General features: G+C 34.0%; 10 protein-coding genes and 1 non-coding gene across 15 annotated transcripts in view; 1 reads left to right on the top strand and 10 right to left on the bottom strand.

Moving 5' to 3' along the window:
• Window positions 1-55,797: 55,797 nt before the first annotated feature.
• On the bottom strand, window positions 55,798-57,850 carry LOC131343166 (uncharacterized). Its single transcript, XM_058374607.1, has 2 exons — window positions 57,757-57,850; window positions 55,798-56,614 (listed from the first exon to the last, which is right to left on the bottom strand). The coding sequence occupies exon 2, from the start codon at window positions 56,585-56,587 to the stop codon at window positions 56,126-56,128; it is 462 nt and encodes a 153-aa protein (XP_058230590.1). The 5' UTR covers window positions 56,588-56,614; window positions 57,757-57,850; the 3' UTR covers window positions 55,798-56,125.
• A 13,521-nt stretch (window positions 57,851-71,371) lies between these two features.
• LOC131343155 (uncharacterized) lies at window positions 71,372-72,887 on the bottom strand. The gene is made up of 2 exons (XM_058374597.1): window positions 72,758-72,887; window positions 71,372-72,093 (listed from the first exon to the last, which is right to left on the bottom strand). Exon 2 carries the CDS (start codon window positions 72,074-72,076, stop codon window positions 71,600-71,602), a length of 477 nt encoding a protein of 158 aa, XP_058230580.1. The 5' UTR covers window positions 72,077-72,093; window positions 72,758-72,887; the 3' UTR covers window positions 71,372-71,599.
• Window positions 72,888-76,788: 3,901 nt separating this feature from the next.
• LOC131343157 (polyubiquitin-like) lies at window positions 76,789-78,017 on the bottom strand. Its single transcript, XM_058374599.1, has 2 exons — window positions 77,943-78,017; window positions 76,789-77,439 (listed from the first exon to the last, which is right to left on the bottom strand). Exon 2 carries the CDS (start codon window positions 77,423-77,425, stop codon window positions 76,949-76,951), a length of 477 nt encoding a protein of 158 aa, XP_058230582.1. The 5' UTR covers window positions 77,426-77,439; window positions 77,943-78,017; the 3' UTR covers window positions 76,789-76,948.
• Window positions 78,018-79,308: 1,291 nt separating this feature from the next.
• LOC131343152 (uncharacterized) lies at window positions 79,309-81,097 on the bottom strand. Its single transcript, XM_058374593.1, has 2 exons — window positions 80,968-81,097; window positions 79,309-80,309 (listed from the first exon to the last, which is right to left on the bottom strand). Exon 2 carries the CDS (start codon window positions 80,290-80,292, stop codon window positions 79,816-79,818), a length of 477 nt encoding a protein of 158 aa, XP_058230576.1. The 5' UTR covers window positions 80,293-80,309; window positions 80,968-81,097; the 3' UTR covers window positions 79,309-79,815.
• Window positions 81,098-84,704: 3,607 nt separating this feature from the next.
• On the bottom strand, window positions 84,705-85,964 carry LOC131343161 (uncharacterized). The gene is made up of 2 exons (XM_058374603.1): window positions 85,935-85,964; window positions 84,705-85,429 (listed from the first exon to the last, which is right to left on the bottom strand). The coding sequence occupies exon 2, from the start codon at window positions 85,413-85,415 to the stop codon at window positions 84,939-84,941; it is 477 nt and encodes a 158-aa protein (XP_058230586.1). The 5' UTR covers window positions 85,416-85,429; window positions 85,935-85,964; the 3' UTR covers window positions 84,705-84,938.
• Window positions 85,965-87,206: 1,242 nt separating this feature from the next.
• Window positions 87,207-88,995, bottom strand: LOC131343153 (uncharacterized). The gene is made up of 2 exons (XM_058374594.1): window positions 88,866-88,995; window positions 87,207-88,207 (listed from the first exon to the last, which is right to left on the bottom strand). The coding sequence occupies exon 2, from the start codon at window positions 88,188-88,190 to the stop codon at window positions 87,714-87,716; it is 477 nt and encodes a 158-aa protein (XP_058230577.1). The 5' UTR covers window positions 88,191-88,207; window positions 88,866-88,995; the 3' UTR covers window positions 87,207-87,713.
• Window positions 88,996-92,588: 3,593 nt separating this feature from the next.
• Window positions 92,589-93,851, bottom strand: LOC131343159 (polyubiquitin-like). Its single transcript, XM_058374601.1, has 2 exons — window positions 93,796-93,851; window positions 92,589-93,287 (listed from the first exon to the last, which is right to left on the bottom strand). The coding sequence occupies exon 2, from the start codon at window positions 93,271-93,273 to the stop codon at window positions 92,797-92,799; it is 477 nt and encodes a 158-aa protein (XP_058230584.1). The 5' UTR covers window positions 93,274-93,287; window positions 93,796-93,851; the 3' UTR covers window positions 92,589-92,796.
• A 1,305-nt stretch (window positions 93,852-95,156) lies between these two features.
• LOC131343151 (uncharacterized) lies at window positions 95,157-96,970 on the bottom strand. The gene is made up of 2 exons (XM_058374592.1): window positions 96,827-96,970; window positions 95,157-96,168 (listed from the first exon to the last, which is right to left on the bottom strand). The coding sequence occupies exon 2, from the start codon at window positions 96,149-96,151 to the stop codon at window positions 95,675-95,677; it is 477 nt and encodes a 158-aa protein (XP_058230575.1). The 5' UTR covers window positions 96,152-96,168; window positions 96,827-96,970; the 3' UTR covers window positions 95,157-95,674.
• Window positions 96,971-97,386: 416 nt separating this feature from the next.
• Window positions 97,387-101,745, bottom strand: gatc (glutamyl-tRNA amidotransferase subunit C). Its single transcript, XM_058374591.1, has 5 exons — window positions 101,425-101,745; window positions 101,104-101,154; window positions 100,467-100,636; window positions 100,037-100,140; window positions 97,387-98,157 (listed from the first exon to the last, which is right to left on the bottom strand). The coding sequence occupies exons 1-5, from the start codon at window positions 101,620-101,622 to the stop codon at window positions 98,096-98,098; spliced, it is 585 nt and encodes a 194-aa protein (XP_058230574.1). The 5' UTR covers window positions 101,623-101,745; the 3' UTR covers window positions 97,387-98,095.
• A 59-nt stretch (window positions 101,746-101,804) lies between these two features.
• trnak-uuu (transfer RNA lysine (anticodon UUU)) lies at window positions 101,805-101,877 on the top strand. Its single transcript has one exon. It is a non-coding gene; the product is annotated as a tRNA-Lys (tRNA).
• A 16,340-nt stretch (window positions 101,878-118,217) lies between these two features.
• sgsm1a (small G protein signaling modulator 1a) overlaps window positions 118,218-132,500 on the bottom strand; it is a 26,221-nt gene continuing 11,938 nt past the window's right edge. For 3 of the 5 annotated variants that reach the window (XM_058374581.1, XM_058374578.1, XM_058374579.1), the window contains 20 exons: window positions 131,742-131,809; window positions 130,951-131,096; window positions 129,442-129,579; window positions 129,108-129,232; window positions 128,368-128,435; window positions 127,580-127,743; window positions 127,123-127,246; window positions 126,799-126,916; window positions 125,965-126,029; window positions 125,630-125,775; window positions 124,639-124,767; window positions 124,248-124,433; window positions 123,994-124,062; window positions 122,486-123,607; window positions 122,034-122,158; window positions 121,798-121,880; window positions 121,593-121,702; window positions 121,412-121,508; window positions 120,763-120,930; window positions 118,218-120,670 (listed from right to left, as the gene is read on the bottom strand). In XM_058374581.1, coding sequence (XP_058230564.1) covers window positions 120,582-120,670; window positions 120,763-120,930; window positions 121,412-121,508; window positions 121,593-121,702; window positions 121,798-121,880; window positions 122,034-122,158; window positions 122,486-123,607; window positions 123,994-124,062; window positions 124,248-124,433; window positions 124,639-124,767; window positions 125,630-125,775; window positions 125,965-126,029; window positions 126,799-126,916; window positions 127,123-127,246; window positions 127,580-127,743; window positions 128,368-128,435; window positions 129,108-129,232; window positions 129,442-129,579; window positions 130,951-131,096; window positions 131,742-131,809 — 3,340 coding nt within the window. In that variant the 3' untranslated portion in view covers window positions 118,218-120,581. The remainder of the gene's footprint in view (window positions 120,671-120,762; window positions 120,931-121,411; window positions 121,509-121,592; window positions 121,703-121,797; window positions 121,881-122,033; window positions 122,159-122,485; window positions 123,608-123,993; window positions 124,063-124,247; window positions 124,434-124,638; window positions 124,768-125,629; window positions 125,776-125,964; window positions 126,030-126,798; window positions 126,917-127,122; window positions 127,247-127,579; window positions 127,744-128,367; window positions 128,436-129,107; window positions 129,233-129,441; window positions 129,580-130,950; window positions 131,097-131,741; window positions 131,810-132,500) is intronic. The other 2 variants (XM_058374580.1, XM_058374582.1) reach the window with 2 other exon arrangements.

Consider the following 132,500-nt stretch of genomic DNA (forward strand, 5'->3'; position numbering starts at 1 on the left):
GCGCCATACGTCGTGCGGCACATCATTGTGCGCACATCATGCACATCACCGCGCAATATGTGCAACATCATCGTTATGTACATTACTGCGCAACATCATCGTGCTGGCGCACATTATTGTGTACATTATTGTGTTGTGTACATTATTGTTTTATGTACATTATTGTGTACATTATTGTATTGTGTACATTATTGTGTTGTGTACATTATTGTGTTGTGTACATTATTGTTTTATGTACATTATTGTGTACATTATTGTGTTGTGTACATTATTGTGTTGTGTACATTGTTGTGTTATGTACATTGTTTTGTTGTGTACATTGTTGTGTTATGTACATTAATGTGTTGTGTACATTGTTGTGTTGTGTACATTGTTGTGTTGTGTACATTATTGTGTTGTGTACATTATTGTGTTGTGTACATTACTGTGTACATTATTGTGTTATGTACATTATTGTGTTGTGTACATTATTGTGTACATTATTGTGTTATGTACATTATTGTGTACATTATTGTGTTATGTACATTATTGTGTTATGTACATTATTGTGTTATGTACATTATTGTGTACATTATTGTGTTATGTACATTATTGTGTTGTGTACATTATTGTGTACATTATTGTGTACATTATTGTGTTGTGTACATTATTGTGTTGTGTACATTATTTTGTTATGTACATTATTGTGTTGTGTACATTATTGTGTACATTATTGTGTACATTATTGTGTACATTATTGTGTTATGTACATTATTGTGTTGTGTACATTATTGTGTTATGTACATTATTGTGTTGTGTACATTATTGTGTTATGTACATTATTGTGTTGTGTACATTATTGTGTTATGTACATTATTGTGTACATTATTGTGTTGTGTACATTATTGTGTTATGTATATTATTGTGTACATTATTGTGTTGTGTACATTGTTGTGTTATGTACATTATTGTGTTATGTACATTATTGTGTTATGTACATTATTGTGTACATTATTGTGTTATGTACATTATTGTGTACATTATTGTGTTATGTACATTATTGTGTACATTATTGTGTTATGTACATTATTGTGTTGTGTACATTATTGTGTTATGTACATTATTGTGTTATGTACATTATTGTGTTGTGTACATTATTGTGTTATGTACATTATTGTTTTGTGTACATTATTGTGTTATGTACATTATTGTGTTATGTATATTATTGTGTACATTATTGTGTTGTGTACATTGTTGTGTTGTGTACATTATTGTGTTATGTACATTATTGTGTACATTATTGTGTTGTGTACATTATTGTGTTGTGTACATTATTTTGTTATGTACATTATTGTGTACATTATTGTGTTGTGTACATTATTGTGTTGTGTACATTATTGTGTTATGTACATTATTGTGTACATTATTGTGTTGTGTACATTATTGTGTTGTGTACATTATTTTGTTATGTACATTATTGTGTTGTGTACATTATTGTGTACATTATTGTGTACATTATTGTGTACATTATTGTGTTATGTACATTATTGTGTTGTGTACATTATTGTGTTGTGTACATTATTGTGTTATGTACATTATTGTGTTGTGTACATTATTGTGTTATGTACATTATTGTGTTGTGTACATTATTGTGTTATGTACATTATTGTGTACATTATTGTGTTGTGTACATTATTGTGTTATGTATATTATTGTGTACATTATTGTGTTGTGTACATTGTTGTGTTGTGTACATTATTGTGTTATGTACATTATTGTGTTATGTACATTATTGTGTACATTATTGTGTTATGTACATTATTGTGTACATTATTGTGTTATGTACATTATTGTGTACATTATTGTGTTATGTACATTATTGTGTTGTGTACATTATTGTGTTATGTACATTATTGTGTTGTGTACATTGTTGTGTTATGTACATTATTGTGTTATGTACATTATGGTGTACATTATTGTGTTATGTACATTATTGTGTTGTGTACATTGTAGTGTTATGTACATTATTGTGTTGTGTACATTATTGTGTTGTGTACATTATTGTGTACATTATTGTGTTATGTACATTATTGTGTTATGTACATTATTGTGTTATGTACATTATTGTGTACATTATTGTGTTGTGTACATTATTGTGTCATGTACATTATTGTGTACATTATTGTGTACATTATTGTGTTATGTACATTATTGTGTTGTGTACATTATTGTGTTGTGTACATTATTGTGTTATGTACATTATTCTGTTGTGTACATTATTGTGTTATGTACATTATTGTGTTGTGTACATTATTGTGTACATTGTTGTGTTATGTACATTATTGTGTTATGTACATTATTGTGTACATTATTGTGTACATTATTGTGTTATGTACATTATTGTGTACATTATTGTGTTATGTACATTATTGTGTTATGTACATTATTGTGTACATTATTGTGTTATGTACATTATTGTGTTATGTAGATTATTGTGTTATGTACATTATTGTGTACATTATTGTGTTAGGTACATTATTGTGTTATGTACATTATTGTGTTATGTAGATTATTGTGTTATGTACATTATTGTGTACATTATTGTGTTATGTACATTATTGTGTTATGTACATTATTGTGTACATTATTGTGTTAGGTACATTATTGTGTTGTGTACATTGTTGTGTTATTAATATTCTTGTGTTATGTACATTATTGTGTTATGTACATTATTGTGTTATGTACATAATTGTGTACATTATTCTGTTGTGTACATTATTGTGTTGTGAACATTGTTGTGTTATTTACATTCTTGTGTTATGTACATTATTGTGTTGTGTACATTATTGTGTTATGTACATTATTGTGTTATGTACATTATTGTGTTATGTACATTATTGTGTACATTATTGTGTTGTGTACATTATTGTGTTGTGTACATTATTGTGTTATGTACATTATTGTGTTATGTACATTATTGTGTACATTATTGTGTTGTGTACATTATTGTGTTATGTATATTATTGTGTACATTATTGTGTTGTGTACATTGTTGTGTTATGTACATTACTGTGTTATGTACATTATTGTGTACATTATTGTGTTGTGTACATTATTGTGTCATGTACATTATTGTGTACATTACTGTGTACATTATTGTGTTATGTACATTATTGTGTTATGTACATTATTGTGTTGTGTACATTATTGTGTTATGTACATTATTGTGTTATGTACATTATTGTGTACATTATTGTGTTATGTACATTATTGTGTTATGTACATTATTGTGTACATTATTGTGTTATGTACATTATTGTGTACATTATTGTGTTATGTACATTATTGTGTTATGTACATTATTGTGTTGTGTACATTATTGTGTGATGTACATTATTGTGGACATTATTGTGTTATGTACATTATTGTGTTGTGTACATTGTAGTGTTATGTACATTATTGTGTTATGTACATTATTGTGTACATTATTGTGTTGTGTACATTATTGTGTTATGTACATTATTGTGTTAAGTACATTATTGTGTTATGTACATTGTTTTGTTGCGTACATTGTTGTGTTATGTACATTATTGTGTTGTGTACATTCTTGTGTTATGTACATTATTGTGTTGTGTACATTATTGTGTTATGTACATTATTGTGTTGTGTACATTATTGTGTTATGTACATTATTGTGTACATTATTGTGTTATGTACATTATTGTGTTGTGTTCATTGTTGTGTTATGTACATTATTGTGTTATGTACATTATTGTGTTATGTACAATATTGTGTACATTATTGTGTTATTTACATTATTGTGTTATGTACATTATTGTGTACATTATTGTGTTATGTACATTATTGTGTACATTATTGTGCTATGTACATTATTGTGTTATGTACATTATTGTGTACATTATTGTGTTATGTACATTATTGTGTACATTATTGTGTTATGTACATTATTGTGTACATTTTTCTGTTGTGTACATTATTGTGTTGTGAACATTGTTGTGTTATTTACATTCTTGTGTTATGTACATTATTGTGTTGTGTACATTATTGTGTTATGTACATTATTGTGTTATGTACATTATTGTGTACATTATTGTGTTGTGTACATTATTGTGTTGTGTACATTATTGTGTTATGTACATTATTGTGTTATGTACATTATTGTGTACATTATTGTGTTGTGTACATTATTGTGTTATGTATATTATTGTGTACATTATTGTGTTGTGTACATTGTTGTGTTATGTACATTACTGTGTTATGTACATTATTGTGTACATTATTGTGTTGTGTACATTATTGTGTCATGTACATTATTGTGTACATTACTGTGTACATTATTGTGTTATGTACATTATTGTGTTATGTACATTATTGTGTTGTGTACATTATTGTGTTATGTACATTATTGTGTTATGTACATTATTGTGTACATTATTGTGTTATGTACATTATTGTGTTATGTACATTATTGTGTACATTATTGTGTTATGTACATTATTGTGTACATTATTGTGTTATGTACATTATTGTGTTATGTACATTATTGTGTTGTGTACATTATTGTGTTATGTACATTATTGTGTACATTATTGTGTCGTGTACATTGTTGTGTTATGTACATTATTGTGTGATGTACATTATTGTGGACATTATTGTGTTATGTACATTATTGTGTTATGTACATTATTGTGTTATGTACATTATTGTGTACATTATTGTGTTATGTACATTATTGTGTTAAGTATATTATTGTGTTATGTACATTATTGTGTACATTATTGTGTTATGTACATTATTGTGTACATTATTGTGTTATGTACATTATTGTGTTATGTACATTATTGTGTTGTGTACATTATTGTGTTATGTACATTATTGTGTTGTGTACATTATTGTGTTATGTACATTATTGTGTTGTGTACATTATTGTGTTATGTTCATTATTTTGTTATGTACATTATTGTGTACATTATTGTGTTATGTACATTATTGTGTTGTGTACATTATTGTGTTATGTACATTATTGTGTTGTGTACATTATTGTGTTGTGTACATTATTGTGTTATGTACATTATTCTGTTGTGTACATTATTGTGTTATGTACATTATTGTGTTGTGTACATTATTGTGTACATTGTTGTGTTATGTACATTATTGTGTTATGTACATTATTGTGTACATTATTGTGTACATTATTGTGTTATGTACATTATTGTGTACATTATTGTGTTATGTACATTATTGTGTTATGTACATTATTGTGTACATTATTGTGTTATGTACATTATTGTGTTATGTACATTATTGTGTTGTGTACATTATTGTGTTAGGTCCATTATTGTGTTGTGTACATTATTGTGTTGTGTACATTATTGTGTTAGGTACATTATTGTGTTGTGTACATTGTTGTGTTATTAATATTCTTGTGTTATGTACATTATTGTGTTATGTACATTATTGTGTACATTATTGTGTTATGTACATTATTGTGTACATTATTGTGTTTTGTACATTATTGTGTACATTATTGTATTATGTACATTATTGTGGTATGTACATTATTGTGTTGTGTACATTATTGTGTTATGTACATTATTGTGTTATGTACATTATTTTGTACATTATTGTGTTGTGTACATTATTGTGTTGTGTACATTGTTGTGTTATGTACATTATTGTGTTATGTACATTATTGTGTTGTGTACATTATTGTGTACATTATTGTGTACATTATTGTGTTATGTACATTGTTGTGTTATGTACATTATTGTGTTATGTACATTATTGTGTACATTATTGTGTACATTATTGTGTTATGTACATTATTGTGTTATGTACATTATTGTGTTATGTACATTATTGTGTTGTGTACATTATTGTGTTATGTACATTATTGTGTACATTATTGTGTACATTATTGTGTTATGTACATTGTTGTGTTATTTACATTCTTGTGTTATGTACATTATTGTGTTGTGTACATTATTGTGGTATGTACATTATTGTGTTGTGTACATTATTGTGTTATGTACATTATTGTGTTATGTACATTATTTTGTACATTATTGTGTTGTGTACATTATTGTGTTGTGTACATTGTTGTGTTATGTACATTATTGTGTTATGTACATTATTGTGTTATGTACATTATTGTGTACATTATTGTGTACATTATTGTGTTATGTACATTATTGTGTTATGTACATTATTGTGTTATGTACATTATTGTGTTGTGTACATTATTGTGTTATGTACATTATTGTGTACATTATTGTGTAAATTATTGTGTTATGTACATTGTGTTATGTACATTATTGTGTTATGTACATTATTGTGTTGTGTACATTATTGTGTTATGTACATTATTGTGTTATGTACATTATTGTGTTGTGTACATTATTGTGTACATTATTGTGTACATTATTGTGTTATGTACATTATTGTGTTGTGTACATTATTGTGTTATGTACATTATTGTGTACATTATTGTGTACATTATTGTGTTATGTACATTATTGTGTTATGTACATTATTGTGTTGTGTACATTGTTGTGTTATGTACATTATTATGTACATGATTGTGTACATTATTGTGTTATGTACATTATTGTGTTGTGTACATTATTGTGTTATGTACATTATTATGTACATGATTGTGTACACTATTGTGTTATGTACATTATTGTGTACATTATTGTGGTATGTACATTATTGTGTTGTGAACATTGTTGTGTTATTTACATTCTTGTGTTATGTACATTATTGTGTTATGTACATTATTGTTTACATTATTGTGTTGTGTACATTATTGTGTTGTGTACATTGTTGTGTTATGTACATTATTGTGTTATGTACATTATTGTGTTCCGTACATTATTGTGTTGTGTACATTATTGTGTTATGTACATTATTGTGTACATTATTGTGTTATGTACATTATTGTGTTATGTACATTATTGTGTTGTGTACATTATTGTGTTATGTACATTATTGTGTACATTATTGTGTTATGTACATTATTGTGTTGTGTACATTATTGTGTACATTATTGTGTTGTGTACATTATTGTGTTGTGTACATTATTGTGTACATTATTGTGTTATGTACATTATTGTGTTGTGTACATTGTAGTGTTATGTACATTATTGTGTTATGTACATTATTGTGGACATTATTGTGTTATGTACATTATTGTGTTGTGTACATTGTAGTGTTATGTACATTATTGTGTTATGTACATTATTGTGAACATTATTGTGTTGTGTACATTATTGTGTTATGTACATTATTGTGTTATGTACATTATTGTGTTATGTACAATATTGTGTACATTATTGTGTTATGTACATTATTGTGTTATGTACATTATTGTGTACATTATTGTGTTATGTACATTATTGTGTACATTATTGTGCTATGTACATTATTGTGTACATTATTGTGTTGTGTACATTATTGTGTGCATTGTTGTGTTATGTACATTATTGTGTTATGTACATTATTGTGTACATTATTGTGTACATTATTGTGTTATGTACATTATTGTGTACATTATTGTGTTATGTACATTATTGTGTTATGTACATTATTGTGTACATTATTGTGTTAGGTACATTATTGTGTTGTGTACATTGTTGTGTTATTAATATTCTTGTGTTATGTACATTATTGTGTTATGTACATTATTGTGTACATTATTGTGTTTTGTACATTATTGTGTTGTGTACATTATTGTGTACATTATTGTGTTTTGTACATTATTGTGTTGTGTACATTGTTGTGTTATGTACATTATTGTGTTATGTACATTATTGTGTTATGTACATAATTGTGTTGTGTACATTATTGTATTATGTACATTATTGTGGTATGTACATTATTGTGTTGTGAACATTGTTGTGTTATTTACATTCTTGTGTTATGTACATTATTGTGTTGTGTACATTATTGTGTTGTGTACATTATTGTGTTATGTACATTATTGTGTACATTATTGTGTTATGTACATTATTGTGTACATTATTCTGTTGTGTACATTATTGTGTTGTGAACATTGTTGTGTTATTTACATTCTTGTGTTATGTACATTATTGTGTTGTGTACATTATTGTGTTATGTACATTATTGTGTTATGTACATTATTGTGTTGTGTACATTATTGTGTTATGTACATTATTGTGTACATTATTGTGTTGTGTACATTATTGTGTTGTGTACATTATTGTGTTATGTACATTATTGTGTTATGTACATTATTGTGTACATTATTGTGTTGTGTACATTATTGTGTACATTATTGTGTTGTGTACATTATTGTGTTATGTATATTATTGTGTACATTATTGTGTTGTGTACATTGTTGTGTTATGTACATTACTGTGTTATGTACATTATTGTGTACATTATTGTGTTGTGTACATTATTGTGTCATGTACATTATTGTGTACATTACTGTGTACATTATTGTGTTATGTACATTATTGTGTTATGTACATTATTGTGTTGTGTACATTATTGTGTTATGTACATTATTGTGTTATGTACATTATTGTGTACATTATTGTGTTATGTACATTATTGTGTTATGTACATTATTGTGTACATTATTGTGTTATGTACATTATTGTGTACATTATTGTGTTATGTACATTATTGTGTTATGTACATTATTGTGTTGTGTACATTATTGTGTTATGTACATTATTGTGTACATTATTGTGTCGTGTACATTGTTGTGTTATGTACATTATTGTGTGATGTACATTATTGTGGACATTATTGTGTTATGTACATTATTGTGTTATGTACATTATTGTGTTATGTACATTATTGTGTACATTATTGTGTTATGTACATTATTGTGTTAAGTATATTATTGTGTTATGTACATTATTGTGTACATTATTGTGTTATGTACATTATTGTGTACATTATTGTGTTATGTACATTATTGTGTTATGTACATTATTGTGTTGTGTACATTATTGTGTTATGTACATTATTGTGTTGTGTACATTATTGTGTTATGTACATTATTGTGTTGTGTACATTATTGTGTTATGTTCATTATTTTGTTATGTACATTATTGTGTACATTATTGTGTTATGTACATTATTGTGTTGTGTACATTATTGTGTTATGTACATTATTGTGTTGTGTACATTATTGTGTTGTGTACATTATTGTGTTATGTACATTATTCTGTTGTGTACATTATTGTGTTATGTACATTATTGTGTTGTGTACATTATTGTGTACATTGTTGTGTTATGTACATTATTGTGTTATGTACATTATTGTGTACATTATTGTGTACATTATTGTGTTATGTACATTATTGTGTACATTATTGTGTTATGTACATTATTGTGTTATGTACATTATTGTGTACATTATTGTGTTATGTACATTATTGTGTTATGTACATTATTGTGTTGTGTACATTATTGTGTTAGGTACATTATTGTGTTGTGTACATTATTGTGTTGTGTACATTATTGTGTTAGGTACATTATTGTGTTGTGTACATTGTTGTGTTATTAATATTCTTGTGTTATGTACATTATTGTGTTATGTACATTATTGTGTACATTATTGTGTTATGTACATTATTGTGTACATTATTGTGTTTTGTACATTATTGTGTACATTATTGTATTATGTACATTATTGTGGTATGTACATTATTGTGTTGTGTACATTATTGTGTTATGTACATTATTGTGTTATGTACATTATTTTGTACATTATTGTGTTGTGTACATTATTGTGTTGTGTACATTGTTGTGTTATGTACATTATTGTGTTATGTACATTATTGTGTTGTGTACATTATTGTGTACATTATTGTGTACATTATTGTGTTATGTACATTGTTGTGTTATGTACATTATTGTGTTATGTACATTATTGTGTACATTATTGTGTACATTATTGTGTTATGTACATTGTTGTGTTATGTACATTATTGTGTTATGTACATTATTGTGTTATGTACATTATTGTGTTATGTACATTATTGTGTACATTATTGTGTACATTATTGTGTTATGTACATTGTTGTGTTATTTACATTCTTGTGTTATGTACATTATTGTGTTGTGTACATTATTGTGGTATGTACATTATTGTGTTGTGTACATTATTGTGTTATGTACATTATTGTGTTATGTACATTATTTTGTACATTATTGTGTTGTGTACATTGTTGTGTTGTGTACATTGTTGTGTTATGTACATTATTGTGTTATGTACATTATTGTGTACATTATTGTGTACATTATTGTGTTATGTACATTACTGTGTTATGTACATTATTGTGTACATTATTGTGTTGTGTACATTATTGTGTCATGTACATTATTGTGTACATTACTGTGTACATTATTGTGTTATGTACATTATTGTGTTATGTACATTATTGTGTTGTGTACATTATTGTGTTATGTACATTATTGTGTTATGTACATTATTGTGTACATTATTGTGTTATGTACATTATTGTGTTATGTACATTATTGTGTACATTATTGTGTTATGTACATTATTGTGTACATTATTGTGTTATGTACATTATTGTGTTATGTACATTATTGTGTTGTGTACATTATTGTGTTATGTACATTATTGTGTACATTATTGTGTCGTGTACATTGTTGTGTTATGTACATTATTGTGTGATGTACATTATTGTGGACATTATTGTGTTATGTACATTATTGTGTTATGTACATTATTGTGTTATGTACATTATTGTGTACATTATTGTGTTATGTACATTATTGTGTTAAGTATATTATTGTGTTATGTACATTATTGTGTACATTATTGTGTTATGTACATTATTGTGTACATTATTGTGTTATGTACATTATTGTGTTATGTACATTATTGTGTTGTGTACATTATTGTGTTATGTACATTATTGTGTTGTGTACATTATTGTGTTATGTACATTATTGTGTTGTGTACATTATTGTGTTATGTTCATTATTTTGTTATGTACATTATTGTGTACATTATTGTGTTATGTACATTATTGTGTTGTGTACATTATTGTGTTATGTACATTATTGTGTTGTGTACATTATTGTGTTGTGTACATTATTGTGTTATGTACATTATTCTGTTGTGTACATTATTGTGTTATGTACATTATTGTGTTGTGTACATTATTGTGTACATTGTTGTGTTATGTACATTATTGTGTTATGTACATTATTGTGTACATTATTGTGTACATTATTGTGTTATGTACATTATTGTGTACATTATTGTGTTATGTACATTATTGTGTTATGTACATTATTGTGTACATTATTGTGTTATGTACATTATTGTGTTATGTACATTATTGTGTTGTGTACATTATTGTGTTAGGTACATTATTGTGTTGTGTACATTATTGTGTTGTGTACATTATTGTGTTAGGTACATTATTGTGTTGTGTACATTGTTGTGTTATTAATATTCTTGTGTTATGTACATTATTGTGTTATGTACATTATTGTGTACATTATTGTGTTATGTACATTATTGTGTACATTATTGTGTTTTGTACATTATTGTGTACATTATTGTATTATGTACATTATTGTGGTATGTACATTATTGTGTTGTGTACATTATTGTGTTATGTACATTATTGTGTTATGTACATTATTTTGTACATTATTGTGTTGTGTACATTATTGTGTTGTGTACATTGTTGTGTTATGTACATTATTGTGTTATGTACATTATTGTGTTGTGTACATTATTGTGTACATTATTGTGTACATTATTGTGTTATGTACATTGTTGTGTTATGTACATTATTGTGTTATGTACATTATTGTGTACATTATTGTGTACATTATTGTGTTATGTACATTGTTGTGTTATGTACATTATTGTGTTATGTACATTATTGTGTTATGTACATTATTGTGTACATTATTGTGTACATTATTGTGTTATGTACATTGTTGTGTTATTTACATTCTTGTGTTATGTACATTATTGTGTTGTGTACATTATTGTGGTATGTACATTATTGTGTTGTGTACATTATTGTGTTATGTACATTATTGTGTTATGTACATTATTTTGTACATTATTGTGTTGTGTACATTGTTGTGTTGTGTACATTGTTGTGTTATGTACATTATTGTGTTATGTACATTATTGTGTTATGTACATTATTGTGTACATTATTGTGTACATTATTGTGTTATGTACATTATTGTGTTATGTACATTATTGTGTTATGTACATTATTGTGTTGTGTACATTATTGTGTTATGTACATTATTGTGTAAATTATTGTGTTATGTACATTGTGTTATGTACATTATTGTGTTATGTACATTATTGTGTTGTGTACATTATTGTGTACATTATTGTGTACATTATTGTGTTATGTACATTATTGTGTTGTGTACATTATTGTGTTATGTACATTATTGTGTACATTATTGTGTACATTATTGTGTTATGTACATTATTGTGTTATGTACATTATTGTGTTGTGTACATTGTTGTGTTATGTACATTATTATGTACATGATTGTGTACATTATTGTGTTATGTACATTATTGTGTTGTGTACATTATTGTGTTATGTACATTATTATGTACATGATTGTGTACATTATTGTGTTATGTACATTATTGTGTACATTATTGTGGTATGTACATTATTGTGTTGTGAACATTGTTGTGTTATTTACATTCTTGTGTTATGTACATTATTGTGTTATGTACATTATTGTTTACATTATTGTGTTGTGTACATTATTGTGTTGTGTACATTGTTGTGTTATGTACATTATTGTGTTATGTACATTATTGTGTTCCGTACATTATTGTGTTGTGTACATTATTGTGTTATGTACATTATTGTGTACATTATTGTGTTATGTACATTATTGTGTTATGTACATTATTGTGTTGTGTACATTATTGTGTTATGTACATTATTGTGTACATTATTGTGTTATGTACATTATTGTGTTGTGTACATTATTGTGTACATTATTGTGTTGTGTACATTATTGTGTTGTGTACATTATTGTGTACATTATTGTGTTATGTACATTATTGTGTTGTGTACATTGTAGTGTTATGTACATTATTGTGTTATGTACATTATTGTGGACATTATTGTGTTATGTACATTATTGTGTTGTGTACATTGTAGTGTTATGTACATTATTGTGTTATGTACATTATTGTGTACATTATTGTGTTGTGTACATTATTGTGTTATGTACATTATTGTGTTAAGTACATTATTGTGTTATGTACATTGTTTTGTTGCGTACATTGTTGTGTTATGTACATTATTGTGTTGTGTACATTCTTGTGTTATGTACATTATTGTGTTGTGTACATTATTGTGTTATGTACATTATTGTGTTGTGTACATTATTGTGTTATGTACATTATTGTGTACATTATTGTGTTATGTACATTATTGTGTTGTGTTCATTGTTGTGTTATGTACATTATTGTGTTATGTACATTATTGTGTTATGTACAATATTGTGTACATTATTGTGTTATGTACATTATTGTGTTATGTACATTATTGTGTACATTATTGTGTTATGTACATTATTGTGTACATTATTGTGCTATGTACATTATTGTGTTATGTACATTATTGTGTTATGTACATTATTGTGGACATTATTGTGTTATGTACATTATTGTGTTGTGTACATTGTAGTGTTATGTACATTATTGTGTTATGTACATTATTGTGTACATTATTGTGTTGTGTACATTATTGTGTTATGTACATTATTGTGTTAAGTACATTATTGTGTTATGTACATTGTTTTGTTGCGTACATTGTTGTGTTATGTACATTATTGTGTTATGTACATTATTGTGTTGTGTACATTATTGTGTTATGTACATTATTGTGTTGTGTACATTATTGTGTTATGTACATTATTGTGTACATTATTGTGTTATGTACATTATTGTGTTGTGTTCATTGTTGTGTTATGTACATTATTGTGTTATGTACATTATTGTGTTATGTACATTATTGTGTTATGTACATTATTGTGTACATTATTGTGTTATGTACATTATTGTGTTATGTACATTATTGTGTACATTATTGTGTTATGTACATTATTGTGTACATTATTGTGCTATGTACATTATTGTGTACATTATTGTGTTGTGTACATTATTGTGTTATGTACATTATTGTGTTGTGTACATTATTGTGTTATGTACATTATTGTGTTGTGTACATTATTGTGTTATGTACATTATTGTGTACATTATTGTGTTATGTACATTATTGTGTTGTGTTCATTGTTGTGTTATGTACATTATTGTGTACATTATTGTGTTATGTACATTATTGTGTTGTGTACATTATTGTGTTATGTACATTATTGTGTTGTGTACATTGTTGTGTTATGTACATTATTCTGTTGTGTACATTATTGTGTTATGTACATTATTGTGTTGTGTACATTGTAGTGTTATGTACATTATTGTGTTATGTACATTATTGTGGACATTATTGTGTTATGTACATTATTGTGTTGTGTACATTGTAGTGTTATGTACATTATTTTGTTATGTACATTATTGTGTACATTATTGTGTTGTGTACATTATTGTGTTATGTACATTATTGTGTTAAGTACATTATTGTGTTATGTACATTGTTTTGTTGTGTACATTGTAGTGTTATGTACATTATTGTGTTATGTACATTATTGTGTACATTATTGTGTACATTATTGTGTTATGTACATTATTGTGTACATTATTGTGTTATGTACATTATTGTGTTATGTACATTATTGTGTACATTATTGTGTTATGTACATTATTGTGTTATGTAGATTATTGTGTTGTGTACATTATTGTGTTATGTACATTATTGTGTTGTGTACATTATTGTGTACATTATTGTGTTGTGTACATTATTGTGTTGTGTACATTATTGTGTACATTATTGTGTTATGTACATTATTGTGTTGTGTACATTGTAGTGTTATGTACATTATTGTGTTATGTACATTATTGTGGACATTATTGTGTTATGTACATTATTGTGTTGTGTACATTGTAGTGTTATGTACATTATTGTGTTATGTACATTATTGTGTACATTATTGTGTTGTGTACATTATTGTGTTATGTACATTATTGTGTTAAGTACATTATTGTGTTATGTACATTGTTTTGTTGCGTACATTGTTGTGTTATGTACATTATTGTGTTGTGTACATTCTTGTGTTATGTACATTATTGTGTTGTGTACATTATTGTGTTATGTACATTATTGTGTTGTGTACATTATTGTGTTATGTACATTATTGTGTACATTATTGTGTTATGTACATTATTGTGTTGTGTTCATTGTTGTGTTATGTACATTATTGTGTTATGTACATTATTGTGTTATGTACAATATTGTGTACATTATTGTGTTATGTACATTATTGTGTTATGTACATTATTGTGTACATTATTGTGTTATGTACATTATTGTGTACATTATTGTGCTATGTACATTATTGTGTTATGTACATTATTGTGTTATGTACATTATTGTGGACATTATTGTGTTATGTACATTATTGTGTTGTGTACATTGTAGTGTTATGTACATTATTGTGTTATGTACATTATTGTGTACATTATTGTGTTGTGTACATTATTGTGTTATGTACATTATTGTGTTAAGTACATTATTGTGTTATGTACATTGTTTTGTTGCGTACATTGTTGTGTTATGTACATTATTGTGTTATGTACATTATTGTGTTGTGTACATTATTGTGTTATGTACATTATTGTGTTGTGTACATTATTGTGTTATGTACATTATTGTGTACATTATTGTGTTATGTACATTATTGTGTTGTGTTCATTGTTGTGTTATGTACATTATTGTGTTATGTACATTATTGTGTTATGTACAATATTGTGTACATTATTGTGTTATGTACATTATTGTGTTATGTACATTATTGTGTACATTATTGTGTTATGTACATTATTGTGTACATTATTGTGCTATGTACATTATTGTGTACATTATTGTGTTGTGTACATTATTGTGTGCATTGTTGTGTTATGTACATTATTGTGTTATGTACATTATTGTGTACATTATTGTGTACATTATTGTGTTATGTACATTATTGTGTACATTATTGTGTTATGTACATTATTGTGTTATGTACATTATTGTGTACATTATTGTGTTATGTACATTATTGTGTTATGTAGATTATTGTGTTGTGTACATTATTGTGTTATGTACATTATTGTGTACTTTATTGTGTTAGGTACATTATTGTGTTGTGTACATTGTTGTGTTATTAATATTCTTGTGTTATGTACATTATTGTGTTATGTACATTATTGTGTACATTATTGTGTTTTGTACATTATTGTGTTGTGTACATTATTGTGTACATTATTGTGTTTTGTACATTATTGTGTTGTGTACATTGTTGTGTTATGTACATTATTGTGTTATGTACATTATTGTGTTATGTACATAATTGTGTTGTGTACATTATTGTATTATGTACATTATTGTGGTATGTACATTATTGTGTTGTGAACATTGTTGTGTTATTTACATTCTTGTGTTATGTACATTATTGTGTTGTGTACATTATTGTGTTGTGTACATTATTGTGTTATGTACATTATTGTGTACATTATTGTGTTATGTACATTATTGTGTACATTATTCTGTTGTGTACATTATTGTGTTGTGAACATTGTTGTGTTATTTACATTCTTGTGTTATGTACATTATTGTGTTGTGTACATTATTGTGTTATGTACATTATTGTGTTATGTACATTATTGTGTTATGTACATTATTGTGTACATTATTGTGTTGTGTACATTATTGTGTTGTGTACATTATTGTGTTATGTACATTATTGTGTTATGTACATTATTGTGTACATTATTGTGTTGTGTACATTATTGTGTTATGTATATTATTGTGTACATTATTGTGTTGTGTACATTGTTGTGTTATGTACATTATTGTGTTATGTACATTATTGTGTACATTATTGTGTTGTGTACATTATTGTGTCATGTACATTATTGTGTACATTACTGTGTACATTATTGTGTTATGTACATTATTGTGTTATGTACATTATTGTGTTGTGTACATTATTGTGTTATGTACATTATTGTGTACATTATTGTGTTATGTACATTATTGTGTTATGTACATTATTGTGTACATTATTGTGTTATGTACATTATTGTGTACATTATTGTGTTATGTACATTATTGTGTTATGTACATTATTGTGTTGTGTACATTATTGTGTTATGTACATTATTGTGTACATTATTGTGTCGTGTACATTGTTGTGTTATGTACATTATTGTGTTATGTACATTATTGTGTTATGTACATTATTGTGTTATGTACATTATTGTGTACATTATTGTGTCGTGTACATTGTTGTGTTATGTACATTATTGTGTTATGTACATTATTGTGTTATGTACATTATTGTGTTGTGTACATTATTGTGTTGTGTTCATTGTTGTGTTATGTACATTATTGTGTTATGTACATTATTGTGTTATGTACATTATTGTGTACATTATTGTGTTATGTACATTATTGTGTTATGTATATTATTGTGTACATTATTGTGTTGTGTACATTATTGTGTTGTGTACATTATTGTGTTATGTACATTATTGTGTTCTGTACATTATTGTGTTGTGTATATTATTGTGTTATGTACATTATTGTGTTGTGTAAATTATTGTGCTATGTACATTATTGTGGACATTATTGTGTTGTGTACATTATTGTGTTGTGTACATTATTGTGTTATGTACATTATTGTGTTCTGTACATTATTGTGTTGTGTATATTATTGTGTTATGTACATTATTGTGTTAAGTACATTATTGTGTTATGTACATTATTGTGTACATTATTGTGTTATGTACATTATTGTGTTGTGTACATTATTGTGTTATGTACATTATTGTTTACATTATTGTGTCGTGTACATTGTTGTGTTATGTACATTATTGTGTTATGTACATTATTGTGTTATGTACATTATTGTGTTGTGTACATTATTGTGTTGTGTTCATTGTTGTGTTATGTACATTATTGTGTTATGTACATTATTGTGTTATGTACATTATTGTGTACATTATTGTGTTATGTACATTATTGTCTTGTGTACATTATTGTGCTATGTACATTATTGTGTACATTATTGTGTTGTGTACATTATTGTGTTGTGTACATTATTGTGTTATGTACATTATTGTGTTCTGTACATTATTGTGTTGTGTATATTATTGTGTTATGTACATTATTGTGTTAAGTACATTATTGTGTTATGTACATTATTGTGTACATTATTGTGTTATGTACATTATTGTGTTGTGTACATTATTGTGTTATGTACATTATTGTGTACATTATTGTGTTATGTACATTATTGTGTTGTGTCCATTATTGTGTTATGTACATTATTGTGTACATTATTGTGTACATTATTGTGTTATGTACATTATTGTGTACATTATTGTGTTATGTACATTATTGTGTTCATTATTGTGTACATTATTGTGTTATGTACATTATTGTGATATGTACATTATTGTGTACATTATTGTGTACATTATTGTGTTATGTACATTATTGTGTTATGTACATTATTGTGTACATTATTGTGTACATTATTGTGTTATGTACATTATTGTGTTATGTACATTATTGTGTACATTATTGTGTACATTATTGTGTTATGTACATTCTTGTGTACATTACTGTGTTGTGTACATTATTGTGTTATGTACATTATTGTGTTATGTACATTATTGTGTACATTATTGTGTTGTGTACATTATTGTATTATGTACATTATTGTGTTATGTACATTATTGTGTACATTATTGTGTTATGTACATTATTGTGTTGTGTACATTGTTGTTTTATGTACATTCTTGTGTTATGTACATTATTGTGTAATGTACATTATTGTGTACATTATTGTGTACATTATTGTGTTATGTACATTATTGTGTTGTGTACATTATTGTGTTATGTACATTATTGTGTTGTGTACATTATTGTGTTATGTACATTATTGTGTACATTATTGTGTACATTATTGTGTTATGTACATTGTTGTGTTATGTACATTATTGTGTTATGTACATTATTGTGTACATTATTGTGTTGTGTACATTGTTGTGTTATGTACATTATTGTGTACATTATTGTGTACATTATTGTGTTATGTACATTATTGTGTACATTATTGTGTACATTGTTGTGTTATGTACATTATTGTGTACATTATTGTGTACATTATTGTGTTATGTACATTATTGTGTACATTATTGTGTTGTGTACATTATTGTGTTGTGTACATTATTGTGTTATGTACATTATTGTGTACATTATTGTGTTGTGTACATTGTTGTGTTATGTACATTATTGTGTACATTATTGTGTACATTATTGTGTTGTGTACATTATTGTATTATGTACATTATTGTGTTATGTACATTATTGTGTACATTATTGTGTTATGTACATTATTGTGTACATTATTGTGTTGTGTACATTATTGTGTTGTGTACATTGTTGTGTTATGTACATTGTTGTGTTATGTACATTATTGTGTTATGTACATTATTGTATACATTATTGTGTTATGTACATTATTGTGTTATGTACATTATTGTGTTATGTACATTATTGTGTACATTATTGTGTTATGTACATTATTGTGTTGTGTACATTATTGTGTTATGTACATTATTGTGTACATTATTGTGTACATTATTGTGTTATGTACATTATTGTGTTATGTACATTATTGTGTTATGTACATTATTGTGTTCATTATTGTGTACATTATTGTGTTATGTACATTATTGTGATATGTACATTATTGTGTACATTATTGTGTACATTATTGTGTTATGTACATTATTGTGTTATGTACATTATTGTGTTATGTACATTATTGTGTACATTATTGTGTTGTGTACATTATTGTGTTGTGTACATTATTGTGTTATGTACATTATTGTGTACATTATTGTGTTATGTACATTATTGTGTTGTGTACATTATTGTGTTATGTACATTATTGTGTACATTATTGTGTACATTATTGTGTTATGTACATTATTGTGTACATTATTGTGTACATTATTGTGTTATGTACATTATTGTGTACATTATTGTGTACATTATTGTGTTATGTACATTATTGTGATATGTACATTACTGTGTACATTATTGTGTACATTATTGTGTTATGTACATTATTGTGTTATGTACATTATTGTGTACATTATTGTGTACATTATTGTGTTATGTACATTATTGTGTTATGTACATTATTGTGTACATTATTGTGTACATTATTGTGTTATGTACATTATTGTGTTATGTACATTATTGTGTTGTGTACATTATTGTATTATGTACATTATTGTGTTATATACATTATTGTGTACATTATTGTGTTATGTACATTATTGTGTTGTGTACATTGTTGTTTTATGTACATTCTTGTGTTATGTACATTATTGTGTAATGTACATTATTGTGTACATTATTGTGTACATTATTGTGTTATGTACATTATTGTGTTGTGTACATTCTAGTGTTATGTACATTATTGTGTTATGTACATTATTGTGTACATTATTGTGTTATGTACATTATTGTGTTGTGTACATTGTAGTGTTATGTACATTATTGTGTTATGTACATTATTGTGTACATTATTGTGTTGTGTACATTATTGTGTTATATACATTATTGTGTTATGTACATTATTGTGTTATGTACATTATTGTGTTGTGTACATTGTAGTGTTATGTACATTATTGTGTTATGTACATTATTGTGTACATTATTGTGTTGTGTACATTATTGTGTTATGTACATTATTGTGTTGTGTACATTATTGTGTTATGTACATTATTGTGTTGTGTACATTCTTGTGTTATGTACATTATTGTGTTGTGTACATTATTGTGTTATGTACATTATTGTGTTGTGTACATTATTGTGTTATGTACATTATTGTGTTGTGTACATTCTTGTGTTATGTACATTATTGTGTTGTGTACATTATTGTGTTATGTACATTATTGTGTTGTGTACATTATTGTGTTATGTACATTATTGTGTACATTATTGTGTTATGTACATTATTGTGTTGTGTTCATTCTTGTGTTATGTACATTATTGTGTTATGTACATTATTGTGTTATGTACATTATTGTGTTGTGTACATTGTAGTGTTATGTACATTATTGTGTTATGTACATTATTGTGTACATTATTGTGTTGTGTACATTATTGTGTTATGTACATTATTGTGTTATGTACATTGTTTTGTTGCGTACATTGTTGTGTTATGTACATTATTGTGTTGTGTACATTCTTGTGTTATGTACATTATTGTGTTGTGTACATTATTGTGTTATGTACATTATTGTGTACATTATTGTGTTATGTACATTATTGTGTTGTGTTCATTGTTGTGTTATGTACATTATTGTGTTGTGTACATTATTGTGTTATGTACATTATTGTGTACATTATTGTGTTGTGTTCATTGTTGTGTTATGTACATTATTGTGTTATGTACATTATTGTGTTATGTACATTATTGTGTTATGTACATTATTGTGTACATTATTGTGTTATGTACATTATTGTGTTGTGTTCATTGTTGTGTTATGTACATTATTGTGTTGTGTTCATTGTTGTGTTATGTACATTATTGTGTTATGTACATTATTGTGTTATGTACATTATTGTGTACATTATTGTGTTGTGTACATTATTGTGTTAAGTACATTATTGTGTTATGTACATTGTTTTGTTGCGTACATTGTTGTGTTATGTACATTATTGTGTTGTGTTCATTGTTGTGTTATGTACATTATTGTGTTATGTACATTATTGTGTTATGTACATTATTGTGTACATTATTGTGTTGTGTACATTATTGTGTTGTGTACATTATTGTGTTATGTACATTATTGTGTACATTATTGTGTTGTGTACATTATTGTGTTATGTACATTATTGTGTTGTGTACATTATTGTGTTATGTACATTATTGTGTACATTATTGTGTTATGTACATTATTGTGTTGTGTACATTATTGTGTTATGTACATTATTGTGTTAAGTACATTATTGTGTTATGTACATTGTTTTGTTGCGTACATTGTTGTGTTATGTACATTATTGTGTTGTGTACATTATTGTGTTATGTACATTATTGTGTTGTGTACATTATTGTGTTATGTACATTATTGTGTTGTGTACATTATTGTATTATGTACATTATTGTGTACATTATTGTGTTATGTACATTATTGTGTTGTGTTCATTGTTGTGTTATGTACATTACTGTGTTATGTAAATTATTGTGTTATGTACATTATTGTGTACATTATTGTGTTATGTACATTATTGTGTTGTGTACATTATTGTGTTATGTACATTATTGTGTACATTATTGTGTTGTGTACATTATTGTGTTATGTACATTATTGTGTTGTGTACATTATTGTGTTATGTACATTATTGTGTTGTGTACATTATTGTGTTATGTACATTATTGTGTACATTATTGTGTTGTGTACATTATTGTGTTATATACATTATTGTGTTGTGTACATTATTGTATTATGTACATTATTGTGTACATTATTGTGTTATGTACATTATTGTGTTGTGTTCATTGTTGTGTTATGTACATTACTGTGTTATGTAAATTATTGTGTTATGTACATTATTGTGTACATTATTGTGTTATGTACATTATTGTGTTATGTACATTATTGTGTACATTATTGTGTTATGTACATTATTGTGTACATTATTGTGCTATGTACATTATTGTGTACATTATTGTGTTGTGTACATTATTGTGTTATGTACATTATTGTGTTGTGTACATTATTGTGTTATGTACATTATTGTGTTGTGTACATTATTGTGTTATGTACATTACTGTGTACATTATTGTGTTATGTACATTATTGTGTTGTGTTCATTGTTGTGTTATGTACATTATTGTGTACATTATTGTGTTATGTACATTATTGTGTTGTGTACATTATTGTGTTGTGTACATTATTGTGTTATGTACATTATTCTGTTGTGTACATTATTGTGTTATGTACATTATTGTGTTGTGTACATTATTGTGTACATTGTTGTGTTATGTACATTATTGTGTTATGTACATTATTGTGTACATTATTGTGTACATTATTGTGTTATGTACATTATTGTGTACATTATTGTGTTATGTACATTATTGTGTTATGTACATTATTGTGTACATTATTGTGTTATGTACATTATTGTGTTATGTAGATTATTGTGTTGTGTACATTATTGTGTTATGTACATTATTGTGTACATTATTGTGTTAGGTACATTATTGTGTTGTGTACATTGTTGTGTTATTAATATTCTTGTGTTATGTACATTATTGTGTTTTGTACATTATTGTGTTGTGTACATTATTGTGTACATTATTGTGTTTTGTACATTATTGTGTTGTGTACATTGTTGTGTTATGTACATTATTGTGTTATGTACATTATTGTGTTATGTACATTATTGTGTACATTATTGTGTTATGTACATTATTGTGTTGTGTTCATTGTTGTGTTATGTACATTATTGTGTACATTATTGTGTTATGTGTACATTATTGTGTTATGTACATTATTGTGTACATTATTGTGTTGTGTACATTATTGTGTTATGTACATTATTGTGTTGTGTACATTATTGTGTTATGTACATTATTGTGTTATGTACATTATTGTGTTATGTACATTATTGTGTACATTATTGTGTTGTGTACATTATTGTGTTATGTACATTATTGTGTTGTGTACATTATTGTATTATGTACATTATTGTGTACATTATTGTGTTATGTACATTATTGTGTTGTGTTCATTGTTGTGTTATGTACATTACTGTGTTATGTAAATTATTGTGTTATGTACATTATTGTGTACATTATTGTGTTATGTACATTATTGTGTTATGTACATTATTGTGTACATTATTGTGTTATGTACATTATTGTGTACATTATTGTGCTATGTACATTATTGTGTACATTATTGTGTTGTGTACATTATTGTGTTATGTACATTATTGTGTTGTGTACATTATTGTGTTATGTACATTATTGTGTTGTGTACATTATTGTGTTATGTACATTATTGTGTACATTATTGTGTTATGTACATTATTGTGTTGTGTTCATTGTTGTGTTATGTACATTATTGTGTACATTATTGTGTTATGTACATTATTGTGTTGTGTACATTATTGTGTTGTGTACATTATTGTGTTATGTACATTATTCTGTTGTGTACATTATTGTGTTATGTACATTATTGTGTTGTGTACATTATTGTGTACATTGTTGTGTTATGTACATTGTTGTGTTATGTACATTATTGTGTACATTATTGTGTACATTATTGTGTTATGTACATTATTGTGTACATTATTGTGTTATGTACATTATTGTGTTATGTACATTATTGTGTACATTATTGTGTTATGTACATTATTGTGTTATGTAGATTATTGTGTTGTGTACATTATTGTGTTATGTACATTATTCTGTTGTGTACATTATTGTGTTATGTACATTATTGTGTTGTGTACATTATTGTGTACATTGTTGTGTTATGTACATTATTGTGTTATGTACATTATTGTGTACATTATTGTGTACATTATTGTGTTATGTACATTATTGTGTACATTATTGTGTTATGTACATTATTGTGTTATGTACATTATTGTGTACATTATTGTGTTATGTACATTATTGTGTTATGTAGATTATTGTGTTGTGTACATTATTGTGTTATGTACATTATTGTGTACATTATTGTGTTAGGTACATTATTGTGTTGTGTACATTGTTGTGTTATTAATATTCTTGTGTTATGTACATTATTGTGTTTTGTACATTATTGTGTTGTGTACATTATTGTGTACATTATTGTGTTTTGTACATTATTGTGTTGTGTACATTGTTGTGTTATGTACATTATTGTGTTATGTACATTATTGTGTTATGTACATTATTGTGTTGTGTACATTGTAGTGTTATGTACATTATTGTGTTATGTACATTATTGTGTACATTATTGTGTTGTGTACATTATTGTGTTATGTACATTATTGTGTTGTGTACATTATTGTGTTATGTACATTATTGTGTTGTGTACATTCTTGTGTTATGTACATTATTGTGTTATGTACATTGTTTTGTTGCGTACATTGTTGTGTTATGTACATTATTGTGTTGTGTTCATTGTTGTGTTATGTACATTATTGTGTTATGTACATTATTGTGTTATGTACATTATTGTGTACATTATTGTGTTGTGTACATTATTGTGTTGTGTACATTATTGTGTTATGTACATTATTGTGTACATTATTGTGTTGTGTACATTATTGTGTTATGTACATTATTGTGTTGTGTACATTATTGTGTTATGTACATTATTGTGTTGTGTACATTATTGTGTTATGTACATTATTGTGTACATTATTGTGTTGTGTACATTATTGTGTTATGTACATTATTGTGTTGTGTACATTATTGTATTATGTACATTATTGTGTTATGTACATTATTGTGTTGTGTTCATTGTTGTGTTATGTACATTACTGTGTTATGTAAATTATTGTGTTATGTACATTATTGTGTACATTATTGTGTTATGTACATTATTGTGTTATGTACATTATTGTGTACATTATTGTGTTATGTACATTATTGTGTACATTATTGTGCTATGTACATTATTGTGTACATTATTGTGTTGTGTACATTATTGTGTTATGTACATTATTGTGTTGTGTACATTATTGTGTTATGTACATTATTGTGTTGTGTACATTATTGTGTTATGTACATTATTGTGTACATTATTGTGTTATGTACATTATTGTGGTGTGTTCATTGTTGTGTTATGTACATTATTGTGTACATTATTGTGTTATGTACATTATTGTGTTGTGTACATTATTGTGTTGTGTACATTATTGTGTTATGTACATTATTCTGTTGTGTACATTATTGTGTTATGTACATTATTGTGTTGTGTACATTATTGTGTACATTGTTGTGTTATGTACATTATTGTGTTATGTACATTATTGTGTACATTATTGTGTACATTATTGTGTTATGTACATTATTGTGTACATTATTGTGTTATGTACATTATTGTGTTATGTACATTATTGTGTACATTATTGTGTTATGTACATTATTGTGTTATGTAGATTATTGTGTTGTGTACATTATTGTGTTATGTACATTATTGTGTACATTATTGTGTTAGGTACATTATTGTGTTGTGTACATTGTTGTGTTATTAATATTCTTGTGTTATGTACATTATTGTGTTTTGTACATTATTGTGTTGTGTACATTATTGTGTACATTATTGTGTTTTGTACATTATTGTGTTGTGTACATTGTTGTGTTATGTACATTATTGTGTTATGTACATTATTGTGTTATGTACATAATTGTGTTGTGTACATTATTGTATTATGTACATTATTGTGGTATGTACATTATTGTGTTGTGAACATTGTTGTGTTATTTACATTCTTGTTTTATGTACATTATTGTGTTGTGTACATTATTGTGTTGTGTACATTATTGTGTAATGTACATTATTGTGTACATTATTGTGTTATGTACATTATTGTGTACATTATTCTGTTGTGTACATTATTGTGTTGTGAACATTGTTGTGTTATTTACATTCTTGTGTTATGTACATTATTGTGTTGTGTACATTATTGTGTTATGTACATTATTGTGTTATGTACATTATTGTGTTGTGTACATTATTGTGTTATGTACATTATTGTGTACATTATTGTGTTGTGTACATTATTGTGTTGTGTACATTATTGTGTTATGTACATTATTGTGTTATGTACATTATTGTGTACATTATTGTGTTGTGTACATTATTGTGTTATGTATATTATTGTGTACATTATTGTGTTGTGTACATTGTTGTGTTATGTACATTATTGTGTTATGTACATTATTGTGTACATTATTGTGTTGTGTACATTATTGTGTCATGTACATTATTGTGTACATTACTGTGTACATTATTGTGTTATGTACATTATTGTGTTGTGTACATTATTGTGTTATGTACATTATTGTGTTATGTACATTATTGTGTACATTATTGTGTTATGTACATTATTGTGTACATTATTGTGTTATGTACATTATTGTGTACATTATTGTGTTATGTACATTATTGTGTTATGTACATTATTGTGTACATTATTGTGTACATTATTGTGTTATGTACATTTTTGTGTTATGTACATTATTGTGTTGTGTACATTATTGTGTTATGTACATTATTGTGTACATTATTGTGTACATTATTGTGTTATGTACATTATTGTGTTATGTACATTATTGTGTTGTGTACATTGTTGTGTTATGTACATTATTATGTACATGATTGTGTACATTATTGTGTTATGTACATTATTGTGTTGTGTTCATTGTTGTGTTATGTACATTATTGTGTTATGTACATTATTGTGTTATGTACAATATTGTGTACATTATTGTGTTATGTACATTATTGTGTTATGTACATTATTGTGTACATTATTGTGTTATGTACATTATTGTGTACATTATTGTGCTATGTACATTATTGTGTTATGTACATTATTGTGTTATGTACATTATTGTGGACATTCTTGTGTTATGTACATTATTGTGTTGTGTACATTATTGTGTTATGTACATTATTGTGTTGTGTACATTATTGTGTTATGTACATTATTGTGTACATTATTGTGTTATGTACATTATTGTGTTGTGTTCATTGTTGTGTTATGTACATTATTGTGTTATGTACATTATTGTGTTATGTACAATATTGTGTACATTATTGTGTTATGTACATTATTGTGTTATGTACATTATTGTGTACATTATTGTGTTATGTACATTATTGTGTACATTATTGTGCTATGTACATTATTGTGTTATGTACATTATTGTGTTATGTACATTATTGTGTACATTATTGTGTTATGTACATTATTGTGTACATTATTGTGTTATGTACATTATTGTGTACATTTTTCTGTTGTGTACATTATTGTGTTGTGAACATTGTTGTGTTATTTACATTCTTGTGTTATGTACATTATTGTGTTGTGTACATTATTGTGTTATGTACATTATTGTGTTATGTACATTATTGTGTACATTATTGTGTTGTGTACATTATTGTGTTGTGTACATTATTGTGTTATGTACATTATTGTGTTATGTACATTATTGTGTACATTATTGTGTTATGTACATTATTGTGTTAAGTATATTATTGTGTTATGTACATTATTGTGTACATTATTGTGTTATGTACATTATTGTGTACATTATTGTGTTATGTACATTATTGTGTTATGTACATTATTGTGTTGTGTACATTATTGTGTTATGTACATTATTGTGTTGTGTACATTATTGTGTTATGTACATTATTGTGTTGTGTACATTATTGTGTTATGTTCATTATTTTGTTATGTACATTATTGTGTACATTATTGTGTTATGTACATTATTGTGTTGTGTACATTATTGTGTTATGTACATTATTGTGTTGTGTACATTATTGTGTTGTGTACATTATTGTGTTATGTACATTATTCTGTTGTGTACATTATTGTGTTATGTACATTATTGTGTTGTGTACATTATTGTGTACATTGTTGTGTTATGTACATTATTGTGTTATGTACATTATTGTGTACATTATTGTGTACATTATTGTGTTATGTACATTATTGTGTACATTATTGTGTTATGTACATTATTGTGTTATGTACATTATTGTGTACATTATTGTGTTATGTACATTATTGTGTTGTGTACATTATTGTGTTAGGTACATTATTGTGTTGTGTACATTATTGTGTTGTGTACATTATTGTGTTAGGTACATTATTGTGTTGTGTACATTGTTGTGTTATTAATATTCTTGTGTTATGTACATTATTGTGTTATGTACATTATTGTGTACATTATTGTGTTATGTACATTATTGTGTACATTATTGTGTTTTGTACATTATTGTGTACATTATTGTATTATGTACATTATTGTGGTATGTACATTATTGTGTTGTGTACATTATTGTGTTATGTACATTATTGTGTTATGTACATTATTTTGTACATTATTGTGTTGTGTACATTATTGTGTTGTGTACATTGTTGTGTTATGTACATTATTGTGTTATGTACATTATTGTGTTGTGTACATTATTGTGTACATTATTGTGTACATTATTGTGTTATGTACATTGTTGTGTTATGTACATTATTGTGTTATGTACATTATTGTGTACATTATTGTGTACATTATTGTGTTATGTACATTGTTGTGTTATGTACATTATTGTGTTATGTACATTATTGTGTTATGTACATTATTGTGTACATTATTGTGTACATTATTGTGTTATGTACATTGTTGTGTTATTTACATTCTTGTGTTATGTACATTATTGTGTTATGTACATTATTGTGGTATGTACATTATTGTGTTGTGTACATTATTGTGTTATGTACATTATTGTGTTATGTACATTATTTTGTACATTATTGTGTTGTGTACATTATTGTGTTGTGTACATTGTTGTGTTATGTACATTATTGTGTTATGTACATTATTGTGTTATGTACATTATTGTGTACATTATTGTGTACATTATTGTGTTATGTACATTATTGTGTTATGTACATTATTGTGTTGTGTACATTATTGTGTTATGTACATTATTGTGTACATTATTGTGTAAATTATTGTGTTATGTACATTGTGTTATGTACATTATTGTGTTATGTACATTATTGTGTTGTGTACATTATTGTGTTATGTACATTATTGTGTTATGTACATTATTGTGTTGTGTACATTATTGTGTACATTATTGTGTACATTATTGTGTTATGTACATTATTGTGTTGTGTACATTATTGTGTTATGTACATTATTGTGTACATTATTGTGTACATTATTGTGTTATGTACATTATTGTGTTATGTACATTATTGTGTTGTGTACATTGTTGTGTTATGTACATTATTATGTACATGATTGTGTACATTATTGTGTTATGTACATTATTGTGTTGTGTACATTATTGTGTTATGTACATTATTATGTACATGATTGTGTACATTATTGTGTTATGTACATTATTGTGTACATTATTGTGGTATGTACATTATTGTGTTGTGAACATTGTTGTGTTATTTACATTCTTGTGTTATGTACATTATTGTGTTATGTACATTATTGTTTACATTATTGTGTTGTGTACATTATTGTGTTGTGTACATTGTTGTGTTATGTACATTATTGTGTACATTATTGTGTTATGTACATTATTGTGTACATTATTGTGCTATGTACATTATTGTGTACATTATTGTGTTGTGTACATTATTGTGTGCATTGTTGTGTTATGTACATTATTGTGTTATGTACATTATTGTGTACATTATTGTGTACATTATTGTGTTATGTACATTATTGTGTACATTATTGTGTTATGTACATTATTGTGTTATGTACATTATTGTGTACATTATTGTGTTATGTACATTATTGTGTTATGTAGATTATTGTGTTGTGTACATTATTGTGTTATGTACATTATTGTGTACATTATTGTGTTAGGTACATTATTGTGTTGTGTACATTGTTGTGTTATTAATATTCTTGTGTTATGTACATTATTGTGTACATTATTGTGTTTTGTACATTATTGTGTTGTGTACATTATTGTGTACATTATTGTGTTTTGTACATTATTGTGTTGTGTACATTGTTGTGTTATGTACATTATTGTGTTATGTACATTATTGTGTTATGTACATAATTGTGTTGTGTACATTATTGTATTATGTACATTATTGTGGTATGTACATTATTGTGTTGTGAACATTGTTGTGTTATTTACATTCTTGTGTTATGTACATTATTGTGTTGTGTACATTATTGTGTTGTGTACATTATTGTGTTATGTACATTATTGTGTACATTATTGTGTTATGTACATTATTGTGTACATTATTCTGTTGTGTACATTATTGTGTTGTGAACATTGTTGTGTTATTTACATTCTTGTGTTATGTACATTATTGTGTTGTGTACATTATTGTGTTATGTACATTATTGTGTTATGTACATTATTGTGTTATGTACATTATTGTGTACATTATTGTGTTGTGTACATTATTGTGTTGTGTACATTATTGTGTTATGTACATTATTGTGTTATGTACATTATTGTGTACATTATTGTGTTGTGTACATTATTGTGTTATGTATATTATTGTGTACATTATTGTGTTGTGTACATTGTTGTGTTATGTACATTATTGTGTTATGTACATTATTGTGTACATTATTGTGTTGTGTACATTATTGTGTCATGTACATTATTGTGTACATTACTGTGTACATTATTGTGTTATGTACATTATTGTGTTATGTACATTATTGTGTTGTGTACATTATTGTGTTATGTACATTATTGTGTACATTATTGTGTTATGTACATTATTGTGTTATGTACATTATTGTGTACATTATTGTGTTATGTACATTATTGTGTACATTATTGTGTTATGTACATTATTGTGTTATGTACATTATTGTGTTGTGTACATTATTGTGTTATGTACATTATTGTGTACATTATTGTGTCGTGTACATTGTTGTGTTATGTACATTATTGTGTTATGTACATTATTGTGTTATGTACATTATTGTGTTATGTACATTATTGTGTACATTATTGTGTCGTGTACATTGTTGTGTTATGTACATTATTGTGTTATGTACATTATTGTGTTATGTACATTATTGTGTTGTGTACATTATTGTGTTGTGTTCATTGTTGTGTTATGTACATTATTGTGTTATGTACATTATTGTGTTATGTACATTATTGTGTACATTATTGTGTTATGTACATTATTGTGTTATGTATATTATTGTGTACATTATTGTGTTGTGTACATTATTGTGTTGTGTACATTATTGTGTTATGTACATTATTGTGTTCTGTACATTATTGTGTTGTGTATATTATTGTGTTATGTACATTATTGTGTTGTGTAAATTATTGTGCTATGTACATTATTGTGGACATTATTGTGTTGTGTACATTATTGTGTTGTGTACATTATTGTGTTATGTACATTATTGTGTTCTGTACATTATTGTGTTGTGTATATTATTGTGTTATGTACATTATTGTGTTAAGTACATTATTGTGTTATGTACATTATTGTGTACATTATTGTGTTATGTACATTATTGTGTTGTGTACATTATTGTGTTATGTACATTATTGTGTTATGTACATTATTGTTTACATTATTGTGTCGTGTACATTGTTGTGTTATGTACATTATTGTGTTATGTACATTATTGTGTTATGTACATTATTGTGTTGTGTACATTATTGTGTTGTGTTCATTGTTGTGTTATGTACATTATTGTGTTATGTACATTATTGTGTTATGTACATTATTGTGTACATTATTGTGTTATGTACATTATTGTCTTGTGTACATTATTGTGCTATGTACATTATTGTGTACATTATTGTGTTGTGTACATTATTGTGTTGTGTACATTATTGTGTTATGTACATTATTGTGTTCTGTACATTATTGTGTTGTGTATATTATTGTGTTATGTACATTATTGTGTTAAGTACATTATTGTGTTATGTACATTATTGTGTACATTATTGTGTTATGTACATTATTGTGTTGTGTACATTATTGTGTTATGTACATTATTGTGTACATTATTGTGTTATGTACATTATTGTGTTGTGTACATTATTGTGTTATGTACATTATTGTGTACATTATTGTGTACATTATTGTGTTATGTACATTATTGTGTACATTATTGTGTTATGTACATTATTGTGTTCATTATTGTGTACATTATTGTGTTATGTACATTATTGTGATATGTACATTATTGTGTACATTATTGTGTACATTATTGTGTTATGTACATTATTGTGTTATGTACATTATTGTGTACATTATTGTGTACATTATTGTGTTATGTACATTATTGTGTTATGTACATTATTGTGTACATTATTGTGTACATTATTGTGTTATGTACATTCTTGTGTACATTACTGTGTTGTGTACATTATTGTGTTATGTACATTATTGTGTTATGTACATTATTGTGTACATTATTGTGTTGTGTACATTATTGTATTATGTACATTATTGTGTTATGTACATTATTGTGTACATTATTGTGTTATGTACATTATTGTGTTGTGTACATTGTTGTTTTATGTACATTCTTGTGTTATGTACATTATTGTGTAATGTACATTATTGTGTACATTATTGTGTACATTATTGTGTTATGTACATTATTGTGTTGTGTACATTATTGTGTTATGTACATTATTGTGTTGTGTACATTATTGTGTTATGTACATTATTGTGTACATTATTGTGTACATTATTGTGTTATGTACATTGTTGTGTTATGTACATTATTGTGTTATGTACATTATTGTGTACATTATTGTGTTGTGTACATTGTTGTGTTATGTACATTATTGTGTACATTATTGTGTACATTATTGTGTTATGTACATTATTGTGTACATTATTGTGTACATTGTTGTGTTATGTACATTATTGTGTACATTATTGTGTACATTATTGTGTTATGTACATTATTGTGTACATTATTGTGTTGTGTACATTATTGTTTTGTGTACATTATTGTGTTATGTACATTATTGTGTACATTATTGTGTTGTGTACATTGTTGTGTTATGTACATTATTGTGTACATTATTGTGTACATTATTGTGTTGTGTACATTATTGTATTATGTACATTATTGTGTTATGTACATTATTGTGTACATTATTGTGTTATGTACATTATTGTGTACATTATTGTGTTGTGTACATTATTGTGTTATGTACATTATTGTGTTATGTACATTATTGTATACATTATTGTGTTATGTACATTATTGTGTTATGTACATTATTGTGTTATGTACATTATTGTGTACATTATTGTGTTATGTACATTATTGTGTTGTGTACATTATTGTGTTATGTACATTATTGTGTACATTATTGTGTACATTATTGTGTTATGTACATTATTGTGTACATTATTGTGTTATGTACATTATTGTGTTCATTATTGTGTACATTATTGTGTTATGTACATTATTGTGATATGTACATTATTGTGTACATTATTGTGTTATGTACATTATTGTGTTATGTACATTATTGTGTACATTATTGTGTACATTATTGTGTTATGTACATTATTGTGTTATGTACATTATTGTGTACATTATTGTGTACATTATTGTGTTATGTACATTCTTGTGTACATTACTGTGTTGTGTACATTATTGTGTTATGTACATTATTGTGTTATGTACATTATTGTGTACATTATTGTGTTGTGTACATTATTGTATTATGTACATTATTGTGTTATGTACATTATTGTGTACATTATTGTGTTATGTACATTATTGTGTTGTGTACATTGTTGTTTTATGTACATTCTTGTGTTATGTACATTATTGTGTAATGTACATTATTGTGTACATTATTGTGTACATTATTGTGTTATGTACATTATTGTGTTGTGTACATTCTAGTGTTATGTACATTATTGTGTTATGTACATTATTGTGTACATTATTGTCTTATGTACATTATTGTGTTGTGTACATTGTAGTGTTATGTACATTATTGTGTTATGTACATTATTGTGTACATTATTGTGTTGTGTACATTATTGTGTTATGTACATTATTGTGTTGTGTACATTATTGTGTTATGTACATTATTGTGTTGTGTACATTCTTGTGTTATGTACATTATTGTGTTGTGTACATTATTGTGTTATGTACATTATTGTGTTGTGTACATTATTGTGTTATGTACATTATTGTGTACATTATTGTGTTATGTACATTATTGTGTTGTGTTCATTCTTGTGTTATGTACATTATTGTGTTATGTACATTATTGTGTTATGTACATTATTGTGTTGTGTACATTGTAGTGTTATGTACATTATTGTGTTATGTACATTATTGTGTACATTATTGTGTTGTGTACATTATTGTGTTATGTACATTATTGTGTTATGTACATTGTTTTGTTGCGTACATTGTTGTGTTATGTACATTATTGTGATGTGTACATTCTTGTGTTATGTACATTATTGTGTTGTGTACATTATTGTGTACATTATTGTGTTATGTACATTATTGTGTACATTATTGTGTTTTGTACATTATTGTGTTGTGTACATTGTTGTGTTATGTACATTATTGTGTTATGTACATTATTGTGTTATGTACATAATTGTGTTGTGTACATTATTGTATTATGTACATTATTGTGGTATGTACATTATTGTGTTGTGAACATTGTTGTGTTATTTACATTCTTGTGTTATGTACATTATTGTGTTGTGTACATTATTCTGTTGTGTACATTATTGTGTTATGTACATTATTGTGTACATTATTGTGTTATGTACATTATTGTGTACATTATTCTGTTGTGTACATTATTGTGTTGTGAACATTGTTGTGTTATTTACATTCTTGTGTTATGTACATTATTGTGTTGTGTACATTATTGTGTTATGTACATTATTGTGTTATGTACATTATTGTGTTATGTACATTATTGTGTACATTATTGTGTTGTGTACATTATTGTGTTGTGTACATTATTGTGTTATGTACATTATTGTGTTATGTACATTATTGTGTACATTATTGTGTTGTGTACATTATTGTGTTATGTATATTATTGTGTACATTATTGTGTTGTGTACATTGTTGTGTTATGTACATTATTGTGTTATGTACATTATTGTGTACATTATTGTGTTGTGTACATTATTGTGTCATGTACATTATTGTGTACATTACTGTGTACATTATTGTGTTATGTACATTATTGTGTTATGTACATTATTGTGTTGTGTACATTATTGTGTTATGTACATTATTGTGTACATTATTGTGTTATGTACATTATTGTGTTATGTACATTATTGTGTACATTATTGTGTTATGTACATTATTGTGTACATTATTGTGTTATGTACATTATTGTGTTATGTACATTATTGTGTTGTGTACATTATTGTGTTATGTACATTATTGTGTACATTATTGTGTCGTGTACATTGTTGTGTTATGTACATTATTGTGTTATGTACATTATTGTGTTATGTACATTATTGTGTTATGTACATTATTGTGTACATTATTGTGTCGTGTACATTGTTGTGTTATGTACATTATTGTGTTATGTACATTATTGTGTTATGTACATTATTGTGTTGTGTACATTATTGTGTTGTGTTCATTGTTGTGTTATGTACATTATTGTGTTATGTACATTATTGTGTTATGTACATTATTGTGTACATTATTGTGTTATGTACATTATTGTGTTATGTATATTATTGTGTACATTATTGTGTTGTGTACATTATTGTGTTGTGTACATTATTGTGTTATGTACATTATTGTGTTCTGTACATTATTGTGTTGTGTATATTATTGTGTTATGTACATTATTGTGTTGTGTAAATTATTGTGCTATGTACATTATTGTGGACATTATTGTGTTGTGTACATTATTGTGTTGTGTACATTATTGTGTTATGTACATTATTGTGTTCTGTACATTATTGTGTTGTGTATATTATTGTGTTATGTACATTATTGTGTTAAGTACATTATTGTGTTATGTACATTATTGTGTACATTATTGTGTTATGTACATTATTGTGTTGTGTACATTATTGTGTTATGTACATTATTGTGTTATGTACATTATTGTTTACATTATTGTGTCGTGTACATTGTTGTGTTATGTACATTATTGTGTTATGTACATTATTGTGTTATGTACATTATTGTGTTGTGTACATTATTGTGTTGTGTTCATTGTTGTGTTATGTACATTATTGTGTTATGTACATTATTGTGTTATGTACATTATTGTGTACATTATTGTGTTATGTACATTATTGTCTTGTGTACATTATTGTGCTATGTACATTATTGTGTACATTATTGTGTTGTGTACATTATTGTGTTGTGTACATTATTGTGTTATGTACATTATTGTGTTCTGTACATTATTGTGTTGTGTATATTATTGTGTTATGTACATTATTGTGTTAAGTACATTATTGTGTTATGTACATTATTGTGTACATTATTGTGTTATGTACATTATTGTGTTGTGTACATTATTGTGTTATGTACATTATTGTGTACATTATTGTGTTATGTACATTATTGTGTTGTGTACATTATTGTGTTATGTACATTATTGTGTACATTATTGTGTACATTATTGTGTTATGTACATTATTGTGTACATTATTGTGTCATGTACATTATTGTGTTCATTATTGTGTACATTATTGTGTTATGTACATTATTGTGATATGTACATTATTGTGTACATTATTGTGTACATTATTGTGTTATGTACATTATTGTGTTATGTACATTATTGTGTACATTATTGTGTACATTATTGTGTTATGTACATTATTGTGTTATGTACATTATTGTGTACATTATTGTGTACATTATTGTGTTATGTACATTCTTGTGTACATTACTGTGTTGTGTACATTATTGTGTTATGTACATTATTGTGTACATTATTGTGTTGTGTACATTATTGTATTATGTACATTATTGTGTTATGTACATTATTGTGTACATTATTGTGTTATGTACATTATTGTGTTGTGTACATTGTTGTTTTATGTACATTCTTGTGTTATGTACATTATTGTGTAATGTACATTATTGTGTACATTATTGTGTACATTATTGTGTTATGTACATTATTGTGTTGTGTACATTATTGTGTTATGTACATTATTGTGTTGTGTACATTATTGTGTTATGTACATTATTGTGTACATTATTGTGTACATTATTGTGTTATGTACATTGTTGTGTTATGTACATTATTGTGTTATGTACATTATTGTGTACATTATTGTGTTGTGTACATTGTTGTGTTATGTACATTATTGTGTACATTATTGTGTACATTATTGTGTTATGTACATTATTGTGTACATTATTGTGTACATTGTTGTGTTATGTACATTATTGTGTACATTATTGTGTACATTATTGTGTTATGTACATTATTGTGTACGTTATTGTGTTGTGTACATTATTGTGTTGTGTACATTATTGTGTTATGTACATTATTGTGTACATTATTGTGTTGTGTACATTGTTGTGTTATGTACATTATTGTGTACATTATTGTGTACATTATTGTGTTGTGTACATTATTGTATTATGTACATTATTGTGTTATGTACATTATTGTGTACATTATTGTGTTATGTACATTATTGTGTACATTATTGTGTTGTGTACATTATTGTGTTGTGTACATTGTTGTGTTATGTACATTGTTGTGTTATGTACATTATTGTGTTATGTACATTATTGTATACATTATTGTGTTATGTACATTATTGTGTTATGTACATTATTGTGTTATGTACATTATTGTGTACATTATTGTGTTATGTACATTATTGTGTTGTGTACATTATTGTGTTATGTACATTATTGTGTACATTATTGTGTACATTATTGTGTTATGTACATTATTGTGTACATTATTGTGTTATGTACATTATTGTGTTCATTATTGTGTACATTATTGTGTTATGTACATTATTGTGATATGTACATTATTGTGTACATTATTGTGTTATGTACATTATTGTGTTATGTACATTATTGTGTACATTAATGTGTACATTATTGTGTTATGTACATTATTGTGTTATGTACATTATTGTGTACATTATTGTGTACATTATTGTGTTATGTACATTCTTGTGTACATTACTGTGTTGTGTACATTATTGTGTTATGTACATTATTGTGTTATGTACATTATTGTGTACATTATTGTGTTGTGTACATTATTGTATTATGTACATTATTGTGTTATGTACATTATTGTGTTGTGTACATTATTGTGTTATGTACATTATTGTGTTGTGTACATTATTGTGTTATGTACATTATTGTGTTGTGTACATTATTGTATTATGTACATTATTGTGTACATTATTGTGTTATGTACATTATTGTGTTGTGTTCATTGTTGTGTTATGTACATTACTGTGTTATGTAAATTATTGTGTTATGTACATTATTGTGTACATTATTGTGTTATGTACATTATTGTGTTGTGTACATTATTGTGTTATGTACATTATTGTGTACATTATTGTGTTGTGTACATTATTGTGTTATGTACATTATTGTGTTGTGTACATTATTGTGTTATGTACATTATTGTGTACATTATTGTGTACATTATTGTGTTATGTACATTGTTGTGGTATGTACATTATTGTGTTATGTACATTATTGTGTACATTATTGTGTTGTGTACATTGTTGTGTTATGTACATTATTGTGTACATTATTGTGTACATTATTGTGTTATGTACATTATTGTGTACATTATTGTGTACATTATTGTGTTATGTACATTATTGTGTACACAATAATGTGTACATTATTGTGTTATGTACATTATTGTGTACATTATTGTGTACATTATTGTGTTGTGTACATTATTGTGTTATGTACATTATTGTGTTATGTACATTATTGTGTACATTATTGTGTTATGTACATTATTGTGTTGTGTACATTGTTGTTTTATGTACATTCTTGTGTTATGTACATTATTGTGTTATGTACATTATTGTGTACATTATTGTGTTATGTACATTATTGTGTACATTATTGTGTTGTGTACATTATTGTGTTATGTACATTATTGTGTTGTGTACATTGTTGTGTTATGTACATTATTGTGTTATGTACATTATTGTATACATTATTGTGTTATGTACATTATTGTGTTATGTACATTATTGTGTACATTATTGTGTTATGTACATTATTGTGTTGTGTACATTGTAGTGTTATGTACATTATTGTGTTATGTACATTATTGTGTCATGTACATTATTGTGTACATTACTGTGTACATTATTGTGTTATGTACATTATTGTGTTATGTACATTATTGTGTTGTGTACATTATTGTGTTATGTACATTATTGTGTTATGTACATTATTGTGTACATTATTGTGTTATGTACATTATTGTGTTATGTACATTATTGTGTACATTATTGTGTTATGTACATTATTGTGTACATTATTGTGTTATGTACATTATTGTGTTATGTACATTATTGTGTTGTGTACATTATTGTGTTATGTACATTATTGTGTACATTATTGTGTCGTGTACATTGTTGTGTTATGTACATTATTGTGTGATGTACATTATTGTGGACATTATTGTGTTATGTACATTATTGTGTTATGTACATTATTGTGTTATGTACATTATTGTGTACATTATTGTGTTATGTACATTATTGTGTTAAGTATATTATTGTGTTATGTACATTATTGTGTACATTATTGTGTTATGTACATTATTGTGTACATTATTGTGTTATGTACATTATTGTGTTATGTACATTATTGTGTTGTGTACATTATTGTGTTATGTACATTATTGTGTTGTGTACATTATTGTGTTATGTACATTATTGTGTTGTGTACATTATTGTGTTATGTTCATTATTTTGTTATGTACATTATTGTGTACATTATTGTGTTATGTACATTATTGTGTTGTGTACATTATTGTGTTATGTACATTATTGTGTTGTGTACATTATTGTGTTGTGTACATTATTGTGTTATGTACATTATTCTGTTGTGTACATTATTGTGTTATGTACATTATTGTGTTGTGTACATTATTGTGTACATTGTTGTGTTATGTACATTATTGTGTTATGTACATTATTGTGTACATTATTGTGTACATTATTGTGTTATGTACATTATTGTGTACATTATTGTGTTATGTACATTATTGTGTTATGTACATTATTGTGTACATTATTGTGTTATGTACATTATTGTGTTATGTACATTATTGTGTTGTGTACAATATTGTGTTAGGTACATTATTGTGTTGTGTACATTATTGTGTTGTGTACATTATTGTGTTAGGTACATTATTGTGTTGTGTACATTGTTGTGTTATTAATATTCTTGTGTTATGTACATTATTGTGTTATGTACATTATTGTGTACATTATTGTGTTATGTACATTATTGTGTACATTATTGTGTTTTGTACATTATTGTGTACATTATTGTGTACATTATTGTGTTATGTACATTGTTGTGTTATGTACATTATTGTGTTATGTACATTATTGTGTTATGTACATTATTGTGTTATGTACATTATTGTGTACATTATTGTGTACATTATTGTGTTATGTACATTGTTGTGTTATTTACATTCTTGTGTTATGTACATTATTGTGTTGTGTACATTATTGTGGTATGTACATTATTGTGTTGTGTACATTATTGTGTTATGTACATTATTGTGTTATGTACATTATTTTGTACATTATTGTGTTGTGTACATTATTGTGTTGTGTACATTGTTGTGTTATGTACATTATTGTGTTATGTACATTATTGTGTTATGTACATTATTGTGTACATTATTGTGTACATTATTGTGTTATGTACATTATTGTGTTATGTACATTATTGTGTTGTGTACATTATTGTGTTATGTACATTATTGTGTACATTATTGTGTAAATTATTGTGTTATGTACATTGTTGTGTTATGTACATTATTGTGTTATGTACATTATTGTGTTGTGTACATTATTGTGTTATGTACATTATTGTGTTATGTACATTATTGTGTTGTGTACATTATTGTGTACATTATTGTGTACATTATTGTGTTATGTACATTATTGTGTTGTGTACATTATTGTGTTATGTACATTATTGTGTACATTATTGTGTACATTATTGTGTTATGTACATTATTGTGTTATGTACATTATTGTTTTGTGTACATTGTTGTGTTATGTACATTATTATGTACATGATTGTGTACATTATTGTGTTATGTACATTATTGTGTTGTGTACATTATTGTGTTATGTACATTATTATGTACATGATTGTGTACATTATTGTGTTATGTACATTATTGTGTACATTATTGTGGTATGTACATTATTGTGTTGTGAACATTGTGTACATTATTGTGTTATGTACATTATTGTGTTGTGTTCATTGTTGTGTTATGTACATTATTGTGTTATGTACATTATTGTGTTATGTACAATATTGTGTACATTATTGTGTTATGTACATTATTGTGTTGTGTACATTGTAGTGTTATGTACATTATTGTGTTATGTACATTATTGTGTACATTATTGTGTTGTGTACATTATTGTGTTATGTACATTATTGTGTTAAGTACATTGTTTTGTTGCGTACATTGTTGTGTTATGTACATTATTGTGTTATGTACATTATTGTGTTGTGTACATTATTGTGTTATGTACATTATTGTGTTGTGTACATTATTGTGTTATGTACATTATTGTGTACATTATTGTGTTATGTACATTATTGTGTTGTGTTCATTGTTGTGTTATGTACATTATTGTGTTATGTACATTATTGTGTTATGTACAATATTGTGTACATTATTGTGTTATGTACATTATTGTGTTATGTACATTATTGTGTACATTATTGTGTTATGTACATTATTGTGTACATTATTGTGCTATGTACATTATTGTGTACATTATTGTGTTGTGTACATTATTGTGTGCATTGTTGTGTTATGTACATTATTGTGTTATGTACATTATTGTGTACATTATTGTGTACATTATTGTGTTATGTACATTATTGTGTACATTATTGTGTTATGTACATTATTGTGTTATGTACATTATTGTGTACATTATTGTGTTATGTACATTATTGTGTTATGTAGATTATTGTGTTGTGTACATTATTGTGTTATGTACATTATTGTGTACATTATTGTGTTAGGTACATTATTGTGTTGTGTACATTGTTGTGTTATTAATATTCTTGTGTTATGTACATTATTGTGTTATGTACATTATTGTGTACATTATTGTGTTTTGTACATTATTGTGTTGTGTACATTATTGTGTACATTATTGTGTTTTGTACATTATTGTGTTGTGTACATTGTTGTGTTATGTACATTATTGTGTTATGTACATTATTGTGTTATGTACATAATTGTGTTGTGTACATTATTGTATTATGTACATTATTGTGGTATGTACATTATTGTGTTGTGAACATTGTTGTGTTATTTACATTCTTGTGTTATGTACATTATTGTGTTGTGTACATTATTGTGTTGTGTACATTATTGTGTTATGTACATTATTGTGTACATTATTGTGTTATGTACATTATTGTGTACATTATTCTGTTGTGTACATTATTGTGTTGTGAACATTGTTGTGTTATTTACATTCTTGTGTTATGTACATTATTGTGTTGTGTACATTATTGTGTTATGTACATTATTGTGTTATGTACATTATTGTGTTGTGTACATTATTGTGTTATGTACATTATTGTGTACATTATTGTGTTGTGTACATTATTGTGTTGTGTACATTATTGTGTTATGTACATTATTGTGTTATGTACATTATTGTGTACATTATTGTGTTGTGTACATTATTGTGTTATGTATATTATTGTGTACATTATTGTGTTGTGTACATTGTTGTGTTATGTACATTATTGTGTTATGTACATTATTGTGTACATTATTGTGTTGTGTACATTATTGTGTCATGTACATTATTGTGTACATTACTGTGTACATTATTGTGTTATGTACATTATTGTGTTATGTACATTATTGTGTTGTGTACATTATTGTGTTATGTACATTATTGTGTTATGTACATTATTGTGTACATTATTGTGTTATGTACATTATTGTGTTATGTACATTATTGTGTACATTATTGTGTTATGTACATTATTGTGTACATTATTGTGTTATGTACATTATTGTGTTATGTACATTATTGTGTTGTGTACATTATTGTGTTATGTACATTATTGTGTACATTATTGTGTCGTGTACATTGTTGTGTTATGTACATTATTGTGTTATGTACATTATTGTGTTATGTACATTATTGTGTTATGTACATTATTGTGTACATTATTGTGTCGTGTACATTGTTGTGTTATGTACATTATTGTGTTATGTACATTATTGTGTTATGTACATTATTGTGTTGTGTTCATTGTTGTGTTATGTACATTATTGTGTTATGTACATTATTGTGTTATGTACATTATTGTGTACATTATTGTGTTATGTACATTATTGTGTTATGTATATTATTGTGTACATTATTGTGTTGTGTACATTATTGTGTTGTGTACATTATTGTGTTATGTACATTATTGTGTTCTGTACATTATTGTGTTGTGTATATTATTGTGTTATGTACATTATTGTGTTGTGTAAATTATTGTGCTATGTACATTATTGTGTACATTATTGTGTTGTGTACATTATTGTGTTGTGTACATTATTGTGTTATATACATTATTGTGTTCTGTACATTATTGTGTTGTGTATATTATTGTGTTATGTACATTATTGTGTTAAGTACATTATTGTGTTATGTACATTATTGTGTACATTATTGTGTTATGTACATTATTGTGTTGTGTACATTATTGTGTTATGTACATTATTGTGTTATGTACATTATTGTTTACATTATTGTGTCGTGTACATTGTTGTGTTATGTACATTATTGTGTTATGTACATTATTGTGTTATGTACATTATTGTGTTGTGTACATTATTGTGTTGTGTTCATTGTTGTGTTATGTACATTATTGTGTTATGTACATTATTGTGTTATGTACATTATTGTGTACATTATTGTGTTATGTACATTATTGTGTTGTGTACATTATTGTGCTATGTACATTATTGTGTACATTATTGTGTTGTGTACATTATTGTGTTGTGTACATTATTGTGTTATGTACATTATTGTGTTCTGTACATTATTGTGTTGTGTATATTATTGTGTTATGTACATTATTGTGTTAAGTACATTATTGTGTTATGTACATTATTGTGTACATTATTGTGTTATGTACATTATTGTGTTGTGTACATTATTGTGTTATGTACATTATTGTGTACATTATTGTGTTGTGTACATTATTGTGTTATGTACATTATTGTGTTGTGTACATTATTGTATTATGTACATTATTGTGTACATTATAGTGTTATGTACATTATTGTGTTGTGTTCATTGTTGTGTTATGTACATTACTGTGTTATGTACATTATTGTGTTATGTACATTATTGTGTTGTGTACATTATTGTGTTATGTACATTATTGTGTTGTGTACATTATTGTGTTATGTACATTATTGTGTACATTATTGTGTACATTATTGTGTTATGTACATTGTTGTGTTATGTACATTATTGTGTTATGTACATTATTGTGTACATTATTGTGTTGTGTACATTGTTGTGTTATGTACATTATTGTGTACATTATTGTGTACATTATTGTGTTATGTACATTATTGTGTACATTATTGTGTACATTGTTGTGTTATGTACATTATTGTGTACATTATTGTGTACATTATTGTGTTATGTACATTATTGTGTACATTATTGTGTTGTGTACATTATTGTGTTGTGTACATTATTGTGTTATGTACATTATTGTGTACATTATTGTGTTGTGTACATTGTTGTGTTATGTACATTATTGTGTACATTATTGTGTACATTATTGTGTTGTGTACATTATTGTATTATGTACATTATTGTGTTATGTACATTATTGTGTACATTATTGTGTTATGTACATTATTGTGTACATTATTGTGTTGTGTACATTATTGTGTTGTGTACATTGTTGTGTTATGTACATTGTTGTGTTATGTACATTATTGTGTTATGTACATTATTGTATACATTATTGTGTTATGTACATTATTGTGTTATGTACATTATTGTGTTATGTACATTATTGTGTACATTATTGTGTTATGTACATTATTGTGTTGTGTACATTATTGTGTTATGTACATTATTGTGTACATTATTGTGTACATTATTGTGTTATGTACATTATTGTGTACATTATTGTGTTATGTACATTATTGTGTTCATTATTGTGTACATTATTGTGTTATGTACATTATTGTGATATGTACATTATTGTGTACATTATTGTGTTATGTACATTATTGTGTTATGTACATTATTGTGTACATTATTGTGTACATTATTGTGTTATGTACATTATTGTGTTATGTACATTATTGTGTACATTATTGTGTACATTATTGTGTTATGTACATTATTGTGTACATTATTGTGTTATGTACATTATTGTCTTGTGTACATTATTGTGCTATGTACATTATTGTGTACATTATTGTGTTGTGTACATTATTGTGTTGTGTACATTATTGTGTTATGTACATTATTGTGTTCTGTACATTATTGTGTTGTGTATATTATTGTGTTATGTACATTATTGTGTTAAGTACATTATTGTGTTATGTACATTATTGTGTACATTATTGTGTTATGTACATTATTGTGTTGTGTACATTATTGTGTTATGTACATTATTGTGTACATTATTGTGTTATGTACATTATTGTGTTGTGTACATTATTGTGTTATGTACATTATTGTGTACATTATTGTGTACATTATTGTGTTATGTACATTATTGTGTACATTATTGTGTTATGTACATTATTGTGTTCATTATTGTGTACATTATTGTGTTATGTACATTATTGTGATATGTACATTATTGTGTACATTATTGTGTACATTATACTGTATAATGTACAATAATGTACATAACACAATAATGTACACAACACAATAATGTACATAACACAATAATGTACATAACACAATAATGTACACAATAATGTACATAACACAATAATGTACACAATAATGTACATAACACAATAATATACTTAACACAATAATGTACATAACACAATAATGTACACAATAATGTACATAACACAATAATGTACATAACACAATAATGTACATAACACAATAATGTCCACAATAATGTACATCACACAATAATGTACATAACACAACAATGTACACGACACAATAATGTACACAATAATGTACATAACACAATAATGTACACAACACAATAATGTACATAACACAATAATGTACATAACACAATAATGTACACAATAATGTACATAACACAATAATGTACACAATAATGTACATAACACAATAATGTACATAACACAATAATGTACACAATAATGTACATAACACAATAATGTACATAACACAATAATGTACACAACACAATAATGTACATAACACAATAATGTACATAACACAATAATGTACACAGTAATGTACACAATAATGTACATGACACAATAATGTACATAACACAATAATGTACATAACACTACAATGTACACAACACAATAATGTACATAACACAATAATGTACACAATAATGTACATAACACAATAATGTACATAACACAATAATGTATACAATAATGTACATAACACAATAATGTACATAACACAACAATGTACACAACACAATAATGTACATAACACAATAATGTACACAACACAATAATGTACACAACACAATAATGTACACAATAATGTACATAACACAATAATGTACACAATAATGTACATAACACAATAATGTACATAACACAAGAATGTACATAAAACAACAATGTACACAACACAATAATGTACATAACACAATAATGTACACAATAATGTACATAACACAATAATGTACATAACACAATAATGTACACAACACAATAATGTACACAATAATGTACACAATAATGTACATAACACAATAATGTACACATTATTGTGTACACAATAATGTACATAACACAATAATGTACACAATAATGTACACAATAATGTACATAACACAATAATGTACACAATAATGTACACAATAATGTACATAACACAACAATGTACACAACACAATAATGTACACAATAATGTACATAACACAATAATGTACATAACACAACAATGTACATAACACAATAATGTACACAATAATGTACACAATAATGTACATAACACAATAATGTACACAACACAATAATGTACATAACACAATAATGTACACAACACAATAATGTACACAATAATGTACATAACACAATAATGTACACAACACAATAATGTACATAACACAATAATGTACACAATAATGTACATAACACAATAATTTACATAACACAGTAATGTACATAACACAACAATGAACACAACACAATAATGTACATAACACAATAATGTACACAATAATGTACATAATACAATAATGTACACAACACAATAATGTACATAACACAATAATGTACACAACACAATAATGTACATAACACAATAATGTACACAACACAATAATGTACATAACACAACAATGTACGCAACAAAACAATGTACATAACACAATAATGTACTTAACACAATAATGTACATAACACAATAATGTACACAACACAATAATGTACATAACACAATAATGTACACAATAATGTACATAACACAATAATGTACACAACACAATAATGTACATAACACAATAATGTACACAACACAATAATGTACATAACACAATAATGTACACACCACAATAATGTACACAATAATGTACATAACACAATAATGTACACAACACAATAATGTACACAACACAATAATGTACACAATAATGTACATAACACAATAATGTACATAACACAATAATGTACATAACACAACAATGAACACAACACAATAATGTACATAACACAACAATGTACGCAACAAAACAATGTACATAACACAATAATGTACTTAACACAATAATGTACACAACACAATAATGTTAGTAATTAATAGTGTACATAGTGTATTAATAGTATTAATAGTGTACATTATTATTATTGTGTTATGTACATTATTGTGTTATGTACATTATTGTGTTATGTACATTATTGTGTACATTATTGTGTACATTATTGTGTTATGTACATTGTTGTGTTATTTACATTCTTGTGTTATGTACATTATTGTGTTGTGTACATTATTGTGGTATGTACATTATTGTGTTGTGTACATTATTGTGTTATGTACATTATTGTGTTATGTACATTATTTTGTACATTATTGTGTTGTGTACATTATTGTGTTGTGTACATTGTTGTGTTATGTACATTATTGTGTTATGTACATTATTGTGTTATGTACATTATTGTGTACATTATTGTGTACATTATTGTGTTATGTACATTATTGTGTTATGTACATTATTGTGTTGTGTACATTATTGTGTTATGTACATTATTGTGTACATTATTGTGTAAATTATTGTGTTATGTACATTGTTGTGTTATGTACATTATTGTGTTATGTACATTATTGTGTTGTGTACATTATTGTGTTATGTACATTATTGTGTTATGTACATTATTGTGTTGTGTACATTATTGTGTACATTATTGTGTACATTATTGTGTTATGTACATTATTGTGTTGTGTACATTATTGTGTTATGTACATTATTGTGTACATTATTGTGTACATTATTGTGTTATGTACATTATTGTGTTATGTACATTATTGTTTTGTGTACATTGTTGTGTTATGTACATTATTATGTACATGATTGTGTACATTATTGTGTTATGTACATTATTGTGTTGTGTACATTATTGTGTTATGTACATTATTATGTACATGATTGTGTACATTATTGTGTTATGTACATTATTGTGTACATTATTGTGGTATGTACATTATTGTGTTGTGAACATTGTGTACATTATTGTGTTATGTACATTATTGTGTTGTGTTCATTGTTGTGTTATGTACATTATTGTGTTATGTACATTATTGTGTTATGTACAATATTGTGTACATTATTGTGTTATGTACATTATTGTGTTGTGTACATTGTAGTGTTATGTACATTATTGTGTTATGTACATTATTGTGTACATTATTGTGTTGTGTACATTATTGTGTTATGTACATTATTGTGTTAAGTACATTATTGTGTTATGTACATTGTTTTGTTGCGTACATTGTTGTGTTATGTACATTATTGTGTTATGTACATTATTGTGTTGTGTACATTATTGTGTTATGTACATTATTGTGTTGTGTACATTATTGTGTTATGTACATTATTGTGTACATTATTGTGTTATGTACATTATTGTGTTGTGTTCATTGTTGTGTTATGTACATTATTGTGTTATGTACATTATTGTGTTATGTACAATATTGTGTACATTATTGTGTTATGTACATTATTGTGTTATGTACATTATTGTGTACATTATTGTGTTATGTACATTATTGTGTACATTATTGTGCTATGTACATTATTGTGTACATTATTGTGTTGTGTACATTATTGTGTGCATTGTTGTGTTATGTACATTATTGTGTTATGTACATTATTGTGTACATTATTGTGTACATTATTGTGTTATGTACATTATTGTGTACATTATTGTGTTATGTACATTATTGTGTTATGTACATTATTGTGTACATTATTGTGTTATGTACATTATTGTGTTATGTAGATTATTGTGTTGTGTACATTATTGTGTTATGTACATTATTGTGTACATTATTGTGTTAGGTACATTATTGTGTTGTGTACATTGTTGTGTTATTAATATTCTTGTGTTATGTACATTATTGTGTTATGTACATTATTGTGTACATTATTGTGTTTTGTACATTATTGTGTTGTGTACATTATTGTGTACATTATTGTGTTTTGTACATTATTGTGTTGTGTACATTGTTGTGTTATGTACATTATTGTGTTATGTACATTATTGTGTTATGTACATAATTGTGTTGTGTACATTATTGTATTATGTACATTATTGTGGTATGTACATTATTGTGTTGTGAACATTGTTGTGTTATTTACATTCTTGTGTTATGTACATTATTGTGTTGTGTACATTATTGTGTTGTGTACATTATTGTGTTATGTACATTATTGTGTACATTATTGTGTTATGTACATTATTGTGTACATTATTCTGTTGTGTACATTATTGTGTTGTGAACATTGTTGTGTTATTTACATTCTTGTGTTATGTACATTATTGTGTTGTGTACATTATTGTGTTATGTACATTATTGTGTTATGTACATTATTGTGTTGTGTACATTATTGTGTTATGTACATTATTGTGTACATTATTGTGTTGTGTACATTATTGTGTTGTGTACATTATTGTGTTATGTACATTATTGTGTTATGTACATTATTGTGTACATTATTGTGTTGTGTACATTATTGTGTTATGTATATTATTGTGTACATTATTGTGTTGTGTACATTGTTGTGTTATGTACATTATTGTGTTATGTACATTATTGTGTACATTATTGTGTTGTGTACATTATTGTGTCATGTACATTATTGTGTACATTACTGTGTACATTATTGTGTTATGTACATTATTGTGTTATATACATTATTGTGTTGTGTACATTATTGTGTTATGTACATTATTGTGTTATGTACATTATTGTGTACATTATTGTGTTATGTACATTATTGTGTTATGTACATTATTGTGTACATTATTGTGTTATGTACATTATTGTGTTATGTACATTATTGTGTTGTGTACATTATTGTGTACATTATTGTGTCGTGTACATTGTTGTGTTATGTACATTATTGTGTTATGTACATTATTGTGTTATGTACATTATTGTGTTATGTACATTATTGTGTACATTATTGTGTCGTGTACATTGTTGTGTTATGTACATTATTGTGTTATGTACATTATTGTGTTATGTACATTATTGTGTTGTGTTCATTGTTGTGTTATGTACATTATTGTGTTATGTACATTATTGTGTTATGTACATTATTGTGTACATTATTGTGTTATGTACATTATTGTGTTATGTATATTATTGTGTACATTATTGTGTTGTGTACATTATTGTGTTGTGTACATTATTGTGTTATGTACATTATTGTGTTCTGTACATTATTGTGTTGTGTATATTATTGTGTTATGTACATTATTGTGTTGTGTAAATTATTGTGCTATGTACATTATTGTGTACATTATTGTGTTGTGTACATTATTGTGTTGTGTACATTATTGTGTTATGTACATTATTGTGTTCTGTACATTATTGTGTTATGTACATTATTGTGTTCTGTACATTATTGTGTTATGTACATTATTGTGTACATTATTGTGTTGTGTACATTATTGTGTTATGTATATTATTGTGTACATTATTGTGTTGTGTACATTGTTGTGTTATGTACATTATTGTGTTATGTACATTATTGTGTACATTATTGTGTTGTGTACATTATTGTGTCATGTACATTATTGTGTACATTACTGTGTACATTATTGTGTTATGTACATTATTGTGTTATATACATTATTGTGTTGTGTACATTATTGTGTTATGTACATTATTGTGTTATGTACATTATTGTGTACATTATTGTGTTATGTACATTATTGTGTTATGTACATTATTGTGTACATTATTGTGTTATGTACATTATTGTGTTATGTACATTATTGTGTTGTGTACATTATTGTGTACATTATTGTGTCGTGTACATTGTTGTGTTATGTACATTATTGTGTTATGTACATTATTGTGTTATGTACATTATTGTGTTATGTACATTATTGTGTACATTATTGTGTCGTGTACATTGTTGTGTTATGTACATTATTGTGTTATGTACATTATTGTGTTATGTACATTATTGTGTTGTGTTCATTGTTGTGTTATGTACATTATTGTGTTATGTACATTATTGTGTTATGTACATTATTGTGTACATTATTGTGTTATGTACATTATTGTGTTATGTATATTATTGTGTACATTATTGTGTTGTGTACATTATTGTGTTGTGTACATTATTGTGTTATGTACATTATTGTGTTCTGTACATTATTGTGTTGTGTATATTATTGTGTTATGTACATTATTGTGTTGTGTAAATTATTGTGCTATGTACATTATTGTGTACATTATTGTGTTGTGTACATTATTGTGTTGTGTACATTATTGTGTTATGTACATTATTGTGTTCTGTACATTATTGTGTTGTGTATATTATTGTGTTATGTACATTATTGTGTTAAGTACATTATTGTGTTATGTACATTATTGTGTACATTATTGTGTTATGTACATTATTGTGTTGTGTACATTATTGTGTTATGTACATTATTGTGTTATGTACATTATTGTTTACATTATTGTGTCGTGTACATTGTTGTGTTATGTACATTATTGTGTTATGTACATTATTGTGTTATGTACATTATTGTGTTGTGTACATTATTGTGTTGTGTTCATTGTTGTGTTATGTACATTATTGTGTTATGTACATTATTGTGTTATGTACATTATTGTGTACATTATTGTGTTATGTACATTATTGTGTTGTGTACATTATTGTGCTATGTACATTATTGTGTACATTATTGTGTTGTGTACATTATTGTGTTGTGTACATTATTGTGTTATGTACATTATTGTGTTCTGTACATTATTGTGTTGTGTATATTATTGTGTTATGTACATTATTGTGTTAAGTACATTATTGTGTTATGTACATTATTGTGTACATTATTGTGTTATGTACATTATTGTGTTGTGTACATTATTGTGTTATGTACATTATTGTGTACATTATTGTGTTGTGTACATTATTGTGTTATGTACATTATTGTGTTGTGTACATTATTGTATTATGTACATTATTGTGTACATTATAGTGTTATGTACATTATTGTGTTGTGTTCATTGTTGTGTTATGTACATTACTGTGTTATGTACATTATTGTGTTATGTACATTATTGTGTTGTGTACATTATTGTGTTGTGTACATTATTGTGTTATGTACATTAATGTGTTGTGTACATTATTGTGTTATGTACATTATTGTGTTGTGTACATTATTGTGTTATGTACATTATTGTGTTGTGTCCATTATTGTGTTATGTACATAATTGTGTTGTGTACATTATTGTGTTATGTACATTATTGTGTTATGTACATTATTGTGTACATTATTGTGTTGTGTACATTATTGTGGTAAGTACATTATTGTGTTATGTACATTGTTTTGTTGCGTACATTGTTGTGTTATGTACATTATTGTGTTGTGTTCATTGTTGTGTTATGTACATTATTGTGTTATGTACATTATTGTGTTATGTACATTATTGTGTACATTATTGTGTTGTGTACATTATTGTGTTGTGTACATTATTGTGTTATGTACATTATTGTGTACATTATTGTGTTATGTACATTATTGTGTTGTGTACATTATTGTGTTATGTACATTATTGTGTACATTATTGTGTACATTATTGTGTTATGTACATTATTGTGTACATTATTGTGTACATTATTGTGTTATGTACATTATTGTGTACATTATTGTGTACATTATTGTGTTATGTACATTATTGTGATATGTACATTATTGTGTACATTATTGTGTACATTATTGTGTTATGTACATTATTGTGTTATGTACATTATTGTGTACATTATTGTGTACATTATTGTGTTATGTACATTATTGTGTTATGTACATTATTGTGTACATTATTGTGTACATTATTGTGTTATGTACATTATTGTGTTATGTACATTATTGTGTTGTGTACATTATTGTATTATGTACATTATTGTGTTATATACATTATTGTGTACATTATTGTGTTATGTACATTATTGTGTTGTGTACATTGTTGTTTTATGTACATTCTTGTGTTATGTACATTATTGTGTAATGTACATTATTGTGTACATTATTGTGTACATTATTGTGTTATGTACATTATTGTGTTGTGTACATTCTAGTGTTATGTACATTATTGTGTTATGTACATTATTGTGTACATTATTGTGTTATGTACATTATTGTGTTGTGTACATTGTAGTGTTATGTACATTATTGTGTTATGTACATTATTGTGTACATTATTGTGTTGTGTACATTATTGTGTTATATACATTATTGTGTTATGTACATTATTGTGTTATGTACATTATTGTGTTGTGTACATTGTAGTGTTATGTACATTATTGTGTTATGTACATTATTGTGTACATTATTGTGTTGTGTACATTATTGTGTTATGTACATTATTGTGTTGTGTACATTATTGTGTTATGTACATTATTGTGTTGTGTACATTCTTGTGTTATGTACATTATTGTGTTGTGTACATTATTGTGTTATGTACATTATTGTGTTGTGTACATTATTGTGTTATGTACATTATTGTGTTGTGTACATTCTTGTGTTATGTACATTATTGTGTTGTGTACATTATTGTGTTGTGTACATTATTGTGTTATGTACATTATTGTGTTGTGTACATTGTTGTGTTATGTACATTATTGTGTACATTATTGTGTTGTGTACATTGTTGTGTTGTTAAATAATAAATAGCAACAATAAACAAATCAGTAACTAAATTTGACTATTTATGCTGTTATCATTCAACCCTGCCATTACTGTAGGGTATCTAAGTGTGTGTCCAAAGCATCTGCAGAAGTGTGTCAGGAATAAGAAGTACAGAGGTTTCCAGATGTGATTACTTTCTTAAAATGGTGGTTAAATAGGAGAATAAGCTGACTGATCAAATCACTCAAATCACATACAACATACTCAGTAAAGTATTATTATTATTAGTAGTAGTAGTATCTTTTGTCCTTCGGTGTTAAATAGGACAAAAATGATCTCCACATGTGATTTATCTCATCACTATCCACGCAGACGGAGGGTCAAATAAATGGTGCTTTCTGGACCAATGCCGTAATCCTGCAGCTTCCTGCCAGAGTCCAGCTGTCTACCGCTGAAGATCAGCCGCTGCTGGTCCTCTGGTGTTCCTTCTTTTTGGCGGACCTTTCTCATCAACTGATCGACGGTCTCTTCATCAGTAATGTCATATGTCTTCGTCTGCCCCTTCTCATTCTTCACGAACACCTGAAGTGGTACGGGAGCCATGGAGATCAGCAGCATCACGGTGGCTCCTGAACTCAATCCGTATTGGCTCACAGTCTTCTGGTCATTGTCCAGGATCTGACCACTGGCTGAAAGCTTCAGGCCTGAGACCCTTGCCCCAAAGTGAGGGGCAATGTGCTGCTTCAGTTCACCGATGGTGGTACTTGGCAGAACATTCACATGCTTCGTTTTTACAGTTATGTCTGTGACGAAGAGCTCCATTGTTTTTTCCTTATTGATGACCTGTGTCTAAAAAAAGCCAAAGATACAGATTTATTCAAATATTTTACTTGACCTATCATCAATAACCATTTTTACAGAAGCTATGAGACAAATATAAATAACAAATAATGGAAGTTTATTAGCACCGATTATCACTGTACAAATAGTTTTGTATTTCTTTTAAATAATTGTGATATAAGTGTTTGCTTTTTACTAGCTAACATTAAAAATGAAGAGACAGAACCAGAAGACAGCTGGAGAGATTTGATCAAAGTAAGGCTGCAGGCCCTGATGGTATTAGTCCCAGGGTTCTTAATTCCTGCACTACTCAGCTGTCTGGTATCCTGAAGTACATCTACAACCTGAGTCAGATGCAGAAAAGGGTAACGGTGCTATGGAAAACATCAAGTACTGATACCTATGAAAGCCACCACATCTGGCTTCAGAGACTACAGACCAATTTGCTTTGAGGTCACATGTCACAAAGGTGTTGGGGAGAATAGTTTTAGCCCACCTGGTACCACAGGTGAAACCTGCACTGGACCTACTCCATGTTTTTTATTTTTATAGGGCCTTCAACACCATCCAACTATTCCTACTGAGTGAAAAGCTGCTTATAATGGGTGACAGCTCAACCACCATCTCCTGAATTGCTGACTACCTGTCAGATAGGCCCCAGTTTGTGTGATTGGGGGCCTCACTGTCTGACACAGTGGTCAGTAACAGAGGAGCACCTCAGGGGACTGCCCTGTCTCCATTTTTGTTCACTCTATATATCTCAGACGTTCAGGACAACTCTAATTCATGCCACCTGCAGAAGTGTTCTGATGACATTGCAGTGGTGGGGTGTACAAGGGATGGATTGAGTCAGTGAGGAACAGGAGGTCACTGAACAAACTGCTCTCCATGATGGACAATCCATCTCACCCATGCTACAACACACGACAACTGAGTCAACTGAGCTTAATCTCAAAAAGAATCAATCAGAATCATTGTCAAAGATAACGTTACAGGAGATCATTCATACCATTCACAATAACATTATGTACTAGTTCACCTGTGTGACAGGTGATAACAAATCAGAATCAAAATATAATATTTAACATTTTTAGAATTTATTTTGTATTTATTATTCAAGTACACATTATTAAAATGAGAGAAAAACCTACCTTAGAGTAAACGATGTACTTTTCTTTGCACAGTCTCCTTTTCCCAGAATCAAAACTGTGTCTCTTTTCCAGCGGACCGCAATTTAACAACAGATCAACACAACACGGCCACGCCCCTTATTTACAATTTAACCAATAGGACATATGGAAAATCTAGCAGAATGAGATCAAGCACCGCCCCTACAGTTAAGATTCGTTTTAGGCGTCTTAGTCAGTGGCTTTCTGTTTCTGTTCAGCATCTTTATGTAAGTAACACCCTTTTTATTAAAACCACTGTGTGGCGCTCCAGAGCAGAACTTAAAAGTTTAAGTTTTGGAGAAAAGAAATGAATTAGAATTGGAATGACGTCAGTAAAGTGAAGGCTGTAGAATTGGAATGACGTCAGTAAAGTGAAGGGTCAGGTTACGGGAAAGTCCACTACATTCCCCATGGCACACCTTCTGGAATGTTCAGAGCCATATGGTGTAATTTGCCCATTTCTCTTCACATTAATACATATACTACACACATCTATACTGATGATTTTATTTCAGATAAAATATATATTTCAGTTTAGTACGTGGTGCTGGACTAATATTGAATTATTATTGGACTAATACTAAAGTTCTGATTTGATCTGATTTATCTGAAGTTCAAAGGTTGACTTCAAGTTGACCTCAGTCTCCAGGCAGCTTCCTTATTTATTTATTTATTTATTTATTTATTTATTTATTTATTTATTTATTTATTTATTCATTTATTTGTTTGTTTATTTACTGTTGATGTGATGTGTTAATATAGCCACAAAAATTGTTAAGCCCATAAATGACATTCATCTGTTAGCTTTTATTTAGCATTAGCTCATTTGCTACATGTTTGCTTATATAGATCAGGATAATCATGTAACTGTGTATTATATTTTATAGTTTTGCACTATACTGTAATGAAAACATCACTATATGCATGAACTGTACATGTGCAGTGTTGACCAGGATATTAACTAATATTTACTGTAGTTTCTTCAATATTCAATAACTACAACAGGTTATGTATGTAACCAAGTTCCCTGAGAAGGGAACGAAACATTGTGTCATGACTGACACTATGGGAACACTTTGCTGAGGCAGTGTGTCCGAAGCTCCGTGTGCACACACGCCAATTCACTGGCTCAGATAGGACACGTGATGGAGGAATATGCACCAGCATGTCCATATAAGGGGATCTATGTCACATTCAAGTGCGAAAGGATGCTCGGGGTGTGGCCAGTGACGCAGAGTCTCGTTCCCTTCTTAGGGAACTGGGTTACATACCGAGGGAACATTACGAGGGAACTCGACGCTGCGTCATGACTGATGCTATGGGAATGTCAATACCAGTGGCGGACTGTCAGGGTCAGCAAGGCCTTCTCTGCTGGCCTAAACAGCAGTGATCTGAATCACTGACTTGCATTTTAATATATTTAAAATATTTTTCCATGAATGTGTATTAAATTATTCCCAATAGTCTATTCACTACATTTCACAGCTTTTCTCTCGGTTGCACTGCTTCCAGTAGTGTATATTTATGATAAGAGTATTTATCCTTAAGGGTTAGGGTTATCCTTTAAGGCCTTCAGAATCAATAGTGCAGGCACCCGGAGCTTAAAATAAGTGGCAATGAAACTGTCAGATCAGTTTTCGAGTTGAAATCAGATTTCGAGTTGGTGTCACTGGGGCCATCTAGCAGGCATACATTTACGTCAGCAATTTTCCGTCCTTTGATTGGATAACCACACAAACTAAACATATATATATTTTAACTCACAATGGCTGACAGAGGAGAAGAAATCGATTTGGTAGCGGACATCCTTACAACCGCATTTTCAAGGCGAACTTTTCAAGAAAATCCTTTCGATTCTACAAAATAGTTAGTAATCTTTTTCAAGAACCACTTATGCTTTTGGGATTTCTTTTGCACAAAACAAACAGTTTGCCTTCATTCCAGATCCCCGGGGTGGACTGTGTTTTTTTGGTTTTCTTTTGCTGCAGTGAAAAGAAACTTGTGAGACTGATTTGTGTTAATTTGTTTTTTTTTTCTATATGTAATGCTATATGTATGTTGTGTCACAAGATCCTGTGATTTTTGATCCTATCAAAAATTCCTTCACCATTTCACATCAGCCATGTCTTGTCATTATTCTGACTGATTTTGAACCGAATCAGATGAAAGTAAGGGAGAAAATATTAGAGATTTCAAAAAGTGACACACTTCCGGCTGCCAGTTGGTGGCGCTATGACCGAGACTCACAGTTGTCATATCAATGTGATCAGCTTTCAATGCTTAACATGATCCTAAGGTTTCATGTAGATCACTTAATGTACACAGAAGTTATTAGCCACTTCCTGTTTCAATTTATTCACCATAAGTTTAAGGGCTTCTCACGGCTGAACCGTTTGAGAAATCAAGAGTCCCTCATCAACTTACATTATCAATGTCTTGAGATCATATTAGCCTGGGTTTGGTGGCGGTTGTATCAGTGTCTTGAGATCATATTAGCCTGGGTTTGGTGGCGGTTGTATCAATGTCTTGAGATCATATTAGCCTGGGTTTGGTGGCGGTTGTATCAATGTCTTGAGATCATATTAGCCTGGGTTTGGTGGTGGTTGTATCAATTCCCTAGGAGGAGTATTTCAAATTCCATTGGGGCGTTTTGCAAACAACTCAAAATAACTGACTTCCTGTGGATTAGACTTAATGACAACGTGAAAGTTGTTCAGTTCAGTGAGATCTAAGTGTGGACCAAGGTGTACATGGATACGTGCAAGTGTGTATCAGCTATGCAGCAAGATGTTCCAGGGGGCGCTGTAACGGGTGTGTGCCACGCCCAGGGCCGAGCCACGGTGTCGTCCTAATGGCCCAAGATTCCAACCTGTCTGCTGATTTTCAAGAGTTTTTGAGCATGTTAAGGGGTCCAAAATACCCCGAAAGGTTGATAAAACAATAAATAAATAAAAAATAAAACATAAATTCTAACGAAAACAATAGTGCTTCCGCACCTACGGTGGTAAGCCTCTGGTCTTGCTCCTGCGGTGCTCGGGCCCTAATAAACAGATGCACCGCTGCAAATTTTGACCCAACTGTAAAATCGAATTGTTTTAAACATTCAGCTAAAAATGTGTATTAATATTATAAATGTTTACTTTTTTTATTATGTTAAAATGGTAAATGGGTTTAGACAAACCGCTGAGCATAGTGTCTGATGTCACATTTGGTTGTCATGGCAACACTTCCTTAAACAGGAGCTGTTAAAAGGAGTTTTCTTCTTTCACATTATTCATCAAATGTAAAGTTTTAGTCTGTGTGTGAGATAATCTGTGATCGAGGTCATTGTACAGACATGCTGCTTGGACAGAGGAGAAAAACTCAGTGTCGGGAATTTACCGGCCCTACACCTCACTCAGTGGCAGTGGTAAGATAATTAATTAATTAATTAATTAATTAATTAGTAATATTAGTTTAATAGTTTGAGATATTGCATTTATTTCCTAGAAAACAGTGGCACTGTGGTTTAACAATATACAACCCCTTCTCTAGGGTCAGGAGAAGGAAGACCATTAAGGAATTTAATTCAGATCACATTTTTATCTGTTAGAAACGGTTTATAATATGGTAGATAGATCACAGTACAATACTCATGAACAGAGGTGTACTTCATGGTTGCTGTAGAATTCATTAATTGATTGATTGATTGATTAATCAGTTAATTAAGGGCAGAAAGATAAAAGACAAATGAAAGGTAATCACTACCGAGTGTTTCATTTTAAATGTTTTATTCATTTTATTGTGAAAATAAAAGTAAGAAAATTTGATATTTTATACTGTACATTTTATTTTCTTTTTTTTCTTTCGATGTCTGTAGATGTACACTGAACAAAATTATAAACGCAACACTTTTGTTTTTGCCCCCATTTTTCATGAGCTGAACTCAAAGATCTAAGACTTTTTCTATGTACACAAAAGGCCTATTTCTCTCAAATATTGTTCACAAATCTGTCTAAATCTGTGTCAGTGAGCACTTCTCCTTTGCCGAGGTAATCCATCCACCTCAAGGGTGTGGCATATCAAGATGCTGATTAGACAGCATGATTATTGCACAGGTGTGCCTTAGGCTGACCGCAATAAAAGACCACTCTAAAATGTGCAGTTTTATCACACAGCACAATGCCACAGATGTCGCAAGTTTTGAGGGAGCGTGCAATTGGCATGATGACTGCAGGAATGTCCACCAGAGCTGTTGTCCGTGAACTGAATGTTCATTTCTCTACCATAAGCCGTCTCCTAAGGCGTCCGGGTGGCTGGTCTCAGACCATCTTGGAGGTGAAGATGCTGGATGTGGAGGTCCTGGGCTGGTGTGGTTACACGTGGTCTGCGGTTGTGAGGCCGGTTGGATGTACTGCCAAATTCTCTGAAACGCCTTAGGAGGTAAGGCACACCTGTGTAATAATCATGCTGTCTAATCAGCATCTTGACATGCCACACCCTTGAGGTGGATGGATTACCTCAGCAAAGGAGAAGTGCTCACTAACACAGATTTAGACAGATTTGTGAACAACATTTGAGAGAAATAGGCCTTTTGTGTACATAGAAAAGGTCTTAGATCTTTGAGTTCAGCTCGTGAACAATGGGGGCAAAAACAAGTGTTGTGTTTATAATTTTGTTCAGTGTCATAAAGCCAACATCATCTCCTAGTCATCAGAGGGTGTCTGAAAAATAAAGAAAAATACCATTTCACTCACACATCATTTGACACTTTTTTCCATATATCTTTCTATCAGTAAAGTAATCTGTTTTCCAGAAGTCAGTAGTGATTCAGTACGTTGGCTGAGCTCTAGAGTATTTAAACACTTACAGCTCTGCGTCATTGGCTCTGGTTTATCCCATCTAGTCCACGTACTGACGTTCTCCGATAAACCACTTGTGGTTCAGGATCTCCTCGAACATTGGCCGATTTACAGGGTCGGGTTCCAGGCACCAGCTGATCAGCATGCAGCACTCTGTGTGAGCAGCCATGAGACAGAGGTCCAGATCAATATAAAGTCATCAACAAGAAGAAATCCTGGAAAAAGGCGTTTTCTCACCGTCAGATACATCACTAGGATACGTCAGTTTCCCCTCAGCAATCTCCCAACTGCTTTTAAAAGGCATGGTTCCACAGACTATCTCATACAGGACAACCCCCAGACTCCAGATGGTAGCAGGAACTCCATAATACTCACTGTACAGAATCAACTCAGGAGGATAGTAAGCTGGAGTGCCTGAGTGAGAAAAGAGAAAAAGAGCAGAAACCATCAGAAAACACCATTCTCCACCACATCCTGAACCGGATCGTCTCTGTATGTGAACTGACCTATGTGTTCGGTGTAGTAGTCATCCTTGAGCAGGTCGCCACAGCCAAAGTCGATTAGCTTCACCTCCAGTGTATTGGTACTGATGAGAATATTCAATGGCTTGATGTCGCGGTGAAAAACGCCACAATCACAGCAGTGACGGGCGGCCTCGACCACCTGCCTCATGATTAACCGAGACTCGTCTTCAGACAGTTTACCGCCTTGAAGACAACAGTACTTATCAAGGTCCATGCAGGATTCGGGTCGCTCCAGCACCAGGATGAAGAACTCGGACGTCTCGAACCATTCTAGCAGCTCCACCACGTTCTTACAGTAAGGCTGTGACACCAGTACCATTAACGCCACCTCCAGAGGGACCCTCTGTGTCACTTCAGGCTAAACACACACACACTCACACGGTTAGCATGGAGGGGATAAGTCTACAGTGTGCTAAGCAGAGATGGAGGAGTGGAGAAGATTTGGAGTGGTACTCCAGACCAGCTCTTCCTCTGATCTTTAATCTGAACGAAAGGAAATAAAATGTGACTCTGAGATGTGATTAAGTGCTGCAGGGTTTGTGAGGATGTTAGTGGCAGTAAGTAAACACAAACATGGTCTTGGTGTAGATCTGTTCTGTAAATTTACTTACGAAGGCGACGTACTTCCAGCAGCTATCTCTGGCTACACATTTAATGGCCACCTACACATGAACACAACACAGTGAATCAGTTTTACAACAGCACTTTACTAACACTTTACTGGCACACACACACACATACACACACACACACACCTGTTTTCCATCTGATTTACGGACTCCGGCGTAGACAGAGCCAAATCCTCCTTTCCCTAGCAGCTCTCCTATAGTGTAGAGTGAATCAACTTCACCTGTTACACACACACACACACACACAGTAGTTCAGTTCAATAGAAATAAGAAATAAGAAATAAGAGTGAAAGAGCCTCATGTTGTCCTCATGGTGTCTTTTGTGAATGAGATGTGTGTTTCTGGAGAGCATGGCTGTGTGTGAGGAGGATGTGCTGAATGCCAGCATCTGGAGCTTATATTATAGTCTGAACAGAAAGATTTAATCTGACCAAATCAACCACCAGCGGTGATGTGTACATCAGCCATTTTGGGAAAATGCAGAGAGAGAAATCTATTCCCAGAGTCCAGACTCTGAATGTGGATCTCCTCTGATGGCTATGAGGTCACTAGCTACAGGATGCAGCACTGGACACACCTCACTAAGTCATTTAGAGATGCTAACGCTAGTATGTGTGGACTGTAACCTACTGTATTGTGAAGGGTGGAACTGGGGCGGAGCTGCATTCTCTTCCAGAAGTTGAAGTTGCTTAAGTTTTGTCAGCCACTCAATTTCTTCATTTTCGTGAAGCAGTACTTGACTGAGCTGCACACAGGGAAATAAAATGGCAGATGAAGACTTTACTCCTGAAAGCTGCACAAATTTCACAAATACGCCTCATCTTTTTTACCGTGATGAGCATCCTTATCTCTTTGGGACTGGCGCATGAAGGACGACGGATGAGTTCTGCAGCTATGGTCTCGCAGTACTGCAGCGCTTGAGCAGAATGTCCGAGCTCGTAGAGCTCATCAGCATAAAGTATCTTATAAGCCTGAGACAGACAGACAGACAGACAGAAGCATTTCTCAGTGCCATGTTTTCTTGACACATTCCACAGGAAACAGAAAAGAAGAAAAAGAAAGAAATAGCCTTTATTTCTCATATATACATTACAGCACAGTGAAAAAGTCACACCTGGAAGCATGTCTGGCCGAAGCCTGAGGTCAGAGACAGCACATACTCGTACACCTCAGTTCTCTCCACCGCCTCCATCAGGGCTGGGTTATCCTGTGGCAAACTGGTGCAAAGAGAAAACCGTGTCAAATGAGAAATACAAACACACACAAAAACACACACACAAATTACCTTTCACATCCGATTAGATCAAACTTTTGGTATGATCCCAGCTCCACCTGCGCCAGCACGAAGCAGATATGTGCTGCATACGTCCAATTTCTGGAAGCTGAAAATGGAAAAACAAACATCACTTTATTAAGAACACCGATCATTCAGGCAATTATCCAATCAGCCAATTGTACTCCTAAAATCTGAAGTCGCCATGGTTACATCACTGAGAATTTTCTCCCTGATGATGTTTGACGAGAACTGAGGCTCTTCATCTGTATCTACATGAGTTTATAGGTTGCACCGCTGCTGACATGCGATTGGCCGATCGGATAAATCCGTGAATGGGGTGTTCCTAATAAAGTGACCATAGCTGCAACACGTTCGTTCTAGAAGAATGGCGTTACTGTGAAATCCTTACCAAAATCATTTCCCATTTTAATAATGTCTTCTCTGAGCTGCTCTTCTGGTGCAGCAGAGCATAGAAGCTTCGCCAGAGGAAGGCACCACTGCTCCTGGTTCTTCACACGTCCCAGCTGCAGCAGAAAGATTCACGTTAGTTCACGTGATTCTGAATCACGCAACACACACTGTAGAGACAGACGTTGAAACACTCACCTTTTTCCTCAGACGGCCATAGCCATTGAAGAGCAGCACAGCTATTTCAGACATCATTACACTCTGGAAAAAGAAACATCTCTTTACTTTCACATCTCACTGAACACACACACACAGCTGGGAGTCTGAGTGTTTATTAGTTAACAGTAAACAGATGATGATGTGTTTTTTTTTTTTTATAGTGGAATGAAGTCCAGCACTTACTCCATTGCTATCACAGAAGTGCTCCATAATAGACCAGAAAAAGAAGGATTTCTGTTGCAGTGGTTCATCCAGGTGGAGCAAACACTCCTGACATTTCTGCTGGATAAACCTCATCAACTTGTCTTTCTGCATATCAGCCCTGTAACACACACACACACACACACACACACTCTGTAACCACCTGATGATCTGCTTCAGAATGTTATTACTGCTGAAACCCTGAGTGTGCGAGAGGAGAAAGAGCGTCTCACCTCAACAGAGGACCTGGGAATGCTAAGACCTCTCCAGCAGACAGGTGTTTCTCATCACACTGCAGGACCACAGAGTTCCCTGGAGTCAAACAGAGGAAGACATGTTGTTGATGACGACTCAAGGAGCTAAAAGTACAGTGAGCTGTGGAGCTTTCAGGAGTGTCAGTGTGTCGTACCTGTACTGCATGTATAATCCCCAGCTTCTTGTTCTTCAGGAAAAGGCCCAAAAACCTCAGCACCGTTGTTCATTATCAGCATTGTCACTGTGAATCTCACTGAATCTAGATCCAATCCAAATTTACACAACAACAGCAGAAGGTTGGAGAGTTAGAGCTGTTCCTCTCCTTAAACTCAGACTTATTTCTATAAAGTGTGAGCGTTCACTTCGCTCTTCTGTCTAATAAAAGTGATGAATTGACGTGATGAACGGAGGAAAGTGCAGTTACACTCCAAACACACAGCATTTTATTCAGCTACACTTCATCATCATCATCATCATCATCATCTCAACACGGGAGGAACACAAAGAGCTTCTTACCAACTCTAGGTGACTTTAGGAAACAGTTTTTTTTTTCCTGAAACCTATACAGTTTTCTTTAGAAAAGCTTTAAAATCTGTTTTAATTGAAACTAAAGCTCCTCTTACTGCATGTTTTTTACACAAACATGACTTTATGGAAAGAAACCAAGAGAAAACGTCTCTCACCTCAGCTGTCGTTTCGTTGAATGACGGTCTCATGACGATCAAGAGCTTAGGAGCGTAAGACAGTTCGGGAACGTTCTCTATGACGTTATAGGTATTGAGACGTCATCTGGCAACTGTGCCCAAAAACAAGGAAAAAAGGACAGAAAACCCTCTTAAACTACCGAAGTACCTGCTGCTTTAGCAGAGCTAACGTTCATGCTAGCGTTAGCACTGTAAGCTAACTTAACCTCGGTTCACCCCTCAGGCTGCTCAATTACAGCAGCGGCGCGAATAAACAAACTACATATTTAAGGCATTTTTTTTTCATTATCTTAGTTTATTCTTTCTTTATATATATTTTTTCGTTCATCACTGCTATTAAGCTGTCAAATGTATTGCTTTCGGTCCTTTTGGCCGTCAGACCTTCAATGATTGTCGATAACAGTCTCCGTCACGCCCCATGATTCATGTCTTAAAGCACTAGAGCTGAGGGAAATAAGGCGAATTAAAATCTTCTATCTCTGGTTATGTTGGTGCTCCTGGAGGCTTGGTACCTCTGAGCAGTCGCCCAAAGCTCAGCAGATAACATTATGTGGTCATTTTGGTTCTTCAAATCTGAGGAAAGCAATAACTCTTCAGCCCTAAACGACTCAGATCTGGATAAAAATACACCATGTCAGACATCTCTTAGTATAGGTTTCCCTTCAGTATCCTTAACCAGTGGTCACTAGTGGTAAATGAAGGCAGCAGGAAATTGTTCACTTCATTAAAAGCACTCCAAGTGATTCTATGAAAAGCACTGCACTTTACAACTCACCAGACGCATGAGTCCTATTCTTGGTGTTTTATCACCTGAGCCCAGTGTCCCTGGGACATGCTCCATATGCAGAAAGATATAGGAATAAACAAGCACATTATTATAAGACCCGCGATTAGAAACTGCACTAGTGTCAAAGCTGCTGATATAAATAATAAGGTCCGAGAATATAAAAGTGCTGTGTTATCTACCTATCCATTTATTTATTTTACAAAATTAACAATTTTAACAACAAAAACAAAAGTGTTGCGTTTGTAATTTTGTTCAGTATATATGAATTGTGAAAATGAAGCCATATTGTAAAGAAATTAAAATAAAGGGGAAAGAGCCTCTAGTGGACATAGTCTAGTACTGCAGGAGTCAGGCCAAAACCATGTCCAGTCAATGGACTGATAAATGTAAAAATTTGTTGTGAGCGTCACAAAATCATGAAACTAAGCAGAATTACTCACAACCAGTTGTTCTTTCTATGTAAAAAGTTTTGAAACATTAGGACTTTCCACTGTTAAGATATAAGAACATTAATATTTTTCTATTATGTCCTCACCATAGCAACATCATTCACAATATCACAAATTCCTTCACAGTTTCACATCAGCCATGTCCTGACATTATTCTGACCGATTTTCAACCAAATCAGGTGAAAGGAAGGGAAAACATTAGAGATTTCTAAAAGTGACACACTTCCTGCTGCCAGTTGGTGGCGCTATGACTGACACTCACAGTAGTCATGTCCGTGTGATCAGCTTTCTTCTCTTAACATAAAGTTGAGGTTTGATGTACATCACACAATATACACCGAAGTTATTAGCCACTTCCTGTTTCCTTTTATTCGCCATAAGTTTAAGGTCTTCTCACGGCTGAACCGTTTGAGATCAGAAATCCCTCATCAACTTTAGATCCTCAATGTCTTCAGATCATATTGGACCCTGTTTGGTCAAAATCATATAAATCCCCTAGGAGGAGTATATCAAATTCCATTGGGTGTGTTTTTCAAACATCCCAAAATAACTGACTTCCTGTTAAGCAGATCCCATGACAGGTGGATTAACATCATTTAGCTCAATGAGAACTAAATGTATACCGGGTCTCATGCATATATGTGCAACTGAATATGAGCTGTGCAGCTTTATTTCTGACAAAGTTCCAGGGGGCGCTGTGACAGCCCTGTGCCACACCCGGGGACCAGCCACACTGACCTTTCTCATAAACATGTACACTCTCTATGGGAAATATTTTGGAACATTAGGCCTTTCCACTCGTAAGATATGAGAAGATTCATTTTCTTCTATTATGTTCTCATGTAAATCGTCACCATAGTAACACGATTCAAGGTATCAAAAATTCCTTCACAGTTTCACATCAGCCATGTCCTGACATTATCCTGACTGATTTTCAACCAAATCAGGTGAAAGTAAGGGAGAAAATATTACAGATTTCAAAAAGTGACACACTTCCTGCTGCCAGTTGGTGGCGCTATGACCGAGACTCACAGTTCTCATATCAGTGTGATCAGTTTTCAATGTATAACATAATCCTAAGGTTTCATGTAGATCACTTAATGTACTCAGAAGTTATTAGCCACTTCCTGTTTCGTTTTATTCGCCATAAGTTTAAGGGCTTCTCACGGCTGAACCGTTTGAGAAATCAAGAGTCCCTCATCAATTCTGCATTATCAATGTCTTGAGATCATATTAGCCTGGGTTTGGTGGCGGTTGTATCAATGTCTTGAGATCATATTAGCCTGGGTTTGGTGGTGGTTGTATCAATGTCTTGAGATCATATTAGCCTGGGTTTGGTGGCGGTTGTATCAATGTCTTGAGATCATATTAGCCTGGGTTTGGTGGCGGTTGTATCAATGTCTTGAGATCATATTAGCCTGGGTTTGGTGGCGGTTGTATCAATGTCTTGAGATCATATTAGCCTGGGTTTGGTGGCGGTTGTATCAATGTCTTGAGATCATATTAGCCTGGGTTTGGTGGCGGTTGTATCAATGTCTTGAGATCATATTAGCCTGGGTTTGGTGGCGGTTGTATCAATGTCTTGAGATCATATTAGCCTGGGTTTGGTGGCGGTTGTATCAATGTCTTGAGATCATATTAGCCTGGGTTTGGTGGCGGTTGTATCAATTCCCTAGGAGGAGTATTTCAAATTCCATTGGGGCGTTTTGCAAACAACTCAAAATAACTGACTTCCTGTGGATTAGACTTAATGACATGCAGTGTGAAAGTTGTTCAGTTCAGTGAGATCTAAGTGTGGACCAAGGTGTACATGGATACGTGCAAGTGTGTATCAGCTATGCAGCAAGATGTTCCAGGGGGCGCTGTAACGGGTGTGTGCCACGCCCAGGGCCGAGCCACGGTGACGTCCTGATGGCCACAGATTCCAACCTGTCTGCTGATTTTCATGAGTTTTTGAGCATGTTAAGGGGTCCAAAATACCCCGAAAGTTTGATAAAAAAAAATGTAAAAAAAGAATATAAAATTCTAACGAAAACAATAGTGCTTCCGCACCTATGGTGCAAGGCTCCTTCGGTGCTCTGGCCCTAATAATAATAATAATAATAATAATAATAATAATAATAATAATAATAATAACAATAATAATGATAGCAACATTGTGCCTAAAGTCCACCACTATCATCCCCGTGCTGAAGAAGTCTCCAGTGTCCTGTCACAATGAATACCGTCCCATTGCACTCCACATGAAGTGCTTTGAGAGGCTCGTCATGAGGCACATCAAGAACCTGCTGCCACCATCACTAGACCCCATGCAGTTTGTGTATCGTCTAAATTGCTCCACAGACAATGCCATCAGCACAGAGAACTGAACTGTTCTGGACACAGTGTTACACACACACACACACACACACAGATACACACACACACACAAGCGGAGAGCTGGTCTCAACAAAGCACTGAACTGAGCTGGACACACACACATACACACACACACTAAACTTGTCTTGTTTACATGCACACGTTACTTTAAATATTTATAACTGTTCACTTTTGATTATTTAAATACACACGTCATTTTAATTAAATGTATCTGTTATAACTTAATCACTTCTTTTACTTCCGCTGATATATTCACTGTCCTAAACTTGTCTCTATCTGTTTTTGCACCTACTGTTAACACTGTCTGTGTTATGTGTCCTGTTTGTCTGCACTGTCTTGTCTTGTCATCCTGTGTACTTATGTTGTATGTTTAGTTTGTAAAGAATGCACCGATTTAGGAATAGTTTATCTCTGTTTGTCTGCGTCACCTGTACTCTGTTTCTGTTCTGTGTAGCACCTCTGCTCCAGGAGGAACGTTGTTTCACTTCACTGTGTACTGCATCAGACATATATGGTTGAAGTGACAATAAAGCTTCTTTGACTTTGACATTGAATAGATTATAACAAAGAGCTGATATTTTAAATACACTGATATTTATCTATGATATGATCCTGGATCATTAATGTGACTTTCCAAGAAAAGTACAAGTTTTATAGTTGCATAGGCATCACATCTCTCTCTCTCTCTCTCTCTCTCTCTCACACACACACAATTTTTTAAGTTTGTTGATCCAAGGCAAAGCAAATCAGTGAGTCACTTTGATAAATCATTTTATTTAAATAGAAATGAAATTAATTCATTTAGAACACCCATAAGGAAATAAACTATTACAGTAACTTCATTTTTTTTAATACTGTGTTTAAAAATATTATTCTTAAATTATTTATAATACGTGCTAATAAATAATTCTAAAGGCAAAACTGTAACAGTAAAGCAAGCAAACTTAAAATGGTATAAATATAATTTTCTATAATGGAATAGAAAAAGATTCTGGAATATTCAGAAATGATTCTGGAGAAAATCACTTTCTGAAAAGAAGAATCAGTTGAGTGCAAAAAGAATGAAGACACCTCAGTAATCTGTAACAAACATTACGAGATGAATCATGTTACATTTTTTAGGCTAAAATGATCTCCAAGTGTTTCTGTCCCATCAGCCTCCACGCAGACGGAGGGTCATATGAATGGTGCTTCCAGAAACAATGTCGTAATCCTGCAGCTTCCTGCCAGAGTCCAGCTGTCTACCATTGAAGATCAGCCGCTGCTGGTCCTCTGGTGTTCCTTCTTTTTGGCGGACCTTACTCTTCAACTGATCGACGGTTTCTTCATCAGTAATGTCATATGTCTTCGTCTGCCCCTTCTCATTCTTCACGAACACCTGAAGTGGCACGGGAGTCATGGAGATCAGCAGCATCACGGTGGCTCCTGAACTCAGACCATAATGGTTCACAGTCATCTGGTCATTGTCCAGCTGCACCACTCGCCCATTGGTGACAGAAAGCTTCATCCGTAGAGGACTTGCATTAAAGATTTGGGCGACTTTATGCTTGAGTTGACCGATTGTAGCACCTGGATTCACGTGCACGGTCTTCGTTTCCCCGCTCAGGACTTTAATGTTGAGCTCCATCATATCTGCTGCTTAATGACCTTTGTAAAAGTAAAAAAAAGGGCAGATTAGTGTTTATTATTTAAAAACATTTTTCACTGAAGTTAAAAGACTAATGGAAGCTTACGATCACCAAGTATGAATTAATTATCATCTCCCCAATTAGATCAATTAGAAATGAGTGTATTTTGACCATGTAAATGATGTAAAAATGTAACTAGAGCCTCAAGTCAAGTGTTTCTGGATTTAAAATGGCTGCCAGCAGAGTTTACAGCTAGATCATGTCCATTTGTTGTGGTACCAGGGTGGGATTCTCAAGTGTACACTTTTTGTAACCTTTAATGTGAAAGTTGTATATATAACATGTCTCTAAAAGATAATTACCCTTAAATTATGCTCCATAAATATTTTTATGGTGCACTAAATCTATATTTCCAAGTGGAGTTTATTAAACATTTAGAACATAAGTACAAAGGTACAGGTACTGAAAAGGAACCAAAGCCACTATTGTTATTAAAGGTGTTATTACCTTCTATTACATGTTTATTATGTTACCCTCAGCTCACCAAACATTCAGACAACTTTATTTTTTCAGATTCTATTAATCACTGATCATTTTCCATCGCTGAAATCTTTTTAAGTTAATTAAACTTTGCTCATTATGATACACGCATATTATTTAGAAACATATTATTATAAACCTACCTTTTATACAGGTGATGAATGTGTCCTGAAAATCCTCGTCCTCTTTAAAGTCTCGAGTATCACCTCAAACTCTCCCGCTGCAGCCGACCACGGTTCCTTATATAGTCTAATAACCACGCCCCCTTTCTGTGTGACAGCCAATGGAGATGACCGCCTGCTCATGTTTCCAGCCAATAGGAGAAGAGCAGAGCCCGCCCTCCGTCAGGTTTTGTTTTCCGAGGATTCATTCAGCTACTTTCGGTTTCCGGACATCAGGAGAGGTCTAAGTGTTTTAGTGTCCAGCAGAGGTCAGTAAGTGTGTGTGTGTCTGTGTGTGTCTGTGTGTGTGTGTGTGTCTGTGTGTCTGTGTGTGTGTGTGTGTGTGTGTGTGTGTGTGTGTGTGTGTCTGTGTGTGTGTGTGTGTCTGTGTGTCTGTGTGTGTGTGTGTGTGTGTGTGTGTGTGTGTGTGTGTGTGTGTCTGTGTGTGTGTGTGTGTGTGTGTGTGTGTGTGTGTGTGTCTGTGTGTGTGTGTGTGTCTGTGTGTGTGTGTGTGTGTGTGTGTGTGTGTGTGTGTGTCTGTGTGTCTGTGTGTGTGTGTGTGTGTGTGTCTGTGTGTGTGTGTGTGTGTGTGTGTGTGTGTGTGTGTGTGTGTGTGTCTGTGTGTGTGTGTGTGTGTGTGTGTGTGTGTGTGTGTGTGTGTGTGTGTGTCTGTGTGTGTGTGTGTGTGTACATATACACTATTGATATGATCTAAAATGTGTGTTATACTTTTTTAATCATGGTTACAGCACATTCTTTCATTCAGATAAATTATCAATACTCCCACATCTCAGCCTCAGGCAGTTTCCATTTCAGAAGAATCCATTATAACTGTGACGTGAATCTACAAAGGAGATCATGATGATCAGCAGGATCACGGTGGATCCTGATCTCAGAACTCAATCTTTCACCCTCTTCATGATTCAGCTGTAGGTTTCATCCACTGGTTATGGAAAGTCTTTGGGGCAATTTGTCGCTTGAGATCACCAGTTGTGGCGGTTGTATTTATGTGAATGGTCCATGTTTCTCCACTCAGGATTTGATGATGAGGATGATGAGCTTCATCATATCCACTTCTTCATGACCTGCCTTTTAATGTATTTAGAACAAAAATACTAAAAAACCCAAATTAGGGTACAAAATTTAACAAAAAATATATCAAATTAACAAAATATAGCAGAAAAATACTAAATACAGAGATTTAAGGAATAAATATGGAGAATGAGATGAAGAACAAGATAAGAAATGTGCAAAACAAGTGTTTAAGGTTACAGACCTAGTCGATGTGCCAAAAACTGTTTATGTGCAATAACTGTGTGTTTATGAGTCCTGTACAAATCTCAGTTTATTGAGAGTTCTGTATAAACCGGAGTGTATTGTGTGTAGTGTGTGGTGTGTGGTTTATTGTACAGTCCAGTACAGAGAGAAGAGTAGTGTCAGCACTGACTCCTCCCACCCCGTGTGGAATTAAAGAGTCACATGGGGGAGGAACGACCTCCTCAGTCTGTCAGTGGAGCAGGGCAGTGACAGCAACCTGTCACTGAAGCTGCTTCTCTGTCTGGAGATGATGCTGTACAGTGGATGCAGTGGATTGTCCATGATGGACAGGAGCCTGCTCAGCGCCCTCCTCTCTGCCACTGATGTCAGGCCGTCCAGTTCTGAGCCCACAATCGAGCCCGCCTTCCTCATTAGCTCGTCCAGACGTGAGGCGTCCTTCTTCTTTATGCTGCCTCCCCATAACACTGCCACATAGAAGAGGGCACAGTCTGATAGAACATCTGCAGCAGCTTTTTGCAGATGTTAAAGGAAGCCAGCCTTCTTAGGAAGTACAGCCGGCTCTGTCCTTTCCTACACAGAGCGTCTGTGTTGGCAGTCCAGTCCATTCTTTCATCCAGCTGTACTCCAAGGTACTTGTAGGTCTTGACCAACTTCACACAGTCGCCGTTGATAGTTCCAGGCTCAGGTTGAGGCCTGGGCCTCCTAAAGTCCACCACCATCTCCCTGGTCTTTGTAGTGTTGAGGTGCAGGTGAAAGGGAACTTTAGGACTTTAGGTTCTTCACAGTGTGAGCAGCCATGTTGATTTGACTTCACTCTGTAAACAGGAAAGGAACTGGCAGTGAAGAAGACCCCGAGTTTCGAGTTGAGGGTTGTTTTTACTGGTTGTAGGTGGGAGAATTACATGTTGAATCAATAGCCTAGGGGATTATTTTTGGTAGCATTGTGTGATAAGTGAATAATTACTGCATACTCATAATTATTACTCGTAGGTTTACTAAATTAAATGGAATACATTAATCAGACTTCAGTAACTCAAAATCAAGGCCATTAAATAAAGTCAGCTTGGATGAAATGTGCTCTGTGAGCATGAATTTCAGGGACAGAAATCTCTATGAAGTAAAAAGGTGAAAAATTATTACGTAAATTCCTTCTTTAAAATAAATCTGTGCTGGGAATTTATTTTACAATTAAACCTCCAGTGATCCCAGTATAAACTCCACATCCACCCTGTCCCTGAACTGGACACAGCACTCACAGTGAATAATGTGTTATTGTATAGAGCAGTGAGTTCATGTTTATTGGAACAGTTTGTCTTGCTGGATATTTCTGATCTCAGAGCTCTGAGTGCTTCAGCATAGCCGATCGCTCCTCTCTCTTCGGAAGCGGGATGTTTCCTGTGAGGAGAAGAAAGGAAAGTGATTGTTTGGAATTATTAGTGCCAGCATCACAGGTGGTTTCTGTTTGGTGTATTTCACAGGTGTGCTGGAGAAAGAAAAGGGAAGTTAGGCCTAAAGGTAACGGTGACGTGAAGGGGAATTCCAGCATCACACATTCCTGTGAGAGGCGTTGTTGCACTTTGGAGAAGGTTCCAGTAGGTGGCTTCAGAGAGGAAATCAAAACACAACACCAGAAACTGAGAGATGATCAGTTTCATTTGTGGTCCGATTCCTTGCCAGAGTTTCCAGCCTGTCCTTGCCGGTCCTAATTCCACCTACACCTCAATGATTATCAGTATTTAAGGAAGAAGAAGGGAAGCAAGGTGGAGGGTGTTTGTAGTGGTGTGCTTGGAGTTCTAGTAGATTGGTTATACTAGTGATTATTGTGTTGAAATCTGGTTTTTGACTTGTGCTTGTTTTCCCTTGACTCTGAGCTTGGTTTTCCAATTTGGACTTGTTAGTTGTGTGTGTGTGTGTGTGTGTGTGTGTGTGTGTTCACTCTGTATATATTGTTCACTGTATATTCTGTTCACTTGTTATAGGAGTGTGGCTGCCATTTTCTTTGGGAGTGGGTTATTTACCTCTTTTTATGTGTAGGGAGTTAGATAAGCCACTGTGTTTTTCTTTTGCTTTAATTTCTGGTTAGGAAGTTGTAAATTATCAAACTGTTATGTTTATTATTTTGGCCTTGGCCCACTCTGATGAAGAACCCATTGTACAGTTGTGCATATATATGTATACATATTCTTATTCACAATATACTAGCGCTTGTGGCAATACTATTGTGTGTCTGTCTTCCCTATCCCTCCAGTAAAGGTATCATCACTGAATCCTGAGCTAATTCCTCTGTGCGGCCTAACCTAGACTACTCACTCAGGTTTATTCACATGATCTCAGCTGACACAGGAGAGGTGTAAGTGTTTGTGTCCAGCAGGTAGGTGTGTGTGTGTGTGTACTCTGATGAGTTATACATATATTTATTCAGTATGCACACAAAAAAAATAAAATTAATTTTTATTATATTTATTATTGTTATAAAAACACGTAAAATATGTGTCTTTAATTATGTTGACCAGGATATTAACTAATGTCTTCTGTACTTTCCTAAATATTCAATAAACATTTCTTTTCAAACAGACACTGGTAGTTGTGTATATGTGAGTTTTATTATTATTATTATTATATTTATTTGGATATAACAGTAAGAAAATACACATTAAAAAAATCACAGCAAGGGTACAATATTTAGACAAGTGACAGCATTTTCCACTTATATATTTAAAGTATGATTTGGTCTTTTTAATAAATAAAAAGGTGCATTATATTAATGATGTATTTATTAAAGATAGTTGTACATGTGTTGTTACATTATAAATAGAAACAGCAAATAATTTGACCATTTAGGCCATTATTATCTTTTGACCTGTGGTTAAATAGGACAAAAATGATCTCCACATGTTATTTGACCCATCGGCCTCCACGCAGACGGAGGGTCGTATAAATGGTACTTTCTGGACCAATGTCGTAATCCTGCAGCTTCCTGCCACACTGGAGCTGTTGACCGTTGTAGATTAGCCGCTGCTGGTCAACTGGTGTTTGTTCTATCTGGTAGATCTTCATCATCAACTGATCAACTGTCTCTTCATCAGTGATGTCGTATGTCTTTATCTGTCCACTCGGATTCTTCACAAACACCTGAAATGAAACGGGGCTCATGGAGATCAGCAGCATCACGGTGGATCCTGAACTCAGACCGTATTGGCTCACAGTCTTCTGGTCATTATCCAGAATCTGACCACTGGCTGAAAGCTTCAGGCGTGAGGCTCTTGCCCCAAAGTGAGGGGCAATGTTCTGCTTCAGTTCACCGATGGTGGTATTTGGCAGAACATTCACATGCTGTGTTGTTCCACTTATGTCTTTGATGACGAGCTCCATTGTTTATTAATGACCTGTGTGTGTAAAAAAAGCCAAAGATGCAAATTTATTCAAATAATTAACTCATCCTATCCTATCATCACCTATCATCAATAAGCCAGAAACATGGTTTCATCATCTTTTTTACTGAAGCTATGAGACAAATATAAATAACAAGTAATGGAGGTTTATTAGCACTGTCCAGCATTGTTCAAATAGTTCTGTATTTTAATATATGCATTTTTTTTATTTAAAAATAATTAACATTAATAAAGAAGAGACAGAACACACTCCAAGCATCTATACTACCTATACATTAACTGAATTAAACTGATTTGTTTCATAAAACAATAAAATAAATGATAAATTATTGAACACATGTAAAGGTCAGTCAGTTTTACTTTATTGTACGGTGGATTTAGTGACTTAATTTGTCCAAATAAAAATATAATATTTTATATTTTTAGAATTTATTTTTATTATTCAAGTGCACATTTAAAAAAGAGAGAGAGAGAGAGAGAGAGAGAGAGAAACCTACCTTTGAGTAAACGATGTACTTTCTCTCTTTTTCCCAGAAAACTGTGGCTCTTTTCCAGCGGACCGCAATTTAACAACAGCATAACAGAACCACAGCCACGCCCCTTATTTACAAGTTAACCAATAGGAGATATGGATGATCTAGCAGAATGAGATCAGGCCCCACCCCTTCATTTAGGATTTGTTTTCGGCATTTAGGAGTGGCTTTCTGTTTCCCTTCAGCCTCCGTATGTAAGTAACACCCTTTTTATTAAAACCACTGTGTGGCGCTCCAGAGCAGGACTTAAAAGTTTCAGTTTTGGAGAAAAGAAATGAATTAGAATTGGAATGACGTCAGTAAAGTGAAGGCTGTAGAATTGGAATGACGTCAGTAAAGTGAAGGGTCAGGTTACGGGAAAGTCCACTACATTCCCCATGGCACACCTTCTGGAATGTTCAGAGCCATATGGTGTAATTTGCATATTGCCCTTCACATTAATACATATACTACACACATCTATACTGATGATTTTATTTCAGATAAAATATATATTTCAGTTTAGTACGTGGTGCTGGACTAATATTACTAATATTGTGTGGTGTACTGAAGTTATCTGATTTATCTGAAGTTCAGAGGACATGGGGGGTGTGGCTTATTTATTGTTTTTTATCTCAGACTTCAGACAGCTTCCTTATTTATTTGTTTGTTTTGTTTTGTTTTGTGAATTTACTGATCAATATCCAGCACTGCTATGAACATATTTCAGAATAGTGAGAGAACTTTAGGTTCTTCACAGTGTGAGCAGCCATGTTGACTCTGTAAACAGGAAAGGAACTGGCAGATGAAACCACCCCAAGTTTCTAGTTGAGGGTTGTTTTTAGCGGTTGTAGGTGGGAGAATTACATTTTGCATCTTCATCTTGGTTGCAGTAGTGGACTGGTCTAGAGAAGGTTGGCTTCTGGCTTATCTAGTGCCTAGTCTATTTAGTTCACTACTGATGTGATGTGTTAATATAGACACAAAAATGGTTCAGCCCATAAATGACATTCAGCTGTTAGCTTTTATTTAGCATTAGCTCATTTGCTACATGGTAATGGTTGCTTATATAGACCAGGATAATCATGTAACTGTGTACTATATTTTAATGAAAACATGACTCGTACATGTGCTGTTGTTAAAATTCACTTCATCTTGATTGAGTTTTTTGACCCTTACTCAGTGACGTTTCATGTTACTGAGTAATAAACCAGGACTTTAAAAGCTTACTGGAAAATGTTTATAAAGTATATGTAGACTAATGCTATAACTAGCTAACTAGCATTACTAGGCTTATATTATAACTAATATCTATGTCCTTTCACTGCAGAGAAAAGGCAATGCAAATGAGTCATTATGATAAATATTTTTATTTAAATAAAAATTATATTAATTTATTCAGAAGGCCCATAAGAAAGTAAACTATCACAGTTATTTTTTATTACTGTGGTCCTTTACAGGTCCTAACAGCAAGTCCTTAAAAATCCATTTTACAGTAATCTTTCAACCACTGACATGTTGCTCAAGAAAGCAATTACATAAACATAATAAATGCACATTTTTAAAAATATTATTCGGACATTTTTTATAATACTTGCTAATAAATCATTCTAAAAGCAAAAAATATCACTGTTAAAGCAAGCAAACTTAATACAATACATTAAGATTCTGAAATTAAGACACAATACAAAAGATTCTGGAATATTCAGAAATGATTCTGGAGAAAATCACTTTCTGAAAAGAAGAATCAGTTGATTGCAATAAGAATGAAGACACCTCAGTAATCTGTAACAAACATTACGAGATGAATCATGTTACATTTTTTAGGCTAAAATGATCTCCAAGTGTTTCTGTCCCATCAGCCTCCACGCAGACGGAGGGTCATATGAATGGTGCTTCCAGAAACAATGTCGTAATCCTGCAGCTTCCTGCCAGAGTCCAGCTGTCTACCATTGAAGATCAGCCGCTGCTGGTCCTCTGGTGTTCCTTCTTTTTGGCGGACCTTTCTCTTCAACTGATCGACGGTTTCTTCATCAGTAATGTCATATGTCTTCGTCTGCCCCTTCTCATTCTTCACGAACACCTGAAGTGGCACGGGAGTCATGGAGATCAGCAGCATCACGGTGGCTCCTGAACTCAGACCATAATGGTTCACAGTCATCTGGTCATTGTCCAGCTGCACCACTCGCCCATTGGTGACAGAAAGCTTCATCCGTAGAGGACTTGCATTAAAGATTTGGGCGACTTTATGCTTGAGTTGACCGATTGTAGCACCTGGATTCACGTGCACGGTCTTCGTTTCCCCGCTCAGGACTTTAATGTTGAGCTCCATCATATCTGCTGCTTAATGACCTTTGTAAAAGTAAAAAAATGCAGATTAGTTTTATTTAAAAACATTTTTCACTGAAGTTAAAAGACTAATGGAAGCTTACGATCACCAAGCATGAATTAATTATCATCTCCCCAATTAGACCAATTAGAAATGAGTGTATTTTGACCATGTAAATGATGTAAAAATGTAACTAGAGCCTCAAGTCAAGTGTTTCTGGATTTAAAATGGCTGCCAGCAGAGTTTACAGCTAGATCATGTCCATTTGTTGTGGTACCAGGGTGGGATTCTCAAGTGTACACTTTTTGTAACCTTTAATGTGAAAGTTGTATATATAACATGTCTCTAAAAGATAATTACCCTTAAATTATGCTCCATAAATAATTTTATGCTGCATTAAATCTATATTTCCAAGTGGAGTTTATTAAACATTTAGAACATAAGTACAAAGGTACAGGTACTGAAAAGGAACCAAAGCCACTATTGTTATTAAAGGTGTTATTACCTTCTATTACATGTTTATTATGTTACCCTCAGCTCACCAAACATTCAGACAACTTTATTTTTTCAGATTCTATTAATCACTGATCATTTTCCATCGCTGAAAACTTTTTAAGTTAATTAAACTTTGCTCATTATGATACACGCATATTATTTAGAAACATATTATTATAAACCTACCTTTTATACAGGTGATGAATGTGTCCTGAAAATCCTCGTCCTCTTTAAAGTCTCGAGTATCACCTCAAACTCTCCCGCTGCAGCCGACCACGGTTCCTTATATAGTCTAATAACCACGCCCCCTTTCTGTGTGACAGCCAATGGAGATGACCGCCTGCTCATGTTTCCAGCCAATAGGAGAAGAGCAGAGCCCGCCCTCCGTCAGGTTTTGTTTTCCGAGGATTCATTCAGCTACTTTCGGTTTCCGGACATCAGGAGAGGTCTAAGTGTTTTAGTGTCCAGCAGAGGTCAGTAATTGTGTGTGTGTGTGTGTGTCTGTGTGTCTGTGTGTGTGTGTCTGTGTGTGTGTGTGTGTGTCTGTGTGTGTGTGTCTGTGTGTCTGTGTGTGTGTGTGTGTGTCTGTGTGTGTGTGTCTGTGTGTCTGTGTGTGTGTGTGTGTGTGTGTGTCTGTGTGTCTGTGTGTGTGTGTGTGTGTGTGTGTGTGTCTGTGTGTGTACATATACACTATTGATATGATCTAAAATGTGTGTTATACTTTTTTAATCAGGGTTACAGCACATTCTTTCATTCAGATAAATTATCAATACTCCCACATCTCAGCCTCAGGCAGTTTCCATTTCAGAAGAATCCATTATAACTGTGACGTGAATCTACAAAGGAGATCATGATGATCAGCAGGATCACGGTGGATCCTGATCTCAGAACTCAATCTTTCACCCTCTTCATGATTCAGCTGTAGGTTTCATCCACTGGTTATGGAAAGTCTTTGGGGCAATTTGTCGCTTGAGATCACCAGTTGTGGCGGTTGTATTTATGTGAATGGTCCATGTTTCTCCACTCAGGATTTGATGATGAGGATGATGAGCTTCATCATATCCACTTCTTCATGACCTGCCTTTTAATGTATTTAGAACAAAAATACTAAAAAACCCAAATTAGGGTACAAAATTTAACAAAAAATATATCAAATTAACAAAATATAGCAGAAAAATACTAAATACAGAGATTTAAGGAATAAATATGGAGAATGAGATGAAGAACAAGATAAGAAATGTGCAAAACAAGTGTTTAAGGTTACAGACCTAGTCGATGTGCCAAAAACTGTTTATGTGCAATAACTGTGTGTTTATGAGTCCTGTACAAATCTCAGTTTATTGAGAGTTCTGTATAAACCGGAGTGTATTGTGTGTAGTGTGTGGTGTGTGGTTTATTGTACAGTCCAGTACAGAGAGAAGAGTAGTGTCAGCACTGACTCCTCCCACCCCGTGTGGAATTAAAGAGTCACATGGGGGAGGAACGACCTCCTCAGTCTGTCAGTGGAGCAGGGCAGTGACAGCAACCTGTCACTGAAGCTGCTTCTCTGTCTGGAGATGATGCTGTACAGTGGATGCAGTGGATTGTCCATGATGGACAGGAGCCTGCTCAGCGCCCTCCTCTCTGCCACTGATGTCAGGCCGTCCAGTTCTGAGCCCACAATCGAGCCCGCCTTCCTCATTAGCTCGTCCAGACGTGAGGCGTCCTTCTTCTTTATGCTGCCTCCCCATAACACTGCCACATAGAAGAGGGCACAGTCTGATAGAACATCTGCAGCAGCTTTTTGCAGATGTTAAAGGAAGCCAGCCTTCTTAGGAAGTACAGCCGGCTCTGTCCTTTCCTACACAGAGCGTCTGTGTTGGCAGTCCAGTCCATTCTTTCATCCAGCTGTACTCCAAGGTACTTGTAGGTCTTGACCAACTTCACACAGTCGCCGTTGATAGTTCCAGGCTCAGGTTGAGGCCTGGGCCTCCTAAAGTCCACCACCATCTCCCTGGTCTTTGTAGTGTTGAGGTGCAGGTGAAAGGGAACTTTAGGACTTTAGGTTCTTCACAGTGTGAGCAGCCATGTTGATTTGACTTCACTCTGTAAACAGGAAAGGAACTGGCAGTGAAGAAGACCCCGAGTTTCGAGTTGAGGGTTGTTTTTACTGGTTGTAGGTGGGAGAATTACATGTTGAATCAATAGCCTAGGGGATTATTTTTGGTAGCATTGTGTGATAAGTGAATAATTACTGCATACTCATAATTATTACTCCTAGGTTTACTAAATTAAATGGAATACATTAATCAGACTTCAGTAACTCAAAATCAAGGCCATTAAATAAAGTCAGCTTGGATGAAATGTGCTCTGTGAGCATGAATTTCAGGGACAGAAATCTCTATGAAGTAAAAAGGTGAAAAATTATTACGTAAATTCCTTCTTTAAAATAAATCTGTGCTGGGAATTTATTGTACAGTTAAACCTCCAGTGATCCCAGTATAAACTCCACATCCACCCTGTCCCTGAACTGGACACAGCACTCACAGTGAATAATGTGTTATTGTATAGAGCAGTGAGTTCATGTTTATTGGAACAGTTTGTCTTGCTGGATATTTCTGATCTCAGAGCTCTGAGTGCTTCAGCATAGCCGATCGCTCCTCTCTCTTCGGAAGCGGGATGTTTCCTGTGAGGAGAAGAAAGGAAAGTGATTGTTTGGAATTATTAGTGCCAGCATCACAGGTGGTTTCTGTTTGGTGTATTTCACAGGTGTGCTGGAGAAAGAAAAGGGAAGTTAGGCCTAAAGGTAAAGGTGACGTGAAGGGGAATTCAGGCATCACACATTCCTGTGAGAGGCGTTGTTGCACTTTGGAGAAGGTTCCAGTAGGTGGCTTCAGAGAGGAAATCAAAACACAACACCAGAAACTGAGAGATGATCAGTTTCATTTGTGGTCCGATTCCTTGCCAGAGTTTCCAGCCTGTCCTTGCCGGTCCTAATTCCACCTACACCTCAATGATTATCAGTATTTAAGGAAGAAGAAGGGAAGCAAGGTGGAGGGTGTTTGTAGTGGTGTGCTTGGAGTTCTAGTAGATTGGTTATACTAGTGATTATTGTGTTGAAATCTGGTTTTTGACTTGTGCTTGTTTTCCCTTGACTCTGAGCTTGGTTTTCCAATTTGGACTTGTTAGTTGTGTGTGTGTGTGTGTGTTCACTCTGTATATATTGTTCACTGTATATTCTGTTCACTTGTTATAGGAGTGTGGCTGCCATTTTCTTTGGGAGTGGGTTATTTACCTCTTTTTATGTGTAGGGAGTTAGATAAGCCACTGTGTTTTTCTTTTGCTTTAATTTCTGGTTAGGAAGTTGTAAATTATCAAACTGTTATGTTTATTATTTTGGCCTTGGCCCACTCTGATGAAGAACCCATTGTACAGTTGTGCATATATATGTATACATATTCTTATTCACAATATACTAGCGCTTGTGGCAATACTATTGTGTGTCTGTCTTCCCTATCCCTCCAGTAAAGGTATCATCACTGAATCCTGAGCTAATTCCTCTGTGCGGCCTAACCTAGACTACTCACTCAGGTTTATTCACATGATCTCAGCTGACACAGGAGAGGTGTAAGTGTTTGTGTCCAGCAGGTAGGTGTGTGTGTGTGTGTGTGTGTACTCTGATGAGTTATACATATATTTATTCAGTATGCACACAAAAAAAATAAAATTAATTTTTATTATATTTATTATTGTTATAAAAACACGTAAAATATGTGTCTTTAATTATGTTGACCAGGATATTAACTAATGTCTTCTGTACTTTCCTAAATATTCAATAAACATTTCTTTTCAAACAGACACTGGTAGTTGTGTATATGTGAGTTTTATTATTATTATTATTATATTTATTTGGATATAACAGTAAGAAAATACACATTAAAAAAATCACAGCAAGAGTACAATATTTAGACAAGTGACAGCATTTTCCACTTACACATTTAAAGTATGTTTTGGTCTTTTTAATAAATAAAAAGGTGCATTATATTAATGATGTATTTATTAAAGATAGTTGTACATGTGTTGTTACATTATAAATAGAAACAGCAAATAATTTGACCATTTAGGCCATTATTATCTTTTGACCTGTGGTTAAATAGGACAAAAATGATCTCCACATGTTATTTGACCCATCGGCCTCCACGCAGACGGAGGGTCGTATAAATGGTACTTTCTGGACCAATGTCGTAATCCTGCAGCTTCCTGCCACACTGGAGCTGTTGACCGTTGTAGATTAGCCGCTGCTGGTCAACTGGTGTTTGTTCTATCTGATAGATCTTCATCATCAACTGATCGACTGTCTCTTCATCAGTGATGTCGTATGTCTTTATCTGTTCACTCGGATTCTTCACAAACACCTGAAATGAAACGGGGCTCATGGAGATCAGCAGCATCACGGTGGATCCTGAACTCAGACCGTATTGGCTCACAGTCTTCTGGTCATTATCCAGAATCTGACCACTGGCTGAAAGCTTCAGGCATGAGGCTCTTGCCCCAAAGTGAGGGGCAATGTTCTGCTTCAGTTCACCGATGGTGGTATTTGGCAGAACATTCACATGCTGTGTTGTTCCACTTATGTCTTTGATGACGAGCTCCATTGTTTATTAATGACCTGTGTGTGTAAAAAAAGCCAAAGATGCAAATTTATTCAAATAATTAACTCATCCTCTCCTATCATCACCTATCATCAATAAGCCAGAAACATGGTTTCATCATCATTTTTACTGAAGCTATGAGACAAATATAAATAACAAGTAATGGAGGTTTATTAGCACTGTCCAGCATTGTTCAAATAGTTCTGTATTTTAATGTATGCATTTTTTTTTTATTTAAAAATAATTAACATTAATAAAGAAGAGACAGAACACACTCCAAGCATCTATACTACCTATACATTAACTGAATTAAACTGATTTGTTTCATAAAACAATAAAATAAATGATAAATTATTGAACACATGTAAAGGTCAGTCAGTTTTACTTTATTGTACGGTGGATTTAGTGACTTAATTTGTCCAAATAAAAATATAATATTTTATATTTTTAGAATTTATTTTTATTATTCAAGTGCACATTTAAAAAAGAGAGAGAGAGAGAGAGAGAGAGAGAGAAACCTACCTTTGAGTAAACGATGTACTTTCTCTCTTTTTCCCAGAAAACTGTGGCTCTTTTCCAGCGGACCGCAATTTAACAACAGCATAACAGAACCACAGCCACGCCCCTTATTTACAAGTTAACCAATAGGAGATATGGATGATCTAGCATTATTATTATTAAAACCACTGTGTGGCGCTCCAGAGCAGAACTTAAAAGTTTCAGTTTTGGAGAAAAGAAATGAATTAGAATTGGAATGACGTCAGTAAAGTGAAGGCTGTAGAATTGGAATGACGTCAGTAAAGTGAAGGGTCAGGTTACGGGAAAGTCCACTACATTCCCCATGGCACACCTTCTGGAATGTTCAGAGCCATATGGTGTAATTTGCATATTGCCCTTCACATTAATACATATACTACACACATCTATACTGATGATTTTATTTCAGATAAAATATATATTTCAGTTTAGTACGTGGTGCTGGACTAATATTACTAATATTGTGTGGTGTACTGAAGTTATCTGATTTATCTGAAGTTCAGAGGACATGGGGGGTGTGGCTTATTTATTGTTTTTTATCTCAGACTTCAGACAGCTTCCTTATTTATTTGTTTGTTTTGTTTTGTTTTGTGAATTTACTGATCAATATCCAGCACTGCTATGAACATATTTCAGAATAGTGAGAGAACTTTTGGTTCTTCACAGTGTGAGCAGCCATGTTGACTCTGTAAACAGGAAAGGAACTGGCAGTTGAAACCACCCCAAGTTTCTAGTTGAGGGTTGTTTTTAGCGGTTGTAGGTGGGAGAATTACATTTTGCATCTTCATCTTGGTTGCAGTAGTGGACTGGTCTAGAGAAGGTTGGCTTCTGGCTTATCTAGTGCCTAGTCTATTTAGTTCACTACTGATGTGATGTGTTAATATAGACACAAAAATGGTTCAGCCCATAAATGACATTCAGCTGTTAGCTTTTATTTAGCATTAGCTCATTTGCTACATGGTAATGGTTGCTTATATAGACCAGGATAATCATGTAACTGTGTACTATATTTTAATGAAAACATGACTCGTACATGTGCTGTTGTTAAAATTCACTTCATCTTGATTGAGTTTTTTGACCCTTACTCAGTGACGTTTCATGTTACTGAGTAATAAACCAGGACTTTAAAAGCTTACTGGAAAATGTTTATAAAGTATATGTAGACTAATGCTATAACTAGCTAACTAGCATTACTAGGCTTATATTATAACTAATATCTATGTCCTTTCACTGCAGAGAAAAGGCAATGCAAATGAGTCATTATGATAAATATTTTTATTTAAATAAAAATTATATTAATTTATTCAGAAGGCCCATAAGAAAGTAAACTATCACAGTTATTTTTTATTACTGTGGTCCTTTACAGGTCCTAACAGCAAGTCCTTAAAAATCCATTTTACAGTAATCTTTCAACCACTGACATGTTGCTCAAGAAAGCAATTACATAAACATAATAAATGCACATTTTTAAAAATATTATTCGGACATTTTTTATAATACTTGCTAATAAATCATTCTAAAAGCAAAAAATATCACTGTTAAAGCAAGCAAACTTAATACAATACATTAAGATTCTGAAATTAAGACACAATACAAAAGATTCTGGAATATTCAGAAATGATTCTGGAGAAAATCACTTTCTGAAAAGAAGAATCAGTTGATTGCAATAAGAATGAAGACACCTCAGTAATCTGTAACAAACATTACAGGATGAATCATGTTACATTTTTTAGGCTAAAATGATCTCCAAGTGTTTCTGTCCCATCAGCCTCCACGCAGACGGAGGGTCATATGAATGGTGCTTCCAGAAACAATGTCGTAATCCTGCAGCTTCCTGCCAGAGTCCAGCTGTCTACCATTGAAGATCAGCCGCTGCTGGTCCTCTGGTGTTCCTTCTTTTTGGCGGACCTTTCTCTTCAACTGATCGACGGTTTCTTCATCAGTAATGTCATATGTCTTCGTCTGCCCCTTCTCATTCTTCACGAACACCTGAAGTGGCACGGGAGTCATGGAGATCAGCAGCATCACGGTGGCTCCTGAACTCAGACCATAATGGTTCACAGTCATCTGGTCATTGTCCAGCTGCACCACTCGCCCATTGGTGACAGAAAGCTTCATCCGTAGAGGACTTGCATTAAAGATTTGGGCGACTTTATGCTTGAGTTGACCGATTGTAGCACCTGGATTCACGTGCACGGTCTTCGTTTCCCCGCTCAGGACTTTAATGTTGAGCTCCATCATATCTGCTGCTTAATGACCTTTGTAAAAGTAAAAAAATGCAGATTAGTTTTATTTAAAAACATTTTTCACTGAAGTTAAAAGACTAATGGAAGCTTACGATCACCAAGCATGAATTAATTATCATCTCCCCAATTAGACCAATTAGAAATGAGTGTATTTTGACCATGTAAATGATGTAAAAATGTAACTAGAGCCTCAAGTCAAGTGTTTCTGGATTTAAAATGGCTGCCAGCAGAGTTTACAGCTAGATCATGTCCATTTGTTGTGGTACCAGGGTGGGATTCTCAAGTGTACACTTTTTGTAACCTTTAATGTGAAAGTTGTATATATAACATGTCTCTAAAAGATAATTACCCTTAAATTATGCTCCATAAATAATTTTATGCTGCATTAAATCTATATTTCCAAGTGGAGTTTATTAAACATTTAGAACATAAGTACAAAGGTACAGGTACTGAAAAGGAACCAAAGCCACTATTGTTATTAAAGGTGTTATTACCTTCTATTACATGTTTATTATGTTACCCTCAGCTCACCAAACATTCAGACAACTTTATTTTTTCAGATTCTATTAATCACTGATCATTTTCCATCGCTGAAATCTTTTTAAGTTAATTAAACTTTGCTCATTATGATACACGCATATTATTTAGAAACATATTATTATAAACCTACCTTTTATACAGGTGATGAATGTGTCCTGAAAATCCTCGTCCTCTTTAAAGTCTCGAGTATCACCTCAAACTCTCCCGCTGCAGCCGACCACGGTTCCTTATATAGTCTAATAACCACGCCCCCTTTCTGTGTGACAGCCAATGGAGATGACCGCCTGCTAATGTTTCCAGCCAATAGGAGAAGAGCAGAGCCCGCCCTCCGTCAGGTTTTGTTTTCCGAGGATTCATTCAGCTACTTTCGGTTTCCGGACATCAGGAGAGGTCTAAGTGTTTTAGTGTCCAGCAGAGGTCAGTAAGTGTGTGTGTGTCTGTGTGTGTCTGTGTGTCTGTGTGTGTGTGTGTCTGTGTGTCTGTGTGTGTGTGTGTGTGTGTGTGTGTCTGTGTGTGTGTGTGTGTGTCTGTGTGTGTGTGTGTGTGTGTGTGTCTGTGTGTGTCTGTGTGTGTGTCTGTGTGTGTACATATACACTATTGATATGATCTAAAATGTGTGTTATACTTTTTTAATCAGGGTTACAGCACATTCTTTCATTCAGATAAATTATCAATACTCCCACATCTCAGCCTCAGGCAGTTTCCATTTCAGAAGAATCCATTATAACTGTGACGTGAATCTACAAAGGAGATCATGATGATCAGCAGGATCACGGTGGATCCTGATCTCAGAACTCAATCTTTCACCCTCTTCATGATTCAGCTGTAGGTTTCATCCACTGGTTATGGAAAGTCTTTGGGGCAATTTGTCGCTTGAGATCACCAGTTGTGGCGGTTGTATTTATGTGAATGGTCCATGTTTCTCCACTCAGGATTTGATGATGAGGATGATGAGCTTCATCATATCCACTTCTTCATGACCTGCCTTTTAATGTATTTAGAACAAAAATACTAAAAAACCCAAATTAGGGTACAAAATTTAACAAAAAATATATCAAATTAACAAAATATAGCAGAAAAATACTAAATACAGAGATTTAAGGAATAAATATGGAGAATGAGATGAAGAACAAGATAAGAAATGTGCAAAACAAGTGTTTAAGGTTACAGACCTAGTCGATGTGCCAAAAACTGTTTATGTGCAATAACTGTGTGTTTATGAGTCCTGTACAAATCTCAGTTTATTGAGAGTTCTGTATAAACCGGAGTGTATTGTGTGTAGTGTGTGGTGTGTGGTTTATTGTACAGTCCAGTACAGAGAGAAGAGTAGTGTCAGCACTGACTCCTCCCACCCCGTGTGGAATTAAAGAGTCACATGGGGGAGGAACGACCTCCTCAGTCTGTCAGTGGAGCAGGGCAGTGACAGCAACCTGTCACTGAAGCTGCTTCTCTGTCTGGAGATGATGCTGTACAGTGGATGCAGTGGATTGTCCATGATGGACAGGAGCCTGCTCAGCGCCCTCCTCTCTGCCACTGATGTCAGGCCGTCCAGTTCTGAGCCCACAATCGAGCCCGCCTTCCTCATTAGCTCGTCCAGACGTGAGGCGTCCTTCTTCTTTATGCTGCCTCCCCATAACACTGCCACATAGAAGAGGGCACAGTCTGATAGAACATCTGCAGCAGCTTTTTGCAGATGTTAAAGGAAGCCAGCCTTCTTAGGAAGTACAGCCGGCTCTGTCCTTTCCTACACAGAGCGTCTGTGTTGGCAGTCCAGTCCATTCTTTCATCCAGCTGTACTCCAAGGTACTTGTAGGTCTTGACCAACTTCACACAGTCGCCGTTGATAGTTCCAGGCTCAGGTTGAGGCCTGGGCCTCCTAAAGTCCACCACCATCTCCCTGGTCTTTGTAGTGTTGAGGTGCAGGTGAAAGGGAACTTTAGGACTTTAGGTTCTTCACAGTGTGAGCAGCCATGTTGATTTGACTTCACTCTGTAAACAGGAAAGGAACTGGCAGTGAAGAAGACCCCGAGTTTCGAGTTGAGGGTTGTTTTTACTGGTTGTAGGTGGGAGAATTACATGTTGAATCAATAGCCTAGGGGATTATTTTTGGTAGCATTGTGTGATAAGTGAATAATTACTGCATACTCATAATTATTACTCCTAGGTTTACTAAATTAAATGGAATACATTAATCAGACTTCAGTAACTCAAAATCAAGGCCATTAAATAAAGTCAGCTTGGATGAAATGTGCTCTGTGAGCATGAATTTCAGGGACAGAAATCTCTATGAAGTAAAAAGGTGAAAAATTATTACGTAAATTCCTTCTTTAAAATAAATCTGTGCTGGGAATTTATTGTACAGTTAAACCTCCAGTGATCCCAGTATAAACTCCACATCCACCCTGTCCCTGAACTGGACACAGCACTCACAGTGAATAATGTGTTATTGTATAGAGCAGTGAGTTCATGTTTATTGGAACAGTTTGTCTTGCTGGATATTTCTGATCTCAGAGCTCTGAGTGCTTCAGCATAGCCGATCGCTCCTCTCTCTTCGGAAGCGGGATGTTTCCTGTGAGGAGAAGAAAGGAAAGTGATTGTTTGGAATTATTAGTGCCAGCATCACAGGTGGTTTCTGTTTGGTGTATTTCACAGGTGTGCTGGAGAAAGAAAAGGGAAGTTAGGCCTAAAGGTAAAGGTGACGTGAAGGGGAATTCAGGCATCACACATTCCTGTGAGAGGCGTTGTTGCACTTTGGAGAAGGTTCCAGTAGGTGGCTTCAGAGAGGAAATCAAAACACAACACCAGAAACTGAGAGATGATCAGTTTCATTTGTGATCCGATTCCTTGCCAGAGTTTCCAGCCTGTCCTTGCCGGTCCTAATTCCACCTACACCTCAATGATTATCAGTATTTAAGGAAGAAGAAGGGAAGCAAGGTGGAGGGTGTTTGTAGTGGTGTGCTTGGAGTTCTAGTAGATTGGTTATACTAGTGATTATTGTGTTGAAATCTGGTTTTTGACTTGTGCTTGTTTTCCCTTGACTCTGAGCTTGGTTTTCCAATTTGGACTTGTTAGTTGTGTGTGTGTGTGTGTGTTCACTCTGTATATATTGTTCACTGTATATTCTGTTCACTTGTTATAGGAGTGTGGCTGCCATTTTCTTTGGGAGTGGGTTATTTACCTCTTTTTATGTGTAGGGAGTTAGATAAGCCACTGTGTTTTTCTTTTGCTTTAATTTCTGGTTAGGAAGTTGTAAATTATCAAACTGTTATGTTTATTATTTTGGCCTTGGCCCACTCTGATGAAGAACCCATTGTACAGTTGTGCATATATATGTATACATATTCTTATTCACAATATACTAGCGCTTGTGGCAATACTATTGTGTGTCTGTCTTCCCTATCCCTCCAGTAAAGGTATCATCACTGAATCCTGAGCTAATTCCTCTGTGCGGCCTAACCTAGACTACTCACTCAGGTTTATTCACATGATCTCAGCTGACACAGGAGAGGTGTAAGTGTTTGTGTCCAGCAGGTAGGTGTGTGTGTGTGTGTGTGTGTACTCTGATGAGTTATACATATATTTATTCAGTATGCACACAAAAAAAATAAAATTAATTTTTATTATATTTATTATTGTTATAAAAACACGTAAAATATGTGTCTTTAATTATGTTGACCAGGATATTAACTAATGTCTTCTGTACTTTCCTAAATATTCAATAAACATTTCTTTTCAAACAGACACTGGTAGTTGTGTATATGTGAGTTTTATTATTATTATTATTATATTTATTTGGATATAACAGTAAGAAAATACACATTAAAAAAATCACAGCAAGAGTACAATATTTAGACAAGTGACAGCATTTTCCACTTATATATTTAAAGTATGATTTGGTCTTTTTAATAAATAAAAAGGTGCATTATATTAATGATGTATTTATTAAAGATAGTTGTACATGTGTTGTTACATTATAAATAGAAACAGCAAATAATTTGACCATTTAGGCCATTATTATCTTTTGACCTGTGGTTAAATAGGACAAAAATGATCTCCACATGTTATTTGACCCATCGGCCTCCACGCAGACGGAGGGTCGTATAAATGGTACTTTCTGGACCAATGTCGTAATCCTGCAGCTTCCTGCCACACTGGAGCTGTTGACCGTTGTAGATTAGCCGCTGCTGGTCAACTGGTGTTTGTTCTATCTGGTAGATCTTCATCATCAACTGATCAACTGTCTCTTCATCAGTGATGTCGTATGTCTTTATCTGTCCACTCGGATTCTTCACAAACACCTGAAATGAAACGGGGCTCATGGAGATCAGCAGCATCACGGTGGATCCTGAACTCAGACCGTATTGGCTCACAGTCTTCTGGTCATTATCCAGAATCTGACCACTGGCTGAAAGCTTCAGGCGTGAGGCTCTTGCCCCAAAGTGAGGGGCAATGTTCTGCTTCAGTTCACCGATGGTGGTATTTGGCAGAACATTCACATGCTGTGTTGTTCCACTTATGTCTTTGATGACGAGCTCCATTGTTTATTAATGACCTGTGTGTGTAAAAAAAGCCAAAGATGCAAATTTATTCAAATAATTAACTCATCCTATCCTATCATCACCTATCATCAATAAGCCAGAAACATGGTTTCATCATCATTTTTACTGAAGCTATGAGACAAATATAAATAACAAGTAATGGACGTTTATTAGCACTGTTCAGCATTGTTCAAATAGTTCTGTATTTTAATATATGCATTTTTTTTTTTATTTAAAAATAATTAACATTAATAAAGAAGAGACAGAACACACTCCAAGCATCTATACTACCTATACATTAACTGAATTAAACTGATTTGTTTCATAAAACAATAAAATAAATGATAAATTATTGAACACATGTAAAGGTCAGTCAGTTTTACTTTATTGTACGGTGGATTTAGTGACTTAATTTGTCCAAATAAAAATATAATATTTTATATTTTTAGAATTTATTTTTATTATTCAAGTGCACATTTAAAAAAGAGAGAGAGAGAGAGAGAGAGAGAGAGAGAAACCTACCTTTGAGTAAACGATGTACTTTCTCTCTTTTTCCCAGAAAACTGTGGCTCTTTTCCAGCGGACCGCAATTTAACAACAGTATAACAGAACCACAGCCACGCCCCTTATTTACAAGTTAACCAATAGGAGATATGGATGATCTAGCAGAATGAGATCAGGCCCCACCCCTTCATTTAGGATTTGTTTTCGGCATTTAGGAGTGGCTTTCTGTTTCCCTTCAGCCTCCGTATGTAAGTAACACCCTTTTTATTAAAACCACTGTGTGGCGCTCCAGAGCAGAACTTAAAAGTTTCAGTTTTGGAGAAAAGAAATGAATTAGAATTGGAATGACGTCAGTAAAGTGAAGGCTGTAGAATTGGAATGACGTCAGTAAAGTGAAGGGTCAGGTTACGGGAAAGTCCACTACATTCCCCATGGCACACCTTCTGGAATGTTCAGTGCCATATGGTGTAATTTGCATATTGCCCTTCACATTAATACATATACTACACACATCTATACTGATGATTTTATTTCAGATAAAATATATATTTCAGTTTAGTACGTGGTGCTGGACTAATATTACTAATATTGTGTGGTGTACTGAAGTTATCTGATTTATCTGAAGTTCAGAGGACATGGGGGGTGTGGCTTATTTATTGTTTTTTATCTCAGACTTCAGACAGCTTCCTTATTTATTTGTTTGTTTTGTTTTGTGAATTTACTGATCAATATCCAGCACTGCTATGAACATATTTCAGAATAGTGAGAGAACTTTAGGTTCTTCACAGTGTGAGCAGCCATGTTGACTCTGTAAACAGGAAAGGAACTGGCAGATGAAACCACCCCAAGTTTCTAGTTGAGGGTTGTTTTTAGCGGTTGTAGGTGGGAGAATTACATTTTGCATCTTCATCTTGGTTGCAGTAGTGGACTGGTCTAGAGAAGGTTGGCTTCTGGCTTATCTAGTGCCTAGTCTATTTAGTTCACTACTGATGTGATGTGTTAATATAGACACAAAAATGGTTAAGCCCATAAATGACATTCAGCTGTTAGCTTTTATTTAGCATTAGCTCATTTGCTACATGGTAATGGTTGCTTATATAGACCAGGATAATCATGTAACTGTGTACTATATTTTAATGAAAACATGACTCGTACATGTGCTGTTGTTAAAATTCACTTCATCTTGATTGAGTTTTTTGACCCTTACTCAGTGACGTTTCATGTTACTGAGTAATAAACCAGGACTTTAAAAGCTTACTGGAAAATGTTTATAAAGTATATGTAGACTAATGCTATAACTAGCTAACTAGCATTACTAGGCTTATATTATAACTAATATCTATGTCCTTTCACTGCAGAGAAAAGGCAATGCAAATGAGTCATTATGATAAATATTTTTATTTAAATAAAAATTATATTAATTTATTCAGAAGGCCCATAAGAAAGTAAACTATCACAGTTATTTTTTATTACTGTGGTCCTTTACAGGTCCTAACAGCAAGTCCTTAAAAATCCATTTTACAGTAATCTTTCAACCACTGACATGTTGCTCAAGAAAGCAATTACATAAACATAATAAATGCACATTTTTAAAAATATTATTCGGAAATTTTTTATAATACTTGCTAATAAATCATTCTAAAAGCAAAAAATATCACTGTTAAAGCAAGCAAACTTAATACAATACATTAAGATTCTGAAATTAAGACACAATACAAAAGATTCTGGAATATTCAGAAATGATTCTGGAGAAATTGACTGGACAATCACTTTCTGAAAAGAAGAATCAGTTGATTGCAATAAGAATGAAGACACCTCAGTAATCTGTAACAAACATTACGAGATGAATCATGTTACATTTTTTAGGCTAAAATGATCTCCAAGTGTTTCTGTCCCATCAGCCTCCACGCAGACGGAGGGTCATATGAATGGTGCTTCCAGAAACAATGTCGTAATCCTGCAGCTTCCTGCCAGAGTCCAGCTGTCTACCATTGAAGATCAGCCGCTGCTGGTCCTCTGGTGTTCCTTCTTTTTGGCGGACCTTTCTCTTCAACTGATCGACGGTTTCTTCATCAGTAATGTCATATGTCTTCGTCTGCCCCTTCTCATTCTTCACGAACACCTGAAGTGGCACGGGAGTCATGGAGATCAGCAGCATCACGGTGGCTCCTGAACTCAGACCATAATGGTTCACAGTCATCTGGTCATTGTCCAGCTGCACCACTCGCCCATTGGTGACAGAAAGCTTCATCCGTAGAGGACTTGCATTAAAGATTTGGGCGACTTTATGCTTGAGTTGACCGATTGTAGCACCTGGATTCACGTGCACGGTCTTCGTTTCCCCGCTCAGGACTTTAATGTTGAGCTCCATCATATCTGCTGCTTAATGACCTTTGTAAAAGTAAAAAAATGCAGATTAGTTTTATTTAAAAACATTTTTCACTGAAGTTAAAAGACTAATGGAAGCTTACGATCACCAAGCATGAATTAATTATCATCTCCCCAATTAGACCAATTAGAAATGAGTGTATTTTGACCATGTAAATGATGTAAAAATGTAACTAGAGCCTCAAGTCAAGTGTTTCTGGATTTAAAATGGCTGCCAGCAGAGTTTACAGCTAGATCATGTCCATTTGTTGTGGTACCAGGGTGGGATTCTCAAGTGTACACTTTTTGTAACCTTTAATGTGAAAGTTGTATATATAACATGTCTCTAAAAGATAATTACCCTTAAATTATGCTCCATAAATAATTTTATGCTGCATTAAATCTATATTTCCAAGTGGAGTTTATTAAACAGTTAGAACATAAGTACAAAGGTACAGGTACTGAAAAGGAACCAAAGCCACTATTGTTATTAAAGGTGTTATTACCTTCTATTACATGTTTATTATGTTACCCTCAGCTCACCAAACATTCAGACAACTTTATTTTTTCAGATTCTATTAATCACTGATCATTTTCCATCGTTGAAAACTTTTTAAGTTAATTAAACTTTGCTCATTATGATACACGCATATTATTTAAAAACATATTATTATAAACCTACCTTTTATACAGGTGATGAATGTGTCCTGAAAATCCTCGTCCTCTTTAAAGTCTCGAGTCAGACTCCGCAGCTGACCGCGGTCCTTTATATAGTCTAATGACTACGCCCCTTTTCTGTGTGACAGCCAATGGGGATGACCGCCTGCTCATATCTCCAGCCAATAGGAGAAGAGCAGAGCCCGCCCTCCATTAGGTTTTGTTTTCCGAGGATTAATTCAGCTACTTTCGGTTTCCGGACATCAGGAGAGACAGAAACATAAACACAACTCTGTTTTCTATTAAATGGACGTTTCTGTGTACAACAGAATGAACTGAACGCTTAAAGCTATTTCCACAATGTCTTTATATAACAACAACAACAATAATAATGATGTTAATGATAATAATAATAAGCCCTGCATAGACAATCATTAAAAGATAAATCATTTTGTGTCTTAGAGTATTATATTTAAATGAAAACATTACACACACACACGTTATTTTAATACATGCTTTATTTTAATTATATATATATATATATATATATATATATATATATATATATATATATATATATATGAAATAAGAATGAGAAAGATCACGTGGTAAGAAAGATCTGAATACTGAATCCCGAGTAGCACTTCATCTGTTCATATCTAGAGAGCCTACTACTTACAAGCAGGGTTACACAATCAAACGGTGGCAGTAAATATTTTGGTTTCACAGCTTTCTGCATCCCGCTGACTCGGATCTATTCTTCAAAACAATGTTAGTGACTCATTTATTGTCAGCTGATCTTTCATAGGTGTGGTGTCTGTTCGTGTTTCTGCTAAATGAAACACTATTAGTGCCATCAATAGCCTAGGGGATTATTTTTGGTAGCATTGTGTGATAAGTGAATAATTACTGCATACTCATAAATATTACTCGTAGGTTTACTAAATTAAACTTGAATTAAATGGAATACATTAATCAGGCTTCAGTAACTCAAGATCAAGGCCATTAAATAAAGTCAACTTGGACGTAATGTGCTCTGTGAGCATGAATTTCAGGGACAGAAATCTCTATGGCTGAAGTATAAAGGTGAAATATTATTATGTAAATTCCTTCTTTAAAATAAATCTGTGCTGGGAATTTATTGTACAATTAAACCTCCAGTGATCCCAGTATAAACTCCACATCCACCCTGTCCCTGAACTGGACACAGCACTCACAGTGAATAATGTGTTATTGTATAGAGCAGTGAGTTCATGTTTATTGGAACAGTTTGTCTTGCTGGATATTTCTGATCTCAGAGCTCTGAGTGCTTCAGCATAGCCGATCGCTCCTCTCTCTTCGGAAGCGGGATGTTTCCTGTGAGGAGAAGAAAGGAAAGTGATTGTTTGGAATTATTAGTGCCAGCATCACAGGTGGTTTCTGTTTGGTGTATTTCACAGGTGTGCTGGAGAAAGAAAAGGGAAGTTAGGCCTAAAGGTAAAGGTGACGTGAAGGGGAATTCCAGCATCACACATTCCTGTGGGAGGCGTTGTTGCACTTTGGAGAAGGTTCCAGTAGGTGGCTTCAGAAAGGAAATCAAAACACAACACCAGAAACAGAGATGATCAGTTTCATTTGTGCAGAAATTCCTGCAGGAACATTTTGCACTTAATTAACATTTCACATCAATCTTCACCTCTTCAGAATTATAGACCAAATACAGTATCTCACAAAAGTGAGTACACCCCTCACACTTTTGTAAATATTTTATTAAATCTTTTCATGTGACAACACTGTAGAAATGCCACTCTGCTACAATGTACAGTAGTGAAAGCCTGTATAACAGTGTAAATTTGCTGTTCCCTCAAAATAACTCAACACACAGCCATTAATGTCTAAACCGTTGGCAACAAAAGTGAATATACCCCGAAGTGGAAATGTCCAAATTGGGCCCAAAGTGTCAATATTTTGTGTGACCACCATTATTTTCCAGCACTGCCTTTAACCTCTTGGGCATTGAGTTCACCAGAGCTTCACAGGTTGCCACTGGAGTCCTCTTCCACTCCTCCATGATGAAATCACAGAGCTGGTGGATGTTAGAGACCTTGTGCTCCCCCTCCTTAGGGTTTAGGTCTGGAGACATGTTTGGTCAGTCCATCACCTTTACTCTCAGCTTCTTTAGCAAGGCACTGGTCATCTTGGAGGTGTGTTTGGGGTCGTTATCATGGTGGAATACTGCCCTGTGGCCCAGTCTCCGAAGGGAGGGGATCATTCTCTGCTTCAGTATGTCACAGTACATGTTGGCATTCATGGTTCCCTCAATGAACTGTAGCTCCCCAGTGCCAGCAGCACTCATGCAGGCCCAGAGCATGACACTCCCACCACCATGCTTGACTGTAGGCAAGGCACACTTGTCTTTGTACTCCTCACCTGGATGCAACCACACACACTGACACCATCTGAACCAAATAAGTTTATCTTGGTCTCATCGGACCACAGGACATGGTTCTGGCCATGTCCTTAGTCTGCTTGTCTTCAGCAAACTGTATGCGGGCTTTCTTGTGCATCATCTTTAGTAGAGGCTTCCCTCTGGGACGACAGCCATGCAGACCAATTTGATGCAGTGTTCGGCGTATGGTCTGAGCACTGACAGGCTGAGACCTCCACCCCTTCAACCTCTGCAGCAATCAGCACTCATACGTCTATTTCCCAAAGACAACCTCCGGATATGACACTGAGCACGTGCACTCAACTTCTTTGGTGGACCATGGTGAGGCCTGTTCTGAGTGGAACCTGTCCTGTAAAATCACTGTATGGTCTTGCCCACCGTGCTGCAGCTCAGTTTCAGGGTCTTCTATCTTCTTATAGCCTAGGCCATCTTTATGTAGAGCAACAATTCTTTTTTTCAGATCCTCAGAGAGTTCTTTGCCATGAGGTGCCATGTTGAACTTCCAGTGACCAGTACGAGAAAGTGTGAGAGCGATAACACCAAATTTAACACAGCTGCTCCCCATTCACACCTGAGACCTTGTAACACTAACGAGTCACATGACACCAGGGGGGGTAAATGGCTAATTGGGCCCAATTTGGACATTTGCACATAGTGGTGTACTCACTTTTGTTGCCAACGGTTTAGACATTAATGGCTGTGTGTTGAGTTATTTTGAAGGGTGTACTCACTTTTGTGAGATACTGTATATTTTAACATCATTTCATTTAGTGCGTGTGTGTGTGTGTGTGTGATTAGTTTGCAGACCTGGAGGTGCTACAAAATATTCCTCCTCTGTGATTCTGGAGAGCCGAAGAAGTTCCTCTGCACAGTTTCCCTCCATCACTGTGTCCTCTCTCAGATACAGAGCTCTAAGACACAAAGGCAAACTCTCCTAGATCTGTGTCTTATCAGACTTACTGCTGAAGTTTGCATATAATAATAATAATAATAATAATAATAATAATAATAATAATAATAATAATAATATTTTAAAGACACTGATATTTAGCCATATGATTCTGAATTAATGTGACTTTACAAGAAAAGTACAAGTATTATACTTGCATAGACATCACATCTCTGTGTCTCTCTCTCTCTCACACACACACACTTTATTAAGATTGTTGTTTTTGCTTACATAGATATCTCTCTCTATCTCTCTCTCTCTCTCTCTCTCACACACACACACACACACCTGTCCTCCAGAACAGAATCCATTGGTTCCACACCTTCCGTGTCAACTACATGGAGCTGATCAGCGAAGCGAATGGCATTCTCCAGACACTCCACACCTTCCTGGCTGCCAAAGTCTACAAGAGCGAGTCTTTCCAACTTATCCACAAGGTCCAGAGAGACTTTAGTAGGCTGTAGAATAAAACGGGAAACAAAATTCACCAAATAGTGGCAAGAGAAAAATATTTTGTTACCTGAAGACATTTCTATGATATGTGATACAATATATAAAATGTAATATCTGCAAATCAGGTTGTAGCATTTGCCAAACAAAGAATAAGTGCAGTCTGTGTGCCTGAGATGTACCAGAGCTGTTAGACGTATTGCAAGGTTTAGCAGAGAGCAACTGGGATTATGGAGATTATAGCAGAATGTGCTGATGAAGGTCTGGAGATGATTAGAAGATAAAGAAAATATGTGCATGATAATGTGCGCAACACGACTGAAATTTGGGGGAAAGTTTTAGTTCTTTTTGTGCATTTGAGATGCAGTAGGAATGGAAAGCTTTCTAGACATGGCAATCGTATTCATGAATACAAAGCAAAAATGTTTCAGCTGAGAAATTATGATCCAAAACAGCAGTATGATCAGAACCGTACAGGAGGAAGTTGTCTCTCAGCTACTGGCTCCCATGTGGGATGTTGTGGGACCTAAAAAAAAAAATACAAACACAGTAATAATCAATCAATCAATCAATCAATCAATCAATCAATCAATCAATCACCTTGTGTTCACTTTGCCTTAAGGTGTGTGTTTGTGAAAATCAAACATGTTAAACAGCCACTGTATAAACCCTAAACCCAGCAGATTATTTAACAGAACTAATTCATAGATCAATGAAAAACATTTGAGACGCACTAAGAAAGCAGAAGTAACATTTATTTAGAGATTCCAAGTTTTTAGATTTTTGTTTTTTTTACCTTTGAAATGAACCCTGATTGACTTGTGCTCATCCAGCGGCACCACGGTGCTCTCCTGCCCCAGTGAGACGCGCCGTATGTGGGAGGCTCTGCTAGGACACACCGAGGATGTGAAGGCCGCGGCGGCGTGGCTCGGTTTAAGCATCGTAATGTGTATGTAGCGATATTCCGCTCGTGCGCTGTGTTCCTAAAAGCCATGGCTCTTAACAAAAGCTACGCAGAACACATCACACTACATCTAACATCGGCGCTCGGAAACATGTGTACTCAAGCGGCGCCTGCGCGTTACAAACTAGTTCCCTGAAATAGAAGAGCATGGAAATTTAGAGCGAATTTCTGTATTACTTAAAGAGAAGTTCTGAAACACACCGTTTTCAGAAGCCCGGATAGCTCAGTCGGTAGAGCATCAGACTTTTAATCTGAGGGTCCAGGGTTCAAGTCCCTGTTCGGGCGAAACTACTTTTTTTTTTTTTTTACAAGAAACAGACTAGGTCCTATTTTCTTTCCCGGTAAATAAAAAATAAATAAATAAAATCGAACGATATCGATAACAACATTTACAACACAACACTGATTAAAAAGAGTGAATGAATAGATGCACCAGTTATAAACGATTATTTAAATATTATATTATAATTAAATATATATTAAATATATTTCATGCAGAACAACATGACTTTTTTTAACTAATGTAAGCTAGCAGCATAATTTGCAAACAAGTAGTATCGGCAGGTATTATGATAAGTAAAGTCTTAAGTAAAATTTTAGGCATGTAAAATTAACAATTAACAACGAGCAAATGTGAACATTTTGATAGATTTTAATGATGTTTGCTGTTTTAAGGAGTAGAGAAATATAATGAAATGGCTGTAATTTGCTTAAAGTTAAAATTAAATTGATTTATTTTTTTTAATTGAGTCTCACATCTCAGTGCTAGAGTGAGATCAGACCAAATGAAGTACAACTCCAGAAGTGTGAATATTAAGAATTATGGAGTTGAAATGTTTACGTGAGAAAACACAAAAGCATTTAATGGTTTTGACTTTTCTCCAATCTTATATTATATATACACTATATTGCCAAAAGTATTCGCTCACCTGCCTTGACTCGCATATGAACTTAAGTGACATCCCATTCCTAATCCATAGGGTTCAATATGACGTCGGTCCACCCTTTGCAGCTATAACAGCTTCAACTCTTCTGGGAAGGCTGTCCACAAGGTTTAGGAGTGTGTTTATGGGAATTTTTGACCATTCTTCCAGAAGAGCATTTGTGAGGTCACACACTGATGTTGGACGAGAAGGCCTGGCTCTCAGTCTCCACTCTAATTCATCCCAAAGGTGTTCTATCGGGTTGAGGTCAGGACTCTGTGCAGGCCAGTCAAGTTCATCCACACCAGACTCTGTCATCCATGTCTTTATGGACCTTGCTTTGTGCACTGGTGCACAGTCATGTTGGAAGAGGAAGGGGCCAGCTCCAAACTGTTCCCACAAAGTTGGGAGCATGGAATTGTCCAAAATGTCTTGGTATGCTGAAGCATTCAGAGTTCCTTTCACTGGAACTAAGGGGCCAAGCCCAGCTCCTGAAAAACAACCCCACACCATAATCCCCCCTCCACCAAACTTTACACTTGGCACAATGCAGTCAGACAAGTACCGTTCTCCTGGCAACCGCCAAACCCAGACTCGTCCATCAGATTGCCAGATGGAGAAGCGCGATTCGTCACTCCAGAGAACGTGTCTCCACTGCTCTAGAGTCCAGTGGTGGCGTGCTTTACACCACTGCATCCGACGCTTTGCATTGCACTCGGTGATGTATGGCTTGGATGCAGCTGCTCGGCCATGGAAACCCATTCCATGAAGCTCTCTGCGCACTGTTCTTGAGCTAATCTGAAGGACACATGAAGTTTGGAGGTCTGTAGCGATTGACTCTGCAGAAAGTTGGCGACCTCTTCGCACTATGCGCCTCAGCATCCGCTGACCCCGCTCCGTCAGTTTACGTGGCCTACCACTTCGTGGCTGAGTTGCTGTCGTTCCCAAACACTTCCACGTTCTTATAATACAGCTGACAGTTGACTGTGGAATATTTAGGAGCGAGGAAATTTCACGACTGGATTTGTTACACAGGTGGCATCCTATCACAGTTCCACGCTGGAATTCACTGAGCTCCTGAGAGCGACCCATTCTTTCACAAATGTTTGTAAAAACAGTCTGCATGCCTAGGTGCTTGATTTTATACACCTGTGGCCATGGAAGTGATTGGAACACCTGATTCTGATTATTTGGATGGGTGAGCGAATACGTTTGGCAATATAGTGTATTATATTCACACTGTTCTTTACTGAAATCAGATAATCAGTCTAAGTTTCATCTGAACATCACACTCCAAAGCTGAGATATGAAGCATCAGTTTCTCCAATAATTACATTCATTTAAATAGACAGGTATTGAGTGAGCTACAAGCATTATATTTCAGCTTTAGAATATAATAGAGAGTAACAAAGTGTACTGCTGTGTATGTCTTGACCCCAGAGACTTAAACAGTGAATCTGAGGAAAATATGAGAAAGTCAAGAGTTTTGTCCGATAAAACACTAAGTCTTACTTAAGTGAGGCCGAAAAAATGGACTTTCTTTGATTTTCTTCATAGTCACACAGCTGGTTGGGGAGGATTAATCATACACAGAAGCACAAGTTTCAAAAGCTGAGATATTTCCCCACTAATTATATTCATTAAACTATACAGGTATTGCACAAACTTTGAGACTTATATCTCAGCTTTACAGTGAGACAGAGCAAAAAGAAGTGCACTGCTGTTTTTGTCTTGACCCCAGGGACTCATGCTGTGAATTTAGTGAAAATTTCAGAAAGTCCAAATTTTTACCTGAAAAAACACAAAGGCGAAATAATTGACTTTCTTCAATCTTCTTCATATTTATAGAGGTTGTGGAAGAGGAATAGATTTATAGAAGAAGTGTCATCTGAATATCACACTCAAAAGCTGAAATATGAGTTTTCACTTTCCCAATAATTATAGCCAATTACATATAGAGATGTTAGGCAGACTAATTTCTTAACCCCCTATAATCACACACTCGCTATAATCACACACTCACTATAATCACACACTCGCTATAATCACACACTTACTATAATCACACACTCACTATAATCACACACTCACTATAATCACACACTCACTATAATCACACACTTACTATAATCACACACTCACTATAATCACACACTCGCTATAATCACACACTAACTATAATCACACACTCGCTATAATCACACACTCACTGTAATCACACACTCACTATTATCACACACTCGCTATAATCACACAATCACTATAATCACACACTCACTATAATCACACACTCACTATAATCCCCCAGTCACTATAATCACACACTCGCTATAATCACACACTCACTGTAATCACACACTCACTATAATCACACACTCACTATAATCACACACTCACTATAATCACACAATCACTATAATCACACACTCACTATAATCACACACTCACTATAATCACACAATCACTATAATCACACACTCACTATAATCACACACTCACTATAATCACACACTCACTATAATCACACACTCGCTATAATCACACACTCGCTATAATCACACAATCACTATAATCACACTCACTATAATCACACACTCACTATAATCACACACTCGCTATAATCATACACTCGCTATAATCACACACTCACTATAATCACACAATCACTATAATCACACACTCGCTATAATCATACACTCGCTATAATCACACACTCACTATAATCACACAATCACTATAATCACACACTCGCTATAATCATACACTCGCTATAATCACACACTCACTATAATCACACACTCGCTATAATCACACACTCGCTATAATCATACACTCGCTATAATCACACACTCACTATAATCACACAATCACTATAATCACACTCACTATAATCACACACTCACTATAATCACACACTCGCTATAATCATACACTCGCTATAATCACACACTCGCTATAATCACAGTCACTATAATCACACACTCACTATAATCACACTCACTATAATCACACACTCACTATAATCACACACTCACTATAATCACACTCACTATAATCACACACTAACTATAATCACACTCACTATAATCACACACTCACTATAATCACACACCCACTATAATCACACTCACTATAATCACACACTCGCTATAATCACACACTCGCTATAATCACACACTCACTATAATCACACTCACTATAATCACACACTCACTATAATCACACACTCGCTATAATCACACACTCCCTATAATCCCCCAGTCACTATAATCCCCCAGTCACTATAATCACACACTCACTGTAATCACACACTCACTATAATCACACACTCGCTATAATCACACACTCACTATAATCACACACTCACTATAATCACACACTCACTATAATCCCCCAGTCACTATAATCACACACTCACTGTAATCACACACTCACTATAATCACACACTCGCTTTAATCACACACTCACTATAATCACACACTCGCTATAATCACACACTCACTATAATCACACACTCACTATAATCACACACTCACTATAATCCCCCAGACACTATAATCACACACTCACTGTAATCACACACTCACTATAATCACACACTTGCTATAATCACACACTCGCTATAATCACACACTTGCTATAATCACACACTCGCTATAATCACACACTCACTATAATCCCCCAGTCACTATAATCACACACTCACTATAATCACACACTCACTATAATCACACACTTACTATAATCACACACTCGCTATAATCACACACTCGCTATAATCACACACTCACTATAATCACACACTCGCTATAATCACACACTCACTATAATCACACACTTACTATAATCACACACTCGCTATAATCACACACTAGCTATAATCACACACTCACTATAATCACACACTCGCTATAATCACACACTCGCTATAATCACACACTCACTATAATCACACACTCGCTATAATCACACACTCACTATAATCACACACTCACTATAATCACACACTCGCTATAATCACACACTCGCTATAATCACACACTCACTATAATCACACACTCGCTATAATCACACACTCGCTATAATCACACACTCACTATAATCACACACTTACTATAATCACACACTCACTATAATCACACACTCGCTATAATCACACACTCACTATAATCACACACTCACTATAATCACACACTCGCTATAATCACACACTCACTATAATCACACACTCGCTATAATCACACACTCACTATAATCACACACTCGCTATAATCACACACTCACTATAATCACACAATCACTATAATCACACTCACTATAATCACACACTCACTATAATCACACACTCACTATAATCACACACTCGCTATAATCACACACTCGCTATAATCACACACTCGCTATAATCACAGTCACTATAATCACACACTCACTATAATCACACTCACTATAATCACACACTCACTATAATCACACACTCACTATAATCACACACTCGCTATAATCACACACTCGCTATAATCCCCCAGTCACTATAATCACACACTCACTATAATCACACACTCGCTATAATCACACACTCACTATAATCCCCCAGTCACTATAATCACACACTCACTATAATCACACACTCGCTATAATCACAGTCACTATAATCACACACTCACTATAATCACACACTCACTATAATCACACACTCACTATAATCCCCCAGTCACTATAATCACACACTCACTATAATCACACACTCACTATAATCACACACTCGCTATAATCACACTCACTATAATCACACACTCGCTATAATCACACACTCGCTATAATCACACACTCGCTATAATCCCCCAGTCACTATAATCACACACTCGCTATAATCACACACTCACTATAATCACACACTCACTATAATCACACACTCGCTATAATCACACACTTGCTATAATCACACACTTGCTATAATCACACACTCGCTATAATCACACACTCACTATAATCCCCCAGACACTATAATCACACACTCACTGTAATCACACACTCACTATAATCACACACTTGCTATAATCACACACTCGCTATAATCACACACTTGCTATAATCACACACTCGCTATAATCACACACTCACTATAATCCCCCAGTCACTATAATCACACACTCACTATAATCACACACTCACTATAATCACACACTTACTATAATCACACACTCGCTATAATCACACACTCGCTATAATCACACACTCACTATAATCACACACTCGCTATAATCACACACTTACTATAATCACACACTCACTATAATCACACACTCGCTATAATCACACACTCACTATAATCACACACTCACTATAATCACACACTCGCTATAATCACACACTCACTATAATCACACACTCGCTATAATCACACACTCACTATAATCACACACTCGCTATAATCACACACTCGCTATAATCACACACTCGCTATAATCACACACTCACTATAATCACACACTTACTATAATCACACACTCACTATAATCACACACTCGCTATAATCACACACTTACTATAATCACACACTCACTATAATCACACACTCACTATAATCACACACTCACTATAATCACACACTCACTATAATCACACACTTACTATAATCACACACTCACTATAATCACACACTCACTATAATCACACACTCACTATAATCACACACTCACTATAATCACACACTCACTATAATCACACACTTACTATAATCACACACTCACTATAATCACACACTCACTATAATCACACACTCACTATAATCACACACTTACTATAATCACACACTCGCTATAATCACACACTAGCTATAATCACACACTCACTATAATCACACACTCGCTATAATCACACACTCGCTATAATCACACACTCGCTATAATCACACACTCACTATAATCACACTCACTATAATCACACACTCACTATAATCACACACTCGCTATAATCACACACTCACTATAATCACACAATCACTATAATCACACTCACTATAATCACACACTCACTATAATCACACACTCACTATAATCACACACTCGCTATAATCACACACTCGCTATAATCACACACTCGCTATAATCACAGTCACTATAATCACACACTCACTATAATCACACTCACTATAATCACACACTCACTATAATCACACACTCACTATAATCACACACTCGCTATAATCACACACTCGCTATAATCACACACTCACTATAATCCCCCAGTCACTATAATCACACACTCACTATAATCACACACTCGCTATAATCACACACTCACTATAATCCCCCAGTCACTATAATCACACACTCACTATAATCACACACTCACTATAATCACAGTCACTATAATCACACACTCACTATAATCACACACTCACTATAATCCCCCAGTCACTATAATCACACACTCACTATAATCACACACTCACTATAATCACACACTCGCTATAATCACACACTCACTATAATCACACACTCGCTATAATCACACACTCACTATAATCACACACTCGCTATAATCACACACTCACTATAATCACACACTCGCTATAATCACACACTCACTATAATCACACAATCACTATAATCACACTCACTATAATCACACACTCACTATAATCACACACTCGCTATAATCACACACTCACTATAATCACACAATCACTATAATCACACTCACTATAATCACACACTCACTATAATCACACACTCACTATAATCACACACTCACTATAATCACACACTCACTATAATCCCCCAGTCACTATAATCACACACTCACTATAATCACACACTCACTATAATCACACACTCGCTATAATCACACACTCACTATAATCACACACTCACTATAATCACACACTCACTATAATCACACACTCACTATAATCCCCCAGTCACTATAATCACACACTCGCTATAATCACACACTCACTATAATCACACACTCACTATAATCACACACTCGCTATAATCACACACTTGCTATAATCACACACTTGCTATAATCACACACTCGCTATAATCACACACTCACTATAATCCCCCAGACACTATAATCACACACTCACTGTAATCACACACTCGCTATAATCACACACTCGCTATAACCACACACTCACTATAATCACACACTTGCTATAATCACACACTCGCTATAATCACACACTCACTATAATCCCCCAGTCACTATAATCACACACTCACTATAATCACACACTCACTATAATCACACACTTACTATAATCACACACTCGCTATAATCACACACTCGCTATAATCACACACTCACTATAATCACACACTCGCTATAATCACACACTTACTATAATCACACACTCACTATAATCACACACTCGCTATAATCACACACTCACTATAATCACACACTCGCTATAATCACACACTCGCTATAATCACACACTCACTATAATCACACACTCGCTATAATCACACACTCACTATAATCACACACTCGCTATAATCACACACTCGCTATAATCACACACTCGCTATAATCACACACTCACTATAATCACACACTCACTATAATCACACACTTACTATAATCACACACTCACTATAATCACACACTCGCTATAATCACACACTTACTATAATCACACACTCACTGTAATCACACACTCACTATAATCACACACTCACTATAATCACACACTTACTATAATCACACACTCGCTATAATCACACACTAGCTATAATCACACACTCACTATAATCACACACTCGCTATAATCACACACTTACTATAATCACACACTCACTATAATCACACACTCGCTATAATCACACACTCACTATAATCACACACTCACTATAATCACACACTCGCTATAATCACACACTCACTATAATCACACACTCGCTATAATCACACACTCACTATAATCACACACTCGCTATAATCACACACTCACTATAATCACACAATCACTATAATCACACTCACTATAATCACACACTCACTATAATCACACACTCGCTATAATCACACACTCACTATAATCACACAATCACTATAATCCCCCAGTCACTATAATCACACACTCCCTATAATCACACACTCGCTATAATCACACACTCGCTATAATCACACACTCACTGTAATCACACACTCGCTATAATCACACACTCGCTATAACCACACACTCACTATAATCCCCCAGACACTATAATCACACACTCACTGTAATCACACACTCGCTATAATCACACACTCGCTATAACCACACACTCACTATAATCCCCCAGACACTATAATCACACACTCACTGTAATCACACACTCGCTATAATCACACACTCACTATAATCCCCCAGACACTATAATCACACACTCACTGTAATCACACACTCGCTATAATCACACACTCACTATAATCCCCCAGTCACTATAATCACACACTCACTGTAATCACACACTCACTATAATCCCCCAGTCACTATAATTACACACTCGCTATAATCACACACTCACTGTAATCACACACTCGCTATAATCACACACTCACTGTAATCACACACTCACTGTAATCACACACTCACTATAATCACACACTCGCTATAATCACACACTCGCTATAATCACACACTCGCTATAATCACACACTCACTATAATCACACACTCACTATAATCACACTCACTATAATCACACACTCACTATAATCACACACTCGCTATAATCACACACTCGCTATAATCACACACTCGCTATAATCACACTCACTATAATCACACACTCACTATAATCACACACTCACTATAATCACACACTCGCTATAATCACACACTCGCTATAATCACACACTCGCTATAATCACAGTCACTATAATCACACACTCACTATAATCACACACTCACTATAATCACACACTCACTATAATCACACACTCGCTATAATCACACACTCGCTATAATCACACACTCACTATAATCCCCCAGTCACTATAATCACACACTCACTATAATCACACACTCGCTATAATCACACACTCACTATAATCCCCCAGTCACTATAATCACACACTCACTATAATCACACACTCACTATAATCACAGTCACTATAATCACAGACTCACTATAATCACACACTCACTATAATCACACACTCACTATAATCCCCCAGTCACTATAATCACACACTCACTATAATCACACACTCACTATAATCACACACTCGCTATAATCACACACTCACTATAATCACACACTCGCTATAATCACACACTCGCTATAATCACACACTCGCTATAATCCCCCAGTCACTATAATCACACACTCGCTATAATCACACACTCGCTATAATCACACACTCGCTATAATCCCCCAGTCACTATAATCACACACTCACTATAATCACACACTTGCTATAATCACACACTTGCTATAATCACACACTCACTATAATCACACACTCACTATAATCCCCCAGTCACTATAATCACACACTCGCTATAATCACACACTCGCTATAATCACACACTTGCTATAATCACACACTCGCTATAATCACACACTTGCTATAATCACACACTCGCTATAATCACACACTCACTATAATCCCCCAGTCACTATAATCACACACTCACTATAATCACACACTCACTATAATCACACACTTACTATAATCACACACTCGCTATAATCACACACTCGCTATAATCACACACTCACTATAATCACACACTCGCTATAATCACACACTTACTATAATCACACACTCGCTATAATCACACACTTGCTATAATCACACACTCGCTATAATCACACACTCACTATAATCCCCAGTCACTATAATCACACACTCGCTATAATCACACACTCACTTTAATCCCCCAGTCACTATAATCCCCCAGTCACTATAATCACACACTTGCTATAATCACACACTCACTATAATCCCCCAGTCACTATAATCACACACTCACTGTAATCACACACTCACTATAATCACACACTCACTATAATCACACACTCACTGTAATCACACACTCACTATAATCCCCCAGTCACTATAATCACACACTCGCTATAATCACACACTCACTATAATCACACACTCACTGTAATCACACACTCACTATAATCCCCCAGTCACTATAATCACACACTCGCTATAATCACACACTCACTATAATCCCCCAGTCACTATAATCACACACTCACTATAATCACACACTCACTATAATCACACACTCACTATAATCACACACTCACTGTAATCACACACTCACTATAATCACACACTCGCTATAATCACACACTCACTGTAATCACACACTCACTATAATCCCCCAGTCACTATAATCACACACTCACTGTAATCACACACTCGCTATAATCACACACTCACTATAATCCCCCAGTCACTATAATCACACACTCACTGTAATCACACACTCGCTATAATCACACACTCGCTATAATCACACACTCGCTATAATCCCCCAGTCACTATAATCACACACTCACTATAATCACACACTCACTGTAATCACACACTCACTATAATCACACACTCGCTATAATCACACACTCGCTATAATCCCCCAGTCACTATAATCACACACTCACTGTAATCACACACTCACTATAATCACACACTCACTATAATCACACACTCACTGTAATCACACACTCGCTATAATCACACACTCACTATAATCACACACTCAACGTAATCACACACTCACTATAATCCCCCAGTCACTATAATCCCCCAGTCACTATAATCACACACTCACTATAATCCCTCAGTCACTATAATCACACACTCACTGTAATCACACACTCGCTATAATCACACACTCGCTATAATCACACACTCGCTATAATCCCCCAGTCACTATAATCACACACTCACTATAATCACACACTCACTGTAATCACACACTCACTATAATCACACACTCGCTATAATCACACACTCGCTATAATCACACACTTGCTATAATCACACACTCGCTATAATCTCCCAGTCACTATAATCACACACTCACTATAATCACACACTCACTGTAATCACACACTCGCTATAATCACACACTCGCTATAATCCCCCAGTCACTACAATCACACACTCACTATAATCACACACTCACTGTAATCACACACTCGCTATAATCACACACTCACTATAATCACACACTCAACGTAATCACACACTCACTATAATCCCCCAGTCACTATAATCCCCCAGTCACTATAATCACACACTCACTATAATCCCTCAGTCACTATAATCACACACTCACTGTAATCACACACTCGCTATAATCACACACTCGCTATAATCACACACTCGCTATAATCCCCCAGTCACTATAATCACACACTCACTATAATCACCCAGTCACTATAATCCCCCAGTCACTATAATCACACACTCACTATAATCACACACTCACTATAATCACACACTCACTATAATCCCCCAGTCACTATAATCACACACTCACTGTAATCACACACTCACTATAATCACACACTCACTATAATCCCCCAGTCACTATAATCACACACTCACTATAATCCCCCAGTCACTATAATCACACACTCACTGTAATCACACACTCACTATAATCCCCCAGTCACTATAATTACACACTCGCTATAATCACACACTCACTATAATCCCCCAGTCACTATAATTACCCACTCGCTATAATCACACACTCACTGTAATCACACACTCGCTATAATCACACACTCACTATAATCCCCCAGTCACTATAATCACACACTCGCTATAATCACACACTCACTATAATCACACACTCACTATAATCACACACTCACTATAATCACACACTCACTATAATCACACACTCACTGTAATCACACACTCACTATAATCACACACTTGCTATAATCACACACTTGCTATAATCACACACTCGCTATAATCACACACTCGCTATAATCACACACTTGCTATAATCACACACTTGCTATAATCACACACTCGCTATAATCACACACTCGCTATAATCACACACTTGCTATAATCACACACTCGCTATAATCACACACTCACTATAATCCCCCAGACACTATAATCACACACTCACTGTAATCACACACTCGCTATAATCACACACTCACTATAATCCCCCAGTCACTATAATCACACACTCACTATAATCACACACTCACTATAATCACACACTCGCTATAATCCCCCAGTCACTATAATCCCCCAGTCACTATAATCACACACTCACTATAATCACACACTCACTATAATCACACACTCGCTATAATCCCCCAGTCACTATAATCCCCCAGTCACTATAATCACACACTCACTATAATCATACACTCACTATAATCACCCAGTCACTATAATCCCCCAGTCACTATAATCACACACTCACTATAATCACACACTCACTATAATCACACACTCACTATAATCACACACTCACTATAATCCCCCAGTCACTATAATCACACACTCACTGTAATCACACACTCACTGTAATCCCCCAGTCACTATAATCACACACTCACTATAATCACACACTCACTATAATCACACACTTGCTATAATCACACACTTGCTATAATCACACACTTGCTATAATCACACACGCTATAATCACACACTCGCTATAATCACACACTTGCTATAATCACACACTCGCTATAATCACACACTCGCTATAATCACACACTTGCTATAATCACACACTCGCTATAATCACACACTCACTATAATCCCCCAGTCACTATAATCACACACTCACTGTAATCCCCCAGTCACTATAATCACACACTCGCTATAATCACACACTCACTGTAATCACACACTCGCTATAATCACACACTCACTGTAATCACACACTCACTATAATCACCCAGTCACTATAATCCCCCAGTCACTATAATCACACACTCGCTATAATCACACACTCGCTATAATCACACACTCGCTATAATCACACACTCACTATAATCACACACTCACTATAATCACCCAGTCACTATAATCCCCCAGTCACTATAATCACACACTCACTATAATCCCCCAGTCACTATAATCACACACTCACTGTAATCACACACTCGCTATAATCACACACTCACTGTAATCACACACTCACTATAATCACACACTCGCTATAATCACACACTCACTATAATCACACACTCACTATAATCACACACTCACTATAATCACACACTCACTATAATCACACACTCGCTATAATCACACACTCGCTATAATCCCCCAGTCACTATAATCACACACTCACTATAATCACACACTCACTATAATCACACACTCGCTATAATCCCCCAGTCACTATAATCCCCCAGTCACTATAATCACACACTCACTATAATCATACACTCACTATAATCACCCAGTCACTATAATCCCCCAGTCACTATAATCACACACTCACTATAATCACACACTCACTATAATCCCCCAGTCACTATAATCACACACTCACTGTAATCACACACTCACTGTAATCCCCCAGTCACTATAATCACACACTCACTATAATCACACACTCACTATAATCACACACTTGCTATAATCACACACTTGCTATAATCACACACGCTATAATCACACACTCGCTATAATCACACACTTGCTATAATCACACACTCGCTATAATCACACACTTGCTATAATCACACACTCGCTATAATCACACACTCACTATAATCACACACTCGCTATAATCACACACTCGCTATAATCCCCCAGTCACTATAATCACACACTCACTGTAATCACACACTCACTATAATCACACACTCACTATAATCACACACTCGCTATAATCACACACTCGCTATAATCCCCCAGTCACTATAATCCCCCAGTCACTATAATCACACACTCGCTATAATCACACACTCACTATAATCACACACTCGCTATAATCACACACTCGCTATAATCACACACTCGCTATAATCCCCCAGTCACTATAATCCCCCAGTCACTATAATCACACACTCACTATAATCACACACTCGCTATAATCACACACTCGCTAAAATCACACACTCGTTATAATCACACACTCGCTATAATCACACACTCGCTATAATCACACACTCGCTATAATCACACACTCGCTATAATCACACACTCGCTATAATCACACACTCACTATAATCACACACTCGCTATAATCACACACTCACTATAATCCCCCAGTCACTATAATCACACACTCGCTATAATCACACACTCACTGTAATCACACACTCGCTATAATCACACACTCACTATAATCCCCCAGTCACTATAATCACACACTCACTATAATCACACTCACTATAATCACACACTCACTATAATCCCCCATTCACTATAATCACACACTCGCTATAATCACACACTCACTGTAATCACACACTCACTGTAATCACACACTCACTGTAATCACACACTCGCTATAATCACACACTCGCTATAATCACACACTCGCTATAATCCCCCAGTCACTATAATCACACACTCCCTATAATCACACACTCGCTATAATCACACACTCGCTATAATCACACACTCGCTATAATCCCCCAGTCACTATAATCACACACTCACTGTAATCACACACTCACTATAATCACACACTCACTATAATCCCCCAGTCACTATAATCACACACTCACTGTAATCACACACTCACTATAATCACACACTCACTATAATCACACACTCGCTATAATCACACACTCGCTATAATCACACACTCGCTATAATCCCCCAGTCACTATAATCCCCCAGTCACTATAATCCCCCAGTCACTATAATCCCCCAGTCACTATAATCACACACTCACTATAATCCCCCAGACACTATAATCACACACTCACTGTAATCACACACTCGCTATAATCACACACTCACTGTAATCACACACTCACTATAATCCCCCAGTCACTATAATCACACACTCACTGTAATCACACACTCGCTATAATCACACACTCGCTAAAATCACACACTCGTTATAATCACACACTCCCTATAATCACACACTCGCTATAATCACACACTCGCTATAATCACACACTCGCTATAATCACACACTCGCTATAATCCCCCAGTCACTATAATCACACACTCACTGTAATCACACACTCACTATAATCTCACACTCACTATAATCACACACTCGCTATAATCACACACTCGCTATAATCCCCCAGTCACTATAATCCCCCAGTCACTATAATCACACACTCGCTATAATCCCCCAGTCACTATAATCACACACTCGCTATAATCACACACTCGCTATAATCACACACTCGCTATAATCCCCCAGTCACTATAATCCCCCAGTCACTATAATCCCCCAGTCACTATAATCCCCCAGTCACTATAATCACACACTCACTATAATCACACACTCGCTATAATCACACACTCGCTAAAATCACACACTCGTTATAATCACACACTCGCTATAATCACACACTCGCTATAATCACACACTCACTATAATCACACACTCACTAACAGCAGCAGCTCCTGTCACGCACTGTTTTCTTAGTCAAAATGTTTTCTTAGTTCTGACTGTGGAACGTAAACAGTAACCCAACATCCCATAAATGTGTGTGATTTCCCTCGTCATTATAATAATAACACCATTCCAATATGTAGAGGCAGATATATTGTTTAATCATAAACCACAATTGTACAAGTGCGAGTGTTACATACAAAAGCCAAGACAAAACTGAATGCATTAAAAGATAGAAACAAATAAATAAACAGCTCAAAGCAAGACGTACAAATAATACAGTTTTTTTTTCGTCGCTATCATCGAGCTAGCTAGCTTGCACAAATTTTCCACTGATATCCAAAGCAACATGACAAAGTGGCAAGTTCATAGAGGAGCAGAATCTTCAGGCGAACGCATTGCTTCAAAGAACGGTTGATGAAGTACACTGGACATACTGCACTGGTCAGAAGAATGGATCAAATTTTAGTTTGGATTCTGTTCAGGTCATGGAACAACTCGCCCTGCATTAACTGCAACAGATTCCTGCTCATCTGTCTGAAGGATTTTGTCTGGTGAAGATGACTAAACATTTCGTTTAGGTAATTCTGCTGCACAGTGAGCAACAATATCACTAAAAATACTTTGGTAGTTTGTCACAAGTCCAATATCTGGACAATACTCGCAGCATAATGGATACGGACTTTTGAAACTCTGACCCTGACAGGCGTTCCTTTGTGATCCAGGTCCTGAACTGATAAAAGGCAGAGGGCAGATGTGAAATTGTTGCCCTAAACTTGGACTCAAACAGCACCAATGGAGCATACAGACTAGCAGAAACACAGTTAAGGCCACACTGTAAACGGTAAGTTACTCCAGAATGCAAAAATAAATAAGAGGACTGCTGAAGTTTCTCTGCTTTAATATATATTTCCATTCAGAACAAAAAACACAATCTCTAACATCATGGTTCATAATATATATTAATATCTCTCTATATAATATATATATATATAGAATATAGATTTGTCCTTATGCACAAATAAGCTGTTTTCTTCTCTTTTTTCTGTTACAGTTACAGTAAAGTGAAACCCATGATAGTGCACATGCGGAGCCTTGCGTAAGTATTCACACACATGTTGTAATGTTAAAACCTTAAACTGGACTGGATTTAATGGGGATTATATGTCATGAAGCAACACAAAATAAATAACACAGAAATAATCAATACAGTTTAGCAATAATAAATATGAGAAGACTGAGGAACAGTGAAACATGGTTGTGGTAGCACCATGCTCTTGTTGATTATCTGAAGAATTGGAGGGCTTCATTTAATCTCTCTCCACAGGATGTTTTGATTACTAATGATGCTTTTTCTTTAGATATGTTCTCTAATAAACTCTTCAAGGTTCTTTTGTATTTACAGTGAAGTCACATGACACTGGATCCACACGCAAATCGACTTCCTTCAACTAACAAGGTGGTAAGTTTCAGGGTTCACACGAACAGGGGTGACAACAGTATTGATTTTGCAGCCCTTTAAGACTTCATTTCGATTTTGTGTTGCGTCATGACTTTTATCCCCAATGAAGTCCATTTCAGTACCAAGTTGTAACACTAAAAAAATGTGGAAAGGTTCATAGTGTAAACACTTGTGCAAGGCACTGATGATAGCTGATGCCTCGCATTGACACACTGAAATATCTGCTGCGGTGTGTTCAAGTTTCTGAAAGATGGTTCACAACAGTGCACACAGACCTGCATGTAATAAAATTCAGCACTAGATCTCATCACTACTGAAGGTAAAGGTTGGAAGGAGATCTGAATGAGAACACGTCTCTGTAACACAGTGTTGAGAGGGCGTTAAAGTCGCACCTTGACAAAGCAGCAACTTAGGTAAATATCAATATAATGCCATGTTACTGAAGATACACACAAGGTGGTAACCAGACGTGCAGCTGTGTAAGGAAACTGACCCGAAGAGGCAGAGAAATTTGGAATGTGTGATACGTGGAGTGTCACTGAGGTCTTAGATAGCTTTCGACATGAATTACCTCTCACTTCTATTAGATTCATACACTGGAATGTAAAAGACACCAGTGGCGCAGTGGGTTACATTGCTGCCTCACAGCTTCAGGGTCTCCGGGTTTGATCCTGAGCTCTGTGTGTGTGTGTGGAGTTTCGCATGTGTTCACATGGCTTTCCTTTGGGTTCTCTGGGTTCCTCCTATCTCTGAAGACATGCCGGTATGTGCACAGACTGTGCTAAATTGCCCCCTAGTGTGTGTATGGTGCCTGGGGTGTGTGCCCAGCATTTCTGGGACAGACTCCGGATCTTTTCACCCTGACCAGGATAAAGTGTTTGCTAAAGATGAACGAATTTAGTAGCAGCATCAGCTTATAAACATAACTACGGTTATTCGAGAGCTAAATGACTTGGACCCAGGAGGTTTTCTTGGCCGTTTCCTGTCAGCAAACACTAATGGCACATTTTGGCATGGAGACAGTTGAGGGCGGTTGACAGTTGTCTCAGCATTACTTGTTTTCGATGAGCATCTGCACTTTGCAAACAAGCTCTCGAGCCAGTTCCATGATTTGCTTCACGTTATGATGCTCGGCCATTTCTAGAAACAAAATCAAAGTAAAAGACTTTAAAAATGCACCACTGGGTTTAGAAAGTTCCAATGGATTTGATAGTCATGGTTTACTGTGTTACCATTGAAAAATTTGATGATGTCAGTGAAGTCCATGTTGTTCTCTAGGATGATGTCTCTGTAGATCTCGACAAGGGCTAGGGCAATAAACAGGACAAACTGGCTAGAGGAGACGTGCTTAGCTGCCCAAATGCTCTCCCACACTGCAAACACGTCTTCATACACCAACTCTGACGAAGCAAAACAACACACCAAAGAGTCAGATCCACAAAGTTTAACATATAACAGTTTGTATCTATAATAAGGTCTGTATCTGCTCTCATGCCATAATAACGTCATCCATTTGTTTTCTTTGTTTCTAGCGACTCCTGTAGAAAGCAAGTGGAATTTTCCCGGGATATGAAATAATCACCACCAGGGGGAGCTGTTCCATTATTTTTATTTTAATTACTTTGAAACCACTGTTTAATCATATTTCTGTTTACTGTTTTTGTATATGGTCCAAAACTCAATTCAGTCTTATTATAGAAAGCAGTAAATTACTCATCTCCTTGTTAAACCCCCAAAAGATGACTCATGAGGCCACTGCTCCCACATCTTGCTGACATAAAAAACCCATCACTAGCTGTTGGTTATTAGGGTTTTGTTCAACCTTCGACACTGCAGCCGTGCTCTCATACTTGCATTAGGATTTGCTGCATTTTCCGTTACCTCGTTTAAAGTCTAGAAGGAACCAGCGGTAGCAGAAGTAGAAGTGGGTGTAGTCACCGTTCTGATGCATCAGCTCAAAGAGCTCTGAGTCCAGGATCTGCAGAGATGGATAGCTTCATATAAAAAATGTAAGATAACACAAAATAAAAGCTAAATGTTGTTTCTGTAATCACAGTTTCACCTGGATGAGGGATCTCATGTTGGCGAAGTGAGTGTCCATGGCACCGCCGTGAGGAAAGTTCTGATTCATTCTCTTCATCAGTTGGGTGAAACAGCTATAGGCCAGAGCCTCTGAATAACAGATAATAACATGAAAAGTTATGACACGACCCCCCCCCCCCCCCCCCCCCCCCAAAAAAAACATTTTAAAAATCATACACACTCACCGTCATCGAGAATGACCAGCAGAGGAGCCAGAAGGTCACACATCCCCTGCACGTAGCCGATCTCTAGATGCTTCCAGATGTAACTGTAGACGTAGTGTGAACGTCAATTATTTCAATAAATCAGCAGAACCAAAACCATGACTAAGCTGAGGATTGACTGAATCTGGAACTCTTGCTTGGCTTTGTGATTGCAAATAAACTTGAATTTTACTGTGGAATAAATGTAGGCACCCAACCTGCACATGACGTTGCGGAGTTTCTCCAGGTTAGCGGGGGTGAAGTACCAGTAGTTCCTGTCACACCTTTGCACGTCCTTGTCAATACGATGCAGGTTCAGAGTGTACAAGTCCAAGAGCTCCTGCTGCAAACACCAGGCAGGCCACATGCACAAGTAACAGCTGAATCATATCATCGGATTTCTATGCTATATAACATGTTTATCTGCTTATTATTAGTTTAAGTTTACATAAAGCATTAATCAAACAAGTCTATGTGAAAGAGCTGTTACTATATATACAATAATAATAAAAAGCTGGGATTTGCAGCTGCACGACTGTTAGATTTAAGAATTAATCATTTTTGCTATAAACTAATCAATTTTAAATGTCATTTTAGACGATTACGGACGCATCTTAGTATCTTAGATTTTGGTGTCTCACACATCTATACCAATAAATAAGACGTGTACCGAGTAAATTGTTCCAGTGGGGGAAACTGAAGTGGTGGTGCTCTTCTCACTGGCCACAGCATGTGACTCATACTGAGGGTAAAGTGTCTCCGCTTCACTGGCTCCCTGAACGCCCACCAGGCGGGCCACGGGGATCTCCTCCATCTCGATGGCTGAAGGTGACTCGTCTGAGTCAGTGGCAGGTGTCTCTTTGCTCATTTCACGTGTGCTGAAGGCTTCAAACACAACAGGCACCACAATCTCCTTTACCACAGGAGCACTTGGCATCATGACCTTCTTCCTGACCACCTCCACCTGACCTTTCTCTTTAACCAGACTTGAACTGTGAGCCTCGGCTGCTCTCTGAGCCTCATTCGACTTTGGTCTTGAATCGGTTTGTTTCTCAGATGGCTCTGCTTTGGATGTTTGGATTTTCACGGATTCATCAGTCTTTATAGAAGCAGAAGTATTTATTATCTCACTGTATGTAGTCTTTAAACCTGGTGAACGGTATCCAGTCTCAGAGCCTGTACCTACACACTCTTCACTTTTTTCTCCTTTTGAAACAGATATCAGTAATCCAGACTTCTCCTCTTGTTTAGGTTCTTCTGCCTCCTCTAATACCTCTGTCCTTCTTTTTTTGTCCTCTACTTTGGTGGCCTTATTCACCTGAGGAACAATACCTTCAAAACCTTCACCAACTTCAGAGTGTTCTCCTACATCCACCTCATTGTTCTTCTCAGACACCTGAGGTTCTTCCACAGTATCCATAACTTCCATTTCTGCTTTCTCACTCTTACCTCCTGCACATGCCATGACAGTTTTCTCCATCTTTTCTTTTTTGTTTTCTTCCTTCCTGTGATCCTGCATGACATTCTCCAGGGTGGAAGTTTTGGTGCTCATCTCCTGCACGCCGCTGTCTTCTGTGCTGGGGGAGTCCGACAGCCCCGAGGCGACAGAGATGTTTCTGGAAGAGGGATGACCCGAGTCTGAGCCGTTGGAGACTTTGGAGAGGAGTTTGACTTCATTGACTTTGGGCTCGGCATCAATCTGTTCGACCTCGTCCACGGACTCGAACACCTGAAGGAAGAAGCCAAAGGGAAGCCAACTACTCCAGGGGAAGGGGCTTTGGGGAGTGAAGAACTAGCAGGGGCAGTGTGGGGACGGGGGAATACCTGTTTAGACGTAATACTGTAGCAAAATACATGCACAATACTTTTAGTGCAACATACTGATGTTCAGATGAGTTATGTGAGTGTACTGAAGATTTAATACTGAAATCTGAGTGTCTCAGGGTTTGATGTAACCACAATATGTGAAGCAGAAATGTATGTTTTGGGCTGTGACTCGAAAAAATTATGGAAAGTCATTGGAGGCCAAAATACATAACATTCTGATGCTGTATTTGATCATACAAATGAAAAGGATGCGCTGGATCAAGTGATATTTTATAAGCTGTATTTTTTTATAATGACCAGTGAAGCCTTGCGCTACCTCTGTGTGAGTCAGGTGAATATTATATGATTTACCTGTGTGCTGCTGCTGGAGTCACTCTGCAGACGAGCTCTCTGCCTCTCTGAACTGCAGCTCTGAGATGACTACAGATTGAGAAATAAAACACTAGGCATGATGTGGAACAAATAAAGAAAAATGGGTGAATTTTGTAATACACAGCAGAGAGGGTAAGGCGGTGTGTGGCCACCAGGTGTCAGGTTTATATCAGGAAATAAATCCAATCACTGGCGTGATGTTTCTGTGTGTTACAGTTGGCAAAACTGTGTACCTCGTTGCTGATGGACGAGTCACGGTGCACTGCGCTTGGAACGCTGTTGCTGTCCATACTGGCCATAGATGAGCACTTAGCCAAGGCTACAGCATGCTGCTCTTTTTCCTTCTGCCGCACGATGGCCTCGCAACCCAACCACTCGCTCATCGTCTTCTCGTAGCACGTTCGCATCTGCTCGTCTACCTGCAGGGGTCGAGGGTCACAGAAGAAGTTCAGGGGTAACAGATTTCATTGCTGTCCTTATTCAGACCATTTGTTCAAGCTAATCAACATTTACATGATCTACATTAGCAGCTGCAGGGCCAGATAGTATAAATAAGCTAAGAGCTAAGCCCCATCCCTGTCTGACAGCAGCACAAGGACGTGACTCACAGATCCAGACACTGACCTCCTTCCTCTCATTCTCTGACATCCCGAACTGGTAGTGACCCAGCAGGAAGGGCCAGACCTCCTTACGTAGAGAGGGTTCAATTCCTCCAAAATACACCAACCGCCACAGCTCCTGCTCATCATACGCCTTTACACAGGAACACATTGGATCCGAACAGAAAAGGTCACACAGTAATATCTGTCTATAGCTCAGTGAGTATGACCAGACACGACAGATTTACGTATATATATATATGAGAGAGAGAAAAAAAAGAGACAGAGAGAGGTTCTTTGGATGGGTAAACAAGAAATCCCAATCTGCACCATGGCTGTAAATTTGCATTGTTTGGAACACTCATTGAAATGACATGTGGTGTTTAGCGACAGCACTCGGAGTCCCAGAGGCTCTGCATTAATCATTCTGCACATATTGTGTGTGTGACTAATCATGGTGATGTGCTCAGAGGTGATAAATATGCATCGGCAAGCCAACCACACTGCGTATGCTGATCTGGGATCAGTTTCACAATGTAGAGATCACGGGCCTCGTCAATATGTGCATGTGTTAAGGAAGCAGGAGTCAGTGAGTGTGTGTAGGTGAACACATGGGAGTCAGCATGTGTCTAAGTCTGAGAGGCTGGAGGAAAAATTACACCACAGCACTGGATTCGAGTTCTGGATTCGATTTGTATAACAGAAGTGCGGCTGCAGATCACAGATCTATTTCAATATTTGTTTTAATGCTGTTTATTGTTCTGTAAGGAGACGTTTATAGAAGGAGTCTCCAGTGTCCGTGGAAATGACTGATGACTGAAAAGACTGATTTTATGGACATTCCATGCAACTCTAAATGGAAAAAAGGTACATTGCCATTCCTAAACAGGAAATAAATCAATATTTGCACCAATTATTTTTCTGTAACAAAAAGAACAGTGTTTTATTATTAATCTGTTTATATGAAATTTGTATACACAGCATGTGTGCTTATGAGAGTGTGTGCTTGTACATACACTGCAGTCCTGCAGGAACTTGTTCCACACTGGTGTAGTGAGACCTCCGGACGCGTCACACGGCACATCGGGCATTACGATGGTGTGATTGACCAGAGCGGAGAGGTGTGTGCGCACAGTGGACAGGTGACGGCAATATGCCAACCCTAAACAACACAGATGTGTGTTAGCATCACAGACAGGTTCATTTCAGCTCAGTGGATTTAGAGTGAATAATGCTAAATAAGTATTTCAGAATGATAAAAACTAAAACAGGCAAAATTCATCACTTGGTGTGCCACTTGAAGCTTTTCAGCATAAAACACAAAAAATATACTCAGTTGGTTCACACATACAGCCATAGAACGCTCTGGAGATGATCTGATACTTCATGTTGTCACACAGCAGCTTCAGAGGAGCTCTGCAGAAGAAATGACATCATCAACACACATTATTAGACAAGCTGGCACATCAGGGATCAGTGATAAAATCAACATCTTCACGTGGACTGCTCCTGAACAGAAATATATGTGTCCACTAGAGGGCAGAAACGAGCAATAAACGCAGCAATGTAAAAAATTCAAAGCTAGATATTTGATGCTTGTAACCATGTCTCTTTCTAAGCTGGACATAGATTACTGAGTTTTCCAGGATAAACAGCCCTGTTTATATGTCTTGTCTGAGACAAATTGAGAAGTGGTGTGTTTAATTTGTTCCAAGCCCGCAGCAGTGCTGTATGATTAAACATTCAGCATCAGTATCACACTCAAAAAAAAAAATACAAGCATTTGCAAAGGCAAGATGCGATCGGATAAAATAAATGATCTGTTGTCGAGGGCTAAACAAACAGCAGTCGTTGTTTAATTGAAACACCATTGATGCAGATGTTAAATCTTTCTTTGGGACTGCTGATGAAAACCAATTTTTCGGCAGCTGGTGGTGAAAGCGGATGTTGATACTAAAGTATCATGACATTGAGGACTAAGTGTGACATGGCCTGTTACCTAAAATTAATTTGACCCCTGATTTACACAAATCATCAGATCTGTCTCAGTCAGTAGACAGAGTAATTCTAACCCTAACCTTAATCCATAACCCTATCTTTAAAAACCCTAACACTAAATCCACCCCTAACCCAACCCCTCAACAGGAGCCGTAACCGTTATTCTATACTCCAGCTTCAGCTGTACCTTTCATGTTTGCAGCCGTTGGGTGACGCTCCATCGTAGAAACTGGCCTGAGAACATGAGGACTTCCTCTCTGTTGGCTGCCACATGTTTACCCCCTGCTCCATTGGTTCTGAGCTAGCTGGAATACACAAGATCAACATAAACACATCACACATCACCTCTCAACAACTCCCAAGCACAGGTTACACTGATTAATAATAATACACTTATTCTAATACATTACTGCTTCTATAAACAAGTGTTTTTTCAAGAGTGAATGTAAATTATATATATTCCTTAATTCCAAACACACACACACACACACGCACACACACACCCACACACCGAGCTCATTCTGGCTGTTGGGGAAGACAATGCGGAAGACGTAATCGGTGGCTTCATCCTCCTCCTTATCTGAGTCCACTGATCCCTGAGTTCCTCTCTTCTTCAGCTTAGGAAAGACTTTACCCTAGAGGAAGAAACACACACACACACACACACACACACACACATATCTCAGCTGGATCTTCTTGCAGCAGCACACAACAAAATGCCTCATCACTTGAAAGTGTAATGAATGTGATGAAGAATGAAGAGCCAGAGGCATTAATTAATCCAGCGGTGTCTATCTGCGTTAGTTGACGGCGTGAGACAGTATTATCATCCCTCCTACAGAGAACGGGGACAGTTACACTCGGCTGGACTCCCAGCTACAGACAGATGCCGCACTGTCAAGACTGGCACTCCTGAAAGCTTTTCTGCGGTGCCGCTTTTTAACTAAATAAAAGGAGGAAGGCGTTACCTTGTCTCTTTGGGACCACAGCGGCGGGTCGAGCTGACCGTGAGGCAGCAACCCGTTCTCCAAACACGACAGGAACTGCAGGAGATGACCTCCTTGTGGGAAACGTAGAGGAGGCCTCTGAATGCCATCCTGGTTTACCAGAACTAAGGTGCCCCCGCTGTCCACTGAAATACACACACACACAGTATCTATCAACATCCACAGCCAATGCAAATCCATTCCAGTTGAAGAGAGGAGCTGATGGGGTGAGATTTAATCTCAGACCTGACCCTTCAATCAGCCTTAATGAAATAAACTCCAAAAAAACTCTGAAGCTGATGAGACGATCTAGCTCTTTGTTTTTTTATTCTCCTGGTCCTTGATAAATGTGTAATTTAAAGTTTTCCCACAGCTTTATAACAGAGAATTTAAGGTTTTGTGTTTTTTCAGTAAATTTTGAGACCATTCACAGCTTTAATGCTTAAATCTCACACTAAAGAAATTGCGCTCTGCACATCCTCTTCCTGCAGGCATTGTGTGTGTGTGTGTGTGTGTGTGTGTGTGTGTGTGTGTGGGTGTGTGTGTCTGTGTGAGTGTGTGTGAGTGTGTGTGTGTGCGTGTACAGTGATGAATGAGGATGTAAAAGTGTGACTCAGGGGGTTTAATTAAACCCACGCTGCGGTTTATTTCATATCTGAATTTTCTAATACAATACGCTGCACAGTAATTGGGTTTGGAGATGCCACAGCGTCCTCGAGCTAGAAACGCTAGCAAGTCACTCTAATGAAACTCTGTACGGTGCAACGTACCCTGCTGATGACAATGCAAATACACAATCTCCTCCAGGCGTATGGTCATGGCGTAGTCCCAATACACACTGCAACACAAAAACACACACACACACATGCGTGAGATAATCGGCCATGTTGTTAAGCATCAGAGAGAAGTAATTAGGATCAGACAATTAGACAATTAGGATTAAATGTTTAGCATGTTCATGGTGTTACTTATCAGCATGAGCTCATCAGAGACAACAGAACTAAAGAGATAACAGCTGAGAAGAAATAAAATCATGTGAAGTGCTACATCTTGCTTACTCTCTGCGAAAACGTTTATAAATGACAGAAGTTTTAATAAATGCCACATTTTTTTTTGGCAGGAGAGAACGTGTTCGGTCTCCACCTGGTTTGACATCCTTGAGAAATGAGTTTAATCTCTCAGCCCAAGCCTCAGGCATATAAACACACCGGCTTTCATAAACATAAAAGAAAAAACAAGATGAATGACGGGGAATTATAATTAAGTCTGCTTTTATGAATAAAAGAAAAATAAGTGCTGATCTTCACCTGAAGTTTTTTATTAGCAATTCTAATGTGTGCTGATATATTCACCCTGATTTCATGTGATCGGTTGCTGCTGTGAACAAACACTGAAATGGTTAGCATAGCTTTGCTGTGTTTTTTGGGGCATTTTAGCTGTGCACATTCCTATAAAACCATGTTTGACATTTAATATGATCTCCTGATCCACATATGGAGATGAGCTGTACCTCCTCTCGTATTCCAGATCTCCCACAGAGCCGTTCATCAGCTGATTGGGTGTCCACTTCAGCGCCATGGTGTCGGCCGTCTGGTGCAGTGACAGGTATCCTGGGATCGCCTCCATGTCGTCTCTCTGTATAAACAGCAACAGGCTGCCATGTCAACAAACACCAAAATTCTTCAGCAGGAAAGATTGCAGAAGTTCCTATAACAGCACGTCTCTAGGCATTTTATTCCTTTGTGGACCAATCAGAATCCAGAATTTAGCACGGCTGTGATGTCAGTGATGGTTAGTTATCCATGATCTATGAACAATCGTGTATGTGTGTGTGTGTGTGTTACCGGCTGTACGAGCACGTTGTTCTTGCCAAACAGAAGGGTGGCTCTGGAGTTCTGGTGCAGAGACTCCACGTAGTCTCTTGCTGAGGGGGACGGAGAAGGACGCTCATCAATACTGCTGCTGGAGTGTCTCTTCTGGATCTTTACACACACACACACACACACACAGTGCCCATGGTTTAAAAATACTGTATAGTGTGACTTGCAGCTTTACCTGACAACTACAAGGTGCTGACACCGAACACTCCTTCCATAAACACGTCCTTGTGTATGAGCTGTTACTATAGAAACGAGTACTTATAAGCACTAGAGTGTTAATATAACCTGTGATGTACAGCTGCACTACTGTCAGAGCTGCTGTTAGAGAAAATTAATCAACACCTTCTGACCAATCAGAATCCAACGTTCAGCAGCCCTATGGTGTAAATATTAAAGCACTGAATGAGAGCAATAAATATGACGGGTGTTCCGACAGCTTTCTCCAGTTCAGCCATTATTCATTTTGTAATACGTTTGCAGTCAGAACACACACACTCACACACACACACACACACACAGTCACATCTTTTATCACATCTTACTCTCGTCCAGAATGACTCAGCATTAGAGAGAGAGAGAGAGAGAGAAAGAGAGAGAGAGAGAGAGACCCATTTGTTTCTAATGGGCATGGCCTGTTCTGTATTTTTCTGATGAAAAACTGCAGTAGCTAAATATTAAAGTCAGCTGGTTAAATATAAACCAGACTAACTAAACTGAACTAGCCCCATATTTTCACTTACAATGTCCTGCTTCTTTCTTCCAAACTCATTTTCTTTGCATTTTGACAGGATAAAATAAAACCATGGGTATATGATTTTTTTTTCTCCCAGTTCTTCCATCAAACAGGAAATGGGAAGTAGTTGATGGAGCAGAAGGACAATTTGTCATAGTGTTGGTCAGTGGAAACATTAAAGCTTTGTCTCTTCTCTGGGAAATCTCCATTCGAATGTCTCTCTCTTTGTTTCTTGCTGCTGCTGACAATCAGAAGGAGGACAGGCATCTTAATGTTTAATGATACTGACCACACCTTAAGGCAAAAACGAACGAGATGAATTCTGTCGCTTTATGCCAGACGGTGACCTTATCAGCTGCTAGCATGTCACTCAGCACCGTACTCCATTTAATTATTAGCCAATGTTTGCCTTTTTTCTCCACATGCCTTCAGCTCTGTTTAAATAAAGCAGGAGTGGAAGGAGCTCCAATCTGATTTGGGTAGTGTGTGTGTGTGTGTGTGTGTGTGTGTGTGTGTGTGTGTGCCCTAACAAGAAATGACAAGTCAAAATTCCTTCCCAGGTAGATCCACTTAATCTACACAAAACAACTATAATACTGACTCGGGGTATTGTATCCAGCTTCTTTCACAGCTTCACACACACACCGTGTGCTGTAGAGTACAGTGCAGTGTGTTGTGTGTTTTGTGTCCAGTGTGTAGGCAGTGTGTTAGACGGAGTGTGTGTGTGTAATGTCACTCACACACAGCGCAGGTCTCTTCGTGGGCGAGTCCTGCCTGTAGTGCGCACTGTGGATCCTGTGTCTCTGCACCAACTCGTCTGCTGAGGGATCCGTCCAGAAATGATCGGCCGTCTTCATCTTAGTGTACTCAAGTGCACACGGACCAACTGAGAGAGAGAGAGAGAGAGAGAGAGGGAAAGAGAGAGAGAGGGTAAATGAGAGAGATGAAAGGTGATGGGAAAAGAGAAGAAGGTACAGAGAAAGAGATAGATAAAACAAGCTGGGAGAGAGGGAGTGAAACAGATGATAGGGATAAAGTGCGAGAGGGAGTGAAACAGATTAAACAGACAGACGAGTGAGAGATGAATGCCAGAGTGACAGAAAGAGAAATGGAGAGGCAGATGAGAGAAAGACAGACAGAATGTCATAAGTAACTGAGAGAGATGGACAGAAACAGAGAAGAAGAGATAAACAAAATGACAAGTGTGAAAAGGATGATGAGCAAAGGACAGGCAGAGAGACGATGAAGATGGATGGAAACGCTTCAGACTGAAAGAGATGAAAGAATGATGTAAGGGGGAATTAAGAGAGGGAGAGAGATCAGTAGAGAGAAAAAATAAATAGGAAGGAGTAAGATGGAGAGATGAAGGAACAGAGACACATGAAAGAGAGAAGGAGGAAGAGGGGATATTGAAAAGACGGGCAGATGGAGAGAAGGAGGGAGAGACATACAGCGAGTGTGTATCTCACAGTGACACAGACGGAGAGGTGGAAGGAGAGACAGATGGAGAGATGGAGGGGGAGAAACACACCTAACAGAGAGGCGAGGATGGGGCCGTCCACTGGGTCCATGAGCACCGCCTCCTTTTCATAATACTTACTGAAATCATCACAACATCATTATCAGCAGCTACAAGCACTACAATGCATCCATCCTTTCATCCATCCTTCCAGACTTGCATACATCTACCCATTCCTTCATCCATCCATCCTTTTATCCATCCATCCATCCATCCATCCAACCTTGCATCCATCTATCCATTCCTTCATCCATCCATCCATCCATCCTTTCATCCATTCATCCAACCTTGCATCCATCTATCCATTTCTTAATCCATCCATCCATTCATCCAACCTTGCATTGATCTATTCATTCCTTCATCCATCCATCCATCCATCCAACCTTGCATCCATCTATTCATTCCTTCATTCATCCACCCATTCTTCTAACCTTTCATCAATCTATCCATTCCTTCATCCATCCATCCATCCATCCAACCTTGCATCCATCTATCCATTCATTTATCCATCCATCCATCCATTCATCCAACCTTGCATCCATCTATTCATTCATTTATCCATCCATCCATCCATTCATCCAACCTTGCATCCATCTATTCATTTCTTGATCCATCCATCTAACCTTGCATCCATCTATTCACTCCTTTATCCACCCATTTATTCATCCAACCGCGCATCCATTCATTTATTCTTTCAGTCATCCATCCATCCAACCAACCTTGCATCAATCTATTCAATCCTTCATTCATCCATCCACTCATCCAACCTTG

Source organism: Hemibagrus wyckioides, linkage group LG22 (genome assembly GCF_019097595.1).
Source record: "Hemibagrus wyckioides isolate EC202008001 linkage group LG22, SWU_Hwy_1.0, whole genome shotgun sequence".
Taxonomy (NCBI): domain Eukaryota; kingdom Metazoa; phylum Chordata; class Actinopteri; order Siluriformes; family Bagridae; genus Hemibagrus; species Hemibagrus wyckioides.

Coding starts and splice junctions, on each gene's coding strand:
- LOC131343166 (XM_058374607.1), bottom strand. CDS start 56,587: ATGGAGCTCTTCGTCACAGACATAACTGTAAAAACGAAGCATGTGAAT.
- LOC131343155 (XM_058374597.1), bottom strand. CDS start 72,076: ATGATGGAGCTCAACATTAAAGTCCTGAGCGGGGAAACGAAGACCGTG.
- LOC131343157 (XM_058374599.1), bottom strand. CDS start 77,425: ATGGAGCTCGTCATCAAAGACATAAGTGGAACAACACAGCATGTGAAT.
- LOC131343152 (XM_058374593.1), bottom strand. CDS start 80,292: ATGATGGAGCTCAACATTAAAGTCCTGAGCGGGGAAACGAAGACCGTG.
- LOC131343161 (XM_058374603.1), bottom strand. CDS start 85,415: ATGGAGCTCGTCATCAAAGACATAAGTGGAACAACACAGCATGTGAAT.
- LOC131343153 (XM_058374594.1), bottom strand. CDS start 88,190: ATGATGGAGCTCAACATTAAAGTCCTGAGCGGGGAAACGAAGACCGTG.
- LOC131343159 (XM_058374601.1), bottom strand. CDS start 93,273: ATGGAGCTCGTCATCAAAGACATAAGTGGAACAACACAGCATGTGAAT.
- LOC131343151 (XM_058374592.1), bottom strand. CDS start 96,151: ATGATGGAGCTCAACATTAAAGTCCTGAGCGGGGAAACGAAGACCGTG.
- gatc (XM_058374591.1), bottom strand. CDS start 101,622: ATGGCTTTTAGGAACACAGCGCACGAGCGGAATATCGCTACATACACA. Junction 100,141..100,466: donor GATTCTGTTCTGGAGGACAG/GTGTGTGTGTGT, acceptor TTTGTGTCTTAG/AGCTCTGTATCTGAGAGAGG. Junction 98,158..100,036: donor ATATTTTGTAGCACCTCCAG/GTCTGCAAACTA, acceptor TTCTCCTCACAG/GAAACATCCCGCTTCCGAAG.